The sequence below is a fragment of the Nannobrachium achirus genome (genome assembly GCF_963921795.1).
Source record: "Nannobrachium achirus genome assembly, chromosome: 15".
NCBI lineage: Eukaryota > Metazoa > Chordata > Actinopteri > Myctophiformes > Myctophidae > Nannobrachium > Nannobrachium achirus.
Window position 1 is genome coordinate 10,209,785 of NC_137822.1, and position 144,179 is coordinate 10,353,963.

The window sequence follows — 144,179 nt, forward strand, 5'->3', positions numbered from 1 at the left end:
TAGTAGCTCTGACTGAGGACCCCCTAAGGGTCCCGGACCCCCTGTTGAAGACCCCTGCTCTAGTGTGTATGTGTGCGTGCGTGCATGCGTGCGTGCGTGCGCGCGCGTGTGTGTGTGTGTGTGTGTGTGTGTGTGTGTGTGTGTGTGTGTGTGCTTGCATTTCTATAGGTTTACTTGTTGGGGCCACATACTCCCACATGTACAGCATCATTTTAGAAATAGACAGTGTGAGGACCAACAAAATATGTTGTCTTTAAGATGCATATACTTACTTAGTCACATGCGGGTGTTGCACACCGAAAATAGACGATCTAAAAGTCAGCAACGTGTTGTCACACATTGAAGAGCTTGTAGATCATCTATTTTCAGGTTTTTGGTTTCGGGTTAAAAATGGCACATGTAAAAAGGGCATTGATAAAACTGATGTCCCAAAATGTTGCCCCAAATACTACAAACGTCTGTGTGTGTGTGTGTCTGTGTGTGTGTGTCTATCAGTGTAAGATCAAGCTTAGTTAATGGGCTAGTAAATCCCCCAGCCTGTGGCTTTCGCTGCAGCCTGACAGATGGAGGTGCAGTGGTATCACGTACAGGCGTGACTGACTGTCCACTGGTCCCCACAGCCAAGCCATCTGTGGCCTGACTAAACCCTCAGATCTGCCGTGTAGCCGACATTCATCTGTGGGGCCATAGTGAGGCCAGTGGTTCTCAACCTGTTCAGGCCGTGACCCCCCTCAAATAATCATATTTGAACTGGGGACCCCCCACCCCGACAAGCACTTGGAATAGTTGAGGCATTACATTTTGCTTCACTTGGTTCCACAAATAAACATTGTGAAAATAGACAGATGTTCAAGATCTTCAATGCCTCGCACCAAGCTTGTAGATCTTCCATTTGCAATTTGACCAATGTTTGACCAGTTTTTAGCGTAGTTTGTCGATTACTTTTGATGTTTCTTTTCTGTTTTATTTTTTTGGTAATACCCCTGACACCCAAAATGCCTTTTTTTCTATCGATTACTCACCCCATGGAAACACACAGTGCTTCTTTCAGTTGTGGCCTGCACTCCAATCCGATTAACATTTCAATTTCATCATGGGTATAATTAACCTTTGAACTATGTGTGGTGTGGCTTCTCTGGCCAGACTGCAGAGCAAAATATGTTTCATTTCTTTCGTATATACACTATACAGTCAATCTTTTTTTAAATCCACATTTATTCTCCCAATTTTGTCATTATGACAAAAAGAAAAAATAAGTCATTCCCACACACCACATTCCTGTGTTGCCACTGCTGTTGCACCCCACTGGCTCACCTGCCAGAGAGGAGCCCCTACCGGGAGGACACATCGCCTCTGTCCTACTCCTCCCTTCCACACCCGCTGTTGACAGGAGTACTGTAGGAGTACGTGTGCAGTGCATGGATTAAAGTTCTCAGTCGCCATGACTACTGTACTGTTGGAGTTTGAGCTACTTGGATACACAGTAGGCCTATGTGTATCTCTAAAATGCATAGTATGTTCATCCCTTTGGGCATTGGGGACATTTAGTATTCAGATGAGCAACCAACCTATCGTCGTTGTCGGGTAGAAACCTTGTATCTCCAAGTTTCAAATTTGTATGTTTTTTTTTCCCGCAAAGCAAAGCCCTGCTTCATCATACAAGTTTGTCGCACAAAAGTAGTGAAAACAGCAGATCTACAAGCACACGTGCTTGTAGAAAGAGATTTTTAAAATGATAAACGCAACACGAACGGTTTTGGACATACAAGGTTTTCACCCGACAACGACGCTATGCATCTCATTTTGTCAGATGAGCAACCAAGCTATGCATCTCATTTTGTCAGGTCGTGTCCAATATGAAAGCCCAGTCCCTCCCACTCTGTTACTGATGTACCCTCCTCCTCCTCCTCCTCCCGTCTCTCTCTCTCTCTTTCTTTGTGGCTGCACTTTGCCATCTGCCAGCTGCTGGGGTGAATGTGAATCAGATTAAAACACATATACCCAGATGGGCCTTGCTGTCAGCTGTATGGATGAGAGGGACTCCCTCACTCCCCTGGCTGTCTGCATACAGTATCTACTTCTGTCGATTTCTTCGTGAGCGTACATAACCAACTTGATGCTGTGTGTGCATTTTTATGTGTGTGTCTGTGTGTGTGTGTGTGTGTGTGTGTGTGTGTGTGTGTGTGTGTGTGTGTGTGTGTGTGTGTGTGTGTGTGTGTGTGTGTGTGTGTGTGTGTGTGTGTGTGTGTGTTATGTTGGGGTCTCTAGCTCGCTACAGTACAGCCTGTCAGCTCACTAAATCAGGGGAACACGGCATTAACCCACTTTAAGGAACAGCAAAACCTGCTGAAGTGCATGTTACTATCGCTAACAAGTTGGATGAAGGATACCCGGCCATATCTGAGTCGTTAGTTAGGCTGCCTGGGGAGCCAGAACCCCTGGTTGTCCCAGGTACAATACCAGGCCAGGCCAGCAATAACTTTTAACCCCTAATTGCTCCCTGAGCGCCGTAGAATCCAATGGCTGCTCACTGCTCCTAGTTGTTATAGAATGGTTAAATGCAGAGGATATAGTATACTGTACTGTATAATAATGTGACAAAAACACCCAAAAGGAGTGGGGATTATTCCATCCATCCATCCATCCATCCATCTTCAACCGCTTATCCGGAATCGGGTCGCGGGGGTAACAGTTCCAACTGAGACTTACAGATTTCCTTATCCTGAGCAACTTCCTCCACTCCCTCTGGGAGTATAACGAGGCGTTCCCAGGCCAGTTTGGAGATATAATCATTCCATCTGGTCTTAGGTCTGCCACGGGGTCTCCTCCCAGTGGGACGTGCATCGAGGACCCACCCTCCTAGGAAGGCACTCGGGGGCATCCGTACTAGATGCCCGAACCACCTAAGCTGACTCCTTTCCAAGTGAAGAAGCAGTGGGGATTATTCTATCTATCTATTCTATTATCTACAAATGGCAACCTATTGTAGAGGCAATGGGAAGAAGCGGCAGCTTATTGGTTCATCCATTCCACCCCTTGCGTGCGCCTGGCCACTGAGTCGGGCTGCTGATTGAAGGAGAAACATATAGGATTGTAAACACTGCTTTGTGGTTGTGCTCCTCTGTCAGATTTAGGATTCACAGTTGAATTCAGGGTTTCCTGCAGCACTTTACAGGCCAGGCGCCCCGCCCGGCCAGAAAACCCCCCCGCCCCCCCAAGGGTATTAAAAAAGAAAAAAAAAAAAAAACAATTTTTTTTTTTTTTTTTTAAATATTTTTTTTTTCAAAAAAACTTTTTGGACCTCCAACAATGTACTAGGCATGATCGCGATCGCGAAATTGCATGTTTAACCCCCATACCAACCCTATCTTTCAAACATGGCAGCCATGTGAAGTTACTTGTGCCTCACTGGCAGGAGAGCAGAGCAGCGCATGCAGCTGCTTAATTGACGGTCGTTAACTTCTTTTGAAGTTCTCTGCGAGGCGAGCCTAGCCTAGGTCAACTTGACAGTGACACAGCTGCACAGCGAGTCGTAGATTGCGTCGAGAGAGAGAGAGAGAGAGAGAGAGAGAGAGAGAGAGAGAGAGAGAGAGAGCTCTTCTCATTTACTCACAACGACACAAGTAAAGTACAAATACCTGAAAATCTCCTTTGTACAGTATAAGTACAGTAGGCTACTTAAGTAAATCTACTTAGTTACTTTACACCAATGTTGTTGTTTTTTTACTGTGCTGTAGACTTCTATTTATATGGCACGAGTGCTGGTTGATTAACCTGGGGGAAAAAAACAAGTTACACTGTCCTGTGAAAAACGTAGTTATTCAATGTTGAATAAATGTGGATGATAGCATGTAGTTGTGTTTTCCGTCATCATGGGCACATTCATGTGTTTTTATAGGGCAAAAATAAGAATTAATATTAAAAATTAAATGAATTAATTACTCGAATTCATTAATTAATTATCAAAAAATTTCGGCGCACGCGCTTTGCGCGTGCGCCATGAGATCCCCCCCTGGTCAAGACTTTTTCCTGCAGGAAACCCTGAACTGTTACAATTTAACTTCACAAAGATAGATGAATTCATCAAATGTGACTAAAATGTAACTTTAATTGAACTGTTTCCTCTCCTGCGCTCAAGGCTCTTTGGTAGAGGTGTGCATAGTCGAGTTATAGCACCATCTTGTGGGGACAGTTTTGACTGCTTTGCTAAGAATGGAACCTAATCTGTTCCTTCATTTTGATGCTTGTTGTACGTTGAACTAATACAGCAAATTTGGCCCGTCGATTTGATAATAATAATAATTTTGTATAACTGTACAAGCTATCGTTGATCTTGGTAAAATGTTGCCTTAATGTAATGGTCACAATTATGTTAATAATGTTGCTAAACGTTTTTGTGAACCACAAATTACAGTACAAAAAGGAGCAATAAAAAAACGTCTATTTCCATTACAGAACTGATTGTCATTATCCGCCTTGCGTGACCATCTTGAATTATTAGAAAAACTCCATTACGACTAGAGATGGACCGATTGCAAAATTCTTGGCCGATACCGATCCACCGGTTTAATGAAAGTCTGACCTGCCAAAACCGATTTTTCCGATACCGATTTCTTTAGCTAAGAACTAGGATATAGGGTTGCTCCAATACCCTTTTGTTTCAGGCCAAGTAGGCCTACAAGACATACTTCAATTTGAGTACCAATAAGCTAGAAGAACACTAATGCCAAATCAATCACAATAGTACAATATCCAAAATCACAGACAATATCCAGTCTAATATGACCGTCTGGACTAGGCAGGAGGAAAGCAGGTGACGCATGCTTTTTCCCCCCCTTCTTTTTGGAGACGACATTGACACAGAATTAAGGAATATATCCTTACATTGCAAAGGTAATCGGCACCATCTGTATTCTGTAGGCTGCCTCTAAGCAGACTGGCTGCTACTTGCTAGTGTTTACGTCACAGGACCGAGCATCATGCTGTGCAGTTCAAGAGATACAATTGGCCGATTTTGGCATATTTATGTCAGTGACCTGCCGATCACCGATTTGGCCGGTTTGATATGATACCTGCCGATTTCTGATATTGGCCGATACCGATGTCCATCTCTAATTACGACCTCCATTTCACCTCTAACATCTGCAAGTGATTTCACAATCTTCTGTTTGCATTTATTCCCTCGTCTCCGGCAGACAGAAGATATCATGAGCGGCGTTCCCTCGGGGACACAGCGAGCATGTTCTGAGAGTCAGAGGGAGGTCACACGGCAGCCATGAGCCACAAGCATCAGGACGAAGGCTGTGAGGCTGCAGGTAGGGCTGTCACCATTATGACATTTTACATGACGATTAATTGTCACTCAAATAATTGCGATTAACGCAATGACAATTACATTTCTGTTTGGCTTTTAGGCTTTGACGTTGCAGATATGACACATAACCTAAATATACAAAGACATTACTGACATATTTGACAACTTTATTAGTGGAAATAGCCGATCTACAAGCTCACAACGCGTCGCATCGCGACAAAACAACATATGAACATTTTTCAACATGGAAACGATTATGACGATTATGAAAAATAATCGTGATTAGACGATTATGACTATCAAAACCTCCACCGGCTGTCAGTCAGTCTGTCTGTCTGGCGACCGAGTATTTCCCGGTGAATCTGTGCGCAACGGTGGGGGCTTGGGAGTGTGGGGGACACGAACCACTGACTATTGCTGATGATGGAGAGGTTATATAGCTTAGCTTTTATGTATTATGTTATGTAATGTAATCTTGCCGATTTCATTTCATTTCATTTATTTTTGTTTCGCACATGTAGTGTACATTACAGTTATATTATACTTATACTCAGAATTTCAATATTTTACAGTACACACCCATGAACGAAAAGGAGCAAGCAGAAGAATAAATTCTTATAAATACCTGCCCCCTATTCAAAAAAAAAATATATATATATACTAATGATCGGCATATACAGCCTGTTCATGCCTTGAGAAAGTGAGTAAGAGACTCGTCGCCAATTGCAAGATATTAAGTTAAGTTATTTGGGGCCATGATGATATCCTTTCTTCCCACAACAAGGATTTATATTGTCTGTGTTATTGTTTACAACCACAATTATTCACGTGTGGCAAGATCGCGGTTCACTAGTTTTTAGTAGGCTATAGACTCGAGGTGGGTGAAGCCTTTTCAGAAGTTAATTTAATGTTTTCCATTTAATGATTTCCTTTATCCTCATCTAATCTTGCGCTAATGCACGCAACTGTTTTTGCCATGTTTTAAGGCCGTGTATGCTTTTCAGAACTTTTCAGAAGTTAATGTTTTCCATTAAATTATTTCCTTTATCGTCATCTTCCGCTAATGCACACTGTTTTCGCCAGGTTTTAAGGTCTTATTTTAGTTGTTTCTCATAAGCTCGCAACCCTCCTTGCCCATCGGCCCCCACCTTTGCGCACAGATTCACCGGGAAATACTCGGTCGCGTCTGTCTGTCAGTCACACGTCACACGTCACACTTTTGCCCTTCTCATATCTCCGCCACCGTTGCCCCATCCATGCCAAAATTTGCACACACACTCCTTGCCTGCCAAACCACTACCTCCACCTCTCAATTCTCACATGGCCCTCTTCTAGCGCCACCATGAGGCTTATTCTTGCAAAACACATTTTTGGACACTGCTCCTACAAATTTTGCCCTAAAATCACGCAAATCGATACACTTAGACACTCATGTCTTCAACATGAAGGTTCAAGGTTCAAGATTGTACTTTATTGTTACAGCTTTTGTACAAGTACATAAGAGTAAAACTTATTTTTGTTCGGCTTCATTCAGACAATGCAGTGAACCGATTTTTTCAAACACATTTTTGAACACTGCTCCTACAGATGTTGCCCTTAAATCCCTTAAATCGGTACACAGTATGTCTACACTCATGTCATCAACATGAATCTGTCCCATATAGCGCCACCATCAGGCCGATTTTTTCAAACACATTTTTGGACACTGCTTCTACACATTTTGCCCTAAAATCATCTCCCGATTAGGGAGTCTTACTGGTGTAATAATTGTTACAGCCCTAGGTGCAGGGGAGGAGGAGCACAGCAAGGCCAACCCCAGGAACAGGCAGCAGAATGGGACTGCAGCGGGAGACGCTCCCCCCGCCGCCAGGAGGTCATGGAGACCCTGCCAGATGCTCAGCCCAGACGGAGAGCCCAACCATCACCACCAACACCACCATCAGCATCATCACGCCCCTCACCACCACCATGCCCCCTCGGGTAGGGCTGTCTCGATTGTGACACTCATATTTTAGATTGTAATTAAAGAATATAAAAGATGAGTGTTAAAATTATTTCATTTACTTCTTTCTATTGTTTTAGAGATTCTTATTTCAGTGGTTGGGGGCATGCGTACAAGTGGCTAAATATGTAATTTTACACAGAATAAGCCCATTCCCAAGATACAACGCAACCTTTCATGGTTGGGACTTATGGGGTGTCACTTATTGTGTCTAAAAAGACATACGTATTTAGCCACTTGTACGCATGCCCTCATGCGTACGCATGCCCCACATTTTAGCACGGTAAACGCGATAAAACAATAGAACGAAGCAAATGAAAACATTTTAACACTCACTTTTTCTTTTCTCTAATTACAATCTAAAATATGAATCCTTGTTGTAAAAAAACAAAGCTGTCCTTTAAATGCTGTACGAATAATTCAGATTAAAGACGGGATACCGTAATTCTTTCCCCCCTAAAACATGATCATTGGATATTATGATTATACTAAGAGGAAGATTTTTTTTCAAAAAAGTGTACAGAAAGTGTTAAAATATAGTTTTTATGTGGCCACACCCACCTGTTCATTAAGTATACCTGGTTTTCACCTTTGCACCACTCACCTGACCACAGCTGTTGTCTTATGCTAATAAGGGGAGGGGATGGTTTTGGTGTGTTACTAAAGCAGTGTATTTTGATCGGGCCTTTCAGGAAGAAACCCAAAATACACAGGGAAGACATATTTGCATATTATAACCACACCTGGGGGTCTGTTAGAGTAATTTTAACTTCATAGACACATACAAAGCAGAACAAGTACAACATTATGGCACCACTGCTTTAAAGATTTGATTGTCTTTTTGGCATTGAACATTGGAACATAGAGACGCATCTTTCTGTTTTGCCTTTTAGGCTTTGTAAATGAACGTTGCACAAGGCTATATACTTAATTTAGAACGGGTACACATTATTGTGTATCATTATTTTATGCTTTAACTATTGAAAAATAGCAGATATACAAGAGCTTGTAGATCTGCTATTTTTGAAAAATCGTGAAAATTAGAATTTTGACCCGATTCTATAAGTGTCTTTTGAATCCTTCTAAGATTTTTTTTTTGTTTCTATGTCAGCAATCTGGCTAACCATCGTCAAAGAAAAGGTCCTTTTCACTTAACTGGAGCTCAGTTAGTCTGTTCTTGAGAGACTACTATGTCAGTGGTTCTCAAACCTTTTCATGTGAAGGACCCCCAAACTGATATTTATTTGGCCACGGACCCCCCATCTCAAAATATCTAGTTCCGGGGACCACCCAGAAGCAAAATTTGAGTTACAAACATCTGCTTTAAAAATACATATATTCAAAGATTTGCACACATTCTCACAACTTTTTCAAAAATAGCAGATCTTCAAGCCGAGTGCCGCGCTGTGAGCTTGTATATCTGCTATTTTTCAATAGTTAAAGCATTCAATAATTCTAGGCCTAAATGGGTTAATAATTTAGATTCTGTGATATTTATTTATAAGCGTTTGGACTTTTGGAATCAGGTGACTATGTGATAACGGTGACAGGCCGTCCCGCAGGTCGAGGCCAGCCACGGCACCGCAGGAGACCAGGCCCGGGACCAGGTCAAACCCAGGGTCAGGCTCAAGGTCCGGGTCCGCTGCCGCCGGCTCCGGTCCCATCCAGGCAAGACCAGGGAGGAGCTCTAGAAGCCGAGGCTCGGCCCGTGCAGCATCCTCGCCCCGGGGTGACCCGCTATCGCCGCCAGGGGGATCCCAACCCCAGGGTGCGAGTTCTCAGACACAGGCCACCAGTCAGAGAGGTTGAGGTCGATCCGGCGTCGCCGCCGCCGATGACGCTGCAGTCGCTCGGTAAAGAAGACGAGAGTGTTAGTCTGGCGGAGGTGCGACAGCAGCGCGTGACGCATGACCCTGTCGTGGAACAATCGCCGGACGGGGCGTCTCCTAACCTGACACCTGTCGCAATGCTCACACCCACAGAGCACACGCCCGACGATCCGCCAGCTGCGGATCTGCAAACCCACGGCGACCGCCCGCCCTCTCCCTACGCGCAGGAAGCACAGCAGGAGAGCAGGGAGGAGGAGAAGGAGCCAGAGGAGCACGAGCAGGAGCACGAGGAGGTGGAGGAGAAGCAGGAGAAACGTTTGCAGGAGGAAGACAGAGACTCATACTCGACCACGTCTTACTCCCATTGTAGCCATGGCAACATGGAAACGGCTCCGGCGAGGACTGAAGAAGAGGTGGCAGCTGAAGGGGCGGAGCCTGAACAGGGGGAGGACGAGCCTAAAGAAGAGATCTATTTGGCGGAGGGTGACGCGGTGCAGGGAGAAGAAGCCACCGACCTCTGCTCCGACACGGAGAGCGCCGCGTCGCTCAACATGGACGGCCCTCTCCACAGCCCACCTCCCCTCTGCTCGCCCACCCCGCCGTCGTCCCCGGACCTGGGCCGGTGCGGTCAGGAGCCCGGCTCAAGGAGCCCCAGCCCCGGCCCCGACAACGACACGTTACCCGAAGACGAGGAAGAGGAAGGCAGCTCCGAATCCTGCTCACTGTCCAAGTCCTACAGCGACTCCTACCCGAAGACCTATGCAGACTTTTATACGGAGTCCCACCAAAGATCTGCCCCTGAAACCCTCAGCGAGCCGCACGCAGAAGTGGAACCCGCCGTGAAATCCCACCCCGACTCCTTCCCCGAGCCTCTAAAGACCTCCTATCCAGAGTTACACAGAGAACCTCGGAGAAGACCCTCCAGAAGGACCGAGACCAGTGAGGCGCACCAGGAGACAAACAAACAGGGGAATGTACAAAAAAGGCCTCCCGTTTCCCCAGTTGAAAGTCACCCACACCCTGTCAGACCGGGCAGAGACCGCGGTTCACACCCTACACCTACTTGGCACGGGCGCTCCGTCGGCTGTAGACTGCACCACTACGACGGCCAGTCTGATGGGGAGAGTGACGAAGTCGACAGAACCCCTGGCAACTTTGGGCCGGTCCCTGGGCAGACGCACGAAGACGCCCGAGCAAAGAGCCCTCCGTCCGGGCAGAACGGCTCCGAAGAGGCTCAGGATGAGCAGGCCAGGGAGGGTCTCTCCGGAGAGGAGTGTGTGAAGGGCTCTGATGGGGACGCCATCAGTCTGGCTATTAAAGACATTAAGGAGGCCATAGAGGAGGTGAAAACCAAGACGGTACGCTCTCCCTACACTCCTGACCAACCTATAGAGCCTGTCTGGGTGATGAGGCAGGAGGATGCACAGCATCACAGTGTGAGTATGACCTCGGAACTGTCCATTGCTGCAGCAGTTTCATAATTAAACTTAAGCATTGTGTTATACTTGTAATTGCTTTGAACATTTAAAAACAATTCTGGCAATAAAAGAAAGTAAAAGTATAAAGTAAAAAAGTTAAAAGCCAACGAAAAAGACCTAGTAAATTGAATGAACAGAACTGATTATTCAATTAATCGTTTAATCCCTAATTTCATGGTGTTTACTGTAGGTTTTGTTTTTGAGTGCTGCTGGTGGAAGGAGCTAAACTCCAACATCGGGTTTGTCCGGCCCCCAAAATATCTCTGTCTCCCAAAGATCTCCTGGCTCTGAAGCGTGGCCTAGATCTGGCCTACATCTTGGCAAAAATGTCTCAAAGAAAATGTCCGGGTCCCAAAAGTGTGTCAGATCCCAAAACATGTCCGAGCCCCATGAGATGTCCGGGCTCTGAAGCATGGCCTACATCCGGCCTACATCTGGCTATATACAGCCAGGTGTACGCCCAATGTCACATTGGCTAAGCTTTGCATGATGAATAGCATAAATAGCACTGCTCACTTCACAGTTTATATTGGTAAAAGGTAGTCATTTAGCATTTTGTCTGCATTGCTGTATTGATTATGATGCAGGGGAAATTAGACAGTACGATGACTGATTGCCCCCCCTCTCTCTCTCTCCCTCTCTCTCTCTCTCTCTCTCTCTCTCTCTCTCAGCCTGTTTCTCAGTCCCCCTCTGAGTCACCGTCTCACTGCAGCCCGGCTCCTTCCCAGGAGCCCGTCAGTCCGGTCAGGGCCGACACGTCCAGGGTCGTTCAACAGCATCACCAACAGAACCACCCCCACCCCCAAGGCCACCCGCCACAGCAGAGAGACACCGCGAGGCCCACGCGCCCGCACACACAGCCGCCGCCGCCGCACGCAAACTCGCCGCCTATCCAGCCGCAGCATCAACATCAGCAACCTCAGCAACTTCAACAGCAACAGCAGCAACGCCAGCAGCAACACGATCCACGTCAACAGCAGCATCAGCATCGCCAACAACATCAGCAACAGCAACATGAGCAACTCCAACATCAGCCGTATCAGCAGCACCCACCTCCACCACATCAGCATCAGCAGCTACAGCCACAGTCGGCACCCGTGCCACAGCAGCCCTCCGTCCAAGAGGTGAGTGCAATGAATGCAAGGACGGTCGGTGCAACAGCCTAGTCCATACATGGGCAACTGGCGGCCCAGGGGGCCACATGCGGCCCCCACCTTCACTTATTGTGGCCCGCAGGTTGATATTGGAGTACTGATATATTAGCGATTTCAGCTGTTACAATTCCAAACATGGAAAAATGACCCACTTTAATTAGGCTACTATCTATATTAGGAGCTAAATGACTATTGTATTTTTATGTTATTGTATTTTTATGTCCAATGTATTTGTATTTAAGTTCATAAAGTTAACATAAGAACATATAAATGCATTTGAAATTTAAAAACAAAAGAATAAAAAAAAAAAGTTACTTTTCAGGATTCTAATTAAAAAATAGCAAAAATAGCAGATCTACAAGCTGAAAACGTGCCGCACTGCGACACGTTTTGAGCTTGTAGATTGGCTATTTTTGCTATGTATATGCAATTATGCATTGTGGCCCTCTGGAGATAGTGTGAAAATGTAGTGGCCCTCTCCATCATCAAAGTTGCCCACCCCTGGCCTAGTCAGACCCGGGTCAAATCCGGCGAGCTCGGAACGGTCGCCACCAGGTCTTCCTCAACGTAACCTCAGTAGAACTATGCCTAAACCTAAACTTAGGCCATGTTTACCTGGGACTACAGAGAAGCACAGAGCTGGTTAGCAATATTAAAGGCCGTATTAAAATTAATATTCCGCCGTGGACTGAAGATTCACCTCTTCAGACTGCACCTAAACCCATAGCACTTACTGTAACACTCCCCTTCCCTCGATGACCATACATGAAGCTAGATAGCATTTTTTTACGTTTTAGAAAAGCTTTCTTACTGATTAGGTGTGTGGTCTATTCTAGATTGATATTCATATGCATTTGTTCGATTGCTGTTGATGTACTGACACATTATCTTGCTTATTATATTGATGTATTACCTGCTTATTGTATGTCGCTTTGGATTAAAAGTGTCTGCTAAATGCCTAAATTGTAAAGGTTGTAGGGAAGCCTTTAGGGGCCACTAGCAGGTCTTCAAAATTCTTTATCTATACTATAATTTTGCGAATGTCTGTCTGTCTGTCTCAGCGTTTCTCCTCAGTGGCTGGAGCAATTGATCTGAAATCGCATCACCATTAGCATATGAACACACCTGACATAACTGTGAAGGCCGTTTGTCACTTTCACAAATCGTATGCTGTATATTAGCATTTTTATGCTCTATCTACTATCTATTCTGCATCTAGCATGAGGCACATCTATTCTGCATCTAGCTTGAGGCAAAATGTTTAACCAGCTCTGTGTGTGTGTGTGTGTGTGTGTGTGTGTGTGTGTGTGTGTGTGTGTGTGTGTGTGTGTGTGTGTGTGTGTGTGTGTGTGTGTGTGTGTGCAGGCAGGCGGGTGTGTGTGCAGGCGGGTGGGCGGGCGGGCTGGGGGGGGGGACAGTATCTCTGTAGCCATTAAACGAAACGGGTTTCTTACATTGATGCTCCTACATCATGCAAGCACCAGTTAAAGTTACTTTCCATCCCTCATATACTGTGTGCACAGTGCACATCCCATAACCCACACACTGCACATCATTTTGGAGCTCATATCTTTGAACGGGTAAGGGCTAGTTGTATAAAGGCATGTAAAGGTGTCATTGCAACACACTCATCATCTTGTTGTATTCTTCTCTCCTCAGATTCGCAGATCTCTGCCCACATTTCCCACATATGTAGATGGTGAGTGACATCAAATGCATATATCTTCCAGTTCACTTTCATACATGTGAACTGATATTCATTATTTTCGACACATTCATATTCTACACTTTATGACGAATTCGTTCCTCCGTATATTTCATTGTGCATGGCATTCCCTATTTTGGACAAACATTTTCACACAAAAAAAGCATTAAATAGGGCATGCCATGCTGGCTTGTGGTGGTCAAAATATATATTTTTTTGCCATGGACACACAAAATGAGACAATAATATTACCAGAAACACATAAAGAGCTAGACATGAATGACCATAATATGTCTTTAACTCTAAAACGAATAAAAGACAAAAAAAAACCTAACTGAATTAGAAAAAAAAAGAAAAATTCCAAACTATTATAACCATGTCACATTTACCCATGTTTGGCTTTTGCAGTCCCCGGACCATGTGATCCCGATGACCTGATTGACGGCATCATCTTCGCCGCCAGCTATCTGGGCTCCACCCACTTGCTGTCAGAGAGAACGCCCACTAAGGTGGCCCGCATGCAACAAGCCCAGGAAGCCATGAGCCGAGTCCGGGTGAGAACAGATCCTAACTGTTGTTAATCAAAAGTAAGGGCCCTTTGATCTTGTCACAACGTTTAGCGGTTGTAATAGTTTGTAACAAGATCAAATTACTATATTGCTGATACTGTATATATCAGAGGAAAAGGACATACATTTATATAGTCTCTGTCGGTTTACAGAGTCCAAAACTGTCCAGAACTGTTACTTTTCAAAAGAGGAAAAAAAAGCAAAAGTAGCGACGAGCTCCAAACACATCGCTTCGCATTTCGTGCCGCGTTTCGATCTTGTAGATCTGCTACTTTTGATACTTTTGTGTGATGCTGTAGTATGATCAAGTAGGGAGTTGCGTTATGAAAAAACTCAAAAATATGGAGATGACATGTTTATCCCTGCCTAAATGGTTAACATCGAGGATGTTGCTGTGCAGTTGGTGATGTTTTGTACAGCGGGGCCCGCAGGTCACGGTAAGCAGGGAGAGGTGTGGTGATAACAACACATGCAGCATGTGTGTGTCTGTGTCTACAGGGCGACTTGTGTCACGCTGATGAGGGGGGAAACTTCTGATGATGTTCGCTTCGCGAGCCTCTGGCACTGCCTGTCACAGTTGTGATAGACAGTGACTCACTCACAAGCATTCACACACACACATGCGCACAGTCACGCACACACAGTCAATATGACATTTTGGATGGAGATTGTCTCCAATCCTGTTTTGTCCTCCCACCCAGAACAATTTCAAGTGTTGCATTGATTGCTCTCTCCCTCTCTCTCCCACTCTATGCCCCCCCCCCCCCCCCTCTCTCTCTCTCTCCGCTCCTCTGTCTCTCTTCCCCCTCGCTCTCTCTGGGTCGGTCTATTCCACGTCTCGCAGGCTGCTCAGAAGCAGGCGAAAAACAGGAAAAAGGTACGTTGATTTTGGATGCTTTGTCTTTGCCTGAATGTCGACGATAAAGTTCCTATTTATGCGAATGAGGTGTTTTGCATACTAAAATGTGTATTCATTGCTATGGAGTACGCACGCTGCACTGGCTGGCTTGATTCGTTACATGTTAATCGATTTCGTGCCAATCGCGAGATGACTCGCAAAATATTAAAAGGTATCCATAGTGCCAATCGCGGGATGACTCGCAAAATATACTGTATATACAGTAAAGCCGGGCTGGCTACGTACCGTTCCATTGAATGCACTGGCACTAGCCTCGTAAACCAGACTCTTCCTGCCTTCATTCAAACAGAAGATGGGAGTTTACTAGGCTACACTGGCACGGGTGAAGTCATCGATTCATCATCATCACGCGTCCACGTGCACACAATAGTCATCCCTTAACATGGAAGCGGACGGTTCTTCTCATCTTTTAAGTCCATTTTCTCCAGAAAACACTTTTGATGCCAGGATGGCTTTAGATTCTCGCTAATATAACACACGCAGAAAGAGTTCGATCCGCCATTGTTGTTTACGCTTTGGACGAAAACACTTCCGAGTGAATCTCCGTCAAGTAGGAATTTGTTTAGTTAGCGCAATCTACTTCCGGCCTTCAAAATAAGAGACTGCCGTGGACGGAGCAGGCGGCAGGCACGCTGGACAATTAACCCTTTCATGTCTGAGGCTGGAAATGGGTTAAGTAGTACTAATCACAAAACATATTCAATTCATTCTTAAATCATTTGCATACAGTTTTCTTTAATGCTATTAAAGAAAATCCTACTTAAAACGTGGTTCCTTGAAGATTAAGTATTTTCTTTTTTACTGTAGTTGATTACTTAATGTTGAACACCTGTTGAATGACTCTACCCATACTTGAGCATCCAATTTTGGGCGCAAACTTTTTGGTGAAAATAGCTGATCGTCTTAAGCTTGAAGATAGATTCGTGGAATCGCTCCCCAGGTCTTACAGTAAATGTTGTTCTGTACAGAGTCCTGACGGAGAGGTTCCCTCCTCTGCTGAAGTGGACCTCTTCATGTCCACACAGAGGATCAAAGTGCTCAACGCAGACACTCAGGTACAACAACACCGTGGAGCTTCTACAACGCATGCCTAGGGCTGTCACAATTATTACATACTTGTCTAATCGCGATTATTTGACATAATCGCGATTATTTTTCATAATCGTCATAATCGCTTCCATGTTGAAAAATTTTCATATATTTTTTCTAAAGTCAAAATATAGTGGAAATAGCAGATCTACAAGCTCACAACGCGTCGCATCGCGACGCGTTGTGAGCTTGTAGATTGGCTATTTCCACTATCGATGTTCTTTTTTTAAGTATAAAGTTGTCAAATATGTCAGTAATGTCTTTGTATATTTAGGTTATGTGTCATATCTGCCATGTGCAACTTCAAAGCCTAAACGCCAAACAGAAATGTAATTGTCAACGACAAAAACCCAATTAAATCGTTAACCGCAATTATTTGAGAGAAAATTAATCGTCATGTAAAATGTCATTATCGTGACAGCCCTACGCATGCCTTTCCTTGTGGCTTAGCCTTCTTAACACATTTACTGCCACCCCTCATCGCTCCCATGGCTTCCTGTTGGAACTACAGGAGTCCATGATGGACCTGCCTCTGAGGACCATCTCCTACATAGCGGACATCGGCAACATGGTGGTGCTGATGGCCCGGGGCAAGATGGTACGGCCCAGGAGCGACATGGTACGCTCCAGGAGCGCCCAGGACTCCCTGGACGACGGCAGCAACGCGGCGGAGGAGCACGCCACCACGGCCCAGGACGACAGACGCCAGTACAGGATGGTCTGTCACGTCTTTGAGTCCGAGGACGTGAGTATATATCGTTTGTGTTGCTGTGAGTTGCCCGTGTTCCAGTGGGTCGCCAGCAAAATGTGTTAGTTATTCGTCGCAATCCTTTTAACTTTTAACGATAATTCATACGTTGGTTATTAAAAAATAGCAGATGTACAAGCTCGTAGCGCGGCATGAAGTGACGCGCTGCGAGCTTGTACATCTGCATCTTGAGGTGAAAACGTTTTAGAACCACTGATCTACATGTCTGTCTGTCTGTCTGTGTGTCTGCCAGGCTCAGCTGATAGCTCAGTCCATAGGCCAGGCGTTCAGCGTTGCCTACCAGGAGTTCCTGCGGGCCAACGGCATCGACCCAGAGGACCTGAGCCAGAGGGAGTACAGCGACCTGCTCAACACTCAGGACATGTACAACGACGACCTCATCCACTTCTCCAAGTCAGAGAACTGCAAAGATGTGAGTACAACGTGATACCGCAACACAAAGATGTGAGTACACTACACAAGACCGTAACACTGCAGCGGGCACGTGCCCCCCCCACCCGGGCTTTTGGTGCTTGGGCACCTGCCCTTTTGCCTCAAAGTGCCCTTTGGCAGGTGTCACAGTGGCTCAGGGGTGGAGTTATTGTCTTAGAACATGGAGGGTTCCCAGTTCGATCCTGGGCTCCCCCAGAGTTAGTGTCGAAGAGTCCTTGAGCAAGACTCTGAACCCTAGATACTCCCGGTGAGCATGTTGGTGCTTTGCATGGTTTCCTCTGCTGTGTGTGAGTGGGTACCATTTACAATTCCCCAAGCTCAAAACTTGGCGCTTCGCACCATGTTTCGAGCTTGTGTATCTGCAACTTTTGATGCATTTATGCGACACTGTTGTATGATCAAGTAGGAAAGACGTTAAGATCTAAAAATAATAAGCTTACATAAACTACTTTATCATGGGAGTATACATTTGTAATCTGTGATGAGTTTGTGTCTCTGATTTGATGCCAGAGTAATGGTGTAGTGTTCTGATGACCAGGCTCTCGGTGCAGAGGTTCCATCTTCAAGTTCAATGCTGGTATAATTTGATATTTTCAAGGCTAAAATACAAAATAACAACTTAAAAGCACAAGGAGAATACTGTCGACGGCCCAAAGGTGCCTTGGCGCAGTGGTTTGGTGTGCTTGATTGGTTTCTTCTGCTACAGACAGTTCGCAGGTTCAATTCCCATTGAACCTGTATTTCATTTTAACTTTACCAACTGATGGCTAACATATACAAAAGAACACTTCAACAGTACTTTACAAATTTGCAAAGTGTGGTAGTGATGGTGTGGTGGTCTGATCAATATTGGGTGCTTCAATCAGTGTGTTTTGGTAGCTCAGTTGGAAGAAATCCTGGCTCCTTATCACAAAGTCATGGGTTCAAATCCTAGCATTGGCAACGCAGCATCTGAGCAATTGACTCTGATGGATGTTCTCATTTCTTTCTCTTTTAAATGGCCAGAGAGGTTCAATATTCAAACCCTAGTCTACCTGTAGCTTGATGATGGAATACTTTGGAATGTTCTTTGTAAAGATAAACATGAGTAACTAAAATGTCTTTGAAAATGCACTGGGCACCCAATATATGTGTCTTTGGGTGGCTTGAATGGAAAAGCTCTTGACTCATCATCGGAAGGTCATGGGATCAAATCCTGGCCCTGGCACCTTTGCATCTGAGCAATTGACACTGATGGCTTGATTTACACTTTACTACTTGTCAGAAACTCAGGGCACATCTCCATAAAGTGTTTTTCCCCCCTATTTCTATTATTCTAGCCTTGAAAAAAAAAAGTAAATATTAAATAAGAGACATGTGCCAAGAGAGCCTGAGAGGTGGTATAGTGGTCTAATGATTAGTTCTTAGGCTCAGAGGTACCATGTTCAAACCCCAGTCTTCCTGTAGTTCAATGATGCACTACTTTCTTTGGAATTTTCCATGCAAACATATACATGGGTGACTGAAAATGTCTTTATAAATGCATTGGGTGCTTACTGCTTACACATCCTGGGTTATGGTAGCTCTGTGGAAAAGCTCTTGATTTATCATCAGAAGGTCATGGGATCCAATCCCAACACTAGCAGCTCTGCATCTGAGCAATTGACACTGATGGCTTTATTTTTCCCTCCTTTAAAAGGCCTTTGTCATTGACATTGCATTGGGCGCTTAAAGTTAAATATTTAAAAAACTACAAATTATTTCAAAGTAAAAATCTCAAGCATGCATGTCCACAGCAAGGTGGAATTTTTGAATTTTGAATCAAGTTGCTCGGTTAAAATATGTAGGACCAGCGATGTGCCAAAGTTTTCAGATTTACATTTTAAAAGTTACCTGTAAATATCTCCAAAACTACAAAACATTTCAGAGTAAAACGTTCCAGCATGTGTGTCCAGACTGTCCACAGTTAGGTGAATTATAAAAAGTATGAATGGAGTTTCTAGGTGAACGTGTTTTTTGTTTTAGTCGCACAAATCTGCCATCGAGCCCCATGTTAATTTTCAGAATTTTGTAAAGACTATATATCTCTAAAACCATGAAACATTGCAAATATTCATTTTCAGGCAAACATTTCCACAGTAAGTTGAACACGATAAAGTATGAACATTGTTTCTATGTGTATGTTTGTAGCTCTAGTAGCCTGCCAAAGTTTGTACTTTTTACATTGACAATGCATTGGGTGCGTTCAATATTTCAAAAACTAAGTAAAAGTCTGAAGCATGCAATTCCAAAGTAGTGCATCATTGAACTACGGGAAGACTGGGGTTTGAACATGGCACCTCTGAGTCTAAGAACTAATCTTTTTTCTTTTTTTCTTTTTTTTTTCATTAGACCACTATACCACCTCTCAGGCTCTCTTTACAAATGTCTCTTATTGTTTTTTATTTTTTTTTCAAGGCTAGAATAATAGAAAAAATCTATCCTCGGTTCGAAGTGAAGCGGTGAACTTTTATTCTATGTGTTCTAGAGCTATGAACTCTGTGATCTATACATTCTGCAAAGAGCTGCTTTGGTGCCGTTGACCTTAGAACAGTTTTGTTGCAAGGAGTTGCATGGTGAATTGTTAAAAATGAATTGTGTGAAATTCAATAAAACACAGGAAAAAAATATATATATATATGTTAGGATTAAGTTATTGTGAGAGGACCCTCAGATCCCATTTAGGGAATCTCCTCCCTACCCCCTTGAAAAAAAATATATATAGAAATTGAAATCTTGTTGATTCTGACATTCCAATGTTGCCAACCCTGCATATGGTCTAGTGGACTGATTAGTGGTATCTTAGTTCAGAGGTACCATGTTCAAATCTCAGTCCTCCCACAGTTTTGTTTTACTTGGACCTTTTCAAGGTTCAAATACAAAATAATTACTCAAGAGCACTCAAAAGTTAGTGAGAGATGGAGTAGTGGTCTAAAGATCAAACTCTCATTGCTGATGTTCCATGTACAAATCTCAGTCCTCCTACATTGCCATTTTACTTTAACATTTTCATGGGTAAAATACTAAATAAAATAATACTCAAAAGCACCTGATGTTTTTTAGGTTGGAGATGGTGTAGTGGTCTAAAGATCAGATTTTAGGTGTGGAGGTTCTGTGTTCAAATCCCAGTCACCCTACTAATTGCTGCTCTATTACTTGGATCTTTCCGAGGTTAAAATACAAGATAATTACTTAAAAGCACCACAATACATTTACAGTGAGAGATGGCCTAATGGTCTAACGCTTAGACTCTCAGTTAAGAGGTTCCATGTTCAAATACCGCTCTATTACTTGGATCTTTTCAAGGTTAAAATACAAGATAAGTACTCAAAAGCACCAGCTCATAATTGCAGTGGGAGATGGCCTCATGGTCTAATGCTTGGACTCTCAGTTAAGAGGTTCCATGTTCAAAACCCACTCTACCTACAGTCCATCTCTGGAGTACATAGACCTTTTTATGGCTAAAATTGTCTCAATTTTCTCAACTTCTTCCAGTGCTCTCAAGGCATGTAGGTCAGAATTATTTTCTGTAAAATTTCTGTTGGACAGATTTCAGATATAACCCCCCACCTTTAGCTCTCAGGAAACAGGGGGAGGGACACCCCTCCACGATGGTCCTCCGTGTACCTTGGGCATGGGACTTGAACCTGTCTGAAACCTGCCTGATCAAAAATAGCAGATCTACAAGCTCACAGCGCGGCACTCGGTGCCGCGCTGTGAGCTTGTATATCTGCTATTTTTCAATAGCTATGGTATAAAATAATTCCAGACCCCTCCACCTTGGGCCCTGGTAACTCAGTCCCACTTCTCCCCCTTGTGACGCCCCTGGTTCCACCGCTGTCTGCAGGTTTACATAGAGAAGCAGAAAGGGGAGATGCTGGGCTTGGTGATCGTGGAGTCGGGCTGGGGCTCCATCCTGCCCACCGTCATCATCGCCAGCATGATGCACGCCGGGCCGGCAGAGAAGTCCGGACGGCTGAACATCGGAGACCAGATCATGACCGTCAACGGGACCAGTCTGGTCGGCCTGCCCCTCGGCACCTGTCAGAGCATCATCAAGGTACACGACGAGACTTGCTGAGTCTCCTACCAAGTCTCCGACTGGAGACATTAGCATCCTTCCACCGGTTATCAAATGATTGGCTTAGGAATGCGATAAAAAGACAAAAATACTCTAGGCTTTCTTCTAGGCTTCATGGGGGGTGTAATGGACCAATCCCCAATCACATACACACCCATTGTAACAGTTACAATGGGTGTGTATGTGATTGGGGATTGGTCCATTGATAGAAAATAAGTAATTCTTTGGGTGAACTACTCCTTTAAGCGTAATCTATTGTAATGTTTGGGCCAGTGGTGGAAAAAGTACTCAAATGTTTTACTTATACTGCAATGTAGAAATACTCTGTTACAAGTATGAAAGTATTGGCATCAAAATGTACTCGAAAGTACCAAAAGTAAAAGTACAAAATGTTTGAAAATAGCAGATCTACAAGCTCACAACGCATCGCATCGCAGCGCATCGTGAGCTTGTAGATCGGCTATTTTCAATTCATGGTATAAAATAGGGCTAAAGTGTTTTTGTACGTTTTATAATAGTAAGTAACTAAAGTTTTAAAATAAATGTAGTGGAATAGAAAGTACCGGTACAATATTTGGATCAGAGATAGTGGAGTAGAAGTAAAAGTATTGGAAATTGGAAATACTCAAGTGAAGTACAAATACCTGAAAGTTGTACTCAAGTACAGTACTTGAGTAAATCTACTTAGTTACTTTACATCACTGGTTTGGGCTGGAACACAGCAAGACAAGTGGCTCATGTGCACCTCTGGATAGGACACACATGGGTACTCCCTGCTGTCACATTCAGTCAAAGCTTGGATCTGTGCAGCAAAACATGTGCATGTATAAGACAGGCAGAGGAAGTCCACACTCTTTGTTTCATTGTTTTATTACAGCTGTTGGCCGGTGCAGCAACAATCATCCACTGATGTTACAGACATTGATTTGTCTCCGCCGGCCTTCCTGTTATTGACCTGTTCTGTTATGTCTTCCTTTATTCCCCTTCCCTTTCGTGATTCTCAACCTGTGGGTCAGGACCCCCAGGGGGGTCCCCAAATTATTTTGGGGGGTCCCAGATGATTGGCTTAATGTGCAACATTGTTTTCTCTCTCAATAGTAAACAAAACAACATAAAGTTTAAGTGTATACTGTATAGAGGGTATCTGCACGTTTCTAAAGTGACAATTTATTAACTTTTTAATATCTCTAAAATGACAAATTAAACATTGGCCAAATTGTAAAATTTTAGAGGCAGAAATTGGGAAAATAGCTGATCTACATGCTCACAACGCCTCGCGTTGCGAGGCGTTGTGAGCATGTAGATCTGCTATTTTCGTGGGGCGTGACCATAAACTTGATTCTGGTTCTATTAAGCGATTTGATGATTGTTTTCGTAAGAATTATCAAATCCACCATTCAAAACATTTGATATGCATCTTCGAGTTTGAAACCACCTATCACATCATAATACTATTTACAGTATATAACCAGTAAGACTCCCTAATCGGGAGATAAGCGACCGTTGGTCGCTTATCTCCACAAATAGGCCAAAAAATTTGTTTTACCAATTATCAAGACATACGTGCAGTTGACAGTTTGCCATGGTTACTCATTGAAGTTGAATCTCCATATATGGAGATAACCTACGCATCACATTAAGTCTGACCTCACCAGCCCATATTTGGGCATGAGCAACTTATGTCTCCATATATGGAGATATGATGACATCACACAGTCCTCAGCCGATGATGTGGCGTGATGTCATACAATACACAAACGAGCCCTACAGTATAAAGGGGCAATTTTTGCCAGGAAAGAAGCATTTCTTCGACTCAGACCTTATCGCCAGGGTTGGCTTATAGCAGCTGTCGGTAGGACCATATATGGATTCTGTTAGTGTGGATCTCCTAACAGGGCATCATCTGGGATACAATCCCTTTTATGCCCATATATGGAGATCCCTAACAGAATCCCTTTCATGCCCATATATGGAGATCCCTAACAGAATCCCTTTTATGCCCATATATGGAGATCCCTAACAGCATCCCTTTTATGCCCATTTATGGAGATCACTAACAGCTAACAGAATCCCTTTTATGCCCATATATGGAGATCCCTAACAGAATCCCTTTTATGCCCATATATGGAGATCCCTTACAGAATCCCTTTTATGCCCATATATGGAGATCCCTAACAGAATCCCTTTTATGCCCATATATGGAGATCCCTAACAGAATCCCTTTTATGCCCATATATGGAGATCCCTAACAGAATCCCTTTTATGCCCATATATGGAGATCCCTAACAGAATCCCTTGTATGCCCATATATGGAGATCCCTAACAGAATCCCTTTTATGCCCATATATGGAGATCCCTAACAGAATCCCTTTTATGCCCATATATTATGGAGAAATCCCTGCTCTGAGTATCTGACATCAGTGTGATGTCACCTGTTTATGCCCATATATGGAGATCCCTGCTCTGCGTATCTGGTTACTATGGTAAACAGTTGGTTGCTAGGGTAAAAAAACATGGTTGCTATGGTAAACAGTTGGTTGCTAGGGTAAACAGTTGGTTGCTAGGGTAAAACCATGGTTGCTAAGGTGGTTGCTAACGTACACTAACAAACCAGCAACAACAGACTGTTGCCACAGCAACGTACACAAAGGTTTGTGTACACATGTGGTGTGATGTCATACTGATGCGGAGATATGAGCAGGGCAAAGGTGTGACGTGTGACGTGTGACCGACCGACCGACCGACCGACCGACGGACGGACGGCCGGTGGAGGTTTTCATAGTAAACTGCTCCCTGACGGTCGCAACAACGGTCACACAGGCTAGAATTGGTTCATTTAGTGTATTCTATTCTTCATATTCCACAAAATCCTTGTGTGTCGTTTTAAGTCCAAGAATATATACTGTATATCGTTGTCGCTGTCGGGCAGAAACCTTGTATTTCCCATATTTCAACTTGTGTTTTTCACTATTTGACAAAATATATAAAATATTTTCAATTTAAAAAGCATTTAAAATGAAGAAGTATTTTGGACATTCAAGTTTTTCCAGCCGAAAGTGATGATATTCACGTGTAGTTGTGTGTGGCTCCCCTCAGGGTCTGAAGTCCCAGGCCAGGATCAAGCTGAACATCGTGCGCTGTCCTCCTGTCACCATGGTGCTGATCCGCAGACCCGACCTCAGATACCAGCTGGGCTTCAGCGTACAGAACGGCATTGTGAGTATCGCTGCCATACTGTAGAACAGGGGTTCCCAAACTTTTTTGTCTCAGGGCACCCCATAAATATTTGTTTTAATCCGAGGCACCCCTACATTATCATTTTCACTCCCAGCACCTTATATTTATAGCATATCGTCGTTGTCGGGTGGAAACCTTGTATGTCCAAAACCGTTCATTTTGTATTTATCATCTATAAAATGTACTAAACTAGTGAAAACAGCAGATCTACAAGCACACAACGCCTCGCGATGCGAGGCATTGTGTGCTTGTAGATCTGCTGTTTTCACTAGTTTTGTGCGACAGTCTTGTATGATGAAGCAGGGCTTTGCTTTACCAAAAGACGTACACATTTGAAACTTGGAGATACAAGGTTTCTGCCCGACAGTGACGATATTTGAGTGATTATGATGCGAGGAAAACATTGAGATAATAGCCATTTTGGTTAGAACTGACTGAAAATAACTTTGTACTTCAAGTTTAAAATGATACTCAATATATTTTCAAGTGTCCAAATAAATTCCAAATATTATGAAATGATCTCGCGGCACTTGGACTGCCGTCGCGGCACCCTAGGGTGCCCCATCACCCACTTTGAAAACCCCTGCTGTAGAACGCTACTGAATGTAACAATGTCAAATAATAATTTTGTTGGAATATAATACCTTGCATAGCCAGACTATATCACTGCGAGGGAAATGTATTTTTTTGCACCGGCGGATTCGCCTGATTCCAGGCTAACACTGAGAGAGACACACACAGAAAAAGACAACTTGCCTACAGCAAATCGCACGCACTACAGTACTACATTATAAACTAGAAAAATATTGTTCCTTCGAAACAATTGTGGGCTCGCTTCTAGCCAGAAAACAATGGCTATAAAAGTACAAAATGTCAAGATCGCAGGCAGTGCTCTCTTTGACGTTACTGACGTCAAAGATTGGTCAATTTTTTCCAAAAATGTTATGCAAAAGTTGACCCGCTGGTGGCGCTATAACAGGCCAATGATAGAAGGGTGGTATCTGTTCCTTGACCTATTGGGAATGTGCTTGCAAGATTTCACGCACATCCCAGGCTGTGTTCATGATTTGAGGTGTTTTTGGCTTTGGCCACTTTATCGCTGCTTGCAGCTATATTTATTATTATTATTTTATTATTTTATTGTATGCACTTCATAGGCATGTTAGATAAAGGTCCTTAGATTGCGTGTAGAATGTTTCATGCAAATTGCTAAAAAGAAATCCTAGAATAAAAACGGTTTTAAGCGTTTCACAAACTGCTCAAAATGATATAGCGCCCCCCTTACTGCCTCTGGGGTATGATTGGTTTTAGTGATATTTGGAATAACACTCTACATCTTTGCCAAATGCCATGAACATGCTACTTTGTATGTATGATTTAGAGGCAGAAGAATAATTTGCATAAAAATGCAATATTCTTTGAATTATTTAAAAAAGCATGTTTCAATTTTAAAGAAATCCGATCTGACAGATCTTTAGATATCGGTCCAAAGTTCACGTAAAAAAAAAATTGTGCACGTGACGCGAGAATTTCAGAATAAAAGTGGGTTTACGCGTTTTACAAACTGCTCAAATTGGCGGAAAATCTAAGGGCGGAGCTTACTTAACAACGACAAAAATGTCTTCCGCTCGAGTCAAAGCATGCGTGTAACAAGTTGCATGTCTTCAAACGAAACGAGTCAAGACTTATGCCCGTTTGAAGTTTGAATTTTCAAACGCTTTGTATAGCGCCCCCCTTTGGCCAATTGGAATAAGATTGGTTTCAGTGATATTTGGACTAACCCTCTACATGTTTGCCAAATGCCATGAAAGTAACACTTTGCATGTTTGATTTAGAGGCAGAATAATAATTTGCATAAAACCGCAATATGAATTGAATTATTAAAAATTAATGGTTTAACGTACAAACTTCTCACCACATAGACTGTATAGGTATTGGTCCAAAGTTCATGTGAAAAAAGTTTTGTGCACTTGACGCGAAAATCCCAGGAGGAGATAGATTTTTACTGTTTTTCATATAATTCCGAATTGTGGGAGACCTAAAGGTCAGAGGTCAAAAGTTAGAGGGTAAAAGTTGTTCGGCATGAGGAGACGCATAAGTGTATACAGGTTTCATGGCTCTACCTAAAACACAGCATGAGCTATACCTGTTCAAAGATCGCACTTTCGAAGGCTTCCTGCAGCGCCACCATTTGGCCGATTGCTATAATAAATAATAGCACACTTCGCCACTGTAAGCTGAACACATTGATGTTTTTATTTTCATTTTCTCACTAAGTATGTAGGAGTAGAAAGGAACCGAAGTTTTTGATACTTGCACTAGTATATAAACTAGAATTGACAGAGTCAATTTTGACAAGTGTGCCTGCAGCTCGCTAAATGCGCGACCTTGTGTAGCGGTTTGGACTGTGAGACCATCCGCCGAGTCGTCCGCGTTTCGTTGTGAGAGGGTCGTTCCCCGTGAAAAACGCGTTCTGGCACGAAACGGTTACGTTTTGCGCGTTTGTGACGCCCCCTAGGGGTCGAAGTGGAAATGCTTTTGGGGATCTGTTAAGTATGCCACCCGCGACCTGTGGTTAAAATTCAGTGTTGACTCGACCTTTTGTTTGTGATTTATGGCTGTTTTTTGCCAAACGGGCCCCTCCCGCTAAATTTGGTAGCCCGTTACGAACGAACGATATGGACAATCGAAATATCCCTTGACTATGTTCATCGCATGGGGTCATAGATCGTGTGTACCGCTTTTTGTGTGATTTGAAGAAAATATGTAGGAAAAGGAGCAAAAAGTGTGTTTTGGTGAAAAATCGAAATGGTGTAAAATCTTCCCATGTGCAAATTGGCGTGTCCTATATGGAGAGATGCGTCGTGACCCAAGGAATCCAGGGAAAAAAGAATTTTAATTCTCCGACCTATGGTTCAAGAGTTACGAGGCAAGTGGTCCGTTATAGCGCCACCATGTGGCCAATTGGAAATGCTTTTGGGGATCGTTGAGTATGCCACCCCCGATCTGTGGTTGAAATTCAGTGTTGACTGGACCTTTTGTTTGTGATTTATGGCTATTGTTTGCAAAACGGGCCCCTCCCGCTAACTTTGGAAGCGCGTTACGAACGAATGTAATGGACTATCGCAATATCCCTTGAGTATGTTCATTGCATGGGTTCATAGATCATGTGTACCGTTTTTTGTGCAATTTGAAGAAAATATGTCGGAAAAGGAACAAAAAGTGTGTTTTGGAGAAAATTCAAGATGGCGGAAAATCTATCCAGGCGCAAATGGGCGTGGCCTATATCGGGAGATGCGTCTTGACCCAAGGAATCCAGGGAAAAAAGAATTTTCATTTTCCGACCTACGGTTCAACAGTTACAGGCCAAAACGTAAAGTGGGCTGTTATAGCGCCACCATGAGGCCAAATGACACTATTATTTTTTATTTAATCCTTGAAATCATTATGAACCTCCTCTCCAAGTGTTGAAACTGTAGGCCCTATGGTTTGCGAGAGAAAATTAATTGAATGTGAGTTTTTGCCATTCCCATTATAAGTCAATGGGGAGAAATTAATGCACTAATAAATTAATATCAATTAAACTATAGAACCTTTCTCTTAGCAACTTAATAGCACACCATTCCCGAGTAAGCCGGTCGATTTGACATATGGCGCGAGTGTGTGTTGCAAAAACTGTGGGAGGAGTAGCGTGCCAAACTTTGGGGAATCGTATGGACAGACATAAATAAATAAATAAATATGAGCGAGAACAATAAGTGTCCCATGCTATGCATAGGCACACTTAATAAAGAAATAATGACAATATCTAAAGTGTGCTCGCCTTATAGGCGAGCCCACAATTATAGGTCTAGGTGTAACTTTTATCTATAACAGATAGCGATGTGCAGATTGATCGGTGAGTGATCGCGATCGGCCGATAATGCCTCTATCGGCTTTGATCGGTATCAGCTTTGCCTCTATCGGCTTTGCCGATCTACAAGCTAGATCAGCTATTTTCACAATATTCATCTGTGGGACTTAATGGAACCTCAGCTTCAACTCCTACAAGTTGAATTGGATACTAAAGGACCTCAGCCTGCAATCTCCTAATGTTTATACTTAATATACAATGTCAATGTTTTGTAAGAAGAATCATTAAATATATAAATACTGCTACAGTAACACAATAAATAGAAGCGTGTGATCGGGAATAACGGTATCGGCAGATACTGATTCCAGTTGATCGGTATCGGCCCCAAAAATCACAATCAGAGCATCCCTAATAACAGACGTTGTTTATTACAGCAAGTAAGCCCTGTGTGTTTGTTTCCACAGATCTGTAGTTTAATGAGAGGAGGCATAGCAGAGAGAGGAGGGGTCCGCGTGGGTCACCGCATCATAGAGATCAACAGCCAGAGTGTGGTGGCCACGCCCCACGAGAAGATCGTCCACATACTGTCCAACGCTGTGGGAGAGGTAGGACCACTGCCTCTTATCTCCATACTTTTTGTAAATAAAAGCCCTGCTCCAGGGGTCTTCAACGTTTTCAGGCCAAGGACCCCTTCTTTGAGAGACACAATCATCAGTGTATTTTGGATTCATGTTAATGTGTGTTTTAAGATTATTAACCACTTGAGCCGTCAACCCTTAATAAACTTGACCTTCACTCTGTACTTAGTCTGCTCTTTTTCCCCTCTACACCAAAGTTCTTTGCCGAAAATAGCAGACCTACAAGCTCACAACGCCTCGCAGCGCGAGGCGTTGTGAGCTTGTAGATCTGCTATTTTTGGCTAAAGTTCTCAGAATATGGACACTAGGGCATACCTGCCAACCCTCCTGTTTTAGGAAGAAGTCTCCTGTTATTTGACCATGTCTCCTGTTCCAGAATGTACCCCAAAACAGGAGATTTTCACCCTTTTTCATAGTAGTAGCCTTAGTAGTTTTTTTCTTTTACCATTTCTCATTTCACACTTTTTGTGTGATAAGTAGGCTAATGTGTCAAAGACCCACTGATATGCAGCCACGTCCATTATACTGTAGTTCCTTGGCTATTTGATATGGGGGGGGGGGGGGGGGTATTTGATTGTTCTTTTTGTTGAAAGGTGTGAGATCTAGCTCTCTCTCTAAAATCAAGGTGAAACACCTGAAAAAAAGTGAGTCCCATCAAGTCGAAACACCCGGAGGAAAAAAACAAATCTCATGCAAATGAGGTCCAAGTCAGCCTAGAATCTCTCGATTACAGACAGAAGTGGCCTTCTAGAGGTCTGACTTGGACCTCATTTGCATGAGTTTTTTTTTCCTCCGGGTGTTTCGCCTTGATGGGACTCACTTTTCTCTGGGTGTTTCGCCTTGATGGGACTCACTTTTCTCCGGGTGTTTCGCCTTGATGGGACTCACTTTTCTCCGGGTGTTTCGCCTTGATGGGGCTCACTTTTCTCCGGGTGTTTCGTCTTGATGGGACTCACTTTTTTGGGGATATTTTGGTATTTTGGGACTCACTTTTCTCCGGGTGTTTCGCCTTGATGGGACTCACTTTTTTCCTGGTGTTCCGCCTTGATTTTGGGACTCACTTTTTGGGGAGTTTTGGGTATTTTGGGACTCACTTTGGGACTCACTTGTTTCGCCTTGATTTTGGGACTCACTTTTTGGGGGATTTTGGGGGATTTTGGGACTCACTTTTCTCCGGGTGTTTCACCTTGATGGGACTCACTTTTCTCCGGGTGTTTCGTCTTGATGGGACTCACTTTTTTCCAAGTGTTTCGCCTTGATTTTGGGACTCACTTTTCTCCGGGTGTTTTACTTGATGGGACTCACTTTTTTCCAAGTGTTTCGCCTTGATTTTGTGACTCACTTTTGTCCTTGTGTTTCGCCTTTATGGGACTCACCTTTTTCCAGGTGTTTCACCTTGATTTTGGGACTCACTTTTCTCCGGGTGTTTCGTCTTGATGGGACTCACCTTTTTCCAGGTGTTTCACCTTGATTTTGGGACTCACTTTTCTCCGGGTGTTTCACTTGATGGGACTCACTTTTTTCCAAGTGTTTCGCCTTGATTTTGTGACTCACTTTTCTCTGTGTGTTTCGCCTTTATGGGACTCACTTTTTTCCAGTTTTTTCGCCTTGATTTTGGGACATACTTTTTTGGGTCGGTGGGGGGGGGGTGCACAGAACTCCACAATGAGGGTCTGGGGTTCCCCCCAAAACTTCTTAACAGAAATATAATATTTCCCTGTGTTCTGTTACATTTGTTTACATGTTTGATACTTTTATCAGGCTTGCTTTAGTGTGGGTACAATTTCAGGCTTAAAATGCCAAATGGTGTACAGATTTGATGCAAAGTAAGACATCTTGACTTCTCATCTGGTTTTGAAGTTATTCTGCTGGAAATCAGATCAAGTAAGATCTTCAGTGGGGCTTGAACCCACAGCCTCTTTATCATTAGCTCAGTATCCTAATTCATTAAGCTACTTGCTGCTTGAAACATAATTGTCTTTTTTCTTATTAGACGAACAACAAACAAATTGTGGGAATTTCTCCTGGAGGTGTCAAACTCCCAAAATTCACCACAACACTGGAAACATCTACTATGTAAATTTTTTTCTGGGGGAGGACCCCCAGACCGCCGCCATGGTAACAGCTGCATGCTGAAGCGGTGCCCAAATTTGGAGATGACTGACATCACAGATACGTCTGGGTTCTCCAACATTACTGATACAATCAATCCCTCATATAATGTGCACACCCCATAACCCAAACTCTGCACATAATTCGGAGCACATTATGTTCGAACGAGCAAGGACTAGTATTTTAATACATTTTGAATAAAAATGTGAATTTGAAAACTGGATTTAGAAGGCGTTTTTCGAATCAGCAAGGGAAACTACTTCAAGGAGTCGGTAGTCTGTTGCAGAGCATGAATCATGGTCATTGTGTTTACCTTCCTCTCCAGATCCACATGAAGACCATGCCTGCAGCCATGTACCGTCTGCTGACAGCACAAGAGCATCCTGTGTACATCTGACCGCACACACACACACACACACACACACACACACACACACACACACACACACACACACACACACACACACACACACACACACACACACACAGTAATCACTAAACACATCCCTGTTCACTTACCCATGAGATGGCACAAATGGTTCCATTTGTCTCTCTCTCTTAAGCGGTTCTCTCTTGAATCCTGCTTAATTTGATCCATTACAAATTTGATTTGACGAACAGAAACGACCCGTTTTCTGTATCTTGTTTGATACGACATGTGTTCCAAGTTGATCTCATCAGCACTGACTTGCCTTAATCTGTACAACATATCATCATGTCAACTTGTACGGTAGAGCAGTGGTTCTCAACCTTTTCAGGCCGTGACGCCCCCCTCCCAAAACGATCCTATTTTAACTGGGGACCCCCCCACCCTGAGAAGCACTTGGAATGTACTGTAGTTGAGGAATTCAATTTAGTTTATAAATATTATGAATAGCAGAACTACAAGGCGTTGTGAGCTTGTAGATCGGCTATTTTCACGTTTGCCTCTTTCTCACATTATTTGACGATTTGGCCAATGTTTTATCAGTTTTTATTGTGTAGTTTGTTGATTACTTTTGATGCTGTGTATATTTTTTATTTTATTTTTCCTTTTTTTTTTGTATTAAAAAACTTAAATTGTCACTTCACTGTCATCTAGGGACCTCCCCCAAATCATGTGGGGGACCCCCCTGGAGGTCCCGGCCCACAGGTTGAGAACCAGTGCGGTATAGCTACAGTGTGATGCAGGTCATTTCACCAGGCGGAGTGATCATGTTTTATCATGTATAACCAAAGACAACAGTGAGTTATATATTGTGCATATTTAGGTAAATAATGATTTATTTTGTTTCTTCGTTTCATTTAAATAGTTATATTGATTGAATGTAATTGAACAAAAATGGACCTACAAATTGCCTCTTTTGGGGTGTCTGTCTACTGTCTACACGTGTACATAGATTTCCACCTCTCAAGTGAACTCTGATGACGGCACATTGTTGTGCACAAGTAAACATGCCAAACAAACGCTTTCGTGGTTTATTATATTTTTCACGTGAACATAGATTACTACATCAACTGCTTATCCGGAGTCGGGTCGCAGGGGCAACGGTTCCAGCAGAGCTCCAGACTTGCCTCTCCTGAGCAACATGTACGTTTTGCATTAGCTGAGGTGTGTTAGGCGTCCCAGCAATAGACCGTTTGTCAGCCTTCTGATTGGTCCCTGAGACTCCCTGACTGGCCAACCAGAAAAAAACATTCACTTTTTGCTATCGGGGGTGGAGTTTGTGCAGTGGAGATTCTGGAGAATGTTAAATGTGGCTTTCAAAACTGTCCGCAGTGCGCGACACGGCGATCGCCCGGTACGGCCGCGATCTCGGCCGTGATCTCGCTCATCATAATGAATAAGCTTCAACAAACTAGTTCACATGGACCATATCAATGGTCTAAGAGTCACGATTGGGTACATATATTTTAAATGGGCAGAATTACGAAAAGCCAGCCTATTATGTGAGGTTAGGATTATAGTTCTGTCCTCTTCCTACCCAGGATGCAATGCGCGGTCTATTCTCTTTCTGATCCAGAGGATTAAACTAATTAAAACATTTATTTTCGGGGGGAAAACTACTGTTTTGCTATGTAATTACTGTACCTTTTTCTTCCCTTTTTATTAATATCACGTAGATGTGTTTTTTGTGGTACTTTATATAGCTGTAATGAGGCTATGAAGGGAAAAAAATCCCATCCACTACCACTATAAAATAATCTGCAAAGAGGATTCTGTCCCACTGGGATTAAACAAATTAAAACATATATTTTCGGGTAAACCCCCTGTTTTGCAATGTAACTACTGTACCTTTGTCTTCCCTTTTTATTAATATCACCTAGATGTTTTTCCTTTGGTACTTTATATAGCTGTAATGAGGCTATGAAGGGGAAAAAAAATCCCATTCACTGCCACTATAAAAACAATCTGCCCAGGGTCAAATGTCCTATCATAGTAACAGGGCAGAATGGGGCGGGATTTGCAAAAGGGCTTATTCTCAAGCTTGTTTTGCAGAGTGCTTGATTTTGGTTCACTCAACGTCCTGCGTTACATATAATAATGTCTAATTCAATCGATATTTGCTCGAATGCATTTCACCCCTGATTCCCTGGCAACCTTTGCAAGAGAAGATACTCCCTGCATTCCATCATGCGCCTGTGGAACTTCTAACTTCAGAGGCCGTTTGAGAATGACTGACGGACAGACTGACTCATGTCATAAATGTAATAAAAAAAAAAGTGTTTTTCTTTTATTAGTTTGAATTTGTTTAAGAGGGTCAAGCACTCCCAACAGTCACAAGAATTGCTGCAGTCAGGGAGATTACACACACACACATCACATACTAAATATGTTTGGAATAAAGCAACTGACATGATTGTCTTGTACCATATTTCTCAATGCTACCTTGTAAAAAAAAGAAAAAGACATGACAGTGCACTGTGTGTATACATTATACAACATACAAATATATGCAATACAAATGTGATTGTCTCCTGTTGTGAGCAGCTAATAAAGAGAGGTACAAATAATACAAAATACTACAGACACCTTAATGACATCCGTCGTACACCACAATCCATCTCTGGGTTCTCCAAACAGCTTTTCTTGTTCATTTAACTAGAGGATTTTACTGTGAATTTCGTCGTTCCGAATTCATAAATGCCCATTAATATACTACAATGTCACACTAAAAGTTCAAAGTCCTGAAAAGTAACATTTAAAGCTACAGTCCTGGACTTTTGGTTTGGACAATAAAGTTATTTGAAGCGGATGGTGCACTAGATTGTACACTGGACGTGCCACAATCTTGGCAATTTCAGACATCGTTCCAATGAACTCTGTGTCAGGAGGCAGACCACAGACATAAAACATAGTGGATTGAATCTTATGCAGTATATCATTGGCGTCAGGCAAAAACCTTTTGTGTGTTTTTGTCTAAATCAACACCCTACTTTTCCAGTCCATACGGCGTCATACAGTCACACAAAAGCATCATAAGAAGCACATACCGGTATACAAGCTCAGAACGCGGAGCGACATGTTTTAAGCTTGATGGTCGGCTACTTTTGCTATTTTTGAATTTGAATCCTGAACAGTTTTGGACAACTGATAGACGATATATCCAACATGTCCAACATGCGTGCCGTTTCTCTCTCATCAAGTCATCAAAGCTAAAAGGCACTTTAGAAAGTGTGCTGCTTCCCAGGTGACACAGCCAGCCATCCATTATACTCCGTAGTTCCACGGTGTTGCTTGCCGACAACAACACATTTCCAAGCCAACGACGCGACGTGTTTAAAATCAGTTCTTGTTGGCAGACGATATCATCATGCGAGGAGTATGTCCTCACTGTCAGACAGAAACCTTGCATCTCCCAACTTTCACATTTGTATATATATATTTTTTTCTTCTTCTCGTAAATTAAAGCCCTACAGCCTACATCATACAAAAGTGTTGCACAAAAGTATTGAAAATAGTAAATCTACAGGCACATTACGCTTGTAGATTGTTGTGCTATTTTTCACTATTTTAAATTGTTTTTAAAATAATAACAAACAAGGGAGGTTTTGGACATACAAGGTTTCCACCCGACAACGACGATGTATTCCGCTTCTTCACAGACATCCAGTGGCAATGCTCAGCTAGGGCTGGGAGATATGGACAAAATAAAATATCAACATAATCTGACCAAATACATTGATATCGATATTGTGGCGATAATGTTTTATTGTGACGATATAAATATACATTTGTCTAAATAGCTAAAAAGCATTTAATCATTTTGTATAGAGTATAAAATAGGGCTTGAATGAGTAAAACCAGGGGGGGGGGGGGGGGGGAACAACACTTGTATGACATACAGTATCACGATATTAAAAATACGAGACGATATCTTGTCTCATATAACGAGATAAACGCTAAAATATGGATATAATGCCCAGCCCTAGGCTCAGGCATATTATGTACAATAAAACAATTGTGATTACAGAGAGGAAGTAGTAAAAACAATAGCAGGGATGTTTCAAAAGTAAAACTTATAAAAGAAACAAAAATAAAAAAGTTGATCGTGAAACAGTGCTATATTTTTCATGGGCTCACACTGGGTACAGCATGGCATAAGTTTATTGGAAAGCCCTGCAAGTTTGTATCCTAATGTAACAAAAGCGGGTATCAGGAATATATACACCATGAAATATCAAAAAAGGGAATCGCAGACACTGAAACACCCTCATCCCGTTGTGGACGGGAATATACCAAAATTTAAGAAAACTACTTTGCAGTCTTAAAAGAGTGAGGTTTTCAAAACATTTGAGACAGCATACACACACACGCTCGCACACACGCACGCCTTGTGTTGAACAGCAATAAAATGTGTTATCTAATGTGCTTTGCATGTGAAGTAATCCCTTTGAAGAGCTATCAGATTTGTTTAGTTGTGGGAGACGGGAGTATTATGGACCACAACAGACATTTGAAAGAGTTAACATCAAAGTCAAGATACCGCTGAACTTGGGCCCCACTGAGATAAACTGTAATATCCCATTGCAGCCACTAGGTGGGGGAATGGGACAGGGAGTCAACTGGCTGCCACTGCAGTGGATCTACAGCTCTGTGTCTTTGTATTTCTGCTGGCTGTAGTAGCCCCGCTTCGTCTGATCGGCCAGCTGTCTGCGGTACTCGTCTTCGTCGTCGTCATCGTGGGCGTACCCCCTGTTGTCCCCGTACGGTCTGGACGGAGCCTGGGGCTCGGGATGTGAGCTGGAGCTGGAAGACACCACGTGTAAAACAGAGTTAAGCCCACGATTACAGCTTTAACCAATTTATTAAGTGAAAATCTTTAACTCAAATCTTTGCTTCTGGGGTGGTCCCTGAAACAACATTTTGAGATGGGGGAGTCTGAGGGGTCCCCATATAATCTTGGGGGTTCCTTGACATGAAAAGGTTTTGAAAAACATAGGTTTTTCAGAAAACGGTTAGGATGTAGAAGATATTTGTAGAATGGGCCTCATTTACCGCCTCTCCCGATAGTCCCGAGAAAATCCCTATGTTCCTCTCCGCCGGGCCCGATAATCCAGAGACTTTAATATCTCTGCTGTTGGGCCAAAACCTCCTTACTCCAAAATGTCCATTTTCGGGAAAATTAGCTCAAGTGGAGTTAGGAGGTTTTAACCAAAGGGCTTTTTGCTACTTTCCATTGGTTCAATATTATTTTAACCAACACTCAGATGTAAAGGGTGTTCAATAGCCTTGATTTATGCCAAAAAATCTAAAAACCTAAAAATGGAAATTGGTGAAACCCAATCACCAAAACTTTGGTGATTGGGTGTATACATGCCTGGTACATGATCCATGCACAGATCGTGCACGATGTGCACGCACGCGCCCACGTTAAAAGGTAAGGACGATGCTAAACCCTTCAGTCGATGTTTAAAAGACGGTAAATGAGTTAATAATGGGTTAAATGACGTCACATACTACTTACCCTATTGGCTGTGGACGGTTGAGGTTAGGCTTTGGCAGTTTGATTGGAACAGCATAGATGTCAGGGTGTTTCTGAGCTATCTCCAGCTGTACACAGAGGAAGGAAAAGGAACCACAAATGTTTCAAAGATAATTCCAGGAAATTCACATTAACATCAGCAGCTGGCACTGGTGCTCTCTTAACTTTGGTTACAGTCTGAGTACCAACCCGAGCATTCTCTGCCTCCTGTAGCTCCAACATCCTCTGGGCTCTGGCCAGATGGTCCATCTGCTCAAAGGCCTTCACCTTACAAATCAAAACATACTTAAAGTTAATTAACAATCAATGTTCGCTGCTCATGAATAAAAACTTGAGTCCACACATGGTGCCGTTCAACACAATAGTCACACACAAATGCCGTGAAAATAATTAAGACAAATGATTGGTTTTTAAAATAATGAAACAAAAAAAACTATGTATGATTAAACAAAAACACAACATTGTGATGGTTGACTTCATGAGATTATTAAAGTGGGGAAAAATGGACAATCACATTTCAGATTAATGTATTATCATGTAGATGAATGCATATGTAGTCCTTTACCTGTCCACCCTGCTTCTATTTATTTATGTTTACCGTAAAGCAAGCAAGTGAAAACAAAAACAAAAGAAGGTTAAAATAAAGATTATGTATGAACAAGGGGAGGGAAGTAAAATTAAAGTGTTTTTCCTGAATGCATCCTGGCCCTTGGCGATAAAAATGAATGTACAAATGAATGTCCAATGGTCAATCGTTTTCAATAAAAAGGGATATTTCACTCTTTAACATGTTTGGGGTCATTTTAACACCCAAGACAGTTTTTAAGTTGCTTGATTCAGTAGATATTTGATATTCATTTTTTCAGACACGCACACTTCCTACTGTATACAAACCAAATGTAACTTCCAACTCATTTTATCCATGATAGATTCATCGAAAACACCTGTCCATGGTTCTGACTGATATTCTCCTTCTAGTGCGAGAGGGGCTGTGTTTTTTCAATTATCCTTTTCATTTATTTTATATAATTATTTGGGGAAATAAAAATAAAAAAAGCAGAGCCCCCTCGTGTATTAGGAGGGCCGTATGAGCAGTATCATGGTTAAAGCAGTTGTTCACCCCCCCAAAATGACTTTTTTCTATTGATTATTCACGCCATGGAGACTTGAGTTCAATGATATTTTTTTGTTTTAGTCGCATTCCTAAGAAAATAATTCCATTACAATAACTGTACCCCATTGATTCCGGATGGGAACCCACATGCATTTGGGTCCCCATCCAGAATCAATCCGTAATAATCAGGGGTAAATTTACTATGATCACATTTTTGTCTTAGGAATGCGACAAATACAAAAAAATATTATTGAACTCAAGTCTCCATGGCGTGGGTAATCAATAGAAAAAAATACATTTTGGGGGTGAAGCCGGTGAACAACTCCTTTAAAGTGGAGTCTGAAGTTAGGAAGGCGGCGGCGTGTCTGAATATCAAATATCTAAATACAGAATCCAGAAACCTAAAAACTGTCCAGGGTGCTCCAAAAAGCCTGAGCAGACGATGAAGCATCCCTTTAAACTTGTGATGGCGACGGCCCTAACCTTGCCCATGAAGGAGCGGTTTGCCGGGTCCTCCTCCTCCCTGGCGGCCACAGGGCTCGGGGGCTCCTCCACCGACAGGCTGTGGTGGCGGGAGGTGAAGGAGGGCTTGCTGGCCACAGGGGGCGGTAGAGGCCTGCCTCCTCCTCCTCCGCCTCCTCCTCCGGTGGTGTCACTGCTGATGGTGCTGCTGGAGGGAGAGTCGTAGCTCCGGGACGTGGAGTCGTTGCGAGTTTGAACCCCGCGCACCTATAAGATGAACACAACCATTAAACCCACTGAGAAAACACGAGGCAGAGTCTACAAAATGTCTTAAATCCTAAAGCCTCTATCATAGTCCAAGCTGAAGAGCTGTCACCTAGTTTTCTAAATATCACTAGGCTTTGTTAGACATTTTTAGGTGATAGCTAGAAAACGACACCGCGGTGAGGTGATAGCTCTTCACCTTGGACGATAGAGGCTTAACAGTGTGTCAAAATATGTCAGTGGTGGGGCGCCCGCTGGCCTGGTGGTCAAGGCGCATACCACATACTAGGCTATGATGCCTGCTGGCGTCGCCGGTTTGATTCCCGATCCGGACGACCTTTGCCACATGTCATTCCCCATCTCTCTCCCCATTTCCTGTCAGTCTACTGTCCTATCAAATAAAGGCATAAAAAGCCCAAAAACAATTTAAAAAAAAATATATATGTCAGTGGTGCTAAACATTTTTTTCATGTCAAGGACCCCCAAAATTATTGGCTGATGGCCAAATACATAATATAATAAAATTTATATTTTTGAATTAATATTTTTGTTACAGGGACCTTACAGGGAAGCAAAGATTTGAGTTAAAAATGTTCTATTCAAAGATTTGCACAAATATTCATGATTTTTCAGAAATAGCAGATCTGCAAGCTCATAGCGAGGCACGAAGTGACTCACTGTGAGCTTGCAGATCTGCAAATTTTGAATAGCCAAAGTATTAAATAATGCCTTTCAGCTACAATCTAAAACGACACAGATGCTTTCCCAGTTTTAATGGGTTAATAATGTATGTAAACACTAAACATTAGAGCCTGACTAATATGCAAGATTAGCTGATTTATAACTATTAAATATAGTAATTCAATTAATAGTAATATTAATAATAATTGGTTTTGGCTAAAGCAGATAACATACTGTATGTAACGTATCAGAGTGCAGCAAGGTCATGTAATGGATACAAGTTTCTTTTTTAGAGCAATATTTAGTATTCTTTAACAAAACAAGTGAGCATAACTGTCAACATAGCAACAAAAAGTCAATTTATTGGAAATATTAAACATGTATAAGATCATAAATGCCGGTCAGATTACAAACCCCCCTGAGCATGAATGTACCAATGCTTTAATCTGCATCTGTGTCATTAAATACCTGTGTCTTGGTGACCTAAAGTCTGAAGCAGTTTGTGTTTCCAAATAGTTCTTTGGAAACTGCACTATCCTGTAATATATCATGAACCATTTTCACACATACAGTAAGTACACTACTCCTTCTCACTCCCCGCCCTGCTTATCAGTAAAGTTGGTGTCACAGACACAAGAACCACGCAGCGAGCACACAAACGGCCGACCACACAAACACACATGGATCATTTCAGATCCGTGGTCAGAACTGTAAACAAGAATGCCAACGTTGGACTGGTGACGGGTTTAGTAGCGCTGTTGACCGCAGGCGGGGAGAAGATCTTCTCCTTAGTGGTGTTCCAGTGTCCCTGCAATGGCGGGAACCTTCTTTACGGCGCTGTGTCTTTCTTTGTACCCGCGCTCGTGCTGTTACTGATAGGCTACATCTTAGACAGAAACACGTGGAAACTTGTCACGGGACTGGCTCTTTGCAAAATGAATCTAAAGAACACGTTCAATACCGTCGCCATGTACTTGGTCATAAGCAACACCGCGTGGATCGCACCTCTGTGTTGGATCGCCGTTGCGCTACTCGGTGGTAATTACTATGTGTGTGCTCTCGCTGGGGATAACGTGACGCGCTATAAAGGTCATCTTTGTGGCAATATGTCACAATCACAGTGCCAGGAAGAGCTCTACAAGTTTCCATGCCGTGGAAAAAGCAGTGCCGTGCCACAGGTGGAGATCGATGATGTCCTTGCAACCCTTCGTGCTGAATCACAGGTGAGAAAGAGCTCAGAGAGCGTCAGAGAGGTTGCTCTGGACATTGTTCAATAATTGATTACTTCTGATTAATCCTATATCAGTAAAGACTGAGAGGCGTGTTTTATAATGAGACACTGGTTATGTCTCTATTATCAACAAATGTATTTGAACCAGACCCACAGTGAGAGAGAGTTAACATAAACTCTCATTGTAAGAATGGAATGTGGAAGTTCTCTTTCTATCAATGAGGAAGTTCCTACTATAGGAGGCAACATCCCACTTTGCGGCGAGATCAAAGCGTGACGCAAGGCCTATTTTATACTTCGTTGTACAATGGCGTCACATGAGAATAACAACATAGCCCACAACAAAGGTGTGAGCTTGTAGATCAGATATTTTCTGTATTTTTTAAAAATCCACTATTTCTGTTCAAATTGATACATCCAATTTGAAATACCTCAAACATCCTAAAACAGGGGTCTTCAACAGGGGGTCCGGGACCCCTAGGGGGTCCTCAGAGTTACTACAGGGGGTCCTCCAAATCTCCCAATCCTTTTTATATTAACAACTTGAACCCTAGTGTCCATATTCTGTGAACTGTTGCCAAAAATTGCAGATCTACAAGCTCAAAACGCCTCACGTGAGCTTGGCTATTTTCGGCAAAGAGGTTTGGTGTAATGGGGAAAAGAGCAGACTAAGTACAGAGTGAAAGATCAGTTTATTAGGTAATGACGACTCAAGTGGTTAAATATCTGACAATGAAACTATATGGAATCTATGAACAGGTTGTGGGGGTTCCTGCCTCATCTCTCGCTCAGCTAAGGGGTCCTTGGCCTGAAAACGTTGAAGACACCTGTGACCTAAAATGATTTCCGTATCCTTGGTGATTTAACAGATCCTGGGTTGGCTGTACATTGCCTTCATTGTCCTGTTCCACCTGTTAATGACCTGCGTGGCGCGGTGCCGCTCCCGGCTCAGCGACCAGCAGCTCAGGTTCAGGAGGATCTACGCGGAGCAAGAGACCGTCCTGCTGCAGCGCTACTCTACAGAACACGCCAAGAAACTGGCCAAGCGGAACCTGGAGAGCTTCTTCACGCGGACGCCACCGCCGCCGCCCGCGTTCACCACGCCTTCCAACCAGGACTGGGAGGAGATCTCCGGGTTCAAGAACCTTTACTCGGAACTAGTGGTGCCGAATCCGCCGACCGCTACCGTCGACCACGACTACTATAGCATCGTACACCAGTATGTGGAGAGAGGCTCGGCGGTCACAGCCACTTCGGAATCAGCTCTTTAAGTAAACCGAAAATAGATTTTTTTCAGGTTGGGAATGGGATATTATCTTCATCCAAGGAGGAGAGAGAATACAGGATATTGTTAGGATACTGCAATACGTGAAAAAGTGAACTTGGGACAGAATTGGAACTCAAGATTTAGCTTCATAACTGTATGATGTATCAGTCAGGCTGATATCGGCATCAGCAATTATCTAGCCGAGGAGACCCAATTTTAAACACTGTGTCAATCTGGCGTCCCTACTTTTGTGAGCTTGCACACCTGGTAGTTATTTATTTATTTATTTTTACGTTTGAATAGTATAGAATTAAGTGGTTAAATAAAATAAAGGTGCAATGTATGTGCCTTTTGTAATTACTTGTTTGCTTGTTCATTATATTATTCAAGTTAAATGTTATTTTTTTAATTACTGAAATAGTAACACATGTAAAAAGGAAGAGATCCGAGCACTAAAACAATGAGAGGATGTAACGTTTCCTAACCTGTAAAAGCCACCATGATTAGAATAGTCAACAACAATAACAACAAAATGCCTATGAGATATATATATTTTAAATCAAAGTCTAATTTAAAGTTAAAAGTCTATTGGAATGGTGGATTTGGTGGATTTAGAGAATTGTGAAGCCACTATGTGGTAGAGTTAGTGTTAGTGATGGGTAGGGCTGTCACAATTATGACATTTTACATGACGATTAATTCTCACTCAAATAATTGCGGTTAACGACACATAACCTAAATATACAAAGAAATGACTGACATATTTGACAACTTTATACTTAAAAAAAGAACATTGATAGTGGAAATAGCCGATCTACAAGCTCACGACACGTCGTGAGCTTGTAGATCTATTTCCACTATTTTTTTTACCCATTTAGGCCTAGAATTATTGAATGCTTTAACCAGTGAAAAACAGCAGATATACAAGCTCACAGCGCGGCACCGAGTGCCACGCTGCGAGCTTGTAGATCTGCTATTTTTGAAAAAGTCGTGGAAATGTGTGCAAATCTTTGAATATATGTATTTTCAAAGCGAACGTTTGTAATTAGATGATTATGTAATAATTGTGACAGCCTTAGTGGTGGGGGTAGTTGGTGGGTGAAGGGTGGTGGTGGTGGATTGAGACAGGACAGGGTCTTTACCTTGGGGGGTTCAGGGATGAAGGATGGGGGAGGGCTGGGGTCTCTGGTGAGCACCTCTCTGCTCCCAGACCTCCTCATGCGAGCCCGCGGCTCAGGGTGGGACTTCTACACATCATGGACAGGGTGGATGGAGGGGGAGATGGAGGATACATGAATGATGAGTTAGAACTTCACAAATAACAGCCACATACATCAGGGGTAGGCTCCCAAACTCCAGAGTCGAGACCCAAAGGACACGCCCCCCCCGAGACCCAAAGTTACACAAAATGGATTATCAATTAAATATAAAGTTACAAAATAACTGATCTACAAGCTCCTCACCTGTCCCATCGCAACAGATTGTAAGCTTGTAGATCAGATATTTTAAAAATGAAAATGTTTAAGACCTTTTTTTTTTTAAATCTTACTCACAACCCATAAAAACTTGTCCGTGGGTTGTGGAATAATTGAGGACCCTATATTTGGGAAACACTAGGGCATTAACCAAAAAGTCGACAAGTCGACTCAGCCGACTTCATTACACAAGTTGACTCCGACCAGGGGGCAATAGGATTGCTTATTGTCAAGTAAAGAATGATTCTATCCTTTTCCAACTGTGTTTTTTCAATGGAATTGAGCACAGTGTTTTCAGGTTTTTTCCCCCCATTCACGCACAGTGTGATGACGTCATCAAACAATAAAGTCGACTTCAACTCAACTTTTTTACTGAGTCGAGTCGACTTGCAAAAATCACAAGTCGTTAATGCCCTAGCACAGTGTTTCTCAACCACTGTGCCTGGGGACCTTTGGTGTGCCCCTGAGAAGGGTCAAGTGTGCCCCTTGAAACAGCTTGAAAGCCAGTATTGTATTTATCATTTTAAACATGATTTAAACTAGTGAAAACAGCCGATCTACAAGCATGCTTGTAGATCTGCTGTTTTCACTACTGTTGTGCGACAGCCTTGTATGATGAAGCAGGGCTTTACTTTGTGAAGAAACTTACAAATTTGAAACTTGGAGATACAAGGTTTCTTCCCGACAGTGACGATATTTACACCCCCGTATTATGTTGGTGTGCCCATGGATTCTTGGGACATGAAAAGTGTGCCCATGCAGAAAATGTTGAGAAACACTGCCCTAGCATACACGATGGCCAATGGTTGACATTGCGAGAAAAGCAACTTGATTACCTCGTCCGGAAGCACGGGCTCCGAGGAGCGACTGATGGCCGACACGGTGGGGTGGTGGTGGTGGGGCTCGTTGTCCATTGGCTCGTCCAGCTCGTTGTCGGTGTAGGCCCCGCCCTCGTCGGCCGTGTCCTCGTAGTCGCTGGTCAGCCGGCTGTCCATGCTCAGGTAGTCTGCACTCATGGCCGACAGGTAGGACATGCGGTCATCATGGATGTCCAGGTCCTCCTCTGTACCGTCCAGCTGAGAGGGAGAGAGAGAGAGAGAGAGAGATCATGAAACAAAGCAATAATATATGCTAGTTTAATCCATTAAAACCTGAGGCCGATTCTAAAACGGATCTAAATCCTAATCTGAAAAACGTATGTTTCAATAGACAGATTTCCCAAAATATGTTGTTCCAGGTACGATGTAAGATTTGAGTTAGAAATGTTTGCTTTAAAAAAAAAATGAGTCAAAGATTTGCATACATCTTAATGATTTTTCAAAAATAGCAGATCTACAAGCTCATAGCAATGTATGCCAGAGTTTAAACATAAATATGAGAAAAGCATTTTTAAGAAGTACAGCAATGAGGAGGGAATGGGTTTGTGAGGGTACTGAATTGTGAAGTTGTGTTTAAGTATTTCTGCCCGAGAGCAACCAATGCCAGTGCCCATCAACAGCATCTCTCTACATTAAGGGATACATTTTTTACATGTCCGTTTCAGTTTTTTAGGGGCGGCATAGCTGAATGGTTAGGGAGCCCGCCTGGGCAACCAGAGCCCCTGATTGTCCCATGTTGGATTCCAGGCTAGGGTAGCAAGGTCGATGTGTGTCCCTGAGCAAGACTCTTAACCCCTAAATGCTCACACGCTCCAGCGAATCAGCTGAGTTGGGCTGAAAATACTGAATTTCCCTCACGGGAGGAAATAGGTATCTATTATTATTTTATTACAATAATAACAAAGACAAGGTTTGGATCTGACAGCGAGCATAGAAAATAAATTCAAGCAGCAGACAGACATATTAAATGAACATACCTTGCCCTCACACACCCAGACAGCTCTCTCCTGCTGCTCTCGAATGGAGTCCTTGACGCTGCCATACCATGCATCATTGGCCGAGTTCAAGTCAACGGATGCTGCAATCACATCAATAAAATGAAATTAAACGCTATTTTTGGGGTGTGTCATAAAAGGCGAACATTCAGCACAAAATAGTATATCTATCTATAAGCTCACAAAGTGCCGCGTGGCGACATATTGCAAGCTCGTAGATCGGCTATTGTTCAGGGCGAAAAAAGAGATTTGGTTTTCCAGTGAGTCAACCTACAGGTGAAAAGGTGTGAGCAGGTCTTCTTGAGCTTGAGAGCCTGCTCGTACAGCTTGCGCGCGCTGCGGTTGGAGCCGGGCACCAGGCGGTTCCTCATGGTCTTCACGCCCTGTTTGCTGTCGGGGTTGAGGAACACCACGATGGGATACCACTGGGTGTAGTTCAGGGTGTCCACCGCCTTGGGGGTCACGTCCAGCAGAGCATGGAGGTCCTGTGAGAAACAAGGGGAGTCAGTGCTGATATGACATTCTTTTGAATAAAATATTGTTTTGTTTTAGGTCGCATTCACACCAGGATGTGCGATTAAAGGGGACATGTCTCCTTTCCGACATGTCTCCATTCAGACACTAACCCTATCTCTAACCCTAACCCTAAACCTTAGGCCCATGGGAGTGTCGCCACTCCGACAATAAGAAGTCACTGTCGGAATGGAGATATGTCTGAATGGAGACATGTTCCCGCGATTAAATACTGTGATTGTTGGAAAGTGCACTTCGTTTGGGCTGTTGTGAAGGCTCATGTGAATTCTGGCGCGGATCAAACAAACCAATTCTAATCCACAAAAAAATGATGGTCTCACTTGGCTTACAAGTGCGGTTCACAGTTTGGTGTGAATGCAATCCGTGTCAAATGCAGGCAATGAAACAGGACATGAGGCATTGTGGTTTGAAGAATTTGTAAACACAGGGGGAGAAGCGCACGGGTGTTTCGGGTGGGGGCCAGGAGGCGTGAGCGGACCACTGTAATTAACTCCCCGTAGTCATAAATCATCATCATACTGTACTTAGCGTGCTACTCGAGGCAGAGGAGGATGACAATATGGTGAAGTAGTAAATGTTGCCAGTTGTTTACAATACCTGTTCAATGATCTGTCGAATGGTGTTTAGCCTCACCACACCTGAAGACTGCTCACTGCCTGCATCCTTGGGCTCAGTTTCTAAAAGAAAAAAATAAGGGGAAAAAAAAGAACAAAACACAAAGACTGTAAAGGCATTCTGGACCAAATGACATATTGGCAGTGGGGTGGCATGGCTCAGGGGTAGAGCCGTGATTAGAACACAGAGGGTTCCCGAAGGGTTCCCAGTTCGATCCCGGGCTTCCCCAGACTTAGTGTGGAAGAGTCTTTGAGCAAGACTCTGAACCCCTAGTTGCTCCCGGTGAGCAGGTTGATACTTGGTTGGCATGGTTTCCTCTGCCATCGGTGTATGAAAGTGTGTGTGAATGGGTGAATGTAATGCACAATCTCTGTAAAGTGCCTTGGATAAAGGCGCTATATAAAAGCACCATTTACCATATCGGATCAAGTCATGTCTAACAATCTATTATTAGTTTGGGGTCCCAAAGATAGAAATCTTATCAAATGCACATCATTAGTCCTGGAAATTAAAAGGTTTGACTATCACTGCACTTGACTATTGTCTATCACCGTTTTCTTTAGCTTTTTGTCACACATAATTCTTTGCTGACATGACAAGCTGTTTAGGACCATATTTAATACAAAGAACTTTTGTACAAATCAAATACTTACTGGCAAGGACAAACTCGTTGGGCAGATCTGCAGCCAGTTTTTCATTGACTGCATCAGCGATTGGACCAAATATGACTACAGGCCTCCTGAATCCAGCTAGAACAAATTAAAAAAACACACCACAATGTGAAAAGAAAGAATTAAAAAAACTAACAAAAAACAGAAAAACATGTAATATAACAAAACAAGTAATAATATTTTTAAGATTGGTCGCCCTAGTCGTGACTTACTTACTATACTGTGTACTTTATTTGTGCCATGACCTACAGTATAAAAGCATGGTATGTTTGATGGATCTGGGTGACGGCCACAAGGGTAGTGCTCGGGTGCAGTTGTGTCTAATAGGGCTGAATGGATGTCAGGTCGTAAAAGAAGTGTCACCCGACCCTATTTGTGTTCTCTAGCTCGGTTATTAAAGTGGGGTCCGGGGACCCCCAGGGGTCCTTGGGGGATCTAAATTATGTATAGTTAAGAACCAAATTATCTCTTACGGGTCTGTAATTCTCAGAGTTATGGGATTCTGTCGGTTCTAAGTCATAGCTACTGTATTTTGGTGTCAATATATATATATATATATATATATATATATATATATATATATATATGTTATTTATTTTTAATCTGGACCCCTAGGGGGTCCTCAGAGTTACTACAGGGGTCCTCAGGGGGTCCTCCAAATCTTTGAGTGATAGAAAGTATTTTTTTCTACTTTTTTTATATAAACCACTTGAAGACTAGTGTCAATATTCGGAGAACTTTAGCCAATAATAGCAGATCTACAAGCTCACAACGACTCGCAGCGCGAGGCGTTGTTAGCTTGTAGATCGTCTATTTTCGGCAAAGAGGTTTGGTGTAGAGGGGGAAAAAGAGCAGACTAAGTACAGAGTGAAAGGTGAAGTTTATTAGGTGTTGACGGTTCAAGTGGTTAAATATCTGAAAACACAAATTGACATCCAAAATACACTGATTGATCGTCAAACAATGAAACTATATGAAATCTATGAACAGGTTGTGGGGGTCGCTGCTTCATCTCTCTCTCAACTAAGGGGTCCTTGGCCTGAAAACACTGAAGACCACTGACCTAAAATATTGTCGCTCGACTCCTATCGCCTCATCGATTACTAACTGATCCAGAATTCCCCAACAACACCACCCTCTTGTTTTTGGTCTTACCTTCACGCAGCACCACCCTCTCATAGGCAGGGAAGCGCGTGGCGACCGGGGTGGCGGTCAGGTCCTCTCGACTCTTGCGCATGTCTTTCTTCTTCCTCTGTCCTCGGAGCCTCCAGAAGTCTCCTCTGTCGGTGCCGGCCGCTGCTCGCTGGGCGTTCTGCACGTTGGACATCTGCTCCGCCCTGTCGGACAAAACAAGTACTGTACATGAGTACAATGTTGAGGCGTTTGTACATTATCTGGAGTAGTTCCAATTTTCAGCACTTTTACTTCTACTCCACTACATCTCAGATCCAAATAGTATACTTTTATTCCACTACATTTATTTGAAAACGACTTGTTACTTTGTAGATTTGTATAAAACACTTCAGACCTACTGTATACATTTCGGCCATTTGAAAATAGACGATCTACAAGCTCACAATGCGTCATGTGAGCATGTAGATCTGCCATTTTCAAAAGATTTGTATACATTTGATAACTTGTGAAACGGGACAGTCTGCATAATGAGTACTTTCTACTTTTGGTACTTTAGGTACATTTTGATACCAATACTTTTGTACTTTTACTCAAGTGCATTTTGAATTCCGTACTTTTCTACATTGCTGTAGTGATACTTTTACATAAGTAAAACATTTGAGTACCTTTTACCACCACTGAACATGACCAGTACACACAGGTACAAAATGAACAACACTGGAGATTTGACCGTGTATGCTTCAGGCCGTCTCTCACGCACACACTAGGGATGGGACGATATGAAAATGTCATATCACGATGATTGTGACGATTTAATAATAATAATAATATTAATCAAAATCCATTATCCTGGGGCGGAACATTTGCCAAAAAATAGCAGATCTACAAGCTCACAACAGCTTGTAGATTATTTGGCAAAGACATTTGATAGAGAGTGAAAAAAAAGACTGTATTGAGTACATATATAAGTACCTTTTACCAATTATAGAGGGTTTAAGTGGTACCGGATATGCAGCTCGGCAAATAAAAGGTGAATTGATCCCAGTGCATGACAGAGGACGATATCACGATAAATTAAATCTCCACGATACGATTATCGTGGAGTGTTTTTTATCACGATAAACGATTATATCGCTTATGGTCCCATCCCTAGCACGCACGCACGCACGCGCACGCACACACACACACACACACACACACACACACACACACACACACACACACACACACACACACACACACACACACACACACACACACACACACACACACACACACACACACACACACACACACACAGTCACACACACACACACACACATACACACACACACACAGACACACACCTGCTCTTATTAGGGATGATTCCCTTCTCCAGCAGCTGGTTGTCCTTGTCAGTGCGGATGGCCAGCCAGTTGCCCAGCTTGCCGTCGTACAGCGTGTCTGTCACCTTGAAGATCTGTCCCCTGCCAAACGGAAGGCTCTGAGGGGCCTCCTTCTCGTACTCAAAGTGGGTCCTGATGAAGAACGAGTCCCCTCTGCCAGAGGCGAGGATATCCTTGTACACTGAAACAACAAGCAGAGAAGTGCCATTTCACTTAAATGGCAGTTATGGTGCATCATCTATTCCAGTGGTTTTCACACTTTTTCATGTCAAGGACCCCATGTCAAGTTGATATGTATTTGGCCACGGACCCCCATCTGAAAAGATCTTTGTGCTAAGGACCCCCAGAAGAGAAGTATATACCGTATATATCATGAACAATTCTCTACAAGCTCAGAGTACACCACTTTGTGACATGCTGTGAGCTTATGGATCTGCTATTTTTGAATAGCCAAAAGTATAAAATATGGTTGAAGTGGTTGAAAGGATTGTGATGACTTAGATCCAACCTGGAACTGTGATTTGCTGAGAGGCGTTCACTGAAAAATACCTTACAAGTATTGTATGAGTGTATCATTTATCAATTTGGTATTAAAAGCCAACTGTAGGTAATTCATTTGACATACAATTTAAAGGGTTACTTCATATTTGATACTGTACCGAAACCTCCTAACTCCAAAATGTAAATTTTCGGGAAAATGAGCTCAAGTGGAGTTAGGAAGTTTTGACCGAAGGGCTTTTTACTTTTCATTGGTTCAATATTATTTTAACCAACACACAGACGTAAAGGGTGTTCAATAGCACATATTTATGAACAAAAAGAGAGGGCCAATCGGGTGGAGTTAGCTGGTTTGGCATAAAGTGTGGAGTTAGGAGGTTTTGTCCCAAGCACTTTTTACTACTTTCCATTGGTTCAATATTATTTTAACCAACACTCAGATGTAAAGGGTGTTCAATAGCCCTAATATGCCAAAAAAATGCCAAAACCTTAAAAATGGAGTTAAGAGGTTTTGGCCAGACAGTGACGATATGATGGTAATATGTAATATGTATTTTTTAAATCTCTTATTTAAATATACATATAATTATGACAGTAAACTGTGCTTACCATCAGGTTTGCTCTGAGCGAGGATGGTGACGTCTTCTCCCTTAGGAATTTCCAACAGATACAGAACGGCATCCTCACGGACCATTCCTCTGAAGTCCATGTTGTTCACCTGACGCACACGCACACAGAAAATAGAGAATTGGCATAACGGCCGAATTGGGAGACAATGGGGAAAACTAAAATAAAAGATGAACCCATTACTATTCTACAAATGTCTTCTAAATCGTTCAAAGGTTTTTGAAAAACCTATGTTTCTAGGATCAGTTGATCTCAAACTTTTTCATGTCAAGGACCTGCAAAAACTACATATAATTTCAAAATATGTCCAGGGACCCCCCAAGAAGCAAAGATTTGAGTTACAAAAGTTTGCTTTGAAAAATATATATACATTCAAAGATCTGCACACAGGATAAATATAAATAAATAGCAGATCTACAAGCTCATAGCGTGGCACTCGGTGCTGTACTATGAGCTTGTGTATCTGCAATTTTTGAATTGCTCAAGTAGAAAGTAATGGTCAAGGTCTAAAGCAGGGGTGGGCAACTTTGATGATGGAGAGGGCCACTATATTTCCACACTCACTCCAGAGGGCCACATTGCTTATTATTGTTACTGTCGAGCAAAAACCTCTCATCTCCAGAAGAGTACCAAAAATAGCGGATAGATCTGCTACTTTTGAATTGGAATCCTGAAATATATTTTGTTTTGATTTGATTTCATAATATCCATTTATTTATACTTATGTTAACTTCATGAACTTAAATACAAATACATTGGACATAAAAAATACATGTTAATACTAGTCATTCAACAACTAATATGAACCGAAGTAATTAAAGCGGGTCATGTTTACATGTTTGGATTTGTAACTGGCTGAAATCAATATATCAGTATTCAGAAATTAACCAGCGGGCCGCATTAAGTGAATGTGGGGGCCGCATGTGGCCCCCGGGCCGCCAGTTGCCCATGTAATGGTCTACTCTAGACGGGTTAAGGAAAGTTTACCTTCATGATCTGGTCTCCGGTGCGGAGGCCTTCTTGTTCTGCGGCGCTGTCCTCCTGAACGCCTGCCACGAAGATGCCAACGTCGTTGCCTCCTGCCAGCCTCAGACCCACGCTGTCGCCCTTCTGGAAACGCACCATCACCGTGTTGGGTCTGAACCACAGAAATACAGTGAGAAAAAGCTTGGTTCCAGAGTTGAAAACATGTCAGTGTCGCCTGATTATGGATCCCACTGGAGAAGATGGATGGAAACGGTATATAGCGCTCGTTTTCACCAGCGTCGGCAGGTTAGCGTCCAGGCCAGCGTTAGTTTTACTGAGGTTAAGGTTAGGGTTAAGGTTAAGGTTAGAGTTAGGGTTAAGGATAAGGATAAGGATAAGGATAGGTTTAGGTTTTGGTGCACCTCTGCCACGGTCCAAGTGACTATACAATGGAGCGCTCCCTACATCCGGTTCAGCCAATCACAAGCTTAAAAAATTAGTCCGAGGCGAGGTTATCCATCTTTCCCAGTGGGATCCATAATCATGTGTCAGTGTCATGTGGAATCATGAAAAGCATACATGTGTTCTGCTGAATAATCCCTAAACTAATTGTGTACAGTAACTAACTATACAAACCCATATATTTCCTGGTCTTCTATGCTTGGTTTCAGAGGAACCCTGGGAGGAGCATGAACTCTGGGAGCCACAGTCACTGCTGGTGGGAAAGGAAAAACGGAATAAGGCAGACTGCATCGTTTATCAAAATCTCAAGGCTCATTGCGAAGATTTTGTCTGAAAAAAATAAATAATAGTGTACAATTTGTGCCGGGGTTTGTTGTAGTATATATGGTATATTGAAATATTGAAATAATAATGTGTGGTCGTCACAAATTTCCAAGACACACCTGGCCTGATCTTATGGAATGCCAGTGTTCCTCTGCACACCGTTCTGGAACCTGATATACTGCATACCACTCACAACTACTAACACCAACGGTCACAAAAAGGGAGCTTGAGGCAGAGTATGTATTTTTGGAGTTGACTCCTCAAACGGTTCAAAACAATCCTAAAGCAAGGGTCTTCAACAGGGGGTCCGGGACCCCTATAGGGGTCCTCAGAGTCACTACCAAATCTTCTTTTTTTATATTCACCACTTGAACCCTAGTGTCCATATTCTGCGAACTTTAGCCAAAAGTCTACAAGCTCACAAGGCGTTGTGAGCTTGTAGATCTGCTATTTTTGGCAAAGAGGTTTGTTGTAGAGGGGAATAAGAGCTGACAAAGTATAGAGTGAAAGGTCAACTTTATTAATTATTGACGGTTCAAGTGGTTAAATAACTGAAAACACAAATTGACATGAATCCATAACACACTGATGATTGTGCTGTCAAACAATGAAACTATATGGAATCTATGAAAAGGTTGTGGGGGTCCCTGCTTCATCTCTCTCTCGACTAAGGGGTCCTTGGCCTGAACATGTTGAAGACCCCTGAAGTATACCATAACTATCCTTATGAAAAGGGAAAACTCGTCTTGCCATGTTATTGCCGTGCTGTAATTTTACATACCCGGCGGCGTCTCTGGACGAGGCTCCTCCCTCTCTGCTGCAACAGGGGGCGGGTCCTCCACGGCTCTGTCTGGAATTCGGAACGGCGTTGGCATGGCGCCCATTTTAGCCAGCCTGTTGGGTGGGTCGTCCCTGTTGACAGTCAGTTGTTCAGGGTTACAACAGCACTGGAATACTGGTCATAATGGTTAATGGTCATTGTTCCCTACATGGCCAACAAATCTGTCCACCTAAGATACAGTACTGTATGTCATGAGGAAAACTTGAGAATATCCGTTAGAAAATAATGTTTAGAAGTAGGAATAACCTACTAATACAGCTCTGTGATTGGCTGACTCACAGTTAAAGGGATATTCCACTTTCAAAAAAACTTTTGGTCATTTTATCGTCTAATCAGGCTTTTATGAACACCCTGAACAGTTTTAATTTGCTTCATTCGATATTTAGATATTTGATGTACAGGTTACCAGGCCCTCCTCCTCCAGGACCTTTCCCCATACACATCCATTGTAACTTCAAACTCCATTTTAACTAGAGATGTTACCGATCAATCGGCAATGGATCGGATCGGGCCGATCAAAGCATGATCGGCGATAATCGGTGGTTTAGATCAAAAGGTAAATTCACCGATCCGATCCGATCGGTGCATCTGATCAACCAGCCGTTCAGTATGCCCACTTGAGGCCATTTTGGGGTATTGATTTCCACAGTGCTGAAGGAATAATTAGTTACTGCTATGATAATAAATACATAGTAATGCTAGTAAATAACTATAAGGCAAATATATAAATGAATTCATGAGTGAATGAATGAAATAAAGTTAAAACATTAACATTTAGAATATATAAATAATAACTTGATCGGATCGGTGATTGATCGGGATCGGGTGATCAAACTTTTGTGATCGGTGCTCGGTGATCGGTTCCAAAAAACCTGATCGGACCATCCCTAATTTTAACCATGACCAAAAGTTCTTTTGAAAGTGGAAAGTGTCTTGTAATGTCTGTGTATTTTCACAGGCTGTCTGGTGTCTGCACATTTGCCCACCAGAGGGTGCTAGTGCTCAACTATGCACACACGTAAATGTGTCCATCTCTCCTGAAAGTACAAAACCTTTTAGAATGGCAAGTATATTTAGGTTGCAGACCCCCATATGAAATGTGTAGTGCCAGGGGACCCCCAAAGATAATCATAACTGTGGACAGACCCCTCCTTCCTGTCAAGCACTCTGATTTGTAGGAGTTGCGGTATTACATTTAGTTTTACTCATTTCCCACAGATTAATATTGTAGGGGGGGAAAAGAAGAAAAGAAATAAAAGAATATTTATATTTGACAACGTTTAACATCTTTTTATACTGTAGAACAGTGTGTTGATTGCTTTTGATGCAGGGATGGTCTTAAGTCCTTCAATTGTCACTTTACAATCATCTGGATCATGTGGGGACCCCACTGGGGGTCCTGGCCCACTGTTTACTAAGCAGTGCTGTAGACCAGGGGGTTTTGTCTCAGGGCACCCCATAAATATTTTTTTAATCTGAGGCACCCCTACATTATAATTTTCACTCCCAGCACCTTATATTTATAGCACATCGTCAAGCACACAATGCCTCCCATCGCGAGGCGTTGTGTGCTTGTAGATCGGCTGTTTTCACTAGTTTTGTGCGACAGTCTTGTATGATGAAGCAGGGATTTGCTTTACCAAAAGACGTACACATTTGAAACTTGGAGATACAAGGTTTCTGCCCGACAGTGACAATATTTTAGTGATTATATTGCGAGGAAATTGTTGAGGCAAAAGCCATTATGGTTAGAACTGACTGAAAATAACTTTGTACTTCAAGTTTAAAATGATACTAAATATTTTTTCAAGTGTCCAAATAAATTCCAAATATTATCAAATTATCTCGCGGCACCCCTGGACTGCTGTCACGGCACCCCAGGGTGCCCCGTCACCCACTTTGAAAACCCCTGCTGTAGACGCTGCTATTGCTTACCTGGGCTTCTCTCTGAGTCTCTCATTGGAGGAATGGGAAGACAGGTCAGAATGGTGACCCCGCCTCTCATCTTGAGGCGAGTAGGAGCGGTACGACTCGATCTCTGAGATGTCTAGAAAACACAACATCATTAACAGGTTAAGGACTGAAAAGAAAGCCTTTTGCACACCTACAGAGCAACAGGTGCGTAAGAGATTACAAAAACCATAAACGTAGCAGAAACGAAATCTCCTGCACACAGTCTTAAAATGCAAAAATAATCCAGGGATGTGTTTATTGGGGAAACGACAGTTTTGTCTTAAACTTGATGAAGGTCAACAGACCGAAACGTGTTTCCCAATAAAGAATCCCAGATTTTCTTTTTTGCATTTGAAGACGTGTGCAGGAGTTCTTTTCTGCTAGGAGAGAAAAACTCGAACACATGGACCGTACTTACATTAACACCCAAAGGTAGGTAAAAACAAGTGGAGTCTACTAACAAATGACTTGCTCCCGTCAGTTGTTTTCGACCCCGTATAGCCCGCTCTTCTTCAGAATGCAGGGTCACACAGGGCCTTTACAGCGAAGACCCTACACAGGTCGACGCTGTAATAATGAACTGACGGAGTGAGTCATTTATCAGTGTGTGAAACGAACTCTGTTTGTTTTTACCCGTCTTTGATACGTTTGTGGTTTGCGGATGTGCAAGCTCTTTTTCTTTTACATAACCAAAAGCTGTTTTTTGTGAGCGACGCAGTCATTATGTATGAAAAAGTATGTATAGATCGGCTAGTCTACAATACCATTTTATTATGTGACCATACATTTATGTATTGTATTGTAAACACATTGTAAATGACTGTAACATTATTAATGGAGTAGTTCATCCCCAATATGACTTTTTGGGGGAGTAATCAATAGAAATATTGTCATTTTGGTAACAAACTACTCCTTTATTGTTGGACAAAAAGAAAAACATGCAGACATGTGGACCCACCTACACACAATTGTCCAAAGTTCTTCCGTAATGAGGCACTGAAGCTCTGACATTACAATTTATAATATATACTGTAAATGGCTTCAGGAGACCAAGGGGTCATGATACAGGAGTTGGAACTAAGGTAGGGTTCCAACATATACACACACTATATTATAAATATGAGTTAGAAAATAGAAATCACTGCACAGGTTGGTGTCACGTGACAAAGGAACAGATCTACAAGCTAACTATGCACCACACACAGTAAGTTGAGAGCTTGTAGATCTGTTATTTTTGTCACGTCCGGTATACATTAGGTTGCAATCACTCAGCCGTTTGCCGAAAAAACAACTTACTGTATGTTAAATTTCCGTGTAATGTTATACATGTTTTGGAGGAAGAAAAATTATATTAACAAAACCAATAGTTAAAAACAATGCATAGCCAAATAGTTTTCAAGGACCCTTGATAAATTCTAAACCTTTTCCGGGACTGGAAAGGGTTTTTTCTAATTCCCAAATATTTCCAGGAATTTCATGACCATGGGGAACCTGCTAAGGTCTCAGAGGCAACTGTCCGTCTGGCAAGTACAGGTCATGTTTCACTTGTCTTGTCCAAAGGTCATGCCTACTTGGCCGAAAAGCAAATTGTCCATTATGAAATTATAGGTAACATTTGCGCTTGTAGAACAAATTTACGTTAAATCCAACAGTCACTTTGAAAACCAGAACGAGTGCAACTTCTGTAAAAAGGTAGCATTGTTCTTCATGAACAACCAATAATATTGCAACGGTTAGTGTCAATCCCTGATCAATGATACTCACTCAATGTAAACATGTAAAGCTACTTCTGTATGACATTTTCAGGACGGGATACCAATTTCAATCAATCACAAGCGAGAACGGACACAGGATAAGTGAAACTGAATGAACAACAAGATCAAAACAGAGCAGACACGATTGGAACTGGAACACTGAAATTAAACCTGATAAATGGGTTCTTGCTCCTGAGCGGATGAAATTGGCAACCCACCTGAAAATGTATTCTCCGTTTACCAAAAAGCTGGAGAGGCGATATCGTGGAGATCACTTTCATCAAATTGCTCTGAATGATACGTGATGAGACAAATGACAGCCAATCAAAAACTCCATCCAAATCTCCAGTGCATCGTGTTCAACACATCACTCTCATTCAACATGTTTACAGAACGTTATGGCGTGATGGGCTTGAACTAGGCTTACACGCAAAGGTGATGGTCTTGTCTTAAATGTGTTCTGTGTTTTTTATCTATGCTGCAACACCACAATGCATTCCTGTGTGTCCTTGTGATGCATTTGGCAATAAAGTGTTTCTGATTCTGATGTTTTTAGACCCTTTTTTATTTTTTGGCAGGAAAAATGCTATCGCAATCGGTGTGAACTACGTTATGTGGCACGAGCCCGCCATTTGCCAATATGCGATTGCAAATTGTGGACCATAAAATAATGAAATATCCACCGGCTGGATTATGAGTGTGGATTATTCAAAGGCCAGCCAGGGCAGCCGCACACATGCAGAGCCCCTGACACACACACACACACACACACACACACACACACACACACACACACACACACACACACACACACACACACACACACACACACACACACACACACACACACACACACACACACACACACACACACACACACACACACACACACACACACACACACACACACACACACACACACACAGAACAAAAAAACGGCAGTCCCTAAACCACTTAAAGTGGGTCACATGGCCGCAGAGCGTATGGTGTCAGGTCCATGCAGAAGCTAAGCTCAGATAGACATTCTATTCTCCCATTATAGTCCGGCCCCAGCCAATCGCAGCCCGTCATCTGGCCACGTGACAATAATAAAAATAACCAAAAATCTGCATGTGGCTGGACAGAGAATGAATTGAATGAACGTTTGAACCGGTTGATTTAACAGTAAACAGCTCGTCAGATCTCTTTTGAAAGAGTCCCTATTCTGAGCATGTCATAATAAATGACATTCTGTGAAAATAGGTAAACACTAAACATATAGGCAAATATTGGCATGCTCACAACACATCGCCTTGTTGTAACACATTGTGAGCTTGTAGATCGGCAATTTTCAGCAACGAGATTGGGTTTAGACGAGGGAAACAAAGGAGAGGGACAAAGTATAGACCCCTGTGGGACCTCAGTGAATGAAATATGTAGGATTTAAGTGGTTAAATGGTTCTGCTGCTCACGTGACGGATTGTGTGAAGTATTAGAAGAACGGTGAATAGTACAATATAATCAGCTTTTATTTTCCCATGAACAAACAAGGTTTTGGTGACAAGACATACAAATATACAAAGCAAAATAAGATAACAGCACAACATGAATTCATCATTGTCAGTATAAAGCAAGCCAGTGAAGAGCTACACTAGATACTCCTACCCAAGAGGAGACATTGGCTTAAAAGCCTATATCTATAACTGTCACAAATGCCTGCCTAACATGTTCATTTGGACTGGATTTTTAAAACTTGTGTTTAAATTATGTTTATGGTTGTATGTAATTGTAGTTATTCTATGGACCTCGAGTCTGCATGCAAGACAGCCATTCACAAATGTTAATTCTCCACAATTCATTGCTTTGGTGTTGCAGTAGATTATATATTATCATGACTGATTATGTGTGATGTTATTAGAGTAGATCATGTGTTCATTGATTATATTAATATCTAGGTCTTTATGATGATATTAATACTTGATAGTTAGGAGTCGAGAGCACCTTCAGTAGGCCTCAGTAGCTATTGTTTTGGTGAAGCCCATCTTGTTATGGTACAGCTCGTCCCAGAGGCCTTGGAGCCACACAGTATAACTCTAATGTCTGACCATTCTTCTTGGCAGAAACTACTTTATCACTGACTGAGTGTTAAACTGTACTTCTGTCCATGATATCATTTACATATAGTATAACCACCACCACCTAATACAGGGTTCCCCAATTAGTTTTCCCCAAGGGCCGAATTATTTCAAGGGTACCAAGCCGAGGGCCACAGCATTGCAGGGGGCGACGGTGGCGTTCCCACTACTCCAGTGACCGTTTTCGTCGTTGTCGGGTGAAAATCTTGTATGTCCAAAACCGTTCATTTTGAATTTATCATTTAAAAAATGATTTAAACTAGAGAAAACAGCCGATCTACAAGTACACAACGCCTCGCGGTGCGAGGCGTTGTGTGCTTGTAGATCTGCTGTTTTCACTACTTTTGTGCGACGGCCTTGTATGATTTGCGAAAGAACGTACAAATTTGGAGATACGAGATTTCCACCCGACAACGACGATATACTAGTGTTGTTGCTGCTCTTATACCACCATTATTACTGGGATTGGTGTGGGCCAGACAGTAGCCCCCCACGGGCCGCAAATGGCCCGCGGGCCGCCTATTGGGGAACCCTGCTCTAATGTCTGACCATTCTTCTTGGCAGAACTACTTTACCACTGACTGAGTGTTAAAACTGTACTTCTGTCCATGATATCATGTTACATAAAGCATAACCACCACCACCTAATACATTGTCTTGTCTCCTCATTTTCTCATTGATTATTGATTGATCTGAATTCCTCCACAGTACTGACAGTGTCCTTCAACGGTATGGGGTTTACATAACATGATGGCCACTGCCGGGGCCCAAGATTATTCCGTTAAAAAGTGGATAGGGGAGCTGCTGCCTTTAAGCCTCACCATCGAGCTCCGAGTCGCTGTCGGCCATGGGCGGGATTCGGATCAGCACCTGCCTCCTGTCCCTCTGCACCACCAGCTGCAGCTTGCCCCGGGACTTCTCGATGAGCTTCCCCGCGTCACTGAGGGAGAGGTTTTCTGTGACCGTACCGTTGATCTACAGGAGAGGTTTGGGGGAAGAGTTAGAAAGGAAAGCTGAAGCAATGACGTTTGGGGGAAGAGTTAGAAAGGAAAGCTGAAGCAATGATTGAAGGAGACCAACAAAAAAAAGTAGTATAGTAATTCTTAACCTATAAAGATCTGAGAAATACCTAAAAATGTCTTCTAAATCCTAATGGTTTTCTGAAAAACAAATGTTTCTTTATCTGTGGTGCTCAAAGATTTTAACGTCAAGGAACCCTAGAATTATGTATTTGACATCTAAAAATGTTGTTCCAGGGACCCCCCCGAAGCAAATATCTGAGTTAAAAGTTCGCTTTAATATTATATATTCAAAGATTTCCACAAATGTTCATGTTTTTTCAAAAATAGCAGATATACTCACAGCACGCCGTGCTATGAGCTTGTATATCCGCTATTTTTGAATAGCCAAAATATAACAAATAATGGTTAAAGTGGTTACGTGCCACAGGTTTAATTAATGTTGACATTTATGCTGAGAAACTACATTTTGGGTATCATTTGGCCAGCATACAGTGTATTAGGTGTAAAATTGTAACACTAAGTAGACTGAGTGGAACATGACAGGGACTCTGCCCCAGGCCGAACTTGTGGCTTGAATGTCTTTGCATAGGACTGCATGTTGCATTTGACCTTTGCTTTGTCAGACGACTTTGTTTTACGCGCCTGCAGCATGTATGCTTTATTAAACCTAGTTCTGCATTCATGGACCCTTGTTTACATAAACAACATTTCTGGTGACTAGAATTGCTTGCAGGTTGCTAAAGACAAAACAAAGATGATCATAATATTAAGAATGTTATTCAGAAAGCATGCATGTTATTTAGACAGATGCCATGTTCATTGTTTTCTCTGGTATCCTAGTTTCATTGAGGCAATACAGTATATCGTCACTGTCGGGCAGAAACCTTGTATCTCCAAGTTTCAAATGCGTGTTTTTTTCATAAAGTAAGGCCCTGCTTCATCATACAAGACTGTCGCACAAGACTAGTGAAAACGGCCGATCTACAAGCACACAACGCCTCGCGGTTGCGAGGTGTTGTGTGCTTGTAGATCGGCCGTTTTCACTAGTTTAAATCGTTTTTAAAATGATAAATACAAAACAAACTGTTTTGGAGATACAAGGTTTCCACCCGAAAACGAAGATATATTGTTCACACTTCACAATGCACTGTACGTACTGTACGTATGTGACCATTTCCTGATTGTTGCCTAGAAATCATGCTTACTCTGCTTATTTAGATCTTGCACTTGTAAGTCACTCTGGATAAAAGCTAACCTGACTTTCGCCAGATGGTGGCAGCATTGCTTATGCATTGCTTTACCATCTGGGCTCGCTCCAGCACAGTTGATAACACTCGTAAAGTCCCGGGCCGGACCAATCAGCGGCAGCTATGGGCGGGCTCTGAGCGGCACTGAGCCAATAGAGTCTGATTGCAGACCACGTGGAAACCCAGGAGGCGGATTCTGGGTGCAACGTCATGCAGACAGGCCAATATGAGTGGTTGGAGTTGGCACGGCCATATCCAATCACCTGCTTTAGAATTTGAAAAATGGCCCGCCCCTTACATCGGTTGTGCTGGACCGAGCCCAGATGGTAGAAGCAGAGCGTTATGCAGGCATACGCAATGCTGCAAACCATCTGGTGAAAGTCAGGTTAGATAAAAGCATCTACTACTGTAATTAGGGCTGTCACGATATGACATTTTACATGACGATTAATTGTCACTCAAATTAACAATTTAATTGTGTTTTTGTCGTTGATAATTACATTTCTGTTTGGCTTTTAGGCTTTGAAGTTGTACATGGTAGATATGACACATAACCTAAATATACAAAGAAATTACTGATTCGACGCGTTGTGAGCTTGTAGATCTGCTATTTCCACTATTTCGGAAATGTTTCAACATTCACGATTATGACGATTATGACAAAATAATTGCGATAATGTCAAATAATCACGATTAGACGATTATGTAATAATTGTGACAGCCCTGACTGTAATTGCGTAAATTGTAACTGTAATTGAAAAGATGCTCTTCAATGATCACAAGGAATCGTTTTACATTTTCAGTGAAAGCTGACAAGAGTTTATGAAAGATTTAAGCCAACCAGAAGGTGTGCTCACTGCTCACTAACGCACACTTGTGTCCTCATTACCCTCAGTTATGATGACCAACATGGTCATCAGCTCATTGCGTCAACTTGTCTAATCGCAAACAAAAAGACGAAACACAATCTGTTCACAATCATGATGCTCACATGTGTCTAGTGCCTGGGTGTGGCCTGAGTAGTTGCAAACCACAGTTTTAAAGGATTATTCTTCAAGTGGCTACAAGTGGTTACAAGTTGTAAGTCGTTGTGTTGTGACTCATTGGTCTGGACTGGGCTTTAGCGATACTAAAGCCTGATTTATATTTCAATGTACATTATCTGATGGTGTCCTGCATAGAAAGAAGCTGATTTACAAGCACCCACCGCATCACAATGTGATGTGTCGTGAGCTTGTAGATCGGCTCTTTTCGGTAAGTATAAATGAAGGACGCTGAAACCTACCTTCAGAATAATGTCACCTTCCTGTAGGTTTCCGTCTCTACTCGCAAGGCCTGTACTAGTCATCTCCTTGATGAAGAGTTGACTGCCCAGACGAAGGCCATACTCTACAAAACAAGATAAGCATTCATTAATAAATCATAATCATAATCATAATCACAGAATGCACCAGTGAAATCCAATACAATTAACTCTTTCGCTGCCAACGATGAGAAATCTCGTCAATTTGTCCTAGGTCCACATATTTTGCATGAGCAGGTGGCAATAATGTAATTACAAGTCTGTCATTTTAGAACAAAAGTGAAAGATGTTGTTGAAATAATCAAGGATATTAATATATTAATACAGTCTTCATGCATTACATTTTTATGTTATTTTCCTACATAGTATTTTGTAGCCATATAATGTTTAGTCAGGTACACTACGCAATATTCTACTGAGGCACATGAATAAAAGCAGGGGTCTTCAACAGGGGGTCCGGGACCCCTAGGGGGTCCACAGAGTTACTACAGGGCATCCTCCAAATCTTCCAATCCTTTTTATATTAACAAACTACACTGATGATTGTGCTGTCAAACAATAAAACAATATGGAATCTATGAAAAGGTTGTGGGGTTCCCCTGCTTCTTCTCTCTCTCAACTAAGGGGTCCTTGGCCTGAAAATGTTCAAGACCCCTGAATAAAAGACAATCAAGGATTGTTGATTGGAATGTGTTTCTTGTTCTGCGAGATGCGTCTTGGTTTTCTGACCTTCATTGGGCCTGTTCTTCAGCAGCAGCACGCTCAGCGGCTTCTCCAGTGGCTCTAGTTCTCGAGGGGGGCGGGGCAGAGGGATGGGCATGGGGGCGGGCGAGGGCGAGCGGTCCAGGCGATCCCGGCTCCCGTTGCGCCTCAGGGGCTCCTCGTACTTCCTGTGGTCCCGGTCGTCTGGGAGGCGCTCGCGGTTCCTGTCGAAGCTGGGCTCTCGCGCCGGGCTGCGGCGTCCGTGGCGCAGGTCGGGGCTGTGGGCTCCCCGGTCCAGAGCCCGGTCGCTGCGGTACCGCCGGTCGGGACTCTGGTCCCTGTCGAGCGTCCGCTCGCTGCGGTAGCGCCGGTCCGGGCTGCCGCTGCGGTCGCCGCGGTGCCTCCTGTCCGGGCTGCGCTCGCAGTCGAGCACGTGCTCGCTCCTGTACCGCCGGTCGGGGCTGTGTTCCCGGTCCAACGTCCGACCCCGGGTGCCGTCCCTCCTGTACGGCCTGTCCGGGCTGAGCTCCCTGTCCGCGCTCCGCCCTCGCTCGCGCCTGTCGTGGTCGCGTTCGCGCGTCTGGTAGCCGGAGTCCGTGTAGCCTCCGCCGACGCGCTCCCTCTCCATGCTGTGGTCGCGGCCGCCTCCGCTGCGGCCGCTGTACACGCTGCGGCGGTCCTGGTCATAGTCCTCGTTGAAGTCGTTGCTGAACACGCGGTCGTCAGGCGATGGGGGACGGTTCATCAGGTTGACGGGAACCTTCCTCGCTCTCTTAACTGTCTGTTAAATAACAGATAACATGACGGATTAAACATAATATATAATAGACTGGGATTCAGTCATGAGCAAATACTGCAGACCGACGTCTTACATTGGTCTTTTTAGCCCCTTGAAGTGCAGTTATTTTCTCATAACAGACTGGTTCACAGTGCATTATCCAGCTCAAATGTGACATGTGACACATCTTGGCCAATCAGAATGGCGTATACGTGCCCTAAGTGGTCAGTTGTTTATCAGTGCTGTGGTACATGATAAGAAACTACATAACACGATCAAACAAACTCTGTCAAAAGATTAGAGGAAAAAACTTGATTCTTGATGTTTGCTGTGTAGTAAAAAAAGAAAACTAACAATAATTATGATTCACAAAACAGACCACAAGCCGTTACTTACAATCTTTGCTACTTTGCCACATTTCCTGAGGGTTTGGACAGCGAAGGAGTGGGCGGCTCCATCCATGGCGATGGCATTGACCTGCGTCACGCGGTCATTCTCACTAGATAAACACAAGCACCAGTCAGTGACAGATACAACATCCAACCAATATCATTATCATTCATTTAAACTATTCCCTTGTTTCTTTTCTTTTTTGTTGTTGTTCATTAATTATTATAGTTTTGAATTTTTTCAGTGCAAAATGCAGTTCGTTTTCTGTACTGTATTTTTTGTATTGCTTTTAAGATCTTGCTGCCCAGGGACTGCATTTTTAGTTTAGTATATCGCTACTAAATAAAAAATGTAATATTAAATTATGTAAATTTAAAAGAAAAACATGTAAAACAAGGCTCAATAATGATTTTCCAGACAGAACACATTTTGCAAATAGAGATGCCCTCTTAACTCGTTGAGTGCCAGCGCCCTCTAGGGGCCATAGAATGCCAGCGCATCTCTCATAGGCGAGCGCTTTAGCTTCTAGGACCTCACCTTCTAGGACCTCACGTGCTCACGTCCATGCACGTCATGGAAAGGTCCCGGATGATAATGCTAACAGAATGGCTATTCCCATTTTGTCATCTAAAATATCATTTTTCGGCGATTTCGCCGTAAATAAACCTCGCGCCGCTTTCCTAAAACACAAAAAAGAGATATAAGCCTTTAAAGATGCGGTCTTTCATTGGATTAGGCGGCGATTGGCGATTGCGTTCGCAAATTACGGCCGGCCGGGACGTTGTTAGCTTTCGGCTAGTAGCTACAAAAATCAGGCCAGGCTTCAGAAGGCCTCTTATCATTTTATTCATTTAATTAAATAAAGCCGAACTAGTTCGGGATCGGCACACTCGTGTACTCATCGGAAGCGGGGCCAAACATTGGGTGAACATTGGGGAGCTCAAAAATGTATTTTAAACCATTTTTAATGGAATATATCGTCGGACAGAGTAGAATGGCCGCTAGGCTAGCGGCTAGCGAGCCAAGACCACCCACGACTCTACAAGCATCTCAGGGTAAGTGAATTAATAAAAAAAACATTGTATTGGATTGAAATAAAGCCGAACTAGTTCGGGATCGGCACTGGATGAGTTAATTTGGGATCTGAAACTCGTATCGTCTCTAATGGCAGGCTCAAAGGTGATTTATACTGTTTAGGATCATTGAGATCAGGTGATTATGTAATGATTGTCTATTCAACAACCATTGTATTTGACAGTCAGTTACTCACAACAGCAGGCCATCGGCAGGACCCCCTTGCAAGACATCAGACACCACGATGGAAGTCTCTCCACTCTCCTCATTAGGGTTATCTCTCCCCCCTGACACCGCGATGCCGAAACCCATCTTTGGATCCTGTTGAAGAGAGAGGAACATGTCTTTTACTCTTTGCTGTGTACTTTGCATATTCTGTATGTAAGGTTTATGCCATAATGCTGCACGCACGTTAGTATTAGACAAGTTTAATTATCCCCATTCCTCGCGTGTGAGCCTTTTATTGTCACATCGTTCTTATGTTGTTGTTGTTTTGCCTTACTTCGTGCCAAGCCATCAGCTTGTAAATCTATTATATCTTGAAAATCTTGAATTTTTGAATACTGTATATATTCTTTTTATAAGCAAATATTTTTAACTCAAATCTTTGTTTCTGGGAGGTTCCTGGAACAAAGATATTTTTAGATGGGGGTCGGCAGCCAAATACATATCCTTTTGGGGGTCCTTGACATGAAAAGGTTTGAGCACCGCTGATAGAGCAACATACGTCCTTTTCAGAAAACTGTTAGGATTTAGAAGACAAATTTCAAGAATCGGCCTAGTGTTGTTTTTTTTACAGCAAATTTTGATTTAGTTTTAGTCATAGTCTTTTGAATAAAATGTCATTTAGTTTTAGTCTAATTTTAGTCGACTAAATACCATACGTTTTTAGTCTTAGTTTTAGTCATCACAGCTTAGTTTTTATTTAGTTTTCGTCAGCGAAAAAAACGCAGTCGACAAAATTTTTCGTCATAGTTTTAATCGACGAAATAAACACGAATCGGCCTCAGGTCTTAATGGATTAAACTTCGATCTTATACAGTGAAGTGCCTCCGACACATTTTGCATCAACAATCACTAATGGCTACAGAATTCCCACGACGCATGTCGATGGCTCAATGCCAGCAGTTTTTACTTTGTAAACTGCCCGTACGTCTTGTCACCACGTCGTGCTACCCGGAGAAATCCTGTACATTATTTGCATTAAAGGGATTGTTGAGGCCTGGTTGTGATTACAGAGCAGCGGTGGGGAATGTGTCTAATTGCGTGGCAGTACAGTTCTGCAGCTCATGTGTCTTCACTGGGTGCATTAAGGATTAACACTAATCCTCATCTTGGTAAATGTCTTGAGAGAAAGAGAAAGTGTGTGTGTGTGTGTGTGTGTGTGTGTGTGTGTGTGTGTGTGTGTGTGTGTGTGTGCCTGTGCCTGGTGTGTGAGTGTGAGTGTGCGTGTGTGCGTCTAAATTTAAACAGAATGTAGTCGTTTTAAAGCTGCAAACCACAGCGATGGATGTATTTACCAGAAGTGCGTTATTTGTCTATCCGACCCGGCAACTACTGCCAATGGCAGGCGATGAGGCGATAGTCGAAAAGTCGGCGGAGGAACATCGTCCAAAAACATGAAAATATTTTATCTTTGGGCGACATTATCCAGCGAAAGGCAACCGAATTCACATGCTGCTTGGTTTACCCAATGGAGGACGCGCAGTAATGACGTCAGCAACATCCACTAGGAGATTTTTATCACCCGGAGTAGCCGGCTGTTGCCCGCTGTTAAAACGTAGGGTAAATTTTATGTCCTACCCAGAATTTGAACGGGGTTCATGCTGTACTTGTTAACCAGTACAGTAGGTGTCCTACCAGACAACAGGGTCAAACATGTCTCGATGGAAGAGTGGGGAGACCACGTCCAAGTTCCAACTACTGGAAAGTAAAATCCCTCAGTTCATTTAACTCCAACGAGTCTACAAATGTAACCACACTCTTCACAGTTAAGGCCCTTTCCCACTGGGTGCGATAATGATAAAAAATATTGTTTTTCAATTAAGTGGATGGTAGCATCCACACCACAACGATAAAGCCGTCATAATTGATGTGAACACCGTCGCCGACGTATCGTTATCGCGCCCAGTGGGAAAGGGCCTTTAATCACATAAAACCTATACTTCAATGACCGGGGTCCCATTACCAGAACACCCTTCTTTTATCTGTCCATACTCTAGTCTATACCAAATCTTCTCCCAAAATAGACAAAGCTACAAGCTCTTCGCTCTTTATGAGCTTGTAGATCTATTATTTTGACTGAATGTTCACGCAATTCCCAGAATATGGACACTAGGTTTTTAAGTTTAAATGAACACCAAGGATTTTACTATGCGCCACTACCCCGCTTTCCCCTGGCGAGATTAGACAAGAATTTCAATGACCCAACCACCACCCCATCTCTCTGGGTCTCTACCAGATGGTCAAAGAGACAGGGATGTGTGTGTGTGCGCGTGCATGTGTTTTTGGAGGGGGAAGAGAGAGACAGGCTGACAGAGGCAAGTGTAATCCAACCCACATATTCTGCGATTCTAAGATTAATTTAGTATTTTGGGAGACTACATTACACTGCTATAAGAGGATGTGTGCTGCTGATATCGTGTACTGGAAACAGCATTTGCCTGCATTAATTTAATTTCACTAAACCTTTTTATCCAGGGGACATATTCTGGGCACAGACTACGCCGTTCTTCAGCTTTAGCCTACTTCAGTCATAAGGTCACACACAAACAGCTGACCAGTACAACCAGTACTCTGCTGTCTAGTGAGTAGCTCCGCTGGAGCAACAGGTCAGAAGCCTTGCTCAAGGGCAGAGAGAGAGAGAGAGAGAGAGAGAGAGAGAGAGAGAGAGAGAGAGAGAGAGAGAGAGAGAGAGAGAGAGAGAGAGAGAGAGAGACAGAGAGAGCGAGAGACAGAGAGAGTAGAAAATATTCCTTCCTACACACAGAGCCTACTTTGCATCAGAAGACGGCAGACCAACGAGCTTGTCCTTTGAATTGTTTTCGAGTTACAGTAATGCACGAAACAACGCTGTGTGTCAACATGTCGACTGATCACAAGGCATCAGCCTCAACCCTGAATTGTATACTTAATCGTATGACAGTGTCACACTGAAGGAAGAAAAGCCAATCGACAAGCTAGCTTGTAGATATTTAGGAGGATATTAAGATTGGACATTTTACAGTACGCACATTAAAGAAGACAGACTGCAACAAACTATACAGACTGCAACTAACTATTATGGTAAATTCTTTCTAAGGGTTGAGACTCTGTATTAATAGAACCGTTAACTGCAGGGTTTCCTGCAGCACTTTACAGGCCAGGCGCCCCGCCCGGCCTGAAAACCCCCCCGCCCCCACTAGGGTGTAAAAAAAAAAAAAAAATAAAATCTCAAAAAAACTTTTTGGACCTCCAACAATGTACTAGGCATGATCGCGATCGCGAAATTGCATGTTTAACCCCCATACCAACCCTATCTTTCAAACATGGCAGCCATGTTTGTTTACATTTGAAGAAAACATAAGGGCTGGTATCTCCTGAATGCCTGAACGGAAGCGGATTTTTTTGTTTGAAAGCTGTGAAAAGCGTGTACATGCATATATGATAATAGTGCATCATCTGTGCACAAATTCGTACACCAGCGTGCACACTATTTTTTTAACCCTTTGGTGGCGAACCGGCAATATAAGAGGTCCGACTTTAAATATAGCATGTAGTTGTGTTTTCCGTCATCATGGGCACATTCATGTGTTTTTTAATAGGGCAAAAATAAGAATTAATATAAAAAATTAAGTGAATTAATTACTCGAATTAATTAATTAATTATCAAACATTTTCGCCGCCTTTTTCTGCAGGAAACCCTGAACTGATTTCCATTATTACCTGCTGGCTTTTCTGTACCTTTGTACATGTGAAAATGAGCTCAGCCCCATGATTAACATAGCTCTATTAGATGTGTTGCATGCACGCCATGTGTTTAAAGAACATGACTGGGTCAAATTATGTCATCCCACGTCCATCTCAGATGATGAGTGTTGTTTCCCAAACCTTTCAGCTAGTGAGAATAGCAGATCTACAAGCTCACAACAATGTTGGGTCTCTACCAGATCTGACATTTTCACTGCTTCTTATTTATGTATGTATTTATAATTCATGGAGATTATTGATTATCTAACTATTCATTTAAAGAATGTCTGTCTGCCTGTCTGTCCGTCCGTCCGCTATCTGGCCGTCTGTCTTGCTGACATCACTGATACTAAACAGTGTCACCATCATGGTAACAATGCCCAACTGACGACATCACTGACTGACATCACTACAGTGCCCAAATTTGGAGATGACATCACAGACTGGCCTGGACACGGAACACCATACATGGGCATAGAAGAGTGCGAGCCAGACAGACGGATACAACGGGTATTGCACAACTGGACATCGATGATGACTATCCTGCCCAACGGGCACTGGTCTGGGTTCTCCAACTCCAATTACTTCTGAGACTCCTAAATTCAACCCCTCATCCCTAGTTTACATTTTATTTATGAAATACGTTTGAAAAACGTTGGAATTGTTTTAAAGTTTATTTTTTGTTTGTTTAAACTTTGTTAAATATTTTTGAAATAATATATACTTTGTGTACAGTGTATAATTCTGTTTGTGAGATTAGCCCCAGACAATCAAAACAGGCAGATACAGAGTTACAGACCCTCTTCTAGACGGCTTGTGCTTCCTATACATAGTCACGCCGTGAAAAAGAAAAGCATGAATAATCCAGTGCAAAATTCAAGGCATCAAAATAAAAGTTATGAGGAAGTAAGAACGACACTGACAGAACAGCCAGAACAGGCTTATTTGATGCCGAAACATGTCTGCATGATGAAATCATACCGATGATCACAGAGAGGGACTTCTTGTCATGTTGGTTCTGGCTCAGGGCAAGCTTCCACTTTCTGAAGGCCCTTGCAGACAGAGTCTGTGTTCCCCCTCAAGATTAATTGAAAAGTTAATCGATTTCAATAATAGCTCAAAAGATTATTGATAGTTGCTGCAGCCCTACTCAGGCTGTGACTAGGGATGGGATGATAAGCGATATTATCGTTTATCGTGATAAAAAACACTCACGATAGCATCGTGGAGATTTAATTTATCGTGATATCGTCCTCCGTCATCCCCTGGGATCAATTCACCTTTTATTTGCCGAGCTGCATATCCAGTACCACTTAAACCGTCTATAATTAGTAAAAGGTACTTATAATATACGTACTTGATAGTTGATACAGTCTTTTTTTTCACTCTATCAAATGTCTTTGCCAAGAAATAGCAGATCTACAAGCTCACAACGTGTCGCAGCGTAGATCTGCTATTTTTTGGCAAATGTTCCGCCCCAGGATAATGGATTTTGATTATCGCAATAATATCGTAAATCGCGATTTATTTTGTCACAATGATCGTGATATGACATTTTCATATAGGCCCATCCCTAGCTGTGACCGTAATGTAGGACTCACCCTGTGCAAGGTTACAGTGTAGGCCTCCCATACAGTCTCCTCCATGGCTGCAGGGTTCTGTGGAGAGAAAGAGAAAAAAAGATTACAATCGTTGATCAGATTTCACAAAACAGATTAATAATGTATTATTATGTGATGTGGCAACACGGCATGCACAGGAATATCCATGCTGTTAATTAGGGATGCCCCGATCAGGGTTTTTTTGCTCCCGATCCGATACCGATCAAATATTATTGCTTCCGATTCGATCCCGATCTTTCCCGATCCGATCTTTTGGCAAGGCATTAAGAAGAAAAAAAAAATTCTATTCATTCTATCACTTGGTTCTCAACCTTTTCAGGCCGTGACCCCCAAAATAATCATATTTTAACTGGGGACCCCCGACCCTGAAGAGTTGAGGAAGTATATTTTGTATAACACGGTTCTATTGTGAAAATAGCAGATCTACATGCTCACAACGCCTCGCAACGCGAGGAGTTGTGAGCATGTAGATCGGCTATTTTCACAATTTCTGGCTTTAATATTTGACAATTTGGCCAATGTTTAATTTGTCATTTTAGAGGTATTAAAAAGTCCTTAATTTTTCACTTTCGAAATGTGCAGATACCCTCTATACACTTAAACTTTATGTTGATTTGTTTACTGTTGAGAGAGAAAACAATGTTGCACATTAAGTTAATCATCTGGGGACCCCCCCAAAATAATTTGAGGACCCCCCTGGGGGTCCCGACCCACAGGTTGAGAACCACTGAGCTAGTTGACAGTGCAGAGAGACATAATTGCCTTCCTTTGATCCATTAGCAAGGGGCCAATTACTACTTATTGGCATCAGCTGCCAGCTGTACACAGAGTCTGACACAATCACCTTCCCTCTGCAGTGCTCTGTCTCATTTCTCCAAAAGCCCTTGAATATGATTGAAAATGATTAAGGATTACTGTGATTATGGTAAGCTTACATTTCATATCGCATTCACCTTACCTGTAACTTTCAGTACTCCCAGGAAATATTTTTGAAAAAATTCTCGATTTTTTTTCCCCGATCTCCGATCTTATAAAAACGGCCATATCGGCGGCCGATCCGATCACGTGATCGGGATCGGGCAACACTACTGTTAATGTAACTCTTGAGCGTAACCAACTGTCCCTGTATGTCTTCATTTGGTACACTGAGTTACAAATGGATAAATGAATACTGAGGGTTAACTGTGTTCATTACACTGTCACTACACAGCACAACCTGTGAGCTTTCAATTCAATTTGTTTGTTTGCTTGTTTATTGCGACCATCAGGTCGCAAGTTACTATGAAAAGCTCCGTCTGTCTGTCTGTCTGTCTGTCCGTCAAGTCACACTTTTGCCCTACTCTTATCTCCGGCACCGTTGCCCATATCAATGCCAAACTTTGCACACACACACACACACACACACACATACTCCTTGGATGGCAACTCAAACCTCAAATTTCTCACATAGCCCTCCTCTAGTGCCACCATCAGGCCGATTTTTGCAAAACACATTTTTGGACAATGCTCCTACAGATTTTGGCCTAAAGTCATGTCATCAACATGGATCTGTCCCATTTCCCATATTCCCTCCTGATTGGCTACAATTGCAAGTTTGTGTATGGGACCTGGTGGGCGCTTATCTCCTGATTAGGGAGTCTTACTGGTTTAGAAATGTTTATTTAGAGACAAGAGCCAAGGACAGAGATGGAACACTGGTCAGTCACCGGGATCGAACCAATGACATTGCAATGACGTGCTTCACCTGCTAAACTGGTACAGAACCCTGTGATTTTAATTAATTAATGCCCATGAGCAAACCAGCAAACAGGAAAATCTGCAGTTTTTCATTCAAATTAAATACACACTATTGCGATAAATCTAACAAAACTAGTAAACTATAGTAACTATACTATAAACACAAAGAAACTCAAGCTACACACCCCTATGATCTCACATGATACATGCGCACTGTCAACACCAACAAGCAACAAACTCAACTGTTATTGAAGTCCATAACAGTTCCCAAAAAGATTACATTTAAAACAAATTGTTGGAAAGTTAAATAAGTTCTAACACAAATGTACCGGTAGATGCAAAAAAAACAGACAAGAAAGGTGTAAATGTTTCTTAAGCTCAACATTTTGTTCAATCACTTATTTCACTTCTTTTAAAAAGATGCCTCAATTTCAGCATCCACACTACTGATCATGTTACAGAACTTTTCAACCTCCAAACAGTGCACATGAGCAGCACATCTCATTTCGGCACCGAAGCTCTTCAACTTGAGCCTTTTCAAAAATTAAAAAATATAAAAAGTTAAACTATGTATCCGGGGCGCCCGCTGGCCTACCGGTCCAGTCGCGTATTACCACTTAGGCTCAGTGTAGCCTGACAGCGTGCCGCTGGTTTGATTCCCGATCCCGACTACCTTTGCCGCATGTCACTCCTCAATCTCTCTCCCCATTTCCTGTCAGTCTACTGTCCTATCAATAAAGGCATAAAAACTATAAACTAAAAATTAAAAACGATGTATCCGACGCCATGTGAGCCTTGGCACGCCACTCAAATCTGAGCCAAGACAGTGGTCAATCAGTACACTCACAAGTCCCTGGAGGATGCGGATGGTCTTAACCGCGTGGGCCCACTTCTTGTGCAGGTTGAGTACGGTCTTCATCCCTACCGCGGGTTCCCGTCTCGTCCTTCCCTGTCAGTCTCTTTTCTCCCAGTCTTTCCCACCAGCGGTGGTCTGGTGAACAGCTTGCTCCATGCTCACAGCAGCGCACCCACTACCAACTCAAGCCTGCATCTATCTGCCTGCCTGCCTGCGTGGCTGCCTTTGACGTAAGAGGGATTCTTCTGCTGGCCTATATTCGTTGCAAATCCCACCGTCCGCTGCATAAATACGCGCACGCAAAACGTGCACTGACTAATACACGCGAGCACAATCACACGTGCACACAAACTCCCGCGGAGCACATGCACTCAGGCGTTGATTAAATACCCAAATGCACATGCAGCAGCGTCCATGTATTAAACACAATCTGACATAATAGTGACTAATATACTGATGTAGTATGTTTGAGCATTACTATGGTATGTAAACATTGAGCACTTTCCCCAGGTTATAGAATACATACATACACAGTCAAATCCACAAGTGTTGATTTAACTCCAGCGTGTAAAAACCCTTAAGTGTCCATTTTGACACCGCTTTTCCGTGCGTGCGTGCGTGCGTGCGTGCGTTGTATATATATATACACACAATACAAATGTGTGAACCAGAACCTGAACCACCACATAGACCAAGTTTGAGAGTGGGGGATATTCTCAACATAATACTTCTTTTTTTTGTAAGAGGAAAGTGAAATCCCTGTTTACAACTAATATCACAAGGCCCGGCTTACTGAAATGGGGGCATGACTCCATTTGGCAGCAGACCCTTATTTTTGGACCTTTGGACCTCAAGGGACAGCAAGGGACCAGTGGTAGCCAGGAGGAATAAAGGAAAGGAAGTAAAAAAGTAAAAGCAGTGAAAAAGGTAACCACGGGAGGATTATATGTTTACATCAGACCATGCTAGTTTAATCAATCTAACATGCAATCGCATTGTATGGATTATAGGCTTTAGGGTAGGGCTTTAGATTTAGTTGAACCACTGCAGGAACGTACCCGCATGCCGGTTTCTTTACGAGTGCGTGTGTGTGAATTTAAATGTCCTATAGACCATTGGTTCTCAAAGTTGGGTCCGGCCTAAGTTACAGGGGTGCCCCAGCTAAATGATAGTTAGCCCTTATGGGTCTGGTTATGGGTCTGGTCTGTAACTCAAGTGTACAAATGCAGGGCTTGACAAACTTTTTGAGGCACTTGTCCTTTGGACAAGTACATTTCCCATTCACTTGTCCGGGCACAAAAGTCTGAATAACAAAAGGACTTTGAAACACCCCCCTTGCACCCTCCACTACAAAGTATCGACAGTCTATAGTCTGCATACACAGCACAAAGCTGCCAGGAGCGTCACTGAAAAAAGTGAAACCAAGAGCCACTTGTCTAACAGACAAGTACATTTTTAATGAACTTTAAGGATTTGGACATCCTTAACGCTTTCAAAGTATTTTGTCAGGTACATGGGTATCATAGTGGTGTAGTGTATCTTGTACACCAGGCCCATTGCAAGATGCTGTACTCTGTCTTCTACTCTGAGCCACCCCACTCATAACTGGTGAGTAGCGGTGAGGTGAGTCTGAGAACTCTCTCTCTTTGAGTTCAAAGAGAACAATATCTGGGCACTTGTCTTCGGGAGACTACCCAAATAAATAATACTACTGAAGCACTCGACTGGACTGCACGTTCTTTATTGCAGGGGTGACTGACGTTTTGATGCTTAGCGCATCTTCCTCAGAGTCAAACGCGTTAAGCATGGAAACGTCAGTCACTCCTTAACTGCTTCTCTTGTTCACTTTTTGATAGGGCTTCATGGTCAAATACGTATCAATGTGGGGGTCCTTGACATTAAGAAGTTTAAGAACTGCTACTCTATCTGCTGCACTACTTCATCTCTATAGTGTTTTATGATAGGCCACCACGAGAACGGTCCAAACCATTGCCTTCATTCGGTGGCATGTGTTTTGCTGACGTCGCAATGGGGGTGCAGCAGCACTCAGTGCAGTGGCAAGTGTTGAAGTTGGTTGGATCAGCGTGTTCTCCAAAACCGGCGCCGCAATTACATGCAAAGTCGATATGCAAAGGAAGGTTTCACCTGCGAATGACCCAAAATGATGGGAATGATGGGGGGCACGCAGGTACTGCGCTGTCAACATGACTCTTTGCTGGGGATAGAGCTACAACGGCAACAAGGCAATGCCATCCACAATATACACTAAACTAAATAACACTAGTAAGACGCCTTAGGCGACAAGCATCATGGCCATCTGGCCAGTGATGTATATCGGACCAGCTACCAAGACCCCTGGTACCAATATATGGAGATCCATGTACTGCATATGGAGATATGCTGTGTGAGAGCCCAAACATGCTTATTCAGTTATTCGTTATGTGAAAGTCCTATGACATCTATGACATCTGACATCATACATACAATCCCTTTTATGCCCATACATGGAGATCCCTGTCTGTAGAACCAGCCACACAGATATGGGCTGTCTTGGCCATACATGGATTCTGTTAGTGTGGTATGTGGCCGATGTGGCCTCCATATATGGGCTTAATATTGATGACATCGGGGAACTCCATATATGGGCATAAAGGGTATTCTGTTAAGAGTGGTTCCCCTGACATCACAGTGATGTCAGAGCATGATGTCAGAGCGGCGAACCCATAGAGTCTATGGCATTGACCGTAAGTGTACCCATCCAGACGGAGACATGATGTGCCGTTTTACATACTAAACTGCGACCTTCGGTCGCAAACTAAAAGTGGTTCCTTGGCTCATGATCAAAGGGCTTAACAGGTTATTCATAGCAGTGCTATATGCTGTTAGGTGTAGCATAAATCAAAGAAACCACCATTCTTTTGTGTGAGCAATGTACACAGTCCTGACACTTACTCTGCATTATTGAATGTCATCCCTGTGACAATGTCATCGTCATTCGTCATAGAGCTTTTGTTTTCGGAAACACCGGGCAGGTTATAGTAGGACTGTTTCAGCTTCATGCCGTGTCATTTTACATTTTTATCAAGTAACAATAACACTACAGGCAAGGTCTTATTTCACATGTGATTGCCACCGTGTTGCGGGCGGGCATGCCTGCTGGCAAGGCCCTGGCCTCAAGAGAGTACACGGTTATGTAACAGCAGCACACACAGTAAGACCCCAGTGTTAAATTAACTCCCGAGACCCAAGAGTGTGCAAATGAGCCCCAAGAGTACACAAATGGAACCGGGTTCATTTGGAGTAGAGGGCACAGATCAGTGCAGAGAGGGGAGAGACATGTGACACAAGACACAGGAGTCACATCCAAACACAGGTTTTTGCAGCTCCAAGGACCACATCCCCTCAAAATCATACTTATGAATATGATATATCGCAGCTGTTGGGCGAAAACCATCAAACTCCAAAATGTTCCTTTTTCAGGGGGGGGGGGGGGGGGGGGGGGGGGGGGGGGGGGGATCATCCAGCTCAAGTAGAGTTAGGAGGTTTTGGCCAAATTGCTTTTTACTACTTTTTATTGGTTCTATATTTTTTAACCAACACACACAGATGTAAAGGGTGTTCAATAGCACTGATTTATAAAAAATACATACAAATAAAATACATTTTGAGTTAGCTGGTTTCTGCCGGACAGCAACGATATAATAGCATTGAAAATACTGTACAGTATAAATCTGTTTTAGTACTAAACCAGTATTAAAAATGTCACAGGAAGTCATTAAAAAAATTGCAATAGTGTATGCAAGTGACATCATCATCATACCCGGAAGTTATGCGGAAATGCCTAAAGAGTGTTAAAAAAACGACTTTCTTGCCTTGACAGCCCATGCATCCAAACAGAAAAGTCCTATCTGATTGCATTAAATGACGTTAAACAACATTAAACTCACTTAGCCACTCGATTTGCCATTCACTGTTATGCGCGAAGTATTTCGCGATACCTGACTCACTCATGTCATATTAATAACTAAGTATAGGTTAGCATACATCACGTCCAACACGTGCAGCATGCAGAAATTGTAACCATTTAAGCCTGATACTTACTTGTAAGACATAGCAAAAATAGCTGATCTACATAATGTGTTCATAAATAATAGCTCATAATAGCTTGTAGATCTGCAGCCCAAACCGTAGTTTGGAAACACTGACTTAGAACAGTGGTTCTCAACCAGTGGTTCGGGGACCACCAGTGGTCCTTGAGGGGGTTCCAGGTGGTACCCATCTAAAAGATGGAGTTGGTAACCAAATGGACCCTTTGACTCTTGAGTGTATTTTATGCTCAATAGTTATTTTTTGTTGTTAAGCAACTGCATTAGTTAAAGAATTGTTATTTTGATCAAAGTTTGCTTGTTATCTCTCCTATGGTACCAAATCAAATTCAATACAGCATGGAATTGTGGACAAAATCATATCCAACGATAACATTTTCTATGTTTTGGGTCTGCGAGGCTAAATTTCATCAAGGTGGTCCATGGCTCAAATGCCAAATAAATACTGTGAAAAGGGTTGAAAACCACTGACTTAGAACATCCAGTCACTAGTGTCCACTGTCCAAGGCTCAGTAGTACTCTATAGCCTCAGTATGTATTATGTCCTTGATCAACAAACAGAATCTCTGCCAGCATGTGTCCAGGGGCACTGCCCACCCTGTGCCCGTGACCCAGTCTTCTGACCTCCTCTTGGAGGAGGAGCACAAGCCCAAAAGACAAATGCCAAATATAGAACTCCACAAAACACTTTTTGGGCCCATCCGACATGCTGTGTTGAAACAATGGGTGTTTGGAATGACTGGAATTTAATCAGTCATCCTTCACACACACAGACACGCACGCACTCACGCACGCAGGAAGGCACACACACAGTATTAGTCTGCCCTCTTTTGGCAGAACAGCTACATTGCATGGGAAGGCACATGAAATAGAATAATGCACGCTATGGAAAAGTAGACTCCACTCAAGTCACGCATAATTCTAGATTAATTGAATAGCCATACCATAGCTGTGTCATGAACAAAAAGACGTTTTTTTTAAAAAACCCAAAGTGACTGTCTGTACTCAGGAATGCTGTTTTTGGCTACAGGCCAATAACAATAAATCTAAATGGCCAAGTTTGCAGAGATCAGACACATATACGACACAAATATGAGAATATAAAGGCAATAATTCTACAAAAGCAAGTCAGCGCTACATTCAGTCTTTGGCATATTCACATTAATAACGGGCCAACTGATGAGTGCAACGTTTTGGCATCCATGAAGCAGCAGGTGCATGGTCCAACAACAGCCAAGGAGTTAAAATCAGAACTTTAAGGATTTTTCAAAAAATGCTCAAGCAGATCGCAGATGTACAAAGCTGATATTTCTGAACATCCAACGCGAACATCTAAAATGACAGATGCTTTCCCACAGACAGTTGTACAATCGCGAAAGATCTAAAATGACACAGATGCTTCCCATACGATTGTAAATGGTTAAGGAACCATCAAGTTAACATACCATGTCCCATTCATTCAACAAGCTGCTACAGTCAAAAGGACAAAACAACACTATATGCAACAAAGTTTGTTTACATCTACACACGTTCTAGTATTAGCATTAAAGGTTTGTCTTTTTACTTACATTGAAATACTGAGTCGCATATCTGCTCAAGGAGAACAGACCCCCTCCGTTTACAGGCATGGTGCTGCTGGTGCACTTTTATTATAATAGTTCCTTGTCTCCAACTTTAATACTGGACTACTTGTACACAAATCACTAAAAACTATCCAATGCTCTCAATCTCTCCGTCCGGTAGGAATAGGAATCAGCTCAGTGTGTTTACAGATTCTGAACTACATCGCTCTACTTTTTCCCCACAGTTAACCGAAAACATGAAGATTACCACAAAGAAAAAAAATACTTAGCGCCGACTCTTCCCTCGGGGCTTAGAACATACCAACACAAAAGGCGGGGGTGGAACTGACTGCGATAATAATAATAGCCTCCAAAAGAGCGGCATATAAGCCTAATATATGTTGGAAATAGTTAAAATAGAGTCGGTAAAACGGCACGCATTGATAACGTCTCAACAGAACTACGCGCGGCGTTGAAACGTGCGTGAATTAAACGCGTGCGCCGCTTTCTAAAAGGAGAGATGGATCGCTCCAAAAGAGATCGCGTCGATTTTTCGGGAACCTGCTGTGAGTGACCCAGCCAGACAAGGGTTGGGACTTGGGACACAGCAAAACACGCACTCTGTGTGTGTGTGTGTGTGTGTGTGTGTGTGTGTGTGTGTGTGTGTGTGTGTGTGTGTGTGTGTGTGTGTGTGTGTGTGTGTGTGTGTGTGTGTGTGTGTGTGTGTGTGTTTTCAAAAGCACAACAGGTATAACAGTGTAAAAAGGGTGCAATTTGAGACAGCTGAGTTATATCGAGCTTTTAGGAAACAATACAATATCACCTCATCAAATATAGCCTCCACATACTCCACCCCCCCCCCCCCCCACACACACACACACACACACACACACACACACACACACACACACACACACACACACACACACACACACACACACACACACACACACACACACACACACACACACACACACACACACACACACACACACACACACAACTTCATTATTTGAAGATGACATCATACTTTCAAACTAAATCTATCTAATCTAATTTATGTCATGTTTTCTCAGCCTTTCAATTGAACTATCCAGTTGCAGTCATTGAAGAATTCCAGGACAAGTGGAGACAATGTGAACCACATTGTAATGCAAAGCAGACTTTTGTACTACTGGCCTGAATCATTTGTGTCAGTAAATGGTCCAACACAATGACGCTTCCATTGACAAGAAATATCTTTCTGGTTAATCATCTGTTCAGTGTGTGTGTGTGTGTGTGTGTGTGTGTGTGTGTGTGTGTGTGTGTGTGTGTGTGTGTGTGTGTGTGTGTGTGTGTGTGTGTGTGTGTGTGTGTGTGTGTGTGTGTGCGTGTGTGTGTGTGTGTGTGTGTGTGTGTGTGTGTGTGTGTGTGTGTGTGTGGGAGGGGCATTGTCCTATTCAAACAGGACAATGGCCTTGAGCACGTCTAGAAACTGCTATACAGGCTACCACTGTCTGGCCATGCAACAAAGAAACTAGACAAAAAGGTATTTACTTTAATCCAACATTTCCATACACACTCACATGCATCTAAGTACATTTGCATACAAATCTGTAGATGGGCAGTGACCCCTTTTTTTATCTATGTTAGATCTATGTTTAATCATTATTTGAGTAGCCTTAAGATATTGAAGAAATGACATTTGCCATGACAAATAACAAAGTTGACGCAGAAAGATAGCCGACGGTGTTAGGGCCAGAATGTTTTGAACTTCCAGGCGTCGCTCAAATACTGTACAACCAGCTGATAAACAACCTCCAAGATGACAATGACAACGAGACACTCAGAGACAACCTACTCTATTCTATGATTATGTATTTTGTATTGTCAGTGTTCAAGGACCAGTGACTATACTGCCGCTTGAACATTACAGAATGCCATGTAACATCTGATATTATGCTGGGATATAATGTCCTACGCCATTCCATTGTTTGTTAGAGGGACTTTTAACATCATACTGTAACTTCGTATCTTCTCTCTTTGAATGGAATGAATCATCCGAGTCTTTTTTTTGGGTTCTTCGTGTCTTTGGGTTGATTCCATTTCCAAGGTAGAGATTAAATCCATCAATCTACGTCTCCTTTTTAATTGACACAGCATTTTATCAGTCACACATGGATAATTGCACTCTGATCATCAGGAAGTGGTTCCCAAACAGTAAATTCCACTTACTGTCTTCCCGTGCAGTTCTACAAGCTCACGACAAGTCACTACCAGTATCTCTTATTTATTGAATTTTCTTTAGGTATATCCACCTGTTTCTGTGAGAATTTACAGTAGCATTATCTGCGGGACACTTCGGTTAACAGCAGACATACAAGCTCACATCACATCGCAGATCATGCAACCGTTGTGAGCTTGTAGATCACACTCAGCTGCGGCGCCGGAAGCTGCCGCACGCCTTCTGCGCAATGCACGATGGGATGTTGGAAAGTTGTGGATATAACAATAACCAGTAAGACTCCCTAATCGGGAGATAAGCGACTGTCAGGTCGGCAACCTCATGGTGGCGCTAGAAGAGGGGCATGTGAGAAATCAGGGGCGGAGGTTGTGGTTTGCCAGCCAAGGAGTGTGTGTGCAAAGTTTGGCATGGATAGGGGCAACGGTGCCGGAGATAAGAGTAGGGCCAAAAGTGTGACGGAGGGACTGACTGACAGACAGCCGGTGGAGGTTTCTCTTTTGGGTCTCGAGCTAAAAAGTTTGGTGTAGAGAATATCGTAATGGGACAGTACCATCAATATAGTGGAGTAGCTGCGTATAGACCAGGGGTGGGCAACTTTGATGATGGTGAGGGCCACTATATTTCCACCTTCACTCCAGAGGGCCACATTTGTCATACTAGTATTGCATACAATAGAAGCAAAAATAGCAGATCTACAAGCTCAAAACGCATCGCGCTGCGATGCGTTTTGAGCTTGTAGATCGGCTATTTTTGCTTCTTTTGAATTGGAATCCTGAATTATTTTTTGTTATTTCATAATTGGAATCCTGAATTTGATTTAATTTCAAACCCATTTAGTTATATGCTCATGTTAACTTTATGAACCTATACAAATAAATTGGTCATACTAGTCATTAAGCTACTAATATAGACTGACGGAATTAAAGCAGGTCATGTTTGGAATTGTAACAGCTGAAATCAATAATTATCAGTATTCCGGTATTAACCTGAGGGCCGCATTAAGTGAAGGTGGGGGCCGCATGTGGCCCCCGGGCCGCCAGTTGCCCATGTATGGTATAGACAGACACATACCACAAAGGAGGGTGAACTATATTATATTATTAAAATTGGACAATACCATCAATATAGCGGAGTGGCTGAGTGTAGACTTTCGACGGAGGACCAGGTAGTGGGCGTCTCTGGTCTGTTTCCAATAGAACTCCCAGTGACGGTCCCTGTGAGACGGAGAGACACTTTGTTTATTTGGTTATTTTATTTATTTGTTTGACCCCCAATAGCTGTGGCCTCCCTGAAGTGCATGCAAAAAAAAGAAAAAAAAGAAATATATATATATATATATATATATATATATATATATATATATATATATATATATATATATATATATATATATATACACACAAACTCTTTTTATACTATTTACACAATCAGTGACTTGCAGACAGCACAGCAAGCAAAGCCCAATAATACAGCTCGAAATAAAGAAACACCAATATGAATTATAATAGGATCTGACAAACATAACTAATGAAGAACAGACAGCAACCCAAAGTGTTGTTTTAGGTACAACTTGCCTAGGGTGCAATAAACGTTTTTATTGGGCCAATACTAAGGTTGTAATCATGCATACCTATATGGTTAAATGAAACAGAATGTTGGGCTTTAAGAAGGTATGTCCTCAAGTAAACAGAAAGAGACATTGTGAGAGCTGTTTTATTGTAAAATTTGAAATTAGTAAAGAAAAATGTGCTAAGTTTTAATATTAAACACTGATAAAAAAAATCCTCAAGACGTGTAAAGACGTGTGTTTTAGTAACAAAGTATAGTGAGTAACTCATTTCTCCTCCTTTGCTTGAACATTGAAACCTCACAAAGTTCAAACTGTGTTTGTGGTTCAATGGTTCAGTGGATACAAGAAAACACGAAGCCATGGCAGTCTGACCACCAATCAAATGCCAAGATAAACACATGCATAACACAAAAACACAGGCGCACATGGACAAATTGCACAGAGACGCGTGCATGCACTTGCATGCACATGCAAGCAAACTTACCAAGGTCTGTTACAAAATGCAGCAGTTTGGGTAATAAAAACACCAACTTAAGTTTGTCCTTTATTATTTCAGACAGCTTTTTAAAATCACCTAAACCATTTTGTGTACATTTGAATTAGAAACAAGAGGTTTAGTATAATTTATGTCAGGATAGTATCATTTTTGCTTTATTGCAATACTCCCCCCCCCCCCTCCCCCCTATTTTGGAAAAGTATATCCTCAGAGTTCATTTACGTGTACACTTTCTATGTAAAGGGTCATTTTATGTTGTGAAATGTAAATAGAAAGACAGTCGTTATGATTGTCGAAGTAATGAAGAGCGAATTTGAATGTTTTTACCCAGCATCCACCAGGATAGAACACATAATGATGGTACATTATTAACCATTTGCACCTAGACATCCCTATTTTGTACATTCAATACAAGTGAAAAGTTGAAAAGAATTACATGAAATGAAAAAGTTGGCTTGTAGAACAGCCAACTTCACTATTCATCGTACAATGAAGTATATACAGTACGGCTTAAGTGATTAAGCGTCGCCCTTGCCATGGACTCTTGACTTCTTAAACCAACCATCTTGTTCTCGCGACTTCAGCAGTGTCTTTTAACTACCCTACGTTCAGAAATAAATGCTGATCTACAAGCTTACAACGCATCACAAATGTGACATGTTGTGAACTTGTAGATAATTTTTTTGTGAAGAGATTTGTTGTAGACTGAAAAACTGAAACACACCAACTTGAGTAACAGTGAAACTCAGTTCCGTTTTACAATGTCAAATATTAGGCAGAATGCAGAACGCCTACTTTCAATTCGGTCCCGAGAGTTGAGGAAAAAGTGGGTGAAGGCACGCCAAGTTTATTGAAGCACACTTCAACAGCAAGGCAAAGTGCTTCATAGAAAACAGAATAGAGCAGGGGTTTTCAAAGTGGGTGACGGAGCACCCTGGGGTGCCATGACATCATACTTTCAAACTGCCATGTCGCACAAAACACCGCGAGGCGTTGTGTGCTTGTAGATCTGCTGTTTTCACTAGTTTAGTACATTTTATAGATGATAAACACAAAACGACGATATGCTATAAATTTAAGGTGCTGGGAGTGAAAATTATAATGTAGGGGTGCCTCGGATTAAAGAAATATTTATGGGGTGCCCTGAGACAAAAGGTTTGGGATTCAATATTTAGATATTTGATGTAAATGTTATCAGGCCCTCCAGGCCCAGGGCCTCTCCCCATAAACACCCACTGTAACTTCAAACTCCATTTTAACCATGATTGGTGTTAAAAACACCAATTACTTTTTCTGGTGACTCATCCTCCTAATATGTGAGCAGGCCGTGTTTTTTCAATAACTTTTTTTCATTCATTTTTAATAATTCTTTGGGAAAATGGAGTATTAAAAATAAATGAAAAAAGGTTAGCGAAAAAACACGACCTGCTCACGCATTAGGAGGGTATTATGAAAACATAATGGGTGTTTTTACTGAATCTATCATGGTTAAAATGGAGTTTGAAGTTACAATGGGTGTGTATGGGGAGGCGTCCTGCAGGAGGAGGGCCTGGTAACATTTACACCAAATATCTAAATACTGAACGAAGCAAATTAAAAACTGTTCAGGGTGTTCATGAAAGCCTAATTAGATGATAAAAATGACCAAAAGTTTGAAAGGGAAATGTCCCTTTAATCTTAATTTAACTCAAATGGTCCATTTGTTTCCAATTGTACATTACCATGCAGGATGTTACAGTGTGGATCACCCCAGGAAATGGACCTCCATACAGATATGACTAACTAATTATAATACTGTAATCTCGCTCTCTGACCCAATCACCAACATGCTGGAACATGTGGTGTACCCTGCTAAGCTCAGACATATTTCTGCTCAATAAGAAAATGGCAGTGGCTCAGAAATTAGGTTTTAATGCATTCAATGCAACATCTGACTGGACTGGATACACGCACGCAACACAGGGACACTGTGGAATATGTCAAATATGTCAGTAAATTCTTTGTATATTTAAGTTATGTGTCATAATTGCCAGGTGCAACTTCAAAGCCTACATGCCAAACAGAAATGTAATTGTCAACGACAAATACACAATTAAATCGTGAATCGCAATTATTTGAGTGACAATGAATCGCTGTGTAAAATGTCATAATCGTGACAGCCCCCCCCACACACACACACACACACACACACACACACACACACACACACACACACACACACACACACACACACACACACACACACAGGTAGGTCACTCACGATGGGGGTCTCACTCTCCACAGTTTCCTGCCAGGAGGTATAAGTTCCGGCTTGTTAAGAGGGGCGACCCCCATGGCCGCCTGCATAAGGGTGATGAACTTCTTGAAATGCATCTTTCCCACGTTCAGCTACAGCCGTGCATTTCCCCGCCTCAGGTGTCCACACCGCTCGCCGCTGCACACCCCCTCGCCATCCATCATCGCTGATATCCTATCTTCTTCCCAAGTTTATAATCAGCAGCATTATTAACCACAAGAACGCCAGTGCCCCTATTCTGAGCATAGCATTATTATATAGGCGACATTCGGGCTAAAAACAGGCAAATGTTTGGTCAAACTAGCAGGTATACAAGCCGATCCACACACACAAGCTTGTAGATCGGCGATCTTCGCTATCTGATGTACACCTAAGAATAGGGGTTAAGTGTGGTAAAAGATCTAAAACATCTCCTCCAACACAGAGCTCACGATTCCATGCATCTTCTACAACGCAAACCTACAGCATCACCAAGACTATATCCAGCCCAAGTTCAAACCCCCTGCCAAGCTCCTTCCCGAGTCTGGAAAAAAAAAGAAAAAAGAAACCCTCTCTGAAGTCGTGCTCTATTGCAGATCACTCCTGTGCGATAAGTCACGACGCCGGTGCACAGCGGGGGCCACCCCCCCAAATCCTGTCCCCCGGACGCTATATTGCCCGACTCTCCCTGACAAGACACCCTCTTTGGATTTCTGGCGGAGGAAGGGAGGAAAAAGAAAACAATGGCCACGTTACAGCCGGGGAGCGAGCGGCAGTGGGACGGCGCTCGGGGAGGATGACAGCGCGTCACGCTTACATAATTCTGCCAAGTTCTCCCGACTGCTGGGACATCTGAGGGACTAATGAAAACACTGACTGCCTCTGCCACCATCAGCATCAGTGCATGTTAAAAAATCCTGAGCGGCGGTTTCACTCCCGAGAGTTCAAATGGACCCGTAAAGGGTCCACATTAAATCAACCGGCACTACATTAACACTCTGGATTTGAGTGAGTGCGGCTGCAGCCGTTGGGATAATTGTGGTACTAACTAAGCCCTGACAGATCATGTATGCTCTCCATCCCCTTTCTTCTATAATCTCCTATCCCGGGCTTATGCTTCATTTATACTCTGTCGCACCGCCGTGTCGCGTGCCGAAAATAGCAGGTCTACAGGGGGCTCGACGCGTTGCCAGCTTGTTGATCGGTTATTTTAAGCACGCGACAACGTCGTACGAAGAAGTATAAATCAGGCGTTTACATCCAGATTCCAGATTTTTTTATTCCCTCTCTCTCTCTCTCTCTATGTACACACACACACACACACACACACACACACACACACACACACACACACACACACACACACACACACACACACACACACACACACACACACACACACACACACACACACACACACACACACACACACACACACACACACACACACACACACAGATTAAAAACGCCTCCTTCTCGTTTGTTCCAACTGGCACCAGCTGACAGCACGCTGCCGTGTCCCGTGAGGAGAGAAATAAATAAATAAATCATCTCCCCTCCCTGCAGTGCCTTGATGATGAGCTGCCAGCCAGAGCCAACGCTATAAACTCCCCAGAGGAATTACGCTCCACTCCCAGAGAAGCCTGGCTGCATGGATTACTGCTCTGGGCGCTCGCTGCTGCCATCATCATCATCATCATCATCATCATCATCATGAGAGCTGGAGGTTTCGCGGCAGTCAGAGAGCAGAGGGGCAACAGAAAATCCATCAAGGGCTCCCTAGGGATGCAAATAGAAGTCGGCAGTGCACAGCAAAATCCTGTGTGTTACTGCAGTTCACAAATTACTACAGTGTTGGATAAAACATGTCGTGATTTCTACTGTGTGCAGTTACAGAGATAAAGACTCTTTACTTGTGACTGGAACCGTGGCTGTGGCTCAACCGAGTTGAACGGAGGAGAACAGAGCGTTAAACGCCCAGTGTAAATCTTATGATCTAATACAATCTCTCTCATTTGACGTCAAGAACGAGAAGAGGAGATCATATCGCTCCCTCGTTAGCTTCTCTGCACAGGCTCCCAGTAAATATCCGAAATGCAGGGGTTGACACTAAGGTCTCAGAGGCACTTGCCCATGGGGCAAGTACAGGTCATGTTCTACTTGCCCGAAGGTAATGCCCACTTGCCCGAAAAGTAAATCGTCCATTATAAAATGATAGGTACGATTTTAATTACTGCTCAATTTAACACTTATTTCTTTACTTTCTGGGGCTGTGCGATAATCATACCTCAATACCTCCACATCCAAATACCAAATACTTTAGCTATGATTGAATATGTCTATGGTTTCACACTTTTATATTTTTAAATGTAGCAACACTAAAAACAGTACATTATAGGTAAATAGTGCTCTTATTTTACATTCCACAGACCAGAAGACAGCGCACTTGCCACGTTCAGGTGTTTAGACAGATTTCTCGTGTTGTGTTTTTAGACATTTGTGTCCCCTCTCAAATGAGCACTTGCCCTGTCGGGCAACCTGAAAGCCAACTTCACCTGCCCTGACTTTTTATTTACCTGCCGGGGGCAGGTGGGCAAGCCTTAGTGTCAATGCCTGCGAAATGGAATTCGAAATCCTTCTCCTCAGCTGCAAAGCCCCTAATGGTCTGGCACAGGTAACTTCATATGGCAAAGAGCTCATAAATGCCTTATAATTTAAATCGATGGTCAGTGCTTCCCCTTTCACTTCTGGGTCGAATAGAAAGTATACGGATGAACGTTTTGCCTAGGCTGCTTTATCCATTTCAGATGCTCCCTTTAGATATCCCAAAATCTACTTTTGATAAATTGGACAGACTGATCTCAAAATGTATATGGCAGGGGAAACGCCCAAGAGTAAGACTAAAAACACTACAACTATCTAAACAGAATGGGGGATTGAAACTCCCAAACCTAAGGCACTATTTCTGGGCAGCACAGTTGAAACCACTGACCATTTGGCTCCAAAATGCAACATATACCCATTGGCTGAACATTGAAAAGAGCCTCTGTACGGTTCCCCTTGACGCTATGCCCTTCCTAGAGGCCCCACTGAAAGTGGAACAAATGAGTGAATGGACTAGAGTCACACTTAAAATCTGGAAGAAAATAAGATCATCCTTTGGATTATCTGGACAGATCATTTCATTAACACATATTGGATATATAAAGGAGTTTATACCCAATCAACTAGATGCAGGTTTTAGAAATTGGACAGCTCATGGTCTCACAAGTATACACCAACTATGTGGGAGGGATGGCCTTAAATCATTTGAACAACTGAAAATTGAATTTGACCTCCCTAAGACGGATTTCTATAGATACCTGCAGCTAAGAGACTTTTTAACAAATCATAAAGATTTCTGTTAATATTCGAATTTGATGAGGAGAGGAAGGTAATTAGAGACTTTTATCAACTTTTTCTAGATCTGTCTCCTAACAATTCCATATATATAAAGGAAAAATGGGAAGCCGAATTGGGTATAGACATACCATCAGATAAATGGGAAGAGATATGCAGTGAAGCACACTTGGTAACTAATTCGAATACTTGGAGGGAATTCAAATGGAAAGTGATAACTAGATTTTTTAGGACGCCGGTGATTGTGGCTAAAATGGGACCAACTCATTCTAATAGGTGCTGGAGGGACTGCGGGGCACATATTGGTAACCACACTCATATATTTTGGACCTGTCCCAAATTAAGACTATTTTGGAAGGAGATCTCTGAGGCACTGAAGGAAGTCTTTGGTCAAGCTTTTGATGTAGATCCCATGGTAATGTTGCTGGGAATGGTACCTGAGGGAATAGAGGGCAGAGCCAAAATATATTTACTCCATATACTACTCACAGCGGCCATAAAATGTATTACAATTAAGTGGTTGAAACCGGACCCACCAACATACAACATGTGGGTGGTTAAGGTACGTGAAATTTATCAAGTGGAACAAATCACTTACGCCTTAAGACTTCAATCGGACTTGTTCTTTAAAAGATGGACTCCAGCTACACCAATTTTGATGGATGAAACTTCTTTTCTTCCCTCAAATATAAATATTTTGATTTCTCATTCTGCCCCAGCTCTTTCAATACCTCCCCACTTAGACTCTCTCTCCTCGGCCATATTCACAAAGAATTCACATAGAATACACTGTTCTACTGAATTATCTATTCCTAATGTGCGTTTTTCGAATGTGCTTTTTGTTTGTTTGTTTGTTTTGCTTTTTTGCCAAATAATCTCTATTTCTTAGTGGTATACAGCTGAAAAATGTGTAAGAAAAAAAAAAAAAAAACAGTTGTGAAAATATGTTTGTACAAGTTGCCTAAACTGAAATAAAATCAAAGTAAAAAAAAAAAAAAAAATGCCTTATAAACATTATGAACACTCCTGCACTCCCAGTATGCAAGCCTACTTGTGATTCCCTAGAACAGGGGTCTTCAACAGGGGGCCTGTCCGGGACCCCTAGGGGGTCCTCAGAGTTACTACAGGGGGGCCACCAAAATCTTTGTGCGATAGGATAACTATTTTAAATTAACAACTTGAACCCTCGCACCCCTATTCGGAGGAGAAATTTAGCCAAAAATATAAAGTATAAAGTTGTCAAATATGTCAGTAAATTCTTTGTATATTTAAGTTATGTGTCATAATTGCCAGGTGCAACTTCAAAGCCTACAAGCCAAACAGAAATGTAATTGTCAACGACAAATACACAATTAAATCGTGAATCGCAATTATTTGAGTGACAATGAATCGCTGTGTAAAATGTCATAATCGTGACAGCCCCACACACACACACACACACACACACACGCACACGCACACACACACACACACACACACACACACACACACACACACACACACACACACACACACACACACACACACACGTAGGTCACTCACTTTGGGGGTCTCAGTATCCACATTTGTCTGCCAGAAGGTAAAATATCCGGCTTGTTAAGAGGCGCGACCCCCATGGCCGCCTGATAAAGGGTGATGAACTTCTTGAAATGCATCTTTCCCACGTTCAGCAACTTCAGCTACAGCCGTGCGTTTCCCTGCCTCAGGTGTCCACGCCGCTCGCCGCTGCACACCCCCTCGCCATCCATCATCGCTGATATCCTATCTTCTTCCCAAGTTTATAATCAGCAGCATTAATCACAAGAACGCCAGTGCCCCTATTCTGAGCATAGCATTATTATGTAGGCGACATTCGGGCTAAAAACAGGCAAATGTTTGGTCAAACTAGCAGGTATACAAGCCGATCTCCACACACAAGCTTGTAGATCGGCGATCTTCGCTATCTGATGTACACCTAAGAATAGGGGTTAAGTGTGGTAAAAGATCTAAAACATCTCCTCCAACACAGAGCTCACGATTCCATGCATCTTCTACAATGCAAACCTACAGCATCACCACCAAGACTATATCCAGCCCTTCAAACCCCCTGCCAAGCTCCTTCCGAGTCTGAAAAAAAAAGAAAAAAGAAACCCTCTCTGAAGTCGTGCTCTATTGCAGATCACTATCGTCACGACGCCGGAGCCTGGCAGCACAGCGGGGGCCACCCCCCCAAATCCTGTCCCAGCCGCTATATTGGCCGACTCTCCCTGACAAGACGCCCTCTTTGGATTTCTGACGGAAGGGAGGAAAAAGAAAACAATGGCCACGTTACAGCCGGGGAGCGAGCGGCAGTGGGACGGCGCTCGGGGAGGATGACAGCGCGTCACGCTTACATAATAGCAGATATACAAGCTCTCAACGCCTCGCGTTGTGAGGCATTGAGAGCTTGTAGATCGGCTATTTTTGGCAAATAGGTTTGGTGTAGAGGTTAAGTGGTTAAATGTATGAAAAAACACATTAACACAAATCCAACATAGACGATGACAGTGCTGTCAAACAAGTATATGAATCCATCTATGAAATCCGTGAAAATCTGCAGCACAATTTTATACAATATGTATTGGGGGAATGGGGGTCCCTGTTTTATCTCCCTATCAGCTAAGGGGTCCTTTTGCCTGAAAACGTCGAAGACCCCTGCCTTAGAATATCCAAGAATAGAATGGGTGGCAGAGCTGCTACAGTGCCATACTCCTCTCCAGTGGAACCTTCGCCCAGTTTTGGTCCGGGAGGCAGAACTGTACGTTCAAGGCTAAGAGTAGGCAAAGTTAAAACGTTCCTTTTTTAAAACGCATATCGTTAAGGCTGGCTCAGGCTTGCCTGTTGCTAGCAGTTATGCTGCCACAGGGGGACTAAGGTTTCCATGGACTCACTCACTGAGCTCCCCTCTTCCTGTCCTATCAACGCACGTTACTAACGTGACTTCTTCCCCGGAGGTTTTGCGCTTTCCCATCTTGCGGGCTTCCATGGATCATGATCACGTATCTCCCGCTGCGGACCTACTCTTTGGATACATGGATTTTACCTCGATAGTTCACATTGCTTTTGTAATGTATTGCCTTTTTCAAAGGTTTACAGAGACTAAAGTCTTCCAATGCCAACTGAAAAACAAGATAGAGTACATCGTTAAATGCACCAGACATTTCTTCTTCAGATTACTATTCATGTCTAAACAATGTTAGCCATCATTAAAAGCAATGCCCAGCCCACACAGGTAACGTGTATGATTCAAATGATAGCATTGATAATTCCTGCCTTATTAACAGGCTTTGACAAGCCCATTATGAATGTCAAAAGTTACCACTGTGCTCTCACTCAGTGTCTCTCTCTCTCTCTCTCTCTCTCTCCTTCTCTCTCTCTCTCCCCCTCTCTCTCTCCTCCCTCCGGTCAAGGCAGATGGTCGCTCACCTAGAGCCAGCTTCTATTTGAGGGTTCCAACCGTTAAAAGGTGAGTTTTTAGGTGGCTCACGTGTAAGCGTGCATACCACAAAAATAAGACTACTACTGTATAGTGCTTCCTGCAGCTGGCTCTGGCTCGATTCTGACCCGAGGCTAATTTTATGCATGTCACCATCCTCTCTACCCCACCTTCTGTGCCTCTCTCACTGTCACCAATGCCATCATCAACAATAAAGCAGAAATTCAGGAGGGGAAAAAAATGTAAAAGAGTTTTTCCTTCCCGTTTTAAGGTCTTTCATGATATAACCTTTGCTGTGATTTGACAGCAATAAAATGTACATGACTATATTGTTGGCCAATCTGCTACCGTCCTTTTAATTCAATAAATATTGCTTCCATTTTGTCACATCAGGGATCACCATATATGGGCATAAAAGGGACAAGGACGGAATTCATTTGCAAATGTGATTATTGATGACATCAGGGATCTCCATATATGGGCATAAAAGGGATTGTATGACATCAGACGTCATAGGTCTACTCTATGATGTCAAACAAGGACGGAATTAATTTGCAACATCATTGTGACGTCAGGTCAGCTATAACCTTCTGCTGAGCTGTGATGAGGTGTCACGCACTGTGACGCACTCACAGGATCGCAACTATACTGTACACAAGAGTATGATGTGCCATTTCAATAGAATGCTAATGTGCAAACTGAAGGAAAAAAGTTAAATCGCAAACAGACCTCAAACACAGTGTCAGTGTTGCTGTGCTTGTTTCAGCCAATAGAACGTCATAATGCTTAAGTTGTAACCAGTCACAGGCCAGTGACAAACCTTTTTTCAAAGTAGTGGCGTGTTACTGTATGTTAATCAGTTCAGAAGTTATGTGCATTTGTGTGACCGGCCACACCTCCTTTCGGTCAAGCAATGTGTGAAAAGTTAATCAGTTCTTCACTGGCCTGGGTGGGGGCCCAGCCTTTCTACTACGTTTTGTGCAAATCTGTTCATATTTCATAACTACTCAAGATATTCTGCCAACAGTAAGACCACAGGGCAAGCAAGACCTCCTTGGCAGAGGTAATTACATCAAGATCCAACTATTTTCATTCTTCAACTTATGTTCACTGCATCACTTGTCAGCAATCAATGAATCCTATTCAAAGCTAAATAGAAAGTCTTACAAAGGGAAAGTGGCATGATAGCTGGAAAAAATAAGAAATAACTTTAAATTGAACAATGATAACACCCAGTTATATCCAGTGTTAAATATTGTAAAATATCCCTAAATGAGGGACTGAATGAGTCCATCACATGTGTTGTTTTCCGTTGTGTGGGCATCTTAATGCTTTTACGTAAGCATCTCTTGTACCGAAGTAGTACTGAATTATTTGTATTATATTATGCAATGTGCATATGAATGCAGTGCATGTCACAAAGATGGATATCGTCTCTCACAGTGTGTGTGTGTGTGTGTGTGTGTGTGTGTGTGTGTGTGTGTGTGTGTGTGTGTGTGTGTGTGTGTGTGTGTGTGTGCACTGCACTGTGCATGTGTGCATGTTCTGTATGTCTAAGTGAGAGTGACAGTGAGTGTACTGTACAGGTACATTATGAATGAGGGAATATATAAACCAACTACAGTACGAACTGGTGCCTAGTCTGCCTACTGCCTACACAGACAGGCATGCCCAGACAAAAATGAGTACTTTGGCATCTCTAGATGGATGAATGATAATTTAATTAATTTTAAGGTGCAGCAAACAACTAACGTATCGACAAGCGTAATCATAAGAGACACTTGTTGAAACTTTAGTTATTTTGTACGTTATTATATCCTTTATTTTACCAGTAATAGTCCATTAAGCAGGTGTTGACACTGGCCCGTTGGGTAAGTACAGGCCATGTTCTACATGCCCAAAGATCTGTGAGATATCATTATGTACAGCATTAGAATCTAATCTATCATTATAATAATATCTGTCACATACAGTCTTTCTGTCTGTCGTTGGGTTAGGTCTTTTATCTCTGCTCCCCCAGGTACAGGGCAGAGGGGCTATCCTTCTACCACCTCCATCCTGGGGGGGGGGGGTTCACCCGGGCAATATATCTGGGGCCTGGGCACACCTCCAGCAACCACGTCACTGTGTCATCGTACACAGACAGCAGGCCATGCATCCCATTAGGAGCCTGGCTATCTGGTCATAGCATGTTTCATCACATACTACACAATTTCCCACACACCTGATTAGCGACGTTAACAATTAATTTGGTATACACAGAGCATGCGTGCTAATAACGATGGCGTTAATCTTCATATGTGCTAATAATGATGTTAATCCTCATTATTATTAATATCTATGACAGTAGGAATTCTGGACCAAATGGGGTGGGGAGATGAGAGACCATGTCAGAACAAATCATATCTAATATGAAGTTTAGTTTTCTTTCTTAGAAAGTGGAGTCCCAGACATAAAGATGGGTCTGTGGTCCGAATGCTTTGGGGTCCTAATTGGGGGTCCTTAAAATAAAACTGAGAAATTTGAGAAAAAAAGTTTTGAGAATCACTCATTTACAGTATGCTGTCAAATCAGCAGCAACACTCTTGTGATAAAATGAACGTGAGAGCGATAAGGTTCATGTTCAAACCTGCAAGGTGTCACGACTCCAATCCAGGCCTGCCTTCAGATGCTTGCCTACGCTTGCATGCAGGACTAGTCTGATTGCAAGAGAATAAAATGGGACAAGTTGTGTTCCATGTGAGTTGTGAACACAAACTATTTGAAACCTTCAAATTGGCAACTTTCAACTAGATTGAAATCTATAAGAATGTATACCAGCCTGAGTGCATCGACATGTATAAGCTTGTGTGTATGTGAATAACAGATCAACATCCATTGGAGCTACCATGTGAGAGCTATGCTATTTGTCTCTCTCTCTCTCTCACTCACACACACACACACACACACACACACACACACACACACACACACACACACACACACACACACACACACACACACACACACACACACACACACACACACACACACGGAGGGGTCAGTTGTCAGTGCAGTATCATAACACTAACTGTTATTTGTGTTAAATTGAGTAGGAAATTGATACATTTACAGTACACTGATGAGTTAGGCAGGTACAACACTATCATAGTCATATTAGTGGCCAATCTACAACCCGCCGTTTGATCACAGGAAAGCATTAGGCCTATATGAGTCAGTTTTTCACTCACGTTTAAAATTATGTTAGTCATTTTATTATCAGCCACTTTAGACTTTTGTTTCCTTTCCCAGAAATAACTTAGCTTATCAAAGGTTGCAATAGATGCAATAAATGCGACATTTAATGTCTTTATTGCCCATTTGATCAAGAGAACAACTCCTTGTAAGTCATTGATATTTGACCTACAACCAACATGCAGTGTTTACTACGGTGTGCCACTTGTATGCAAAACAGCAAAGACAAAGCAACAGTGTTGCCAGATTTTGAGAGAAATAAGCAACCAGGTCTAGGAAAACAAGCCCAAAAGAAGTGACAGGCTATATGAAAATAGACGATTTACAAGTTCAAAACGCGTCTAGCAAGCTGATCTATTTTCAAAAAATGGTTTATTAAAAAGTGGAATATATTTTGATAAAACATTTTAACGACACAAATATGGCTCCCTGTCCTGCTGACACAATACGTTTTCGGATGGGACAAAATAGCCTACATGTCAATTTGGGGGGTCCATGACATGAAGATATCTGACAACCAACCACTGGTTAAATACATAAAAACTTTTGGACGCAAGCCCAAATAAGCATACAGGTTAGAAACAACCTGAGCATACATGTTAGAATCAACCCCCCAAAGAACGGCAAACAATAAAAGATACAGGTATTAATTATTGACAAGTAACTTTACAGAGAAGAAAGCCCAAATTCGCTTACAATAAGCGGACATGGCAACACAGGCCAGCAACGGTATCATGGCCTTCACGCAATCTACTAAACTTCAGGTTGATATTTTAGCCATAAAAAGCGATATAGTCAGATAAATAATACCGAATAAACCACCATGTCGCTACCTGTATCCACTTGTCTTCCAGGTTTGTTTCTAGCATGGACGTACACTTTACTTGTTTATGCACAATAAAGTAATAAACGGAAGAAATTCTAACAACAAACAAAGCCTTCTGTGTGCTCAAGCGAATTCCCTAATATGGAGGTCCTGTGGTCTGGTGAGTCTACACAACGCAAAATAGAAACTGCAGTCCGCTTACCTGTTGAAACCACACGGCCCGTGGTCTTCTTGTACCAATAATAAAAGTCAGAAATCGTGGTTTAAACGCCGAAATTAAAAATGTATTCCTCTGTCTTCTCTCCACACAGCAGCAGCAACAGGCAGGTCCCTAAACTCTGATTTCCTGGTTCTGGCAGGTATGGGGGCGTGGCTTCGAAACTGCAGGTGTGTCATCATGGATACTTCCATAGTTTCACCATAGAGTTATAACCCTTATAACACACATGTATCAGCCTGGAAATGAGTCAGGATGACTCACTTTTATTTGGATTTGTATATTTATTTTAGAGGGTGTGTGTGTGTGTGTGTGTGTGTGTGTGTGTGTGTGTGTGTGTGTGTGTGTGTGTGTGTGTGTGTGTGTGTGTGTGTGTGTGCGTGCGTGCGTGCGTGCGTGCGTGCGTGCGTGCGTGCGTGCGTGCGTGTGTGTGTGTGTGCGTGTGTGTGTGTGTGTGTGATGACCAACCAAAGAAAACAGTAAAAAAAAAATAATGATAATAATAGAATGCAGCTAGAATTTAAACATTAGTTTCCCAAACTTTTCAGGTCGAAACCCAAAAGAGGGATTAGATGTTTGCCCGGAACCCAAAAATATCAGATCTACAAGCACACGTTGCCGCGTTGTGAGCTTGCAGATCGGCTATATTTTCACTACTTAATTTATTCTTCATTAATGGCATTTCTTGTTTCTTTTAAAATGTATAAAATGGCTTTAAATTATTTTTTAATCTTTTGATATACATATTTTTACCCATAAAAATTGGTCTGTGACTGTGACCCACAAATGGGCCCAAACTCCCGATTGGAGTCAGCTTTGCTTTGGCATCTCCATGTTCTATTCTGTTACATCAGTGTTTCTCAACCACTGTGCCTGGGGACCTTTAGTGTGCCACTGAGAAGGGTCAAGTGTGCCCCTTGAAACTGCTTGAAAGCCAGTATTGTATTTATCATTTTAAAAATGATTTAAACTAGTGAAAACAGCCGATCTACAAGCACACAACACCTCGCGGTGCGAGGCGTTGGGTGCTTGTAGATCGGCTGTTTTCACTACTTTTGTGCGACTGCCTTGTAGGCCTATTATGAAGCAGGGCTTTTCTTTGCGAAGAAACGTACACATTTGAAACTTGGAGATACAAGGTTTCTTCCTTACAGTGACAATATTTACACCCCTGTATTATGTTGGTGTGCCCATGGATTCTTGGGACATGAAAAGTGTGCCCATGCAGAAAAAAGGTTGAGAAACACTGTTCTATTCTATGTTACATGAACAGGAAAGCACAGCAGGGTCTTGCCAACCTCTCAACTACACTGGGGTATAATTTCAATACCTGTTAGACTGGTCCATGCTGCAGATTCCCAGTGAATGTTTCCTTGTGAAAACATCAGATAAAAGGCCTTGTTAAGGGGAACACCCACCCTGTGGTTGAAAGGTCAGTTTCAGTCATTCCACTCATGACCATCTGCTTTTAGGTGTGTTTTTTAAACCCCTTTTCCACTGGCCCAACACCACACCACACCACTCGACACCACACCGCCCACTTGTGCCAGGTTTTCCACTACAAGGACCTGGGTAGAGTGGTGTGAAAGTGGTACTAAACGTGGTACTAAAAAGTATCAAATCTAGAGTATAGGTCTGAGCTAGGCCAAACAGGGCCAAACACTTCATAATGACTGATTTATCACTGACTTTTCATTTAGACCACCAGGATATAGTTGTAATACATAATAGATTCTATTATAATCTATTCTAGTGTGTTATAATTATCATAGTAATACATTAATACTTTAGTGTATTATAATTAATACTTTATAGTGTATTATAATCAGTTATAATCCATTGTAGTGTATTTATAATTTAGGATAGTTGTAATATACATTTATATTGTATTATAATCAGTTAAAATGTTAAATTCTTTTCTTACCGATAGGGGTTCTTTTGTGTAATGGAAAATGTAGATATTTTTATGTGGTGCGGTGTGGTGTTAAATCTGCAGTCGAAAAGGGGCTAATTTATTGTACTTTGCCCATTCATTAATCATGGAACTGGAAGCTGCCTAAAAAAATGGCTGTATGAATAAAGGTAGTTTTTCCAATCAATCAATAATTATTGTTGATAATAGGTGTCCCATCATTATTATTGTCCTCGAGCAATGGCCCCATATCACTCCTATGGTGAAATGTGTGTAAATATAGGCTACAGGAGCATAGCTTGCATAATGATCCATCAACTCACAAGTCAGTTACAGAATAGGTCATTGAATTTCAATGAGCATAGACTAAAATATGCTACTTGAGGAACCATTGAAATTTTGAATTGGAACCACTGAGTACTTATGTGTTTAACTAGTGCCCCCTTGTGACAAAGTTGAGTATGATGACAATGTATACTGTATAGGCTACAACCTGTAGAAAGCATCATACAAGGACATTCAACAATACTTGTTTATTTGACAAGAATACAGAAAAATACATTGATCTATAAATTATACAATTCACAAGGTGCAGGGAAAAGAAAACACTTCATGTAGCATACAATTGAAATACTTCATCAGTCGCTTTACACTTTTGATTATTGTCTCCCCATTTCACTCAGATTTTTTAATTAGGCCTATTAAAGACTGGTATGAAAAGCTTATAAGTTAAAAGAAGGCGTGTTTTACAATATAACAGTGTGGGCAAATTCCAAGTACATTTATACAGCAAGGGGTAAATACATGCAAAAAGGCATGAAAACAGATTAATAAAGCCATCTAGAGCAGTGGTTCTCAAAGTGGGGTCCATGTACCCCTAGGAGCAAAATGAGGTGCTGCCTGGAGCCAAAAGCAAACGGTGAACAATAAAATGAGCCTTTTTCTTTTTTAATATAAAGCAAGCTTTCAGTCATGACTTTCAGACGTTGGAAAATAGCTGATCTACAAGCTCACAGTACGTTACATAATGCATGCACGATGCATCAATAGAACTCTCCCATTCAATCAAGCAAAACAAGACAAAGTTAACTAAAACTATCATTACAAAAACTATAATTTATATTTTAACAAAGAACAAAAAAAATAATAACTGAAACTGTTGTTATGACCATATGGCAGGGGTCTGGGACCCATAGGGGGTTCTCAGAGTTACTACAGGGGGGCCGCCAAATCTTTGTGTGATAGGATCATGTTTTTTAGATTAACCATTTGAACCCTAGCATCCCTATTCTGAGTGGAACGTTAGCCAAAAATAGCAGGTCTTCAAGCTTACAACACCTCGCAGAAGCTTGTAGACCGGCTATTTTTGGCAAAGAGGTTTGTAGATGGAAAAGAAGAGCATACCAAGGTATTTGATGGTTCAAGTGGTTAAATGTGAAAATACACATTACTTCAACATGATGACAGTGCTGACCAGGTCATGTTCAGGTCATGTTCATGGCACATGTTCTGATTATTCAGGGGAACAGAGCTAAATTCAGGACATAAAAAGTGTATTTCTAGCTATATCTTTGATCGATATGTAATCTCTATTGTGTTTTGCATTACACTCAAATATTTTTAATGGTTCTTTCTCTGATTGGTATTGTATATTTTTGCATGTATCGTTGTCATGATGACAAGGAATTAAGTTTCCAGATTTTCTCTCTCACCTTGCTTACTCATGAGGTATAACCCCTCCCTAATCAGCTAATGTGAGAGACAGCACCTGATCCCCATTTGCCTTCATCACAGGGACAGGTCCCATTAGAACCCGTGCTCTTGTAGATGCATCTGATTGGTTGTGTATGTATGCCAGGCACCCTATTAAGTGTGACTTGAAATGTGTTCTGTAGAAGAAGGCAGCTGTGCTGCCGAGACGTCGGTTTGTTACTATGTCCTAATAAAACTTTTGGCACTGCTATACTGTGTGCGGCCACTTCTGTCTTTTTTAGACATCTCCTGATGTTTCAGAACCACCAGAACCCCAGACTGTGCCAAGAGGCTGTAGAACCCCAGGCCTTAATTGGACCAAGAGACTGAACCAGAATCTTCCACACCCCAAGAGCAGTCCACTGAGGCCCCGAGTGTGGCCGCTCCAATAGACTGGTCAACAAAAAAGGAAAAACGTGCCATCGCTAACACAGTGTGATATTGTCTGGCTATGCGAGGCTAACTCTGATCGGGTGCATCTCTCCATTCCGACATGTCTCCTTTCCGACAGACACTAACCCTATCTCTTACCCTAACCTTAACCTCTATGGACGTGTTGCCACTCCGACAATAAGAAGTCACTGTCGGAGTGGCGACATGTTGGAATGGAGAGAGCCCCCCCACTCTGATCATATCTGGTGAAATAAAAATAACTAAAAAAATCATGACAAAATGTCCCTATCAATATTTCATATATAAGCCTGATAATTACAGTGGATATGAAATGTTACTGTCCAATATTTCTAGCCGTGCCATCTTGTCAAAAATGGTCCAAACAAAAATAGCAATGCTTCCTATCATCATCCTTCAACTGTCGTCGAGATCTTAGATCGGCAGCTGTGGGAGTGATAAGAGTAGGGCCGAAAGTGTGACGTGACAGACAGAGACAGCCGGTGGAGGTTTTCATAGTAACCATCCATCCATCCACCATTCCAATCACTGTTAAACATGCAATACAACTTCAATGAGGTCCTGGTTAATACTCCAACCGGTATTCTGGTGTCGAGTGCTATCCACTTACTAGCATTTTTAGCCTACAACCTTTACAATGAAATCCTCCACCTGTAAACTGGACCCGATTCCTATTATACTTCTAAAGGAAGTGCTTACCACTGTCCTAACACACATGACATCAATAAAATAATCATTGTCCACTGGTAACTTCCCCTCTGTGCTCAGTACTTGAAAAACAATGACATGTTTGAACATTTCCCTGGCTTTAGAGCCCTGCACAGCACAGAGACCAGTACCACCCTTATTAAAAGTCACAAACAACGTACTACTTGCAACTGATGGTGACAATTTTGATTCTTTTAGATTTAAGTGCTGCTTTCAACACAGTCAATCGCGCCATTTTAGCTCATTGCCTGCATATAACTTTAATGCTCAAAGGGAAAAGGGGTCTTGTTCCCCGTTATATCTCTGAGCTCATGCCCCCCCCTATAAACGTCCCTGTGGCCTGAGGTCCTCAGGCAAGGGGATCCTTAAAGTCTGTAAAATAAGACTTTAAAAAAAACACGTCCTGCACACTCAAACAACTGCAGCTCAGCGACTCCAGACTCAAGTTGTGTCCAAAGAGACCAATGAGCAGGAGGGCAGACGGAGGATGGAGGCAGCAGCACAGCAAAGACCTTATTCACACCCAGCAGCTGCTGCTTCTCCAGCAGCAGCTCAACTCGTCCATCGACGAGGAGACTGCAGCTGTTCTCGATGACGGCTATCGGGCCTTCGCCATCTGAGCTCCTATATTTTCTAGTCTGGAAAGCTCTACCTGAGAAGATTCACCTCACCGATTCCTTTCAATAGTTTAAAGCAGTATAAAATCATATTAAGACGCTATATAAATAAAGTTATTATCATTATCATCATCATTATTGTGCAACCTCTTCCAGAGAGAGCTAGAGACACTACACACTGCAAAGTTTTCACCTGAACAGGCCCCAGTCTGGTCTAGACAACCTTCACAGACGGTTCTCCCCTTTAATTGGAGTTACCATGGCTTCGTATAGGACGTGCAGTCGTGCACGTGTCTTTGAAGGGTTTGCAGTGAGACGCCACTCTGTTGGAGGAGGAGGAGCCAGTGCAGTGGACCGTCTTCCTCATATTCTATTGGGGCGACCAGAATCAAGAGGAACTGTATTTGTATTATTAGTGTGATTGCCCAACAGGGCAACACATTATAGTCCTGGGGAAACTTTATTTCTAGGGTAACACTTCTCCACTGCCATTGGAGACAGACAGACAGACTTCTGTCCGGGATAGGGAATCAATAGGGAATCAATGGGAGTGGGACTCAATAGGGAATCTATACATAACGAGCGTAAGGCGGAGTTAGGGAGGAGTTTAGCTCCAGATGACGTATTTCCCGTCGCCATGTCTGAGGGACGTCACTGTGACCAGATAAACACGGAACTACACAGCAACATTGACAGCTGACTGAACGCATAGACGTTAGCGCTACAAGGTATTTCTCGGTAAAGGACAAAAGATGGATCGGACAATGCGTGACAGAGACATACCATACAGAGAGAAGCTGGACGCAGATGCAAAGGTTCGCTACCTAGACAAAACGAATCAACTGAGTGGATTCGACCCATATGATCACAACGAGTGGCTGGCACTGAAGATCCATGGGTAGTCATAATCGTTTCATAGTTGGCTTTGTTGGTAATCTCCAACTGCACGTTGTCAATGCTGAGTACACTGTCATTCGAGCAGAGGCAAGTCAAAAAGACAACACAATGGTCCACATGTACTGTGCTGTTATTGCCAGACCCATGAAATGGGTAGGCCTACATAAGCAAATGTCGGTCTGTCTGTCTGTCCGGGTTTTCTATATAAAGGGTATATATGATGATGACATGATGACATGCCTATAAAAGGCATGATGTCATAAATGATGATGACAGACAAGGGGTCTGGCACAACCAGGTTGACCTGGTCTAGTTATTTTTCGTAGTGTTGTTCACAGTGGTGGAAAAATGGAATCAATTGGTCGAGCTTCACATGACAGTTAGCTTACTGCAGAACATAGTCAAGTCAGCAACCACACTTGTAATTTCCAATTGCATCTTTTCTAGTTAGTGTGGTTGCCCAACAGGGCAACACATTATAGTGTGTATTTATCTTTATTATCATCTATATTATCATCATTGTGGGCTCGCCGAAGGCGAGAACACTATGTTGTCCTCATTATTTATAGAGTGAGTTCCGCCGCATATTTCCGCCGCATATTTTGTGCCGCAGACAGTAGAAAGGCAGACTTGGCCGTCAGTATAGCAGACTTCGGGGATAACCAATGGGTGACATGCTTCCAGGAGACCGCTGAGGTGCTGCTGGGTCACAAGGCAGAGTCACTGGGACATCTCAGAGACACAGATGAGACTGCGTTCGACAGCGTGTTCCACAAAGCATCCTTCACCACCTATGTCTTTAAAAACAGGGTCAAGCTGGAGACATACAATGATGAGAATTTTGTGAATACCACAGTGATGGAAATCCAACCAGTGGACCACATCGAATACAGCAGGAGGTTGATCAGCAGGAGGTTGATCAGCAACATCTACAGAATGGCTAGCCAAGCGCAACCAAACATAAAATAACTTTTCTTTTCGTTCTACTGGATCTCTTCCCCACTAGTCCCGCCCTAACATTTCCGTCTAGTTATTATTGTCATTATCATCATCATTATGCAACCTCTTCACTGAGTGTCTGACAGTACTTCATACCGCTCAGTGGCCTTGTGGTTAGAGTGTCCGCCCTGAGACTGGGAGGTTTGTGGTTCGGTTGCACTCGGCATAAAGAAGAATCAACTGTCACCCAGAGCTGTTTTTGACAACAAATTTAAATTTAGTTTTAGTCAGTCTTTTGAATAAAATGTAATTTAGTTTTAGTCATAATTTAGTCACCTGAAATGTAGTCACCTCTAATTTTAGTCGACTAAATATCATGAGATTTTAGGCGACTAAATCTACATTTGATTGACTGATTTTACACTTGGTTGCATGCTGAAAATAGCCGATCTACAAGCTCACAACGCGTCGCGCTGTGAGCTTGTAGATCAGCTATTTTCAGCACGCAACACTTGAGAGAGACCAAACATATAATGACTCTTTTCCACTAGTCCCTCCCTAATGTTTTAGTCTAGTTTTTATTTTGTTGACAAAATTGTCAATATATTTAGTCTAGTTTTGGTCATCACAGCAGTTTGTCAGTGAAAAAAAAAGCAGTCGACAAACATTTTTCGTCATAGTTTTAGTCGACGAAATCAACACTGCTGTCACCATCACAATATATCAGTCATCCTAAGATGAAGAGGTTACTGATGATGATCATGAAGACGGTGCCCCCTAGGCCCTGATACTTCACCTATTCCAACACCAGTGGGCGGAGGCAAAGGAGGAAACAGCCTGACAAATTGGATGCTACAAAACTTCCTGTTGCCCCTGCAAAGAGGATGGCAGAGGCAAAGAATTGAGAGAGCATTGAAGAATTAAGATGCCTCGTCAAAAAGGAGCACGGAAACGTGAAGCAACGAAGAGGAAGAATAGGGTCGGCTGCCCTCTTCCTCTTCCACCAGAAACATCTCAGGAGGATGAGGGTGAGCCCTCTTCTAAAATGAATACAGAGTGCTGTCCCAATCAGAGGCTTCCACATCTAAAGGTGAAACAATTCAACTGGACAACAATTTGGGATATGTGAAAAGACGCACACAAACAGAAGTAGCAGTGGTGAGGTATCCGAGATTCACACCAACAAAAGATCCAGAAAAATACTATAAATCTATTTTGCAGCTTTTCTTGCCATATCGTCAAGATTCTCAGTTAAAACCTCCATCCTTTGAGTCATTTGAAGACTTTTACAATCTTGGTTCAGTGAGAAATGCTGGCAATGCTGTACAGACAGTGAAATCCATTGTTGAGACAAACATGTCCTTTTTTGAGAAAGAAACGGACAAACTTGATGAAGCAGCAGAACTTTTGAACCAAGTTGGTGATTTGGAAGATGCTTAGGCTCAAATATGTCCTGAATCTGAAAAGGAAAGGTTAGAATGTCTCAGTTTAAGGAAAGATGAAGTTTAAGGAAAGATGAAGTTGATGATGATGATGACGAAAAAAAAAAGCGGCTTCACTTTGCTTGCAAAGAAATCTTGGACAATAGTGGGTTCCCTATGAAAACCACACTAATGACATAACAAAAACATATCCAGCTAAAAAGTCAAAACTCACCCATGTTCTTTTATTCTTCCATTTTTTTCCCTTTTTTTTTTCATTCATTTTCCTTTTTTTTTCTTTTTTTTTTGTGTTAGCCGCTCCAATATATGACTTTGTGTGTATGTCCATGTGGTGAAAATAAGTCATTGATACACTGCCCATTTTTTATGCAAAATGGAGAAAATTGCAACCATTTTCCCTTTTCTGATTGGACAATGTAATGGATTTGAGGATTACACAAAGTAACTGGCGTCATGGACAGAATGGCCCATATAAGAGATATGCACGTGTGTCGTGTTTACGGCACTCACTTCGCACTGGTGCAATTGACGATGCAACTGACGATGCTCCGTCGACCCCCCGTGGTGCGTCGTCCCCCCCGCGGTTGAAAAGCTAACCTGCCGACGCTGGTGAACGCTAACCTGGTGAAATGCTAACCTGCGTCCCCTATGTGTGGGGACGGGGACGCCAATAGAGATCGCCCTTGATGGCCCGTGTTCAGGGAGGGAAGCCCTAGGGAAGCCCTAATTGTCACTACATGTAGCCTACTCAGACGGGCTGGTTCGACACCTGAGTCACAGCTGTGACAAGAGACGTGTGGGGAGGAATCAATTACCATCATAGTGAAAAAGGGGTAAAAAAAAGAAGATCCAGCTGTCAGTCACTGAGAATGAGCGATTATTTCCCAGAGATCCCAGACACAGACTGGACTGGTGGCATAATCAGTCAGATAGTAAACATTTGCCTGCCTGGGCGTTAAGTGGAAATGGTGTTGTGCCGCTACATTCTGGGCTGTGCAGGTGAAGATGCCAACCTGTCACAAGTCACCATCAGCCTTCCTCTTCTGGCGACGGTCCTTCCTGTTCTTCTGCTTGGACCAGGATTTAGTCTGTTGAAACTTCTTTCGAGGTGGATCGTTGCCCTCCTTCTCTTTGCGTAGAGCCAACTCGACCAGCAATTTCCGCCTCTGTTTCTCGCGGGCCTTGTCCCGGTAGCGGATGGTGTTCGTGTCGATTGCAGTCTCCTCAAACTCAGGAAAGGTTTTCCACCTCAGCTCGGGCATCCTAGGCATGCGGAGGAGGGCAAAGCCACGGGCCAGACCAGGCCAGTCTAGATCTAACCAATGAAATGTGCCACAAAAATATGTTTTGAGTTCTGAGTTATAACAACATGTAAATTACGTCAAAACTTCGGTGCTCTAGGCAAACGTCTAATGAAAAGAGGTGAACATTCTGCAAAAATAGGCCATCTACAAGCTCAGTCGTCAGCTATAAAGTAAAGACCCCATGAAGTATATAGGGCAGGGGTCTTCAACAGGGGGTCCAGGACCCCTAGGGGGTCCTCAGAGTTACTACAGGGGGTCCTTCAGATCTTAGTGTGATAGAAACTTTTTTCTCCTTTTTATATTAACCACTTGAACCCTAACGTTCATATTCTGAGAACTTTAGCCAAAAATGGCAGATCTACAAGCTCACAAGAGCTTGTAGATCGGCTATTTTTGGCAAAGAGGTTTGGTGTAGAGGGGAAAAAGAGCAGATTAAGTACATAGTGAAAGGTAAAGTTTATAAAGTATTGACGGTTCAAGTGGTTACATATCTGATAACACAAATTGACATGAATCCAAAATACATTGTCAAACAGTGAAACTATATGGAATCTATGAAAAGGTTGTGGGGGTCCCTGCTTCATCTCTCTCTCTCTCAACTACGGGGTCCTTGGCCTGAAAACATTGAAGGGTTTAAGACTTGATAAACTAACAAGGAAATCTATTGTACTGTACACATTACTTGAGACAGGGTTCCCACACATTTTTACTGGTTAATTTCCAAAACATTTCCAGAATATTTAACCCAATTCCCAGGAATATATAACAATAATTCAGCTCAATAACGAGTCGCTTACTCCTACGTGCAATGCCCAAAGACAGTGGTTCTCAAACTTTTCAGGCTGTGACCCCCGAAATAATCATACTTGAACTGGGGACCCCGGCACCCTGACGAGCACTAAGAGTTGAGGAATTTTGTATAACACTGTTTCAAGGTGAAAATAGCAGATCTACATGCTCACAACGCGAGGCGCTGTGAGCATGTAGATCTGCTATTTTCACAATTTCTGGCTCTAATATTTGACAATTTGGACAATTTTTAATTTGTCATTTCAGAGGTATTAACAAAATCAATAACCAAAGACAATGCATAGCTATTTTTCCAGGGCCTTCCAGGACCCTTGATGAATTCCAAAACTTTTCCAGCCAGTACTGGAAATCTTTTTTTCTAATTTCAAAATATTTCCAGGAATTTCATGACCGTGGGAACCCTGGGCTCTGCTGAGTGTTCTTACCTTTGACTCTGAAGATGAGACTACATTCGTGCTTGGCGTAGCCCTGGACATAGGAGACAAAGGCCCTCATGCCCCTGTCGAACATGGCACGGTCTGCCAGCGCCAGTGCTTTTCTTTGATGATGGCTAGCCAGATTGCTGACATAGAAATATAGGTTTTTAAAAAAATCTTAGAAGGATTCAAAAGACACTTATAGAATCGGGTGAAAATGTAATTTTCACGATTTTAAAGCAAGTTAAAGCATAAAATAATGATACACAATAATGTGTACCCGTAACGGTCAAAGCACTTTGACCTCACAAACCCTAATGTCGTCCCTGTTCTGGGCATAACGGTTGTTTATTTTAGGGCTAGTCTATTACACACATGCAACTTTAAACTAAGAGATAAACTGCAATCCCAGAATGTTGCTGTTCTATGGAACATTTGACAATAGAGGAACAAACACTAAATGACCAGAATTCTGATTTCAATGAACTGTTTGCGTAAACAAAACAAAAAACTCACTTTCTGGTTGATGGACAGGAAGTTGACATAGGATTCCTCCATTGGCAGCAGGAAGACGCACGCATTGCCTTGATTACCAATCCGTGCTGTTCGTCCACACCTGTGTACGAAGGCACTGAGACACAGACACAACCATTCATTAACACTTTTGTTGCTATCAATTAAATCTCTTTGAAGTTGCCATGGTCTCCATAGACTTCCATGTAATTCATAGTGCACGGATCATGCACGCCCATGCCTAATCATGCACCACGTGTGTGCACACTGTTCACAGCTTTCAAACAAAAAAATCCGCTTGGAAATACGTTCAGGCATTCATGAGCTAGCAGCCATTATGTTTTCTTCAAATGTAAACAAACATGGCTGCCATGTTTGAAAGATGGGGTTGGTATGGGGGTTAAACATGCAATTTCGCGATCAAGATCATGCCTAATACATTTTTTGAGGTCCAAAAAACATTAAAAAAAAGGGGGGGTACCAATACAAACTCGGGAAACTCGGGGTTGGCACCAAGCAGGTTAACACAGCTCTGATTCATAATCATCACTATGCAACTGGCCATCTCATAATCGTGGTGTTACGTGCCAAGAATTGCAGATCTACAAGCTCACAACCTGTCGCAAATGCAATGCGTTCTGAGCTTGTGGATCTGCAATTGCTTTGGACAACATATACAAAGCATTAGACGGTCTCATTTCACCATTGGGAGTCTAGGGAAAGAAAGAGATCAGTAAATTGTCAATTCTGCCCACCTTGCACTACTCGGAGGGTCATATTGCACCACCCAGTTGACCTCTGGGATATCCACACCTCTGGCCATGACATCAGTACACACTAGGATCCCACTGAAAAACAATACAAAGGCAAATGATACTAGTTATTCAAATACAATCAACCACTAAAGCCCTTTGTTCATGCTTTAACTATTGAAAAATAGCAGATATACAAGCTCACAGCGCGGCACCGAGTGCCGCGCTGCAAGCTTGTAGATCTGCTATTTTTAAAAAATCGTGAAAATTTGAATTTTGACCCGATTCTATAAGTGTCTTTTGAATCCTTTTAAGATTTTAGGACAATTTGAGTTACAAACGTTCGCTATCAAAATACATATATTCAAAGATTTGCACACATTTTTACGACTTTTTCAAAAATAGCAGATCTACAAGCTCGCAGCGCGGCACTCGGTGCCGCGCTGTGAGCTTGTATATCTGCTATTTTTCACTGGTTAAAGCATTCAATAATTCTAGGCCTAAATGGGTTAAAAACAGCAAAAAATTGCTGACCTACAACCTCACAACGCATCGTGACACTTGAGCTTGTAGATGGCTATTTTTTTTTGCACATGCCCAAAATAGAGATGCCAGGGAAGGTTATTCAATAAAGTATATAATATTTTCATTCGTGCCCAGTTCACTCACCTTTTCAGGGGCCGGAATTCTGCAAAGATTTTGTTCCGCTTATTTTTCATCTTGCCATGGATGCAGCGGATGTCGACGTTCTTGATGAGGGCTTCCAGGACACGGCCAAAATACTCCACACATGCACACGTGCTGAGAGTAAGAAGCTGGTTAAGTCATGTGCAACAATACGACAATACATAAAAAAACATGTGGTTTAGATCACCTATTATCGGTGGGCGATATGACTTCAAATCCAATATCATGATTATGAACCTTTTAGTGAAAATAGTATGAATTGTTGTGTGTCAGTTTGTCTAAAAAAACAATAACCTTACTTCTCAATTATAAATGTGGGTACTTATTGGTGCTGATACATTTTGTTCACCTACCTAAAGAAGACGAGGTGTTTCTCCTGCTTGCGCTGCCTGAGAAACGAAACCAGGGTATTGAACTTGTCCTCGGTCCGACACATCTGAAATAAGAAGACCATGTTTTAATTTTAAATAAAGACCAATTAACAAATCGTTTTTGTATCATATAATAACATAGTAACACAAATAAACAACAGAGTTAAGTGAAACACAACTAATCTGTCTGCGACACACTCATTCATTCTGCCCCAGATCAAAACTTTCAGCCCTGCACTTTTTAAGTATCCACAGGAACCCTGGCTATGCTGTAAAAAAAATTGTTTTAAATTTTAAAGGTATTCAAATATTTGTGATACCTTTAATCTGAAGGTTTTTTACCGAAACGTTGCTGCTGATTAAATAAAACAGATTATTTTTAGAGCAAGTTCAGACTGTGTATTTATTTCAATTCGGTATACATGATACTTCTAAAGCCTTCTAAAGCCCCAAATAGCGGATCTACAACCTCGCAAAGCGGTGTGAGCTTGTAAAAGCAGAGGTGTTTCCACTCACCAGGTAATAGTTGGACAGTCTTGCGGGGGTCTTCTGGGTGCTGGTGGCGGCCACGCCCTTCTCCTTGACCGTGATGCGGACAGGGTTCCTGAGGCCAGCTCTGACCAGCTTCTCCAGCTCCTGGGTCTGTGTGGCTGAGAACAGGCCGGTGCGCCTCTGCTTCGGCAGGTAGCCTAGGATAGTGTTCAGACTGGACGCACCAAAGGAACTCCATTAGATTCCACCATGATGTAAAACAATTTGCCGACCGCAAATTAATTTCGGGGGTCCCCAGATGATGCAAGATTGTTTTCTCACGCAACAGTAAGTGAATAGAGGATATCTGCACATTTATAAAGTGACAATTTAAGGTATTTTTAATACCTCTAAAGTAACAAATGAAACAGTGGCCAAATTGTCGAATATTAGAGGCAGAAATTGTGAAAATAGCCAAGGCATTGTGAGCATGTAGATCTGCTATTTTCACAATAGAACTGTGTTATACAAAATGTAATGCCTCAATTCTTAGTGCTCATCAGAGTGGGTGGGGGGTTCCCATTTGGGGGTTAAGGCCGGAAAAGGTTGAGAACCACTGATGTAAAATAGTTTAAAACCACTTAAACCCTACATACTTCTCCCAGGGGTTTAAGCTAGGCCCTCAATTTTTCCCCCCTCTATAGCAGAAAAATATGCGATCTTACAAGCTCTCAACCCATCGCACATGATCAGATGCATTGTAAACTTGTAGATCTCCTATTTTTGCCAAATGTTCGGCACAGAATAGGGACACTAATGTTCGGCTACTTTCCATCTGGTGTTCCCATTTTGACCATAAGAAATGTAATTTTTTTTAAAATAGCACGCCACAATAACACGCCACAATGTGATGCGTTGTGATGTGAGCTTGTCACCACGTGACATCGTCCGTACAACAAAGTATGAAATAGGGTGAAAGTGGTTAAAAAAAACATGCGTTTCTTGACTCAAAAACGGAGGATGGACGCTCCTCCTTGTTATTCAGACACAAATCAAACAAAGAAACATTTAACGGCCCCTTATACCTGGCCTCGAAGCCCATGTCTAGTAGTCGATCTGCCTCGTCCAGAACCAGCACATCCAGACTCTTGACTGAGCTGGCCAGGTCCACGCCGTCTGCCTTCCTCTTAAACATGTCCTCCAGTCGGCCCGGAGTTGCGATCAAAATGTGGGCCCTGAAATTGAATGCCATAGATGAAGGTGCAACGTTATTGTAGTCTGTCAACTAAAATCTAATGATGATTAAAAAAACATTTGAGTTAGTTCACCCCCAAAATTATTTTTTGTCCTATCGATTACTCACCCCATGGAGCCTTGAATTCATGGATTATTATTATTTTATTTTTATCGCATTCCTAAGCCAATAATATTGGTTATGGAGACTCAACACAAAATTAAATTGAACAGTATAGATGCAAGTGCAACGTTATTATAGTCAACAACAATAATGAAAACTAGGATTGGGAGAAAAAAAAACCTGACTTGAAACAAAACTGAAACAAAAAGATGAAAACGAGGCATTACAAAAGAAAACTGGAAAAAAAAGATGATTACTGACAGAAAACAGGGGGCGCTAGGTTTCAAAGATCTCCCCAAAATAGACAGATAATATGGAGATCATTAAACTGTGTTTACCCGTGTTCCTTGAACTTTTCCACATCCTCCATAGGATTACTTCCACCAATCAGCAAAATCTGACTGAAAAACAAAACAAGTCAATTTGAAAATGACTTCCTGAGTTTCAAACAGCGAGTCCAATTGTGAAAATCCATCATCGACCTATTTTTATTTGCCTACCTTAAGTGTGGACACTTCTGAAGGAATTTCTCCATTACTTCACTGATCTGTAAAGCCAGCTCTCTCGTAGGAGTCACGATCAATGCGCCGACCTGCCAAAATGCCACGTTATGCATACATAAGAAACACAGTACTAGCAAGGGATGATGATTTAATCAGGACGAAGAGTTATTTTTTTCAGAGGTAAACCAGCCTGGGAAATAATAGAATTCATACCTGCAGTTTTTTCAGTTTTTCTTCCCGCTTCAGTAGGATTTCTATTACAGGAATGACAAAGGCAAGTGTCTTCCCAGTTCCCACTCCCAGTTACCTAAAAAAAAAAAACAATTATTTAGTTATAAGAAGCTGCTTTGTGCTTTATATGTACATTTGTGTGTCTTATCTAAACAAGTATTAAACATTTGTTTGAATGGTTTTCGAATACACTTTTACAGGTCCGTAAACAGGTCGGAAAAGTGTACACATGGACCCGTTCTAGTTGTGCACTCTTAAAGAGTTGTGGGGGTTCTTGAAAAGTCTGCGAAGCACTTAATTCAGGGGTCTTCAACGCTTTTCAGGCCAAGGACCCCTTAGCTGAGAGAGATGAAGCAGAGACCCCCCACTAGTACATATTGTATAAAATTATGTTGCAGAATCAGATATATAACCTTTTCATAGATTTCATAGACTTTTTTGACAGCATTGTCATCAGTGTTGAATTCATGTTGATGTGTATTTTCAGACAGCTACCCGCATATGCCCTAAAAACGGATACTTGATCTGCTCACCTGACCAAACCTCTTTGCAGAAAAATATCCGATCTACAAGCTCACAACGCCTTGCGCTGCTTGTAGATCCGACTATTTTCGGCTGACGTTCCCCTTGGAAAAAAGGTATTCTAGGGTTCAAGTGGGTAATGTAATTACACAAACATTTGGGTGCCCCCCCCCCCCCTGTAGTACTTCTGAGGAACCCCTAGGGGTCCCAGACCTCCTGTTGAAGACCCCTGACTTAGTTAAGTTGTAAATAGTTAGTATATTATGTGCTGAGACACTTACCGCCTCGGCAGCCACATCTTTGTTCCTCATGAACAGAGGGATGCACGCAGCCTGGAGACACAACACAGTAACAGATAGGGCTGTCACAATTATTACATAATCGTCTAATCGTGATTATTTGACATAATCGTGATTATTTTTCATAATCGTTTCCAGGGTTCCCACACATTTTTACCAATTAATTTACAAAACTTTTCCAGAATATTTATAGGACCAGGTCACCTCTGGGACAACCAGATCTTATTTTATTGTTGTGTGGGACAAGATCATCAGAGTTATTTTTTGTGTTCAATCTGTGTTTTTAAATATTTTAGTATTTCAGCCGATTTCATATGATGAAAATGCATCATATGACCAGTTGTAGCATGCTGAAATACTAACATGATCTAAAAACACAGATTGAACACAAAAAATAATTCAGGATTGTGTTGATCGTGTCCCACACAACAATAAAATAAGATCTGGTTGTCCCAGGTCCTTTAACCCAATTTCCAGGACGATATAACAATAATTCAGCTCAATAACAAGTCGCTTACTCCTATGCGCAATGCCCAAAGTCAGGTAATGTATGCCAATGGTTCTCAACCTTTTCAGGCTGTGACCCCCGAAATAATCATATTTTAACTGGGGACCCGGCACCCTGACGAGCACTAAGAGTTGAGGAATTTCGTATAACACGTTTCTATTGTGAAAATAGCAGATCTACATGCTCACAACGCCTCGCATTGCAAGGCGTTGTGAGCATGTAGATCGTCTATTTTCACAATTAGTTTTAAATGGCCACGTGCCAATAGGCAAACTACTACTGACAGTTCACATAAAAGCTCACTGCCCTGCAAATACTGTACATTTGTGAGCTGACAGTCTAAATTATTGTTTGGTTAACAATGCATGTCAACCCCTGGTTTTTATGCATCCACAAACCAACACTGACAGCCACATAAAGGGTCAATAGGGACTAGCAGAGACTAGTTTCCCCATTTAGTCAGTATTAGGACTGATTAATGGTGATATGTTATTCAAGTGTCTCCGTCCTGCCAAGGTTAAATATTTGACCCAGCAGTGTTTAAACTCAGAATGTTCTTTATGCCGATATTGCGAGTGAATGGATGTTTGGCAGTTGGGTGTCTCTGACTGTACTCTCACTGATGAGGTTACCGTTTGCATCTGGCTTTTGAATTTGGAACGCACTGACAAGCATATGTCTGCCTTTGTCTTTGAGGCAGTGGATCTTCTTGTAATGAGCTGCAGTAAAAAAAAAAAAAAACAACAACAACATATATTACATTGTCATGACCCAACATGCAATTTTGTTTTCCTCCAGAAGATTAAAAGATGACATTTCATTAGCAAAATAGCTTTAGTAGAATAATAGAAACCATGTTATAAAGAGTAATACCTTTTTATGTTCCATTTCATACTGGTCCCAACCTCTCTAATCTAGGTGTAACTCTTGCCCCCCAGTTGCAGTCGGTGCAGCATATGGCTGGCACTAATGATACCCTTGCTGCTGTGCTACTAATAAAACCGTTGTATCTAGGCCTACGTCTGCTGAACTACAAATAGGCGGCTTCAAGCTTTTCCTATCGACTTTTATTTGACAATTTAGCCAATGTTTAATTTGTCATTTCAGAGGTATTAATTAACAAAATCAATAACCAAAGACAATGCATAGCTATTTTTTTCCAGGCCCTTCCAGGACCCTTGATCAATTCCAAAACTTTTACAGCACTGGAAAAATATTTTTCTAATTTCAAAATATTTCCAGGAATTTCATGACCGTGGGAACCCTGAACGAGGTTGACTACAGTACTGCTACTGCTTTTACTTATGTCTTATGTTAAACATGCAAGTACTTGTTTTTCCACCACAGTGCTACAGTACTGCTAGCCAGTAGCTAGTGCTCTATACCACTTTATACTGTTGAAAAGTAACATTATACTCTGCAAGACAAGGAGAACGTTACCTGGACTGGTGTCGTGTGTGTGAACTGCAGTTCCTCGAGTGTTTGTAAAATGCAGTCATTGAGTTTAACAGGTAAAGTAAACTGTTCCATTTTCCATCTGAGCTGCTGCTGCTGCTCTCATCCATGTTGGAAAAATAACACACCCTGCTCGGGCGCTTTCTTCCTGTACGTTGGTGTTTACAGTCCGGGTAGAAACGGAAGTACTTGCTACGATACATTCCGTTCCCATTTTTAGTTCTTCATCAACAGCTTTGTCTAAAAATAAATGAATTAAACTTTCATAGGCTACATTGTAGATTCATTGCACAGTGTAATATTCAAAACTTTTTTATGGCATAGATACAGCTCATGAAATAATAATAAAAAAAATCAAAATATTTACAATAACCACTCTAAACAAGAATTAGGATAGAGAAATTTCAACCTTGCTTGAAGTCCAGTGTGAAGTCTCCGCAGTCAGTGATGATTTGATGCCATCTTCCGCTTTTTTTTTTTTTTTACACAATAGGCCTATTCTATTTTTGTACGTTTAAAAATGAGAATACTGTGAATCAACACAGAATAGCATTAGGGCCATTAGTTTATTTATTTAAATATATTATACCACACATGCCTTACATCCCACTCTGGGTTGGGGTGTGGCCCCCTAAAAGATAACTGACAATTTTTGAGGTATTTTGTACATTGACTTTACTCGAGTAGGCTACTTTTCATACTTTATGCTTCTATGCCACTACATCACATACATGTTGTACTTTTTGCTCCAGGTTTAGTTAGATACTTTGCAGATTGAGATTAATACAAAACATACATTAACTGTAGCAGAATTATGTGGGTTAATCTCTCATAAAACCAGCCCACCTTTATCAGCTGAAACAATAAAGTGATCAACACTTTAATGCATCTTACTAAGTAATTACAATCCAATTATCTGATTGTTACTTTGGTACTGTAAGTCCATTGTGATGCCAATACCTTTTGTACATTTGCATTTTGAATACAATACTTTAACTTGTTGTAACAGAGTTCTACTTTTACTTAATCTCAGTTAGTCTACTTCTTCCACCGCAGAGTAATACCACACAATGTGAAAGTATGGTTATGAGCCTATACTGACTACACTGTCTCTGTGAAACTGTGCGTTTACCTTGCTTACTGTGCTTACTGCTTACTGTCTGCTAAATGCCTGCATGAGTTGTAAAATGCCACTTCAGTCCTGTGAAATGTCCTGGACAAAATAATGATGAATGATAAATAAATAATTGGTGGTAATCAAACAAGAATGAAACCTCACTAACCCCAATCACAAAAGGGTTTTTGTAAAAAAACATTAAGCTCCTGATAATAATCATTGCTATACTAGTGTTTGTTCAATAACAGAAAATACATGTGGGTTGCCAATGTCAACCAATTAGCCCATTTATTAACTTAAAGTTTTATAGTGAGTACTGACCCCCTTTCACACACACACACACACACACACACACACACACACACACACACACACACACACACACACACACACACACAGTCCAATTTCTCTTGTTAATATTGTGTACGAGTTCTCTCTCCACATAGGTGAAATTGCTATTCCAAGTTCCCGTCCTGAAAATGCATTTTCTGTTTACTAAAGAGCTGAAGAGATAAGGACACCCATATTACTGAACAAACACTGTAAAGCAATGGTTGGTTGCTGTCAGACTATAGAGTATGTTAACCCTTAAATCCCTTACTGCATTTTTAAATAAAATCAAGGATTTTCCATCACTTTCTTTTTTTTTTCTTTTTTTTACAAATACACACTCATCATGGCATAGCCCAAATCCAAGAAAAATCTGTCAGTTCACCATCTCAAAGCTCTAAAATCTCATCACTGACTGACCCTTTCCCAGTGGGGGGAATAAGTGCATTTACTCAAGTACTGTACTTAAGTACACTTTTGAGATACTTTTACTTCTACTCCACTACAACTCAGAGGCAAATATTGTACTTTTACTCCACTACAATTATTTGGCAATTTAGGTACTTGTTAATTCATAGATTTTGATTATTATTATTACAGAACATATGGTAACCACATCAGCTCTATAATACATTTCGGCGCATTGTGATCCTGTAGATCTGCCATTTTCAAGATTGTTATACATTTTAAAACTTGTGAAACAGGACATTCTGCATAATGAGTACGTTCTACTTTTGGTAATTTAAGTACATTTTGATACCAGTACATTCATTTTAAACCTTGAATTCTGGACTTTTTACTTGAGTATTTCTACTTTGCAGTATTGACACCTTTACTTAAAAAAATTTGAGTACTTTTTCCACCACTGCCTGCCTAATGGGTAATCTCATCACTGAAGCACAACCAGCTGATGAGTTCACACCACACCTCCACAGGGGTGTGCAGTGCACCCTGCAATGCCACGTTGCAGTCCATTCCAGCTGGTCAAGCATCGACCAGTGATTCCCAATCCCTTTAGCTTCAGACCCATATAGGGCTGTCACGATTATGACATTTTACATGACGATTAATTGTTACTCAGATAATTGCGATTAACGATTTAATTGTGTTTTTGTCGCTGACAATTTCATTACTGTTTGGCTTTTAGGCTTTGAAGTTGCACATGGTAGATATGACACATAACCTAAATAATATAAAGACATTACTGACATTTTTGACAACTTTATACTTAAAAAACATTGATAGTAGAAATAGCCGATCTACAAGCTCACAACACATCGCGATGCGACGCGTTGTGAGCTTGTAGATCTGCTATTTCCACTATTTTACCTTTTTCTTTTTACCTTTTTCAACATGGACACGATTATGAAAAATAATCACGATTATGTCAAATAATTGCGATTAGACGATTATGTAATAATTGTGACAGCCCTAGAGGCCTAGACCCATAAGAGAAATGTGTTGTCTACCTCTGTGACCCAAACTACTGAAAATAGCTGATCTGCTATTTATTTATTTATTTCAAAAGTATGGAATTCTTAGATTTTTGAATTTGTTTCAAACCTGAATATAATTGAAACCCAAATAAATATATATTTACTCGCAAACCATCAAAATGGGTCCTGACCCACTGTTTGGGAAACACTGCCGTAGGTATCAAGGTGGCATTTTTTGTTTTAACTATGCGGCCCACAAGTTTTCGTTATGAAAGTTTTATTTCATAATGGACACATACTGTAGCAAGTGCAACTGAGACATTTCAAGAAACCATTAACTGCCCGCCACATATCGAAACAAGCCAAAACAGAATTTGGGATTTATCATGAACGCTGCCAGAGACATTCTAATTTTCTTTGACGGTTATTTTCTTAAATAATATTCTTGATCACACCAAGGTGAGTGTGTGTTGTATACTGTAACAATTATTCCTGTACTCTGCAGAAATAAAATACAAAATGGTGGCTTTGCCTCCACAACTATGAAGTTGCAGACATGTGTTGAGTGCAAGATGACAAGATTAAAAAACAAAGCATAACAAAAAAAAGGATCCTAAAAGGTATTGTCCAAATGTAGCTTCCCACCGGATAAGCTCAAGAGGGGGGGGGGGGGGGGGGGACACAAACATTTATATAACCTAACTTAAAATCCCGGAACCAAACAAATTTACAATCAAAGTAGAAGCAATTAAAGAACACCACCAAATCATTGGATTTCAGGACTGACCCTCCCCCTCCCCCCTTCATCATGTATGGTTCTACAGTGTTGTTCTACCCCAACTTCAGAGCCACAATAGAAATACAGCTCAAGTTTCCAAACCAGCAACCAAGAGCTCTTCAGGGATGAGCGCATTGGGAACATTGGGGCAGTGGTTCTCAAAATTTTTATATTTCAATTTAAGCCAAGGAACCTGTTTTATGGTATTCACTAGTGCCATGTACAAATGGAACAGTAGCTGACCCCGTTACAGACCAGTCCACTTGGTTCCTAACAATCAATAATTTATCTGGGGACCCCCCCTGCAACACTTTCATGGACCCCACTTTGAGAACCACTGCATTCAGTCAGTCAGCCCTTCAGTCAGTCAGCCAGCCAGTCAGTCAGTCAGCCAGTCAGTCAGCCCTTCAGTCAGTCAGCCAGTCAGTCAGTCAGTCAGCCAGCCAGTCAGTCAGCCAGTCAGTCAGCCAGTCAGTCAGCCCTTCAGTCAGTCAGCCAGTCAGTCAGCCAGTCAGTCAGCCCTTCAGCCAGCCAGTCAGTCAGTCAGCCAGTCAGTCAGCCAGCCAGTCAGTCAGTCAGTCAGTCAGCCAGTCAGTCAGTCAGTCAGTCAGTCAGTCAGTCAGTCAGTCAGTCAGTCAGCCCTTCAGTCAGCCAGCCAGCCAGTCAGTCAGTCAGTCAGTCAGTCAGTCAGTTAGCCTTCGGCCTCCGCCACTTAAACCAGCAATGACCCCGGAATGTAACATAGGTGAGATCAATCAGGATAAAAACAATGAAGAGAAAAAAAACGATGCAGATGTAGAAGATCACTTTGGCAGTTGTTTCACAGGTGTTACTAGCGAGCCACAGCCCGCCCGAGGCAAATCCCATGACCATAGTGACCCACAGCCACAATGCTGACCACTTGACAGCGAGCATGGCTGAATCGTGTGCTTCGAGTTCCAACTTCATCGCCCCCGCTGTGTCAAGCACTGCGTCCAATTGCTCATACGCACTGCGTATGAGCAAGCCACCGCTGGTCCTGTCCGCTGGTCCTGTACCTATTAATGAAATCTTAAATCTTAAATCAACAGCTTGAGAACCACTGGGTTAAGCCATGCAAATGATATTAATGCTATTTTTTTCATCACTTGAAAACCAACAGTTTATATTTAAAATGTAGTTTCTCCTGTTACATACCCTCGAGGTTGATAACGGTGTGAGCCATTATTATCCCTGGAGACAGAGAATGAGGGAGAGAGAGAGATGGGGAGAGAATATTGAAAATACATTTACAGTATAAAAATCACACCCGTGTGAAGTGAGCGGTGGTGGGTGGGTGCAGCGGGGGTTGCAGTGCTTAAGGGTACAAATACGCGACCGCAGGTTTCCCGAGGAGATGCGTCTTGACCCAAGGAATCCAGGGAAAACATATTTTTAATTTTCCGACCTACGGTTCCAGAGTTGCGAGTCAAGTGGTCCGTTATAGCGCCACCATGTGGCCAAGTGGAAATGCTTTTGGGGATTCGTTGAGTATGGCACCCCCCACCTGTGGTTGAAATTCAGTGTTGACTCGACGTTTGGTTTGTGATTTATGGCTATTGTTTGCAAAACGGGCCCCTCCCGCTAACTTTGGAAGCCCGTTACGAACGAACGGAATGGACTATCGCAATATCCCTTGAGTATGTTCATTGCATGGGTTCATAGATCATGTGTACCGTTTTTTGTGCAATTTGAAGAAAATAATATCCTGGCGCAAATGGGTGTGGCCTATATGGGGAGATGCGTCTTGACCCAAGGAATCCAGGGAAAAAATAATTTAAATTTTCCGATCTACGGTTCAAGAGTTACGGGGCAAAACGTAAAGTGGGCCGTTATAGCGCCACCATGAGGCCGAGTAATGTAATTATTTTTCGATTCATTCTTAAAATCATTATGAATCTCCTCTCCGAGGTTTGAAACTGTAGCCCCTATGGTTTGCGAGAAAAAAAATAATTGAATGTGAGTTTTTGCCATTCCCATTATAAGTCAATGGGGAAAATCAATTCACTAATACATTAATATCAATTAAACTATTGAACCTTTCTCTTAGCAAGTTACTAGCCGACTATTCCCGAGTAAGCCGGTCGATTTGACATATGGCGCGAGTGTGTGGTGGCAAAACTGTGGGACTAGTAGCGTGTCGAAGTCATGCTACATACAGACAGACACACAGACACACAGACAGACAGACAGACAGACAGACAGACAGGACCACACGGCCACGTATAGGAGCGGTCACCACCGCTCAAAAATAATACCAGATACAGTATTATGATATATTGATAGTTGTGCTATATATACGTTGAGGTTATTTACAAAGTTACAGAGAAGTATGAAAAAGATAAAAAGAAAAAAACAAGAACAGAGTACAGTAACTAAGTACAGTAAGAGCAAGGTACAACAGTAAAGGGAACAAATATATATATATATATATATATATATATATATATATATATATATATATATATATATACATAAAGTGTCTTAAAGCACGACTATCAAAATAATACAGTGCCCAAATCAAAGTGATCATAACAGTCAACGCTAGTTAGTGCAACAAGTATCTCTACATCATGAACAAGGGTGATTGAAACGACTGACATTTTAAAGGAAATGGCTCATAAAATCAACTCTAGAAGCTTTGCTGTATGCAGACTATGGACTGTGGAGTGAGAGGGCCAAGGGGGTCTTATGTATTTGTCAAAAAAGAAGACTGAAAAAGTGAAATGGCAAATTGACCAGTGACTCACTCACAGTGCCTCAAAAAGTTAATGGCAAGCCCTGCTACTAGCTAGCTGGTTATAGAACCATGATTCTATTTCAACCAACCCATTACAACAATTAGGTTAACAAGTACAGCCTAACATCTGTCTGTATTATTTTGTATTCGTTTTTATTCGTTGATGACATTGTCAGTCCACTTAGTCATAGTTTTAAAAATCAGGGCTTAGTTTGTTTATAGTTTTTATTTGTTGAAGAAATTGTCAGTACATTTAGTCTTAGTTTTAGTCATCAGCTCAGTTTCTTTTCTTTTTTTCTTTATTTTTTCATTAGTGAAAAAAGGATGTCGACTAACATTTTTCCGTCTTAGTTTTAGTTGACAAAATTAACACTATAGGAGCATCACAGAAAAAGTTAAACCAAATGCCACAAGTAGATCTTAAACAACCTTTATCCCATGATTTTGTAACCCATTTTTCACCCAATGTCAAGTACATTTTTAATTAACTTGTTCATAAAGGTTTATTAGTTGTCCCAGACGCGACCAGTTTTTTCCTGGTGAACCTAAGCACAACGGTGGGGGCTTGGGAGTGTGGGGAACACGCACCACTGACTATTGCTGATGATGGAGAGGTTATCTAGCTTAGCCTTTATGTATTGAGAATGAGAGGCACTCTTGCCGATTTAGTAAGAGACTCGTCGCCAATTGCAAGATATTTAAAAGTTATTTGGGGCCATGATGATAACCTTTTCTTCCCACGACTAGACTAAGGATTTATATTGTCTGTGTTATTGTTTACAACACAATTATTCACGTGTGGCAAGATCGCGGTTCACTAGTTTTTAGTAGACTATAGTGTAGGCTTAGAAGCCTTAAGTTAATTTAAGATTTTCCATTTAATGATTTCCTTTATCCTCATCTAATCTTGCGCTAATGCACGCAACTGTTTTCACCATGTTTAAAGGCCGTGTAGGCTTTTCAGAAGTTAATTTAATGTTTTCCATTTAATGATTTCCTTTATAGTCATCTTCCGCTAATGCACGCAACTGTTTTCGCCAGGTTTTAAGGTCTTATTTTAGTTGTTTCTCATAAGCTTCCAACCCTCCTTGCCCATCGGCCCCCACCTTTGCGCTTAGATTCACCTGGAAAAAACTGGTCGCGTCCCAGACAACTGGACAAGCCTAAAGTCTATGAGCCTTTCTGCACTGCAAAAAAAAAATAGATTTAGATCACATAAGACCCAAGTGCAATCAATAACTTTGCATGTTTGCGACGAGTTGAAACAACTCCTACGTGACGTCGGCTGTAGCAGCAGCGCGACAACTGTTCTCTTCCACCCAAAGTAGCCTACGTGGTGCTTGAAAATATGAATGATTCCATAATAATCCGTTTGGGACACTCAAAATCACTGCCATAGAGTTATAATGTATCGCTCCGTGCGAATGAATCCGTAGCATTGCCAGCGCGACTTCTCAGTCTACCGAAAATAGCGGATCTACAAGATCACAACGCGGTGCGAGCAGACGCGGTGTGAGCTTGTCGATTGGGTATTTTTTTGTTGCGTGACACCGTCGTACTATGCGTTATACATTACACTTAAAGAGACAGTACACATTTATGTTAGCCTATAGTTTATATTATACCTATACAATTTATAGTATAGTTTTACAGTAGGCTATTATTATTAATTCATGAATAGTACTGTAATATATATATATATATATATATATATATATATATATATATATATATATAATTTTTTTAAGCTTCAGAATTGATAGTGTCTCATCATGTCTTTTCACAAAATAACAAAAAGCTCAATAGTGGGCTCGATAACCGGCTCGATAAGCATGATCGATAAGGTGCTCATTATCAATAAAAATTAACGAGCTCCATCCCTACTCCAGACTGTCCGCTCTCATTAGATGTCTGACCATTCTGGCCGCCTCCTCCCCTCATTGATTTAATTTCTGATCACCGCTCCCTCGATCGCACATGGTGTATTATTTGTGAGGAGCTGCTCACAGTTAGATGAAAGGAAAGTGCCACTGGAGTCACTTATATAGACTATAGGCTAATATAATATAGGCCGATGTGTGGGTCTCTCGCCCTTGCTCACGCGCGCGATCTGTCCCAAATCATGTCCAAATGGAGACGCTTTTACGCGCGCCGCACGGAGCACAGATAGGAGCCAGCGGAGCCGCGGAGTGCAAGACGAGAGGCAGAGAGAGAGAGAGCGAGTGAGCGAGAGAGAGAGAGAGAGAGAGAGAGAGAGAGAGAGAGAGACACGTTGACGTTGATATTCGTAATCTTCGTAGATATCTTGCTAAAGTATTTGCATTTGCTGTCTGGTTTATTGCTGGTATGCGAGTCCCTCCCGCCGCCGCTGGTTTTATTTTCCGTTTACGACCGTCGACCGCAGATAAATAGGCTAGCGCGGCGGTGGCGGGGGTCCTGCGGTTACATTGTCAGTTGAACTTGAAGAATTAATAAACACAAGGAGATGGAGGAGGCATTATTATGCAGCTTGGATACATACATGTCCCGTGGACAGACGTGGACATTACCCATGCCAGACTGAGTCTGTTTTGTGTCTTACTCTGTATTGTAACTGACAGTGTGGGTTCATTTGGTTCCATTCGTACTATCAGTTAAATGAATTGCATTTTTATAGTGCTTTTCCAAGTGCTCAAAGCGCTTTACAATGATTCATTCATACATTGGGAAGTTAAAGGAGTAGTTCACCCCTAAATGACTTTTTCTATTAATTACCCACAAAGAGACTTGAGTTCAATAATACATATATTTTTGTATTTGTCACATTCATAAAACAAATATTATAGTAAATGTACTCCCTTGATTCCAGATGGGGACCCAAATGGAATCAATGTGGGTAATCTTTTTGTAATTAAATTATTGACTTGAATGTGACTAAAACAAAAAATCATTGAACTGGCATGAGTAATTAATAGAGAAAAGTCATTTTGGGGGTGAACTACTCCTTAAGGGGAGACCTTAAGTTTGACTGAGTCTACCTGTTAAAACACGGATAGGAGATGTATAGGAGAGATCTCAGTCTATCTATATACTGTATATATCGCTGCTGTCGGGCCAAAACCACCTAAATCCAAAATGATCATTTTCGAGAAAATTAGCTCAAGTGGAGTTGAGAGGTTTTGAGTTGCGGCTTTACTTTTCATTGGTTCAATATTATACTTTTCATTAGTTCAATATTATTTTAACCAACACAGACATAAAGGGTGTTCAATATAGCACATTTATAAAAAAAAAAAAGAAAAAAAAAGAAAACAGGAGCGGGATGGGAGTGGGAGTGATTTTGACCAGGAGCGGGATGGGACCAGGAGCCATTTCACAGGAGTGGGACAGGACAGGATTTTTTTCCCCACTCTAGGCCAGGATTGGGACGGGACAGGATTTTTTCTCCGGGAGTGGGACGGGACAGGAGTGAAAATTCATCGAAATGTCATCCTCTGATATGTACTGATCAGTACTCTGCCAATGTTATAGGCACATTTGCCACCATCAATGTACTTACATTGGCGTACAGTAAATATAAAACGACATTATTCAGCCGCTTTTTAGCCAGCTATTTTTGCCCAATGCCCGCTAGGCCCACCCAACTGCGCATGTGCCAACAGCTGTTGTACTCTTCGCATCACATACTCATAGCACGTACTGCTCGCCTGATTATGGATCCCACTGGGAAAGATGGATGGAAACCGTTCTATTTATCATTATTCAGGCGCTTTTTAGCCAGCTATTTTTGCCCAATGCCCGCTAGGCCCACCCAACTGCGCATGTGCCAACAGCTGTTGTACTCTTCGCATCACGTACTCATAGCACGTACTGCTCGCCTGATTATGGATCCCACTGGGAAAGATGGATGGAAACCGTTCTATTTATGCCCAGGCCGTAAGGCCTGAAGTGCACGATAAACGCAATGACTTATTGGGTTTTGGTGTTATTCGGTCCAAGTGACTACAACGGAGCGCTCCCTACGTCCAGTTCAGCCAATCACAAGCTTCAAAAATGAGTGCGGGCGTGCAAGCGTAGAGTCTCTAAACTCGCGTCCGGGCCGTGTTATCCATCTTTCCCAGTACTGCTCTGGTGCAGAGTTATCGTCACACAGACACAACCAGCAAACAGGACTGTACATACATTTAAAAGTAAACACACTGTTCGCTCAGTTCAGCGTCGGCGATGCAATCTCTCGAAGTCAAAGCTGCACTATGATCAGGAGGATACGGAACGAAGTGGAGTTGTGTTTAACGTGCGTGCTGTGCTGTGTTTAGGCTGACCGGGGATCAGATTCAGCGTGTGCGTGATGTGTAGCAGCTACTGTCGCCCGTCAGGCTGATGAGAAAGCGCTCGCCTACAAGTTAAACAATGACAAACAACCCGAAAATGACTTATCTCTGTTGATTGAAAATATAGCCTAAACGTGCAAAACTCAGTGTTTCCCCTATATGTATTTAGCAGCGGCGGCCCGCCGCTCCTTCCAATCCGGCCGCCACTGTATGAATTCCTCTCTTTTTTTTTTCTTTTTACTTTTTTTCTCACAACAATTTGCCGCTCGCTTGAAGCATACATACCGTTTTAACTTCTCTCAGCAGTGAGAAGAGGAGCGTTTATTTCTTATTCTCGGCACCGTCCGTTTTGTCAGTACAATGGTGTTGAAGGCGGATGGGCAAGTGGGTCGTTTTATTTTGTAACAAATCAAGCGCTCCCTGAGTCCCTTCTCTTGCATGTGACGTCGATCTGCACTGACTGCACTGCACTCTCCATGCACTGCGAGCCGGCACAGACAGAGGAGAGCAGAGCGGTCTCAAAGCTCGCAAAGTTGTCGTAGTTGTGGTGTGCCTGTTGGCTGTTTGATTCGCTTGCATCGCGGTCGTGCGCTATTCTGCATCGATGCGTGATGTGATATTATCGGTTATAGCCATAGAGTTATAATAAGAAGGTTATAGCCTTGTTGATGTTACGATGATTCGCTAGCTTAGCCACATGCTACCGCTATAGACTAGCCACATGCTACCGCTATAGACTAGACTCTAGTCTATAGCAGTAGCATGTGGCTAAGCTAGCGAATCATCGTAAAATTAGAGTCGCCGTTACTTCTTCCTACAGAAGGAGGCTGAGACATGTCACAAGAAGTCTGGTCTCTCAACTTAAGAACGGACTAACTGAGACTGAGCTCGAGTTACAAGTGAAAAGGATCGACCCTTTCTTTGACGATGATGGCTAGCTAGATTGCAAGTCAGCCAGGAGAATCCACTAATAAATGAATCATCTGTGATTTACAACTGTTTCCCAAACATTGGGTCGGGACCCATGTGTGGGTCGTGGACACATTTTTATGGGTCCCTTCATTTTTGGTTTCCTACATTTCGTTTTTAATTATTTCAAAACATTTTCAAAAAACATTCCCTCCCCAAAAAAGCCAAACATTTCATGATTAAAATAAATAAGTAAATTACTTTTCTATTTTCATGAATAAATAAAATACAAAATGGTCTAAGAAATGATCTTAGAAAACAAATAGGCCTATTTAAGAAGTAAAATAGCCGATCTACAAGCTCACAGTGCACATTGTCACTGTCTATGCCTGTTTATTAAAGACAAGTCCCTTAATATTAGGATATTCCTATAACTACCGGTATATCTGTAGGCTATATTATTGTAGATTTAATTTTCTTTATTATATCTAGAACAATATTGGTGGTAGGCAACAAGTCCAATTTTGCTGCATATGTACGGTATGATATGTATGAGTAAGTCACTGTTTAACAGAGTTAGAAACGTGCACATTCAGTAAAGAAGGTCAAAAATGTCGTTTTATCACATTTTATCCCCATAAAAATGTGTCACCTTTTTCACCTTGGGGCTGTTTGCATGTCTGAAGGATTTTTTGATACAAAACTGTTATTATGTAGGCTACAGTATACTGAGAACTTTTACTTTTAGTAGACCTACTTAAAGGAGCTATAGTCAACTTTTTCATTGTAGGGCCGACACTTTGTTTACATCCTAGTCTATAGACTAGAATGTAAACAAAGTGTCAGTCTGACAATGGCCAAAATGATTATTTTATCATTATTTTACGCCTTTTGTGGTCATTTTTGAATAGAAACACATATATGAAGCTTATTTCTTTATAAAATATTTTCGAAACATTATTTTTATTTTAGCATCCGTTTTTCAAGAAAAAGTTGACTATAGCTCCTTTAAGTATATTTTGACACCAATACTTTTGTATTTTATTCAAGTACATTTTTAATTCCAGACTTCTGCTTGTAACACAGTATGTCTAAATTACAATGTTGATACTGTACCTTTGACAGCACACGTGTGTAGGATTGGTGTTCAAAGTGGGGTCCTTGAGGGAGTTCCAGGGGGTCCCCAGCTAAATGATGGATAGTTATGAACCAAATAGACCCTTATAGGTCTGTAGCTCAGAAGCAAATGCCCCCCCCCCCCCCCCCCCGTGCGCGCTCTCCGCAATTCTCCCCCACCCCCCACTCCTTCAGCTTCTGGCTAGGGGAAAACACTGTGTATATTTCAAAAGAGATATACATTTTTGGAGCTACACACACACACACACACACACACACACACACACACACACACACACACACACACACACAGCTCCACTTCGAACAGAGGTTCGATTTTCAAACAAGCCCTTCTTTAACCACTTAGACCATGTCATTCTATTTTGGGCATGGCACTGCAGGCAAACATATGCCAGTGCTGCACGGCAAAAACATCGGCACGCATAGTCGTACACAATCGTACGACTACGTACAATTCAGGTTTTATTAAATATATAGATGCTTGGATCTGGAATGTTTTGACAAATCGCCTAGCGCAAAATGTTATTAAGTTGCCAGTAAAAAAAATATAATCAGCTACAGAAGTGACCTACAGTACCTTTCCTTTTCTTGCCCTTCTGCTGAGCTGCAAGTTCGCTGGGCGAGGGGGTCTTTTTCACCGAGAGGTCAATGCCCAGCAAGCTGAAGAGCTTCTGTCTGTCAGGAGCTGGGAAATGCTTCTCAACCAAAGACTGCAGCACACCTCTAAACAAAGAATGAGAGTGCTTAGTATACGAGTACACTCGCCACTTTACAGTGTCCAAAGACTTTTGGATGATTTTAGTCGTCTTTACATAGATCTCCTTACTTTGCTGTAGAAACAAAGTCGTTGAGCTCTCCACCACCTTCTTCCAATGCCTCAAGTGTCCGTGCCTCTCCTGTTGACTGGAGACCAATGACCACACACTGAAAAACAAAACACATTTCATTATTCACTCAAATTGAACAATATTGTTGACTCAGATGAAATCATGGACAGCAAGTGCAGATAAAGCCAGATTTTAGAGTTACCGTGATCTTAGTTAACCATTTTAACCATGCCTTTCCTATTTTGGGAATGTCATTCTCAAATAGCCTAGGCCCATGTTGTGCTTCGTTTATGAAATGTGAAGGGGTTTGTATTTCTGAAACTATTGTATATATCTTACAGACTCAACATTTTACACTATTTTGCATTTCGGAAAAAAAACTGCATATTTAATGTTGAGCTATCCTACATTTGTATTGCTTAGCTGCCCTCTGGACTGTATCCATCTCTTGGAGTACAGGAGACTTTTACATAAGGGGTCAGGCCCCCGGCACGGGGCTTTTTTCTAGTTGGTACTATAAGTGCACAGTAAGATAAATCAGTAACTCAGTACAATATCATAAAACCATTTGCAGGTTTGACTTGGTCAGGTTTAATGGGCAAGGGGCTGACTATATGCCCCTGCAGTAGTGTCAATACCAGACCCCAACACAAAGAGTAAAGAGAGTAACCCACTGGGCAATAATAGGAGTCCAAGTCACCACCCTAGTATAGGCTACTAGCAGCCGGGTCCACGCTGGCCATGGCCGTGCGTTGGAGTTGTGTGTAGAGCGGAGTCAATAATTGGTTCTGTCGGCGATTTGAACCGTGGACAAACCCGTACAAAGCAGCAGTGAAGTGTCGCCGGCCCACGTTATTGCGAGCAGAGCGCCCCGCAGCGTGCCGTTCACACCGCCCGCCGTGGCGGGGACCAGGTAGTTTAATAACTAATGTGCGTGGTGAGTTATCCTCACACACCAGTGCAGGAGCTCAAGACGAGCGTTTGTAGCCGTTAGTTAGCTGCGCTGAAGCGTATTGTGAACATAGGCTGTAGCCCGACAGGCCAGCCTAGTTCATGAAGCAAACCTTTAGTAAACGCTGAGGTAAGCGTGGCACCCACACCCAGCTGTTAGCGGAGGTCCGTGAGAGGTGCGGGGGTCTCGCTGCGGATGGTCTTTGCACACTGCTGCGTTTTTCGGGCCGAATATCGGAGTGATTTTCGGAGTGCGTGAATAAAAAAATCAACCTCACGTTATGTCAATCACGTTTGCACACTGCCGCCGGTTTCGTATTTATTTTCGGACCAGGTTTGATTTTTTCCGATTTTCGCAGCTGTTGCACTGAGTCCCTTGCTCTCTCTCCCTTTCTTCTCCCTCTCCCTGGCCTACAGCTTTCGGATTTCCAAAACGCAACGAAAACACGCAGTGCAGTGTGCAACCAGCAGGTGCGGGGGTCTCGCCGGTGACAGCTGACCTCTCACGGACCTCCGCTGCGCCTGACTCACGGCTATTGTGCGGGGATCTGTCGACCCTCCACCGGGAGACTACTACTCGGATCTCCGCTGCGGTCACCCCGTGGTCGGCGGCGAGAGGACTTATTTCCTATGCGCTTTTTTGAAGGGATGTGTCTGTCGGGTCTCGGAATCATGGAAATAATCGGAATTCGGGACTAGGGATGTCACGATACCAGAAATCTAGTAGTCGGTACCAATACCATTGAAATTCCACGATTCTCGATACTATTTCGATACCACGATAAAAAAAAAAAAAAAAACCCATGTAGTTCAACATACACTCCTTTATTCAGGGGCGGCATAGCTCAGGGGTAGAGAAACTGGTATTAGAGCACGAAGGGTATAAATCCCGAAGGGTTCCCAGTTCGAATCCGGGCTCCCCCTGAGTTAATGTCGAAGGGTCCTTGGGCAAGACTCTGAACCCCTAATTGCCTCCGGTGAGTAGGCTGGTGCCTTGCATGGCTTTCTCCGCCACCGGTGTATGAATGTGTGTGTGAATGGGTGAATGTAATGCACAATCTATGTAAAGCGCTTTGGATTAAAAGCGCTATATAAATGCACCATTTACCATTTTTATTAGAAGTGAACAACAAACAACAATACTGTATGCTTAAACAGAAGTTGCACGTAGCTTTAAATGATTAAAATAAAATAATGTGCATGTAGCCTTAAAAAAATGTATCATTAATAAAATCAAAGTGTTGGCTGTGTGTGTGTTGCTGCTGCTGGCTTTGCTCTGGCCTGTCCTCCCTGTCAAAGTCCTCCTCTGGCTGATACTGTGAAAAGAACATTGAGATTTCAGTTAGTAGGTGTAGCTAAGTGACTGACTACAGCAACAATATGAAAACAGCATAGGCTGTAATAACACGCAAACACAAAAAAACACACACACACACACACACACACACACACACACACACACACACACACACTCTCTCTCAGTGCAAGCAGTCATTTAATGACGTGGTGAAACCATTTTTAGTGATATTTATTACAAATCATAGCCCATTACAACCACACTGTCCACACACACACACACACACACACACACACACACACACACACACACTATTATTACAATCGCACGCACGCACGCACGCGCACACACACACACACACACACACACACACACACACACAATCCTAGCGTAAAAAAAAAAGTCTAGAAGAACATTGGCCAAACATCAATGCCAGCCTTCTCAAACAAAGAATAACGTGTATGTATTATTCCAGCGATTTTTAACGTTACGTTAGGCGAGTTACGTTAGGCGATACAGTAAATGAGCTGCCTTGCAAGTTGCAACTTTATGTAACTTTATGCGGGACAGAAGGGGGCTGCTCTCCGTGACGAGGCTGGACACAACCTTAACGTTACTTTGCCAGGCAGCTCATTTACTGTGTGGGCTCACCATAGTAACGTTATTAGATATGGACAACAATGATAACACGTGAATTCAAATGCACTCACCTTGAATTCTTTGTACAAGTCTGGATGTCGGTCTTTTAGATGTTTCGCTAGTTGGATGTGTCCCCCCCCCCCTTTCGTCTGGAAACGGTTACGGGCCGGCATACAGGTTTTTGACGATCACCTATTAATCCCTGCTCATCCTCGAATGCAACGTACAAGGGGCAGCTGTCGCTGCTGGTTGGAGACGACGCGATGCAGATGCGTGTACCGCCGCCATGTTGCATGTTGTTGTTTTTCTCCTTAAAGCGTGGTAGTCCACGTAACGTTATCACAGCATCAGACCCTGCTGTGAGGGTTGTGCGTGTGTCTTCCGACTGCCTGCTGTGAGGCTTGCCAGATAACCGCTCATTTACAGCCCAAAAACAACACAAAAGAAGCGGCCAGATCTGGCATCTCGGTACCAACGGTACTTCGGTACTACCGTACTTGTAGAAAAGTCAGTACCGTACCGTACCGTCACATTTGGCATCGAGTTGGTACCGAAGTATCGGTTCTGGTGACAAGCCTATTCGGGACAAATTTCAACGGTACAATTAGGGTACGGGTCCTTAAAAAAAGAATACAACTCGGAACGGGTCGGAGGTAATGGTTACGGGGCCACTCAACTGCAATACACACACACACACACACACACACACACACACACACACACACACACACACACACACACACACAGCTCCACTTCGAACAGAGGTTCGATTTTCAAACAAGCACTTCTTTAACCACTTAGACCATGTCATCCTATTTTGGGCATGGCACTGCAGGCAAACATATGCCAGTGCTGCACGGCAAAAACATCGGCACGCATAGTTGTACACAATCGTACGACTACGTACAATTCAGGTTTTATTAAATATATAGATGCTTGGATCTGGAATGTTTTGACAAATCGCCTAGCGCAAAATGTTATTAAGTTGCCAGTAAAAAAAATATAATCAGCTACAGAAGTGACCTACAGTACCTTTCCTTTTCTTGCCCTTCTGCTGAGCTGCAAGTTCGCTGGGCGAGGGGGTCTTTTTCACCGAGAGGTCAATGCCCAGCAAGCTGAAGAGCTTCTGTCTGTCAGGAGCTGGGAAATGCTTCTCAACCAAAGACTGCAGCACACCTCTAAACAAAGAATGAGAGTGCTTAGTATACGAGTACACTCGCCACTTTACAGTGTCCAAAGACTTTTGGATGATTTTAGTCGTCTTTACATAGATCTCCTTACTTTGCTGTAGAAACAAAGTCGTTGAGCTCTCCACCACCTTCTTCCAATGCCTCAAGTGTCCGTGCCTCTCCTGTTGACTAGAGACCAATGACCACACACTGAAAAACAAAACACATTTCATTATTCACTCAAATTGAACAATATTGTTGACTCAGATGAAATCATGGACAGCAAGTGCAGATAAAGCCAGATTTTAGAGTTACCGTGATCTTAGTTAACCATTTTAACCATGCCTTTCCTATTTTGGGAATGTCATTCTCAAATAGCCTAGGCCCATGATGTGCTTCGTTTATGAAATGTGAAGGGGTTTGTATTTCTGAAACTATTGTATATATCTTACAGACTCAACATTTTACACTATTTTGCATTTCGGAACAAACTGCATATTTAATGTTGAGCTATCCTACATTTGTATTGCTTAGCTGCCCTCTGGACTGTATCCATCTCTTGGAGTACAGGAGACTTTTACATAAGGGGTCAGGCCCCCGGCACGGGGCTTTTTTCTAGTTGGTACTATAAGTGCACAGTAAGATAAATCAGTAACTCAGTATAATATCATAAAACCATTTGCAGGTTTGACTTGGTCAGGTTTAATGGGCAAGGGGCTGACTATATGCCCCTGCAGTAGTGTCAATACCAGACCCCAACACAAAGAGTAAAGAGAGTAACCCACTGGGCAATAATAGGAGTCCAAGTCACCACCCTAGTATAGGCTACTAGCAGCCGGGTCCACGCTGGCCGTGGCCGTGCGTTGGAGTTGTGTGTAGAGCGGAGTCAATAATTGGTTCTGTCGGCGATTTGAACCGTGGACAAACCCGTACAAAGCAGCAGTGAAGTGTCGCCGGCCCACGTTATTGCGAGCAGAGCGCCCCGCAGCGTGCCGTTCACACCGCCCGCCGTGGCGGGGACCAGGTAGTTTAATAACTAATGTGCGTGGTGAGTTATCCTCACACACCAGTGCAGGAGCTCAAGACGAGCGTTTGTAGCCGTTAGTTAGCTGCGCTGAAGCGTATTGTGAACATAGGCTGTAGCCCGACAGGCCAGCCTAGTTCATGAAGCAAACTTTTGGTAAACGCTGAGGTAAGCGTGGCACCCACACCCAGCAGAACGGAGAGACAGACCTGTCGCGGGCCGGAAATGCACCGCTTTAATACTGCTACCGATCAGTTCACTGAATAAGGAGGAGGGGCTGTGGGACACACGCCCGTCCTGCTACACATGCATGCAGCACACTAGGAACATTTTAAATGTACTTATGGCTTTTGCTTTCACTTTTTCTGGGACGCTCCTAGCAGCTTTTTGCTGTATGTAGACTATGGACTATGGAGGAGTGTTATTTGTCAACAAATAAATACAAATAAAATACAATAAAAAAAGACTGAAGTGGCAAATTAACAAGGTAATGACATAGTTCAATATTGAAAATGGGTGGTCTTCCCCTTTAAGCACAGCACTTGAGCAAGTTTGCTTAGTTACTTACTTTACACCACTGCCACTACATACACACTCAGTAACCACTCCATTTAATTTAACTTTAATTATAAGCTTTTACTGTGTTTTGAGTTTTAGTCGACTAAAACTAGACTAAAACTATCAGGGATATAAATGACTAAAATCTGACTAAAACTAAGAAGCATTTTGTCAAAAAGACTATGACTAAGACTAAATCTAAAATGCCCGCCAAAAACAACACTGTACATAGTAATGCTGGTAAATAACTATAAGGCAAATATATAAATGAATTCATGAGTGAATGAATGAATTAAAGTTAAAACATTAACATTTAGAAAATATAAATAATATATAAATAATAACTTGATCGGATCGGTATCGGGTGATCAAACTTTTGTGATCGGTGCTCGGTTCCAAAAAACCTGATCGGACCATCCCTAATTATCTCAAATAACTGCTAATAATTAAAGGAGCGAGAAACCCCGCCTCTAATTTGTTTTATGGGTTTTCAGAACATGAAAAGAAATCTGAAATGTAGGCGTGGTTATCTGACGCAGCCTCAAAACAACAAGGCACATTCATGAACGAGCATGGCTGAGAACGCACACGCCTGGCCAAGCGCGCTCCCTTTTCGTGCACGGTTTGTTTACACCGGAAGCATTTTATAACCTTAATTTTCTCACTTTACAGGGAACTTTTTGAACTGGTCTCAACGGATAATGGAACTACAGGCTTTGATAGCACACTGGAGCTTTGTTTGTTTTTTTAATGGAAGGAGTTTTATGTTTGTTTGTTTGTTTTTTGCAGCAGAAACGGGTCACTGATTGATTCCATTATTTTTTTTCCTCGATTCTGGATTTGCCATTAAAGAAGGCTTTACAAACAAAAAGTCTCCATGGGTCATAAACATCACAGGATAAGTAAAACGATAGAATAAATGTCATTGCTTGGGTGAACTACTCCTTTAATTGAAATTATGTGTGACACTTAATTGTCAATTAAAATGTCATGCTTGTGACTGCCCTACTCTCTAAATAACAATGTCTAACCTCTTCTGTTATCATTTTCAATTTCATTTTTAAATTTTTAGACAAAGACTTGAGGCCCAGTAAAGATTTACGAGTCTGCAGCTGCCATTTTACCTCCAGCATCAACAAAGGGCCCATTTGGTTCGAGGGTAGAAAAGGCCCAAGGGTTAGGGTTATGCTCTGTTCTGCAGGTATGCAACCTCAAGCAAGTCACCTCCACTTCCATACATCTTATGCAGGGGTTGACGCTAACGCTTGCCCGGGGCAATTTAAACAAAAGGTCGGGCAGGTGAAGTTTGCTACCGGCTAGCCCGACGGGGCAGGTGCGCATTTTGAGAAACATAACGAGATGTCTGTCTTCTTTAGATTCTTGAACAGGACTAGAGTCCGTCTCCCATTCTCTCCCCAAGTCCCTCCCTCCCCACACACTAGGGGTGGATATTGGTAAGAATCTTGCGATGCAATACGTATCACGATACTTGGGTCACGATGCAATAGTATCACGATATATTGCCAATATTTGTGATGCAATACTATTGCGATACTATTGCGATATATTAGCTTTAAAAACTGAAGGCGCTGCTCTAATGTTGTTGTTTTTGTCCTTCACAGCCATTTTCTCGAGTAGAAGTAGCTACTATAGTACAGCAACATCTAGAGGCAGCGGAGTGCCATAACCGGACTTCTACCATTGGTTCCTATGCATGGGAACATATTTTATTTTCCTCAAAGTATCGCGATAATATGGCCTGAAGTATCGATACAGTATTGGCAAATAAACTATCGCGATGTATTGCCATATCGATTATATTGCCCACCCCTACAACACACGCTCGAGCTCTGTTGAAAATGGGATAGTGTTTTCTGCAGGTGATTCAGTCCGAGTGTATCAAAGTAGAAAGGGAAAGTTAGCCTATTGCTTGCTCCCAGATCAATCTGGGAACTAAATCTAGATCACTAGCTTTCTTCAAAAATGTGTTCATAAAGATGTCTACTATCACCTCTGAACTTTGTCAAATCCAACTCCCTTGACATACTTTGTGGGAGCTATAGGCTAACTTTCCCTTGCTAAAGGGTGCGTTCGGAAATGCGCACCGGGTGTGTGCTCAGTGTAGTGAGTGCCTAAACCTAACCCTAAGTTAACCTCAGTAAAACTATGCCTAAATCTAACCATAACCCTAACCTTAACCTCAGTAAAACTATGCCTAAACCTAAACCTAACCCACGATTGCTCCGACACGTGACGCGTTATTTTCAGATCGTTATTCAAGTTGTGACACAAGTAGTCTATAAATCATTCAAAGATAATCACTGTTTGTAAAAAGTAAACAACAGCGCAAACAACAATCTCTGCTCCACTTCCATCTACATTCTACAGCATCCTCTTCAGTCTTATCAAGATAAGGGGGCCGAGACCCCCAGAGAGGTCCCCAAATGATTTAGGGAGGGTCCCCACTCCCCAGATGACCGTGAAGTCATAATTTAAGGACTTAAAGGTGAATTTTAATTTTTTTTACCTCAAAAAAATGTATTAGGCATGATCGCGATCGCACAATTGCATGTTTAACCCCCATACCAACCCCATCTCTAAACATGGCAGCCATGTTTGTTTACATTTGAGGAAAACAATGGATGCTAGATCATGAATGAGCTCTTTGCGTGAACCCTGAGATTAACCCTTAAAGGACAACTTTGTTTTTTTACAACAAGGGTTCATATTTTAGATTGTAATTAGAGAAAAGAAAAAGTGAGTTAAAATGTTTTCATTTGCTTCGTTCTATTGTTTTATCGTGTTTACCGTGCTAAAATGTGGGGCATGCGTACGCATGGGGGCATGCGTACAAGTGGCTAAATATGTATTTTTAGACACAATAATAAGCCAGCAGTTTCTTTATTGCTATTTACAGTAACACTTCTAGCCCCCATAAGTCACATCCAACCATGAAAGGTTGCGTTGTATCTTGGGAATGGGCTTATTGTGTGTAAAATGACATATTTAGCCACTTGTACGCATGCCCCCAATCACTGAAATAAGAATCTCTAAAACAATATAAAGAAGTCAATGAAATCAATTGAACAATCACCTATTATATTCTTTAATTACAATCTAAAACATGAACCCTTGTTGTAAAAAAACTAAAGTTATCCTTTAAAAATGGTAAATGGTGCATTTATATAGCGCTTTTATCCAAAGCGCTTTACAGAGATTGTGCATTACATTCACCCATTCACGCACACATTCATACACCGGTGGCGGAGGAAACCATGCAAGGCACCAACCAGCTCACCGGGAGCAATGTGGGGTTCAGAGTCTTGCCCAAGGACCCTTCGACACCAACTCAGGGGGAGCCCGGATTCGAACTGGGAACCCTTCGGGAACCCTTCGTGCTCTAATAAGATCCATGGGTTTAAGATATATATATATATATATATATATATATATATATATATATATATATATATATATATATATATATATATATATAACTTAAACCCATGGATCTGCTCTCTAGATGCAGCGTAGCTAGATGGCTGGATAATAATATTCTGTTTATAATGGTTGCAATATGTTAAGAAGAAAACTATAACTATAATCGAAATGAAATAAACATTAAAAAATGTTTTATTATTATTATTATTATTATTAAGACTTTTCGTGTAGTGTTTGGTTGGGGTGCACATCTGCACACACAACGGGCAGAACAACTAGTCCATGGGCCATACGAGTTGTCGGTATCAAAAAGGTGGCAAAGGTTATCGTGCATTTTTGAAAAGCTCTATATCTGTAGATTATATTTTGGTATGATAACCCTTTCTTAGACACAGCTAAATTGGTGTTATCAGCCGCTAGAGTTGGTGTCCCATTAACTTTACATTACAGGGAAAAAAAGCTAAAAAATGATCTGCTTTAAGCAGCATAAGAGGGGTCAAACTAGGGGGTTTTCATGATGCTGAATCCATTGCAAGCTTCTGTTTTGCACCAAAAACATTCCTGGGGCTAAAACAGCCCCCACAAAAGTGTGAAAAGTGATGACTCATCACTTTTCATCACTAAACCATAGTCTTGTGGGACAGTTTTTAGCCCAAGGAATGTTTTTTTGTGCAAAACAGATGCTTGCAATGGATTCAGCATCATGACAACCCCCTAGTTTGACCCTCATATGCTACTTAAAGCAGATAAATGTTTTGCTTTTTTCCCTGTAATGTAAAGTTAATGGGACAACAAATCTAGCGGCTGATAACACCAATTTAGCTGTGTCTAAGAAAGGGTTATCATACCAAAATATAATCTACAGATATAGCGCTTTTATAAAATGCATGGTAACCTTTGCCACCTTTTTGATACCGACAACTCGAATGGCCCATGGACTAAACGGGGGGTGGAGCAGTTCAGGCCAAAGGTGGAACTGCAGTTGAAAATGCTCTGAGAGCCATGCAAAAATGAGAGGCTCTCTATTCAGGAGTGGTAATTTAGCCTCAAACCTTTTGAAAAACGTTTTTGGGACATAAACATTAAGACCAACTCGCAATTTCATGCTTATGATACTAGACAATCAGACAATATCCATCCACCCTTTAGTTGTATCACCCATAGTCAGTTCTCCATTAAAGACAGAGGTTCTTTACTCTGGAATACACATATACGTATTGCCAAATCCTCATCTTCAATCAGTAACTTTAAACATAGATTGAAGGCCAGCCTGGTGAATCAAGCCTCTGCATTGGGTTCTACCGCATAAAGTGGCTCTATTTCTGTATGCACGCACACACACGCACACACACACACACGCACGAGCACGCGCACACACAATCGTGTTGTTTGTTAGAGTATCTTGTTCGAATTCTATGTTTTAAATTATTCTTTGTTTATTATTATATTATAGGTGAGAACCTTGTATAAGCCCTATATGGGCTTCCTTTCTCGCCTGCACTTATATCTATGCATTTTAATAATGTTAACCGTATTTAAAAAAGGGAAAATACAACAGTTTTTTTCCATAATAAATAGGCCTGCCCTATTTACAAATTAAAAATCACACCCAGTGTGAAGTGAGCGGTGGTCGTGCTTGCATAATGTCTTCAGACTAGGATTTAAGTCTAGGATGTACAGGCTACAGACACACACACCCACAGCATGCTAACTTCTTCAGACTAGGATTTAAGTCTAGGATGTACAGGCTACAGACACACACACACACACACACACACACACACAATGCTATGGCAAAACATGACATGTACAGGCTACAGACACGCACACACAGCCATGCTATGGTGCGGTCTACCACCGCTCAAAAACAACAAGACAACGAGGAGGAAGAAGAAAAATTCAAATGCTTTCTATAATAAACAACAACAACAACACAGAGTGGAATAACCTGATTCAACACAACGCTTAATAATGAATGTATATTGCAGAGACGTGAGTACTGAGTAGTCCACATAATTGCAGAAATCCACCACGATCTGCCAATATTGCGCAGTTGCATGACAGTGCTGCCTGCTGCACAAGGATAGCCAAACAAAGTCACATCCAATCATATTTTCTCATACAACAACACAAAAAAAAATGTGTCCTTTTTAAACACATCCAAGTTCACTCTGACATGTGCCCAGCAAGAAACGCCGCACACTGGGCCCAGGTGATCTCAAGAGGACAGCTACAGAGGTAAGAAAGATGCTGTTTATCAGTGCTGTATTGTGATTAAAGGAGGCCTTATTGCGACCGTCAGGTCGCAGTTACTACCAAAACCTCCACCGGCTGTCTGTCAGTCTGTCTGTCAGTCAGTCTGTCCGTCATGTCACACTTTTCCCCAACTCATATCTCCGCCACTGTTGCCTAGGCCTGGGGCGGTATGGACTTTTTGTTACCGTGATTACCGTCTTCCCATTTACCGCCGGTACTGCGGTAATTACCGCACCCCCGTATCTATTAATTAAGGTTCGGCGATAAGCCAAAATATTGCAATCATCTTCCCAAAAGTCGCCTCTCCACAGTGGAGAGGCGACACAGCCTGACTGCCCGAGTTATACTTCTCCGTACAGCACAGCGGGTCTGGCTTTCAAAGGAGCAGATCTACAAGCTCACACCACATCGCATCCGCGATGCGTTCTGAGCTTTTAGATCTGCACTGTCGGGTTACCATAGTAACGTAGGCTAGCTACTTGGGCTTTTCAGACACAAACAGCTATGTGAACAAACCAGAAGAGGAAGGGTAGTCAGATCGTGTACAGTGATTCTGTAAACTCACGTCACGTCTCAACTCTCAAATCACAGTGATTGAGTGCTGCTATATACAGGTTTTAGTTACAAGACTTGACAGAAAAGGTTATAAAATCGCCGACGCGCCGCTGGACGGAGCACAACGTGCGACGCGGTTGAGAAAGTAAAATAGTTTCATTTTCGGTTTTGTCCACGCGGCCCGCGCTCCGCCAGTAATCCGTATGAATAAAAAAAGATATGCCACAACACAAGGTATGTATTAACATCCTTGTGTCGAGTGGATTACAGAGAAAGTATATGCCATTATGCTGCATTGCTGCTCCGTCATAGAGTTGTGCTCCGTACTCTACTGCCCTGCGTGCACTGTGTGTGTGTGAGTGACGTATGTGGGCGGCTTCCAACGTGTGGTACACGGCCCAGAGCAGAGCGGCATGGAGCGCATGCGGTCCTCGCTTCTCCCCCGTTTTAAAACTCGCTCGTTCTCAATAAAAATAGCCTATTTTTTGTCTTTTTTGACCGCGGTAAGGACCCTGACACCGCGGTAGGCCGCGGTATACCGCGATACGGCGGTACGGCGGTTACCGAACCCAGCCCTACTGTTGCCCCGATCCATGCCAAACTTTGCACACATACTCCTTGCCTGCCAATCCACAACCTCCACCCCACCAGGGACCCCCTTCCGCCACCGCCAAAAAGTGCAAAAAAGACCAAATTACCACCCAAACAGGGCTGTTCACGGGGAATTCCCGGGGACCACCGACTCCTGGTGCTCCAGAATGGATGCCCCTAGTGGAGGACCCCCGCCACTGCAGCGCACATAAAATGCTGTAACTCGGGCTAGGAGCGACCAGGAGCCGGGGCCGGTACCCAGATTTTGCCCTAAATCACGCAAATCGGTACACAGTATGTCTACACTCATGTCATCAACATGGATATGTCCCATATAGCGCCACCATCTGGCCGATTTTTTCAAACACATTTTTTGGACACTGCTCCTACACATTTTGCCCTAAAATCACACAAATCCATACACAGCATGTCTACACTCATGTCATCAACATGGATCTGTCCTATATAGGGCCACCATTAGGCCGATTTTTTCAAAAACATTTTGGACACTGCTCCTACACATTTTGCCCTAAATTCTCTCTCTCATTTTGGACACTGCTCCTACACATTTTGCCCTAAATTCTCTCTCTCATTTTGGACACTGCTCCTACACATTTTCTCTCTCTCTCTCTCTCTCTCTCTCTCTCTCTCTCTCTCTCTCTCTCTCTCTCTCTCTCTCTCTCTCGGAGGCAGTTCCCAGAGGTAGCACTGAACACCACCATGGAGGCCTACCCAATGATGAACAAGAGTAAGCTGAAAACAGAGCTGTCACTCATCTACAGAAAGGCAGAGTTCAAGGAATGCAGTGGTGCTGTGGCTCTGTACCAGGTGTTAATGGAGAACGAGTTGCAGGACACCTTCTCAGAGACTGTGACTTTGTTGAAGATCCTCAGAACCACACCAATGACCATAGCTGAATCTGAGAGGTGCTTCTCAACACTGAAGAGAATCAAGACCTTCCTCAGAAACACTATGTCAGAGGATTGTCTCAATGCACTGGCCATGCTCTCTATGGAGAAGAAACTGGTCAAAGACATCCCTGACTTTAACCATAGTCATTGAAAGATTTGCATCTCTCAGGAGAGAAGGGCCAAATGTATGTACAAGAAGTAAAAGCATTGAAGTGCATGACTCTGACTGCCAAGGTGTGAGGACGTGTTTCTCCTGAGCTCCCTGAACCTCCTGAACATTGGATAAAGCCTGGATACCTTTTTACTCTTCCCACAAAGACCCAAAGGACACTACCAAGGATTATACCAAGGATAACAAGGACAACAAGGATTTAAACAACCTTTCACCACATATTTGGAGTTAAATTCTGTTATTTTACCTGAAAAGACACACAAAGGACTTAACACAGGACTTAAGGACTGCTTTTTCACTGGGGAAAAGCTAAACTGATACCTGAGTAAGTACCATAGGTCTGAGGCACAAGACAGAATCTAAAAATCACACCCGTGTGAAGTGAGCGGTGGTGGGTGGGTGCAGCGGGGGTTGCAGTGCTTAAGGGTAAAAATACGCGACCGCAGGTTTCCCGGGGAGATGCGTCTTGACCCAAGGAATCCAGGGAAAACATATTTTTAATTTTCCGACCTACGGTTCCAGAGTTGCTAGGCAAGTGGTCCGTTACAGCGCCACCATGTGGCCAAGTGGAAATGCTTTTGGGGATTCATTGAGTATGCCACCCCCCAACTGTGGTTGAAATTCAGTGTTGACTCGACGTTTGGTTTGTGATTTATGGCTATTGTTTGCAAAACGGGCCTCTCC

The 144,179-nt window shown here is 42.3% G+C and overlaps 4 protein-coding genes and 1 long non-coding RNA gene across 7 annotated transcripts; 3 read left to right on the forward strand and 2 right to left on the reverse strand.

Annotated features, from left to right (window-relative positions):
* Window positions 1-5,275: 5,275 nt before the first annotated feature.
* On the forward strand, window positions 5,276-31,596 carry LOC308299591 (uncharacterized protein; the record flags this gene model as incomplete). The annotated part of the gene is made up of 14 exons (XM_080743386.1): window positions 5,276-5,315; window positions 7,097-7,294; window positions 8,843-10,581; window positions 11,352-11,747; window positions 13,437-13,476; window positions 13,891-14,036; window positions 14,896-14,928; window positions 15,939-16,025; window positions 16,571-16,804; window positions 17,061-17,240; window positions 21,126-21,338; window positions 24,456-24,575; window positions 28,914-29,054; window positions 31,525-31,596. The coding sequence occupies 14 exons, from the start codon at window positions 5,276-5,278 to the stop codon at window positions 31,594-31,596; spliced, it is 3,639 nt and encodes a 1,212-aa protein (XP_080599512.1).
* A 2,368-nt stretch (window positions 31,597-33,964) lies between these two features.
* tjp2a (tight junction protein 2a (zona occludens 2)) lies at window positions 33,965-97,621 on the reverse strand. 3 transcript variants are annotated; one of them, XM_080743891.1, is made up of 25 exons: window positions 97,438-97,621; window positions 83,099-83,195; window positions 71,476-71,532; window positions 66,123-66,247; window positions 64,859-64,961; window positions 63,712-64,465; window positions 62,965-63,068; window positions 60,232-60,385; window positions 55,525-55,636; window positions 53,530-53,660; window positions 52,599-52,677; window positions 51,984-52,134; window positions 50,979-51,087; window positions 49,833-50,052; window positions 48,508-48,689; window positions 47,335-47,430; window positions 46,664-46,743; window positions 45,807-46,017; window positions 45,515-45,615; window positions 44,496-44,735; window positions 43,327-43,431; window positions 38,763-39,008; window positions 37,355-37,432; window positions 37,148-37,233; window positions 33,965-36,429 (listed from the first exon to the last, which is right to left on the reverse strand). In XM_080743891.1, the coding sequence occupies exons 2-25, from the start codon at window positions 83,099-83,101 to the stop codon at window positions 36,267-36,269; spliced, it is 3,690 nt and encodes a 1,229-aa protein (XP_080600017.1). In that variant the 5' UTR covers window positions 83,102-83,195; window positions 97,438-97,621; the 3' UTR covers window positions 33,965-36,266. The 3 variants fall into 3 exon arrangements, with proteins under 3 accessions (XP_080600017.1, XP_080600016.1, XP_080600015.1); XM_080743890.1 differs by lacking the exons at window positions 83,099-83,195; window positions 97,438-97,621 and adding an exon at window positions 79,764-80,013 and having other exon boundaries at window positions 52,599-52,674; XM_080743889.1 differs by lacking the exons at window positions 83,099-83,195; window positions 97,438-97,621 and adding an exon at window positions 79,764-80,013.
* LOC308299051 (calcium homeostasis modulator protein 6-like) lies at window positions 40,367-42,188 on the forward strand (the record flags this gene model as incomplete). Its single annotated transcript, XM_080742777.1, has 2 exons — window positions 40,367-40,909; window positions 41,787-42,188. 2 exons carry the CDS (start codon window positions 40,367-40,369, stop codon window positions 42,186-42,188), a joined length of 945 nt encoding a protein of 314 aa, XP_080598903.1.
* Window positions 81,209-103,001, forward strand: LOC308300112. Its single transcript, XR_013962805.1, has 4 exons — window positions 81,209-81,285; window positions 93,150-93,205; window positions 97,547-97,622; window positions 101,359-103,001. It is a non-coding gene; the product is annotated as an uncharacterized lncRNA (long non-coding RNA).
* Window positions 103,002-106,740: 3,739 nt separating this feature from the next.
* On the reverse strand, window positions 106,741-116,404 carry LOC308299593 (ATP-dependent RNA helicase DDX55-like; the record flags this gene model as incomplete). Its single annotated transcript, XM_080743388.1, has 13 exons — window positions 106,741-107,445; window positions 108,670-108,794; window positions 109,118-109,291; window positions 109,929-110,021; window positions 110,595-110,726; window positions 110,966-111,048; window positions 111,500-111,689; window positions 112,540-112,689; window positions 113,150-113,212; window positions 113,312-113,403; window positions 113,528-113,610; window positions 114,345-114,399; window positions 116,315-116,404. 13 exons carry the CDS (start codon window positions 116,402-116,404, stop codon window positions 107,147-107,149), a joined length of 1,629 nt encoding a protein of 542 aa, XP_080599514.1. The 3' UTR covers window positions 106,741-107,146.
* Window positions 116,405-144,179: the final 27,775 nt, after the last annotated feature.

Bases quoted from the DNA above. Each gene is read 5' to 3' on its own strand.
- tjp2a (XM_080743889.1), bottom strand. From the start codon at position 79,823: ATGCCTGTAAACGGAGGGGGTCTGTTCTCCTTGAGCAGATATGCGACT. The intron at 66,248-71,475 runs GTGAGTCCTACA...TCTCTTCAACAG, and splicing joins ACACTGTAACCTTGCACAGG to GATCCAAAGATGGGTTTCGG. The intron at 55,637-60,231 runs GTGAGGCTTAAA...TGTGTTTTCTAG, and splicing joins CAGCGACTCGGAGCTCGATG to ACATCTCAGAGATCGAGTCG.